The sequence below is a fragment of the Onychomys torridus genome, chromosome 14, assembly GCF_903995425.1.
Source record: "Onychomys torridus chromosome 14, mOncTor1.1, whole genome shotgun sequence".
Classification (NCBI taxonomy): domain Eukaryota; kingdom Metazoa; phylum Chordata; class Mammalia; order Rodentia; family Cricetidae; genus Onychomys; species Onychomys torridus.
In genome coordinates, this window is record NC_050456.1 from 70,672,531 (window position 1) to 70,794,222 (window position 121,692).

A 121,692-nucleotide genomic window follows, 5' to 3' on the forward strand; every position below is an offset into this window, starting at 1 on the left:
GAGTGCCTGATGTATGCCAGGCACTGTGTCAGGCCCTGGGACTTTCCAGAGAGATTCAGCCAAGTCCTTACCTTAAGTGTATCCTGAATGGTAGCTGGAATGGTGGGTGAAATGTGGGTGGGTAGGGAGAGCTCAACCTCTTTGTAGTCTGTGAAATGACTTTTTACAGCCCTCTGACGGTAGCGGAAGGTTACCCCCGAACCCATCACACAGAGGTTGTTGTAGAGGAAGGTTACCCCCGCACCCCATCACACAGAGGTTGTTGTGGCTATGTTCACCATGGTAACAGCTTACAGAGAGCTGGAGCTCTGGTGTGGAGCCCAGCTGTTAGAACTACCTCCTCTGCTGTCTGCCTGCCAGCCTGATGACTCTGCTCACTGCTAAGCGCACATCATTTCCCTGGATATGAGATTTGGCTGGAGGACAGCAAGCAGACGGGATGGGGAGAGGGCCAGTAGAGCCACTGTGGGTTCACAAAGAATAAGGAAGCCTGAAGCCTGGTGTGCAAAGGCACTGTGCTAAGCTGTGCCAAGTGTGTGGCTTCATCTTGTCTGATCCTCTATGTGACTGGTCATCTTAGACGGTAACAAGCTCATCTGGATGACAGAGCATCTGTCCTAACTGATCCTAAAGGCATAGCTCTGTGCCTGATGACTGTGGTTCAGAAAGGCAGCAACAGGGTATCTGGGGGGCACAGTGGGTAGAAAGGCCTCTGACTGAGTCACTGTCTGGGGGTGGGACCCAGGAATTGAACGTGAAAGAAGTCTGGAGACCACCCCATCCCAGTGTGGCTTAGAGAAGGGAAGTGACCTGCCCCTGTTGTTGGCTGACTAGTTATGCTAGCTCAGTAGATTCAAAAGGAGTGGATGTAAGAGTGGAGTTTTCACAGAGAATCACAAAGCATTGGGGTAGGGGTCCACATGCAGAAGGTCATTTTTTTATTTACAATGGTAAGGCTCCCTCCAAATGATGCTCCAATCAATAAAAAGACATGAAATGGGGCGGGGGGGGGGAGAAAAATCTCTAGCTGGTGCTTATTATATTTTCTTCTCAGCGTTTGTGCCTACAAAGCCAGCCCACTTCCCAGCCCAGTCACCAGGGCAACCAGCACCCCCACCTTGACAGCTAAGCGTCATAGGCAGCTTCTTGCACCCACAGCCAGGGCCGAGGGACCCAGCCCTATAATCAGCCTCCCGCTGCCTCTGCAGGCAGCCAGCAGCGAATCTCATCCCACCACAGCTCCACAGACACCCCCTCCCCACGCTCACATGTGGTGATCTGCTAGGACTGCCTTCCAGGAGACACTGGGCAGTTGATTCTGCCAGTGTCTCTTTCACTCTGAAGGGAGAGAGGGATTTACCCTGAAGGGGAAGCATAACCCAGAGTGGCAGCCTACACAGGAGAGAAGCACACCCTCCAGAAGGGGAGTGGTAGCAGGCTCCCTAGCTGAGGAGACAGCTTTGGGGGAGGTGGGAGTTGAGGAAGAGTATGCAAAGAAGGTTGACTTCATGAGCTGGTGGGAGGCTGGGCAGCATGAGGTGGGGGCTGGGGCTGGGGCTGGGCTCCCACTGCTCCAGTGCTAAGGAATTGGCTCCCAGCTAGGCCTTCAGCCAGTCTGAGGCCACACACACCTAGAGTCTGACCCAGAACAGTTTCATGGGGCCAGGGATTGTCTGCCAGGGCTGTCAAAGGTCACCTTGCTATCCTGCTCCCCTGGCTCTGATGACCCACCCACGTGCAGGTGAGTTTTTACTGGTCTGCTAAGCCGTTTTTTCACGGTTGGTGTTCACCAGCACTTGTGGGCAGCCTTGTCCCACCTCTGTTTTTCATCATCCAGCAGCTCCCCTCACTTATCCTGTCTTGGACATGTTCTTGGCTAGGCCACCTGGTTGAGGTCTTACCAGTCCACAGGCAACAATAAATGAGTCTTTTCAATCCTTCTTCCTTAGTTCATGGTGGCCTAGGGCCAACCTAGGTAGGCTTCTCTGCTGGCTCCTGAACTGGGATGAAGGCTTCCTCCAGAGGGCTGAGAGTCTGGTTCCCTTGCAAGTTGCTTAAGGAGCCAGCTGAAGGCCGGTGATGGTGGAGGTGGTGGTGGTGGTGGCGGCATCAGCGGTGTAGGTGTACACCTTTAATCCCAGCACTGAGTTCGAGGCCAGGCTGGTCTATAAAGCAAGTCCCAGCACAGCCAGAACTACACAGAGAATCTCTGTCTCAAAAACAAAAACAAAACAAAACAAGCTTGCTGAGACGATTAAGTTGCAAGGGCATTAAATCTCCTAGAGCCACCAGCTAGCTGGTGGGAGGCACAAGGCGGGAGGGGAACAGGCTGTAAATGCCTTCTTGCCTTAGGCAGTTCGCAGGCCTGTGGTTTCTGTGCCGCCTGTCTGGGGATGCTCTGTGTGGCCTGGCATTGAATGGAGAGGAGGCGGTTTGTCTGCATAGTGCCCGGTCTCACTTCTCAGCCCTCCTTACCTCACTTCCTTTTCCATCACTTGGCTGCTCCTGAATTGCACCTCCTTTAGAAGCAGTTGAAAGGAAATGTCCCTCACGCTGTTTTCTTGTGAACCTAGGATAAGTTAGTACTCCTATGCTAGTAGACCAGAGTTCTTGTTCTGTGTTACCTAGCCTGACCCCCTCATCTGACCGAGGGAGCTGAGGAACGCAGAAGTAAAGGGATTTCCCAGGGGTGCAGCTAGTATGTGAAGAAGTGGGTCTTGCTCCTGCCTCTAACAATTATAACAAGTGTTTGCAATATGCCCATAGGCACTGCGAGTTCACTAGTGAATAGAATTGACAAAATCCCTGGCTTTATGGAACATGACATTCTGGTAGAAAACTGAAAGAGAAGAATACTGTAATCCAGACGAAAAACTAAAATCCTCAGAATGTCAGATTGGCCACTGCTGATCCTGGCGATGGTGGGTGTCATGGGCTGAATACAACAACCCCTAAAATTCCCAAATGTAAGATTAACACCCCAAGATCTCAGAGAGCCCTTAACCTCTAGGTGACTAGGTTAAATAATCAGTGTCCTTGACAGAAGAGGAAATTGTGGCAGATAACCAGGGATGCCTGTACACCCCACAGAGGGTTGGGATGACCAGGACAGAAGGTGGGGCATGTGATTTCTGCCTACTTCCTGCCTGTTCCCACCTTGATGTGAACGGCCTCTACTGTAGGCTCCTGTTCTCATGGACTGGACCACATCTTTTGAAGCACCATGATGGACTGAAAAACCTCTGGAACCACGAGCCAAATAAATGTCTGTCTCCAGTGGTTTCTGTCAGGAATGGTGATCATGGCGATGAAAAAGTAACTAATACACAGTCCCCTCATGTCACTCTGTAGCCCTACAATCTTGGGATAAGTGATGAAGGAAGCATGGCATCTCAGAGGTACAATTCAATGAAGGTTTAGTTTTCACTTATGCAGCAGTAGGTGGGATGTGCCTCGCCCCCCACCCCCCACCCAGTCTCCTGCATCTTCCCCTTGTGGATTCCTAGTTTGTGATTGCGCATTGTGTGCTTACTAGTATATGCACCCCTTGGTGGTGTGCTCCATGCCTGATTGTTGCTAGCCATCCCTAGTGTGCCCATCACTTTTTGTTGCTGTGACAACATATCTTAGAGAAAAGCAACTCTAAGAGTTTTATTTGGTTCCTGGTGTGAGAGGTCTTGGTCCATGGTCAGCTGGCTTCATTGTTGTGGATCTGGGTGGGCTGGGGCATCATGGAGTGAATGAAGCAGGCATCAGAGCAGAGCTGCTCATCTCTTGGCAGCTGGGAAGCAGAGTGAACAGGAAGGAGTTCCTGGTTCTGAGTAATCCTTTTAGGATTAATTTGTTGCAGGTTTTCCTAGTCAATGATATACCTTGTCATACTCTTTGATAAATACAAATTCACATTTTTGAAGTAGGTTATACTTTTTCTTTAAAGAAAATACTTTTATTATTTTAGATGTTATAAAATAGTCTCATATCTTCTTTCAAAAGATTGAGAGATTTATCTTCCTGTTCCAGTTTTTTTCATTCACCTGAAATTGTTTCCTGGCATCTGGTCCAGGTATAAACCAAATTCCAGTTCGTTTTCTTATGTAGATTATTGTGTTCTTCCTCTTGCTTCTGGAACAAGTCACACCTAACCTCATGGCAGAAACAACAGTTTTTTTCTGGAAGGTAGATGTATTAAGTGGTTTCTACTGGGCTGAATCTGAGGTGTCAGAAGGCTGAGTTGTCATATGAAGAGCTAGGGGAGACTTTCAAAGTTTAGGGGGCTTGCCTCCCCTTCCAAACTTGAACAGGCCATCATCTCCCAGCCCTTTTGTTTTTTGAATGTGCATAGTGGGAAGCCTACTTCTCCCTATGTGGACTCACTCTGCTAGGACTGGCAAAGTCCGCCCCCCTTTCATGCAGAAGGACCTCTGTGAATAGGGCCTATGTTGACAAACAATTGAGAATATTCACTGGAAGATTACCTTGCACCATAAATCAGTCACCTCAAAGACCTTTTTCCATGCAAGACATCATTCACAGGCTCAGGGGACTAGATCAGGAACATCTCCGAGGGAGCATTACTTTGCCTCCCACAAAATCCAAAGAGCACATTACAATTTATTGATGCTTTTCTGAACCTGAATTCACATGGTCACTAGTCTGCTAGCAATAATAGTAATAGCAACCACTTAAGCTGGGAAGTTTTTAAAGCATTGAATGCATATTATCCCATTTAATTCTTTAAACAATTGGTCCTAAATACTAGTATTATTTAAGATTTATTTTTAATTGTGTGTGTATGTGTGTGTGTGTGTGTGTGTATGTGTGTGTGTGTGTGTGAGAGAGAGAGAGAGAGAGAGAGAGAGAGAGAGATAGATAGATAGATAGACAGATGATAAATAGATAGATGATAGATAGAGAGAGAGTACACGTGAATGCAGATGCTCAGGAAGTCCAGAAGAAGGTGTCAGATCTCCTAGAGCTAGAGTTACAGACTTTTTTTAAAAGACTTATTTATTTATGATGTATATAGTGAGTGTTCAACCTGCAGGCCAGAAGAGGGCACCAGATCTCATTGTAGATGGTTGTGACCCACCATGTGGTTGCTAGGATTTGAACTCAGGTCCTCTGGAATAACAGCCAGTGCTCTTAACCTCTGCTCCATCTCTCCAGCCCGAGTTACATACTTTTATGAACTTCCTGACATAGGTGGTTGGAACTGCACTTAGGTTTTCTGGGAGAGCAGTATGTGGTCTTCACTGCTGAGCCATGTCTCTAGCTCTTATTGTTATTACTCTTATTTGTGTGTGCACATGAGCATTTGGTGTGTGTATGTGTGTGATGGGTATCTTTCTCTACTTCTTTGAACCTTTTTTTTTTTTTTTTGTGCACTGTGAAGATTTGTCACTTGGATTGGTTTAATAAAAAGCTAACTGGCTAATAGCTAGGTGGGATTTTAGGGGCAGAGAGAATGCTGGGAAGAAGGGCGGGGAAACCAGACAGAGGAAGTATGAGTCAGACACACAAAATGGGATAGAGGTAAAAGCTACATGGTAGAATTAATTTAAGTTAGAAGAGCTAGTTAAGAAGAAGCCTAAGCTATTGGCTACGCTTTCATAATGAATAAGAAGTCTCCATGTGGTTATTTGGGAGCTGGCAGGCAGGACAGAGAAATCTGCCTACACCTCTGCTGCCCCCGCCCCCAGTAGTAGGTTACAGGCATGTGTCACTGCACACAGCTTTTACACTGGTCATGGGGATCCAAAGCCAGATCCTCATCCAGTGCAGCAGCAAGCTCTTTACCCACTGAGCCACCTCTTCGGTTCCCTAAATGCTATTGCTAGTCCCAGCTTAGAAACAGTTAAGGATGGAGTGACATTAAGTAGGACAGTGGGAAGTAACTGAGCCCTGATTAAAGTCTAGGCAGTTGAGCTGCCAAGTCCTTGTGCTTAGCCTCATGTTGCTAGCAAATGAATAAATGAGGTGGAGACGTCTAGCTTTCCTTAGCAGAGCAGGAAAGAAAAATAGCGCCCTGAGCACTGTTCTGCCATGTGTCACTGGTGGAGACAGGACTGGGACTCAGGTTTCCTAGCAGCCACACTACTTCCATCCCAGGATGGCCATTAGAACAATTACAGACTCCAGTCATCAAACTGAGCATTTCTCATTACCCACCTCTCACCTTCTAATAGCCAACATCAAAGCCATGTCTGTGTAGTCAAGCAATCATGCACCAAAGAGTGTCACCAAATCTCAGATGACACAATTATAGAGTCCAAATATGTAATACTTTTTAACTGGAGCAGGGCAAGGTTCATAAGTAATATTTAGTTTTCGCAATGGATCAAGGGGAAAGGGGGGAGAATTTCAGAAATTAACAGCAAAAGAAACCATATGGGCTTTGCTCCATAGCAAAGCTTTTTTGTTGGACTTTCTTTTGTGGGACCACCAGCCTCAAATAATGACATAGAGACTTATTATTAATTATGAAAGCTTGGCCTTTAGATTAGGCTTGTTCTGAACTAGCACTAATAATTTAAATTAACCTGCTTTTATCAATCTATGTTTTGCCATGTGGCTTTTACCTCTCTCCCATTCTGTATATCCTGCTTGTTCCGCATCCTTGGCATCTCTTGGGTGCCTCTGATTCTAACCCTTGAGTTCCTCTCTCTGCCAAGAAGACCTGCCTAACTTGCCTAGCTATTGGCTGTTTAGCTTTTTAATTAAACCAATCACAGTGACACATCTTCACACAGTGTAAATAAATATCCCACAACACCCCATGAATTTGCCCCTTCTCCATCTTCCTCCATCATATTTCTGCCCCTTTCCATTGCTCCTTGACTCTTCTTTGTAGACTAGGGAACATAAAATCATAATTTTAGCTGTGGGATCACTACCATTATTTTTATTTTGAATTCCAAAGGAAACAGTGGAAAAATAATAGTGAAGAGTGGGGAGATACATTCTTCAGACGTTATCCCCCCTCTTCTATCCTCAGGAATAATATATTTCAAGATGCCTACCAGATGCTTGAAACCTAAAATAAGTATCCAACTTTGTATATTCTGTTTTTTCCCTATCAGTACATACCCATGACAGTTTAATTCATAAATTAGACACTGTAAGAGAGTCATAATAGGAACTATCAGTAAAATGGAACTATATTAAATAAAATAAATGTAACCTAAACACAAGTACTGTGACACCATAACAGCCTACCTGATCACCAAGATGGCTGCCAAGTGACTAATGGGTGAGTGGTGTATACCATATGGATACTCTGAGCATGGGCTGATTCATGTTCTGTCTCAGCTAGGATGGAACAGAATGCCATGAGGTAATCTCTGCTCCAAGTGAAGCATGATTTAAAGTATTGAAATTGTTTATTGGGAGGGGGGAGTCAGACCACAGATGATGGGCAGTAGATGAAACCAGGTAAAGTGACATTGTAGCTGGGGGACTGCTGTATAACTAAGGCATAGGAATATAATCACAAGCTGGGAAAAGTAGTGAAGTTGGTAAAGTATTTACCTATGCATGAAGCCCTGGGTTTAATCTTCAGCATCACACCAGGAATGGTATTATGCACATGTAATGCCAAAACTTAAGATGTGGAGGCAGGAGGAGCAGAAGTTCAAAGTCATTTTTGGCTACCTAGTGAGTTTGAACCCAGCCTTGGCTACATGTGACCCTATCTTAAAAAAGAAAGAAAGAGAGAGAGAGAGAGAGAGAGAGAGAGAGAGAGAGAGAGAGAGAGAGATTCAATTAGCATAGCACTAGTTTAAGAACATCTGGATCAACAGAGCAACAACAAGAGCCAGAAACAGATGTGTGTGTCTATGGGTACTTGTCATATCACAGAGATACATGCACACACTGGTGGGGGAAGGGTGGATTGTTAGGTGGTGCTGTTGGAAAACTGACTCACTGAGTAGAGAAAATAATACCACATTCCTATTAATACTATACATAAGTAATTCCTATTAATACTATCTGAGTGATCCCCAGATTGGGTAAGGCCTAATTGTGATAGGGGGAGATGTGAAGCCAGATAGATGAATATATTTGATCTTGGGTGAGAAATAATTGTTTTGTTGAGATAGAGTTTCACTATGTAGCACTATTCTAACCCTGGCTGTCCTGGAACTGGCTAGGTAGACTAGGCTGGTCTCAAACTCACAGCAATCTGCCTTGTTAGTGCTGGGACTAAAGACATACTATCATACCTAGGTTGCTACAAAATATACTCCTTGTATCACTTAGGGTTCTTTAGGGTAACAGAACTTACAGAACGAATCTCTCTGTATATATAGAAAGGGAATTTATTAGAATAACTTGCAGGCTGTGGTCTAGCTAATCCAACAATAGCTATCTATGAATGGAAGGTCCAAGAATCAGTAGTTGTTCAGTCCATGAGGCTGGATGTCTCAGTTGATCTCCAGTAGACACTGGAATGCCAAAGAAGTCGGCTCTAATGCCTGTGAAGCAATGGACTTGCAAGTGAGGTGAGAGCAAGCAGGCAAAGAGCAAAGAGCTTCCTTCTTCCATGTCCTCATATAGGGTTCCAGCAGAAGTCATGGACCAGATTAGAGGTGGGTTTTCCCAGGTCAAAAATCTGGATTAAAGGTCTTCCTACCTCAAAGGTCTGGATTAGATAAACATATTCTCATTTCAAATTAAGCAAAAATCCCTCACAGGTATGCCCCTCTATTTTTGGGTTTTAGTTAATTCCAGATATAGTCAAGTTGACAACCAAGAATAGCCATCACACTGCTCATGTCTAAAATTTGATGTATTTGGCTATTTCAAAATGAAGTATTTTCTCATTCTCTGTAGGATAGCAAAGACCAAATGAACAGGACACTAAGGGATTGGGAGAGCTATCTGTGATGTTCAAACATCTTTCTCAAGATGTTCAAAACTAATGAATCGTTGTTTAGAATCTATAAGAAATTCCTCCAATTTGCTTAGAAAGATAACAGGAAAGCAGAAAACCAGGCAAAGGATAAAACAGGCATGTCACAGGAGGGTAAAAATCTCAGTAGCTAAAATGTGGAAAATGTTCAACATATCAAATCACCAAAAGACACAAAGCAGTATTACAGCGACACTACTATCTATTATGTACACAGAAGAGGGTACCAGATCTCATTACAGATGGTTGTGAGCCACCACGTGGTTGCTGGGAATTGAACTCAGGACCTTTGGAAGAGCAGTTGGCACTCTTAACCTCTGAGCCATCACTCCAGCCCTGTGACACTAGTATCATTAACCTAAACTGGACATCAGGTGGTAGCATGAGTTAGAATGTGGAATGTCGAAATAGGAACCCTCCCTTCATGTATTCTCCATTGGTTGAATAAAGCCACCCTAAAGGGCTGCATGGCAGTGAAGCCAAGCAAGACCTGGAGGCTCTAGGACCCAGCAATTTCATTTCTCTCTGAAAGTCTTCAAGGGGCAGGTCTAATGCCCACCTTAGCACTGTCTGTGTTCATTTTTGAGGACTTGGTGATAGTGTTGGACATACAAGTGGAGTTGTGTCCATGGCAGGATTAATGCCCTCCTGGTGTACAGAGCCACATGGCTAACTAGAGCCCTATGATGGGTTATATTTGAAATCTTCTGAAAGGCCATGTCTAAAGTCTTGGTTAGCCATCATGGTGCTATCTGGAGATGCCAGAAACAAGTTAAGTCACTGAGGGCATGCCTTGAGGCCCTCCGGCAACCCACTCTTTCTGTGGTCATGAGGTTTATAATAAGTGTTATCTCAAGTTCCTGTCATGATGTCCTGCCACAGGCTCACAGCAGTTGGGTCCAATTACTATGGGCATATATCTTAGGAATCATAAGCCAAACAAGTATTTCTTCCTTTACATCGATTCTGTCAAGTAGTTTGGCCTAGTAATGAGAAACTAATGTGACCTCTGAGAGGTTAAACTGAGGAAAAACAGCAACAGAATGAGTTCTTACCACAGTACAATTCATTGTTATAAAAGTAGACGCACAAACCAAAACACCAATTTATTTTGTGGTATGTATATATACTGGAGCATATTTCAAACATAAGGAAGGGTGCTTCTGTGTGTGTGTGTGTGCACACGTGTGTGTGTGTGTGTGTGTGTGTGTGTGTGTGTGTTTACAGGTGTGTTTCATGAGGAAGCCACAGGAAGCTATCCAGCGTGTCCTGCTCTGCATTTCCCTTTTGAAATAGGGTCTCTCACTGAAGCTGAAGTCAGATCCAGGGATCCTTTTATCTCCAGCCCCTACAGTGCTCGGGGTACAGGCTCATGCTCTTTTTTTGGTGAGTGCTGGGATCTGAATTCACTTCTTTAAGATTGAATAGCAAGATCTCTTACTCACTGAGCTATCTCTTCACCCCCTTAGTCTTAAAAAAATTGTGTGTGTGCTCACCTGTGTGTGCATGCATGTAAGATGGAGTGAGTGTGGAGGTCAGAGAACATCCTGTAGGAGTCAGTTTTCTCCTTTTCCATAAGTGTGTTCAATCAGGTTGTCAAGTGTGGCAGCAAGCTCATTTACTCACTGAGCCATCTTGATCCCACACTCCCTTTCTTAAAAAAATGTATATGGTGTTTTGCCTGCATATAAGGTTGGCTGTGCACCATATGAGTGCATTGTCCAGGAGGTCAGATGCCCTGGAATTGGAGTTTCAGAAGGTTGTTAGCTGCCATGTGGATATGCTGGGAACTGAACCCTTGTCCTCTGGAAGAGCAGCCAGTGCTCTTAACAACTGCACCATCTCTTCAGCTCCTCACCAGCCTTATTCTTGCTAGAAGCAAATGTAAGCGAGTCAGCGTGCTCCTCTAGAGCAAGGCACTACTACACCAAGGTCTTAAGTATCTCTTTCCATCCACCATGCCAAGCACTAGCTCCGAGTACCCTAAGAAGAGCTGCACTCACAACCTGAACATGTCCAAGTTTCATTCTCAGGGGCCGACTCTTAGTTAAAGTCTTACTGACTTTTCAGGATTCAGTTTCTGTCTCTCTTCTAGGAGGTCATTTGGGACATTTCCCTTCCCCCCCTGTCAGCGCTGCAGGATTGCATTCCCATACACCGGTCCCCTACCCTCAGGCACACACTGCGCACTAATTGTCCGATTTGGCCACTCAAGTGTCCCTTAGGCCCCTGAGCTAAGCTAGCAGGGTTTGTCTGCGTCAGCAGCGGGCTAGCTGGGCAGAGCAGCCACCAAATAACCAGAGTTACTCTCACAGGTGCAGGACAGCCCCGCCCACCGTCCTGTCCCCCCCCCCGCTTCACTCTCATTGGCTCAGCCTGCCCGCGCCCATTCCCCGCCCCTAGCCCGCCTCCGGGCCGCCGGGAGGGGGCGGGGAGAGGGGGGGAAAAGGACACGCGGAGAGCTCTGCGCACGCGCCGAGAGGCGGGTTGCTGGCCTTGGGGGCGGGGCGAGGGCCGAGGGAGCCCGATGTGGGGCGCGTCGTTGCGAGGCAGTTGCGTCCTCCGGCGCGCGCAGCCCCCGGGCGGGGGCGGGGCCGAGGCGGCCGCTGAGGCGGCTCCCTGCCCTGGCCCCGCCCCCTCCGTGCGCCCCGCCCCCTCCACCCACCCCGCCCCCTCGGCGCGCTGCGCTGGGGCTCCCGCCGCGCTCGATCTCTCGCTGCCCGCGGCCTTTCGCTCCGCTTGCCCGCGGCCGAGAGCGGGACCCGAGAGTCCTTCTGGTGGGCGGCGCGGGGCTGCGCGCGTCCGGCATCCCGGGGCCGCTCGGGCCGGCCGGCGAAAGAGCCCCTCGGCGGTCCATGCATCCGCCGCCGCCCGCCGCCGGCGTCGCGATGGATTTCGGGCAGAACAGCCTGTTCGGCTACATGGAGGACCTGCAGGAACTCACCATCATCGAGAGGCCGGTCCGCCGGAGCCTCAAGGTGCGCAGGGCCGAGAGACGCTCCCCTCAGGGCTGCCCGCCCGACCCGGCGGCGTCCGACGGTCCCTCGGCGCTCCAGCGCCAGTCGCCGTGTCACCGCAGCCGCTACCGAGCCTCACTCTCCGCCGCAGCCCAGGGTCGGCCTGTCCTCGTTCCCAGACTGGAGGCAGTCCGACCCCTCGACTGAAGCTAGCCCCTTACCTTGACTGAAGACAGCCCCTTACCCTGACTGGAGCTAGCCCGGTCTCCTGACTGAGGCTAGCCCCTTCCTCTGACTGGAATTAGCTGGGTCCCTTGACTGCGGCCAGTCCTGTCTGGGAATTGAAATCAGCACTGTCTCTTTGGAATCAGCCCGGTCCCCCGACTTGGTCCCTCGACTGCGGCCAGCCGTGCGCCCCAGCCGTGCGCCCCACCCGGCTCCGGCCTCCCCAGCGAACGGCCAAGCCGCTGTTCTTGTGGCCAGCCTCCGTGTGCCCCTCATCCCCAGCCGGCTTCTCTCTGGGTCCGTGTTCCCAGGTTCGGGTCGCTGGCCCACCCTCGGGTTCACACAGCCCTACCTCCACCTCTCACCCGGATATCCCAGGTCCCATCCATTCATGGTCCTCCCCCCACCTCTGCAGACGATCCAGCTTGGGTCTCCTTGTGCCCAGGGCAGCATGGCTTCCCTTCACTTCCCAAAGAGAGGCACCCTTCCTAGAGTCGTCCTAGTTTAGTGTTTCAAAGCCTCTCTCAGTCCTTTGCTCCCATCCAGGGTTACCATGCATCCTTTTCCTCCCAGCATCTCCAGGATTGTAAGTGGGACCCTGCTTCCCAACTCCCTGGAAGGAGTCAACCTTCTGTTTGACCCCCACCCCTACCCCCAGGAGCTCCCCTACCCCACAGAGTCATCTCAGCCTTCTGAGTCACTAACCCTCATCCTCACAGACAGCAAAGCTGGTTTAAGGACCCCTTCCCTTCTCATCTGGCCACTCCCTCAATAGCTCTCTTGAACCTTTGATTGCCTTTCAGTCTAAGTTTATTCCGTTTCCACCCCAAGCTCCAAAGCTTGTCCTATTCAGTCCTATTCAGCAGTCTTCAATCCAGCCCCCCTTTAAAGCATTTCCTGGTGTGGAAAAATGCTGTAGAGTCTCATTCTGTTGGAGATAGAAATATGTGAATATAGGTATATCCACATGTGTTATATAGGCATATGAAGTTGATTCCTGTGAGGTCCTGCAGTCTATAAGTTAGAGTAAAAACAGTCCCCCCCTCCCAGCACCGAACTGGAGACCTTTGTGTTTGCTGGAACGTAGAAGAACCATCAGAGTCTGGATTAGTTGTCATTGCTATAATTGTGAAACTTTTTCACAATAGGGTCTTTCGAGGGTCTTTGGGAGGCAAGAATGACCAATGTTTGTATGTTTAATTTGCATATTGTACTTGACAGACACCAGAAGAAATAGAAAGATTGACTGTTGATGAAGACCTCAGTGATATTGACAGGGCTGTTTATCTGCTCAGGTATGTCTCAGTCTTTCTGTCAAATTACTGCTCTTTGCCTGTGGGGCAAACATGAACTGTTTCTGAAATGTCATGTTTCAATTGTCGTTGGTGTTCAGATTTACTCTCCCACTTGAAGAGAGTACTTTTGCATGCATCACAATTATGTTGTGAATTAAGTTAGGTTTGGGCTTATGAATTTGAGAACTGAAATCGAATAACATATCTAATTTAAAGTATATTGCCTGGAGGAGGAGAAGCAGAAAAGCTAATGGTTTGAATTGAATTACATCCTTTTAAAATTCCTTTCCAACTTTGCTCTGTTAGGATAGATAAGATTTAATGGTAGCTTGTGATTAATTTTTAAGTTTATTGTAGAATATGAATATTACATGCTATTTACTGTGTAGAAAAATATTCACAAATATAGATTTGTGCTCAGGAAATACTGTTTATATTAGTCTTGCAATATGGGCTTTATATTTCCTGAGAATTTTTTTTTTTTTTTTTAAATTAAATTGAGTCTACTCTCATTTAAGTTTCAGACCATCTTGAAGGCTCTATAGAATAGCTTAAGACAAATGGTTATGTTGTTGCTATATGTGTGTCTGAAGATTCTACATTGTATCAAACACAAAGGTCTTCAGTCCCGTGCCTGGGGAGTTGGGGAAGCCGGAGCAGGACTGTTCTTACTCTTGTAACTGGTAGACAGACTTCTTTCAGGACCTTGCTGCAATCAACTTCATATGCATATATGAACACATTAATACAAATGTTCTTAATCATTTAGAAAGGTAAATATATTGATGAAAAGTCTTCAGAAACAGAAAATGTCCTAGGCATTTGGTATATATTTAAGAATTATTTTCACTTGTGTGTATGTTTTTTCCTTTTGGTAAATTAGTATTCACTTCTGCTATTTGGAATCAGATTTTGAAAACTGCTGTTGCCTCCTACGATGTCTGTTCTTGTTTCCTTTGCTTAGGTCTACTTTACTAGTTTCAAGTGCTGGCCAGCTTCTTATTCTCTTCTTGATTATAGATGATAGATGGTATTTCCAGTCCCATGATAATTGTTGAATGATTATATAAGAAATTCCCTCTCTGAGATTCTTCCTCCTCCTCTTCCTCAAGGCCAAGGCCTTGCTCATGTGAAACAAACTGTTTACCACTGAACTGTATCCTTAGCCTCTCTCCAGGACTTTTCTTAATTATTATTTAGCTCCCTGTGGTAACCTGAGTTTCTGTTCTTACTGTGCATCAATATACCTACCATTCAGACCCTGTTGATCATGGTCTTCAATGGTATACTGAACAAAACCCAAGCTAAACAGATAAACCTACAGATAGTCAGACAGACAAACACAAACACAAGCAAGCAAGCAAAGCAAAGTGAAGGCGAGCTTGGTGGCCACACCTGTAATCCCAGTGTTTGGGGGAGGCTGATGCAGGAGAATTACTGAGAGTTCAAGGACAGCCTGGGCTACATAGGGAATACCAGGGCAGCCAGTGCTTCATAGTGAGACCTTTCCTACCAATTGGCTTTCACCATAATTATTCTTCTGCAAATGACTAGACAGTTGAAGAATACTGGATAAATTTCTCTTGATATGCAGCAGTTAATGGTTGAAAATAAGTTCTGCTTATTCCTGTGGCAAGCTTTTTTTTTCTTCTTTTAGTGTAAACCCTGGCTTATAATCAGGAAACTGAGAGTCTTACTTTACTTACTGCTGACAGCAGATACCTCATTCTAGATGTCATTGATAAACCTTTTTTTAAGTTTGCTTTTTTACTTTGCTTTTATTGTTGATTAGAGAACTAAGTTGTCTTTCTCTCTCTCTCTCTCTCTCTCTCTCTCTCTCTCTCTCTCTTTTTAGATATAGAACATAAGTTTCTTTTAGTTCTGGAACTTTATAAAAGCCTTATGAGACAGATCCCCCCCCCCCCCCAGTCCCCTTTTCAGAGAAGAGAGTTTAAAAAGAGATCACGTGTCTCCTTTAGTTTCTTATGGATAGGGGATCACTAGTTTGCTTGTGTGTGGGTTATCCAGCTAGGGTCTTCTTTTGTATTGCTACCCTCTTACTACCACCTCCTGGGGGCAGGGGGGCAGGGGCAGGGGGGCAGGGCAGGGGGATTTCTTTCAGGCTTGCCTCTGGAGGGATTATGGCAGGATTGCCTGAAGGCTTCTTTCTTCTCCAGGATTCAGAGGAGGGGACTGGGTTGTCTCATAGATGTATTCAAACTGTCTCTTTAAAGCTTGCTTTCTTATCTGCTCTCTTGGAGTGAGCTTTCTATTTTAAATAATTTATTCCCTTAAAATATTGTTCTGAATATTCTAGAACCTAATAGGGACTTATGTCTTTTCCCTCTGTGGATGATTTTCAGGTTTAATTTTGAGTGCTTCACTATTCCTAGTGTTGGATATGTATATTTACTACTTTTGTGTGTTATGTTTGCTTCTTTAATTATCTTATTGTGTATATTAAAACTCTTGGAATCCTATAAAATTTTTATTTTATGTATATGGATGTTTTTTCTGCATGTATGTCTGTGCACCACATGCAGTCAGTGCTTGAAGAAGGCATTGGATCTGATGGAACTGGAGTCCCAGTCCTCTGGAAGAACAGTCATTACTCTTAGCCACTGAGCCATTTTGGAATATTAATAATTCTGAATTAGAATTCAATCAAACATGTAAGCATCAGTAGATGAAACTTTACATTAATGGAGGTTCTCATAGCGTTTAAATTGAATCCAACATCCGGTGACAGACAAATTCACTATTTAGTCTGAAAGTGTGACAGGTCAGTTATCACTGCCATTTTAACAGAAAGTTTAGAATGTTATGATGCTTGAAGATTTAACACAGATGATTTTTATGGTTTTGCATAAATATGATGCTGATAGACCCATCTGTGGCATTTAGCACCGAAGCAAAACAACTTCCCAGTAGTCACAGCTTGTGTCTTAGTCAAACTCAGATCGCAGCATCTTTTTCCTGTTCTCTCTCTTCTGTGTGATTTTGGCATGTATTTTAGGAATGTACTCAAAAGATGTGAATAATTTTATTAGAGAAGAGTCTATGCATACTGTATTTTCATTAAGTAAATTTTCACTCATAAATCTTGAATTGTTTCCTATATAATCGTAGACCCTTAAGGCATTTAAAATCCTTGGTAAGTGTGACTTCTTTGGCTGTGCATTGTGATATCCTGTTTGTTCCTCTTTTTTTTTTTTTTTTTTTTGAGACAAGTTTTCTCTGTGTAGTCTTAGCTGTCCTGGAATTCACTCTTTAGATCAGGCTGACCTTGAACTTACAGAGATCCACCTGCCTCTGCCTCCCAAGCGCTGGGATTAAAGGCATACACCACCACTGCTTGGCTGTTCCCCATTTTTAAAAGTGGCTTTGCTGAACCATGTTTCATATTCCATATGGTTTTCTTCTGAAGTGAACAGTTAGTGGTTTTCATGTATCCACAGAACTAGGTAACTAACACTACTGTCAATTTTAGAACACATTTCATCTCCCATAAAGCTTGTACTTCTGAATCCTTCCAACTTTTGGGAGCTACTTACTAATCTGTTTCCTGTCTCCGTGGACCTGCTTATTCTGGCATTCCTATAAACGGGATGGTATATGATGTGGACTTTGAATCTGACTTCTTTTTAATCAATCAATTAATTAATTAATTAATTAATTAATTAATTAATTAATTATGTTCACAGAAGAGGGCGCAAGATCTCATTACAGATGGTTGTGAGCCACCATGTGGGTGCTGGGAATTGAACTCAGGACCTTTGGAAGAGCAGTCGGCACTCTTAACCTCTGAGCCATCTCTCCAGTCCCCGAATCTGACTTCTTTTACTTAGCAAAACATTTTCAAGGTTTATGATAGATCATCATTACTACATACCTTTTTGTTGGTAAATAGTGTTTGATTGCATAGGCATATAGTAGTTCTTGCTTAACTGCAGACCATATGTTTCAGGACCCCCTACTGGATGCTAAAATTGCAGAGTACTGAGTCCCAATATTTAATACATTTTCCATTGTTACTAAGCATAAATTTTGTAGTTTGAGATTAGACAGCAGTAAAATAAGCACAAATGTCTTTTTCCTTATCGTTTTTACAAAACTATCTTTTCTACCATTTGTTTTAGCAACTTTAGTATATAGCTTTTTTTTTTTTTTCTTTCTTATTGAGAAGTTCACCTTCTCACTTAAAGGAAGCACTTCATGATGTCTCACTGGCATATCCAAATTGCCAGCACTACTAGCTGTATGCTTTGGTCATTACTAAATAAAGAGTGCTTAAAGACACACACACATACACACACACACACACACACACACACACACACACACACACATTTTTATTTTTTGAGACAGGATTTCTCTGTGTAATAGCCTTGGCTGTCCTGGAACTCACTCTGTAGACCAGACTGGCCTCAAACTCACAGAGATCCACCTACCTCTGCCTCCCGAGTTCTGGGATTAGAGGTGTGTGGCACCACTGCCCGGCTGAATATATATCACTTAACACAGTATGTTTAAGTATATTTAAGTTGGCCAAACCCTAGAGGAATTAAGCAACTTGTGATTGTGTGTGTGTGTGTGTGTGTGTGTGTGTGTGTGTGTGTGTGTATGTGTGTATGTGTATGTGTATGTGTATGTGTATGTATGTGCATGCACGCGTGCAAGAGTGTGTCATGGGATCCTAGTCTATTAGTTATTGCTTTTGTGATTATAGGAAAGTTACTAAAGTTTTGGAACTTTGATTTTTTTTCATTTGCAAAGTGAAAATATTCCTTTCTTTTCCAGAAATGTGAACCGTGGGGAGCACTTAGCACACAGTGGGTACCCAGTTAATTCTAGCCTTCAGTCTCTTTTCTGCTTTCCCTGCTTCTCGAACACTCAGAGCTCAACATACATTTCAAAGTCAGAAAGAGGATAGTGCTATTGCTTTTTCCTTCCAATAATTTAATAAGTATAAGTAAGGTTATCAACTGCACTTTGTGATAGATATCTGGTAGCTTCCTTTGCTGGTAGTACTCACCAGAAACCAGACTCTCCACAGAAGCATTTTCAACTGAATGACAGTGAGATTGGCTGCAGATGTTTAGATATATTGCAAAGGATGCCCCATCTTAGCAATATGCTATTGATATCTTGCATCGAATGTGTTCATTAGGTAGTGTACCTAAGCCATCTTTTTATGTTGCTTACTTTTAGAGTCACTTGAAAGTATTTTACACGTTTTGCTGTGAGTTTCCAAGCATTTTGTACTCTGGCTGTCAAAGAAGTTCAGGGGTAATGAACATAGGGCAAGAAACTGTGATTCCCACTAAGAGCTCCACCTCACTCTGTTTAAAATCCCAGTGAGGTGGTAGCCAGGGGCAGTACCAATGTTTAGCTTTTTGTCATCTAGTTTTTGATTCTTATCTTTAGAATACCTATTCCTCTTGCTATCTTGTATAGAAAACTCCACTGCGTGCATATGTTTTAAAGAGCTTCCATTTCCTCACATATATTTGATTTTTTCATTATTGTGATTTCTAGTTTTGAGACCTTCTGCTGTTAGTGCCGTTTTAGTCATTTATGGTGAGGTCCTACAGTGTAGCCTGTTCTTTCTACTCTTCAAATTCTTATGGTAAAATGAATGAATTTGGAATCTCATTTAAAGAAGGACTTCGGGGTGTGTGTGTGTGGTGTTATCAAAACATTTTGAATGTTTTGAATATACAGAGAAATGCTCAAAGGTCATAAATATATAGCTTGTTGAACTTTCATAAATGAAGACAGCTAAGGAGCTAGCATCCATATTAAGAAATCAAGCATTATCTATTGGATTAGCCCAGTAGCCTCCCACAGATTCATTCCTTTCCCTCAGCTTCTTGATAGAAACCACAATTTGTTTTTGGTTTGTTTGTTTGTTTGTGTGCGTCTAGTCTGTTTTTGCTGACATTTAAAGAGAGGTTTATCTATATTGTCCCAAAGAGCAGTAAGCAGTTTGTTTTCATTGCTGTATTATATTCCTGTAGAAATGTACACAGCTTATGATGCCAATGATGGATGTCTACTTTGCTTCTAGTTTGGGGCTTTTATGCAGAATGCTGCTGTAAGTATTATATACAAATCTGTAGTAAATAGATGTATTTCTTTTAGTTATCTTTTCTAGAAATAGAATATTTGGTCATAGCATACTCCTATGTCCAACTTGAAGAACTGTCTAATGGGTTCTGAAGTGCTTGTCTCAGCTTCTATTTCTGTCAGCAGTGCATAAGAGGTCCTAGCTGATACATTTTCAGGAAACCAAGTGACAAACTTCCTAGCACACCAGAGATGACTGTCTGTTTACCAGCCTTCTTTGGGTGTTTCTGTCCTTTGTCCCAACTCCCTCACATCCTCTAGCTTCTCTTCTTCCCTATAGGAGAGTTTCTGTACACTTTCACAACTGATGCTTATTTTGCTTATGCTGTGTTTAGAAGACTCTTGGTTACAAGATATGAGACATTCTGTATATTTTTATCAGAAAAAGAAGCAAAGTGAATGTTTGAACTCTTTTTTTTTTTTTTTTTTTTTTTTCCTGGAAGTACCACCCTGGTCCCTGTACTTTTAATGAGCCCAAGAGGTCCCATTTTTAAAAATTGCTGAGGTGCCATCCTCTGTGAAACTGATGTCCAACTGATTGATCCTTTTACATAGAAATTTCAGGACTCCTCATATTCATCGTTTGTATAGGACCATTGTTTCCTGCATTAAGAGAGCATTATAGATGGAGCTCAGCTACTTGTCTTCCATCATTGCTAGTGGCAAATGACTTTAGTTCTTGTCAAACTATGAATTCCCTGTTGTGGAGAAGTTCTAGGTCTCTGAATATAAGAGATTTGGAGATGATCCCCATCTCTTTTTCCTTGTCTTCTGTTCTGAGGACAACTTCAGGAGATGTCTGCTTTCTTTTCCTCACATACTGAAGCTGCAGGAAGCTCTCGGTGGATCAGAAAGCAGAGAGGTCTCATGGGAGCTGCAGGAAAAGCTTCAAAATAAAAAGTGAACTATTTTCATCATTGTAAAAGTGACCCATATAATGTCATTGGAAAGGCCTGCCTGGAGTTTAATAGCATGATACTGTTGTGAGAGAGCTGGGCAAGCTTTCATCTTGTAAATTCAGTTATTTAGTTACTTATTAAAATACTTAGAAATTTCTATAATAAAACATCATAGAATTATTTAAAATAAATGATTATATACATTTGAATACAATATAGACCAAGTCATGAGCTATAATAAACAAATGTAAGTTTTATATACATGTATATTTTCACAAATAGCTAACCCATATATACTTTGGTGATGCAGGTAAGGATTGAATTTTATCCTAAAGAATACATAATGGGTTCCCAATAAACATTTTGAATTGTATTCCTTAGCTTGCAGCCTTAGTTGAAATTTACAATGGTTTCTTAGTGCTTGCATCAAAAATTAGTGTTTATTATACAGGTGATAGAAATCATATCTGTCTTCAAATATTTAGGGCTAAATGAAGGTCTTAAAATCATTGAACAAGTTCTATTGATCATTTAAATCTGTTCATCTTTTGACGTAGACATTTAAATTAGTACAGTATCTTTCATGGGCCATGTTGGCCGTCAGAAGTAGGAGGCAAGGTAAAATGCTAAGACTTAGTTTCTTATAGTCTCTGTTTCTGCCATATCCTCATAAGACTCTGGTGTATGATAATTACATCACAATTGTTGAGTATCTTATCTTGTTGAATATCTTGATCATAGGCCTCATAATGTAATCTTCCTTCCAATCAGAGATGTTAATAAGGGAAGAGATTTGTAGTGCAGCTAATGGTTACTTTATAATGAATCTTATGAATTTAAATAGAAACATACCAAATATTTATCAAGCATTTACATGGTAGGCTTCTCCTAATACAGATGTATTCAAGGAAGTCATTGTTTAGGAAGCAAATGAATTTTATGGATTTTTAATGGCATAGAAGTCATCCCTAATTCACAAGTATTTTTATCATTGACAGTCAGTCATACGTGGAGACTAAGGCTTACTTACTTTCTTTGATAGACCTTGAGTAAATTGTGTCTCTTCTCTGAGCCCAAGCTTTTCCTAATCTAAGTAGGACTAGTAATACCTACATTGTAGGATAGGCGAAAGGATTAGAGGGAATGTACATAGGTGGCACTGGCTTGATCCAGAATTGTGTGTTCAGCAAAAGGGGATTTTTACTCACCTTTTAAATCACCTGTTTTCAGGGCACAACATATTTCGCTTTTGATACAGAGGAAAATTTCTACCCAGAAATTTGTGTAGTCAGAGTTTTCTGTCCAGATTTCTAGGTTGCAATATCCACCCCCTCCTACAATTTTATGAAAATAACTTTATTGAGATATACTTCAAATAAACTAATTATACAGTTTGATGATTTTGAAAAGTAGATTCCTTGTATGACCAGCATTTCAATCAACATATAGAAGAACATTTACACTGGTGTCATTTTGCAGTTAATCCCTCCCCTGACCCTAGGCAACCACTGATGTTTTTTGTGACTGTTGGTCAGCTTTACTTGTTCTAGAATGTAGATATGTGTTTTCATATCTCTTGGAGAAGCACTTTAGAATGGAATGCAACGAGTCATCGCCGAGTATATTTTTTCATTTTTATAGCTTTGAGATACAATTGCTATCCAGTAAGCTGTACATATTTAAACAGTGAAATCTGGTAAGTATTTATACATATACTTATCTGTGAAACTATTATGACCAGGTAATAAACATATTAGCCATCCTAGAAAGTGATTTTGTATTCCTCTGTCATGATTTTTACCTGTCCCAAGCTCTTCCTCCACTCAGGACAACTGTTGATCTCTTTTCTGTTGCTGTAGATTAGTTTTCAATTTCAGGGATCTTATGGACATGAAAGTGAAGATTATCTATTCTTTTTTGAGCTTCCTTTATTTGATATAATTACATTGATGTAACACAAAATCTAATAGGTCTTTTAATAAAAAAACTGGGAGCCTAATGTTGGGGTAAATGCTGAAAGATCAGAGAGACAAAGGAACAAGAAGCCACTGCCACTTCTCACCTTTAGGACTCCTCAACCTCCAAAGCCTCAGCCAATAGGGCTCTAGCTGAATGAACTTCCTCAGCTGAAAAGTTCCTGTCTAGTTCTAGTTCGCTTCCCAAGTACTGGGATTAAAGGTATGTGTCACCACGGCCTGGCTCTGTTTTCTCTCCTAGACTGAGTCAATCTCATGTAGTCCAGGGTGACTTTGAACTCACAGAGATCTAGATGGATCTCTGCCTCCTGGGTGCTAGGATTAAAGATGTGTGCCACCATTGACTGGCATCTATATTTAATGTAGTGGCTTGTCCTGTCTTCTGATCTTCAGGCAAATTTTATTAGGGTACACAATATATTACCACATGTTGAAATTCATAATTTTTCATGGATATGAGACATTTTGTTTATCCATTCATCAGTTGATGAACTTTTGGGTATTTTTTGGGGGCATTTGTGTAGTTTTTGAGTGTTAAAAAATAAGTGACTATAAACATTAATTTACAAATCTTTGTGTGAACTAGGCGTGGTAGCACATGCTGTGGTCCTACAATGTGGGAGGTTAAAAATAAAAACAGGAGGATCAGAAGTTCAAGGACAGTCTCAGCTACATAGTGAGTTTGAGGTTAGCATGAGATACATGAGACCCTGTTTCATTTGTGTGTGTGTGTGTGTGTGTGTGTGTGTGTGTGTGTGTGTGTGCGCGCGCGCACTGTCCTTGTTCACTGTTAAACACCTAGAAGTGGGGTGACTGGGTTGTATGAAGGGTCTCTGCTTACACTTTTATGAAATAGCTAAACTACTGTGGAGTGATGGTACCATTTTATGTCAGCCTGTTTGAGTATTCTTCTTAATTTTAAGCCATGATGATGCATATGTAATGATATTCCATAATAATCATAATTTGGATTTCACAATGGCCAGTGGAAGTCATGTGTGTTAATGAAGCAGCCATAAATAAGCAATCTTTTTTGGTGATGTGTCTATTTGAATCTTTGCTCATCATTGGACATCCTTTCCAAATATTTTCTTCCAGCAAGTGACTTGCCTCTTGATTTTCTTAAGCGTATCTTTTGAAAAGTAGTATCTTTTAATTTTGTTGAGGCATAGCTTATTGATGTTTTTCTTTATCATTACTTCTTTCTAGGTCTTATTTAGGAGATCTTTCCCTAATAATAGGTCACCGTTTTTTAAAAAAGAAATTTTAAGAATTTAGCTTTTTTATTTTAGATCTATGCTCCATTTTCAGTTAAATCTTAAAATTCTACAAATATTAGATGTAAATGCTATAAGGATTAGAGTTAATGTTTCTTCAATATGACTTTAGTAAGGGCCAATTTGCTTTTGTAAAGTCAAGTATTTGGATTCTGTTTCTGTCACCTAAGCTCTTCAGTTGCTGTGTTTCCTGGTTCAGGTGTTCAAAGTGATAGGCTGAGCCTGAGAGAACCTATCCTTTTGATTCTAAGATAAGGAGATTGGACATCAGTTTCATATTCCAACCACTAGGTGGTGCTAACAGAGATGACTGTGGTGTGAACAGCAGGATGAAAACTGCCAAAGTGGACAGGAAAAAGCCTGTGGGGCCTCAACCCCAGACAAAGAACCATAGGGAACTGAGGAAAACTGGGAGCAGGGGAAGTGATCTTTCCCAGGGATGAGCACAGCAATGTATTGTCTAGTGTCAAAGTATATATGAGGTAATAGATAAGTTAATTAGCTTGATTCTGGTATCCACTCTACAATGTGTACATTTCTCAAAGCATCCTGATGGCGCTCTCTCTCTCTCTCTCTCTCTCTCTCTCTCCCTTCCTCCCCCCTTCTCTCTCCTTCCCTCCCTGTCTCCCTCCCTCCACCACTCCCTCCCTCCCTCCCCTCTCTCTCTGTGTATGTTTATAAATTGTCAATTTACCTTATAGGAGGTAAGATCTCACTATAGTGTATATCTTGAATGCACATAAATTTTGTCAGTCATACCTCAGTTAAGCTTAAAATCCCTCCTTTTTATAGGTTACCTAGGATATTTGTATTTAATATATTAAGAGAAATGGTAAACTTGCCTAAAATAGTTATTTTACTGAGGAACATCAAGAAGGAAATTGATGTTCTCTTAAGGAAAACATGCAGGTGTGAAGTGAAGAAATCATGAAAGATCTTAGAGGACCAATAGGTAACTGTTTTAATCAGATTCTTGCTTTGTGGAAATCATGCTTTCACCCTGACAGTTGGTTGACTTTGAACGAGCTTCATAGTTGCTGTCTTTACTGTTACAAAGTAAAGGCCATGAGAGAGGTTATTGGTATTTCTAAATCCCTGTTTAACTCCCACATTCTATTATGTCCTATTGTTTCTTGTCCTTCATGTCACAGATGGCTGGCTGAAGGTCTCTTTGTTCTTTTGGGGTAGAAATCATGAGCAGGCAAGAGGAGCAGCTCCCATTGTGTTGATGTCCCTGAGCTCCTGAGTGCCAGAGGCTTATAGGCCAGGCTTTCAAACCTAGAGCACATAGCTCTACAGCCCCAACAACTAGGGACTCATGGCTCCACACTTTCTAGGCCACAGACTGACTTACAGCTTGGTGCTCAGGTCAGTGCTTTACTGCTTTGGGCTGTGAATGCCTGTGGTTCCTTGCACCCAGCAGCTAGTTTTGCAGCCCTTGAACTTGGGGTGTTGGTGCCCTTGCTTCTTAATCCTTGGCAGTCCTCTAGACCCTCTTTCATTAACTCTGGCTGCATCCTTCCCTCTCTGGTCTCTTTTATTCTGCTGTCCTTTATTGTCACATTCCTTAGTCTGTACTCTCTGGAACTCTGAAGCCACCTTCTAACTGCTGAATGAATAGGGTGACTTGGGTTCTTTTGAATGTTGCAGGTTTTAGTTGCTGCTTCAGAGTGCTTGGGGCTGAAAGCCCAAGGGTTCATCTATTAGTATTACCAGCTCAGTCTGCTCCACCTGTAGTAAAAACTTCAAGTAGTCAATTCAAGTCCATTTGAGAGAAACCTTTACTGGAACCTAGTGTTGCAACACAAGGAACAGTACACCAGAGACTCAGTCTGAGAAAAGTAAAAAAAGCATGTTTATATAGCCATAAGAAAAAGTGAAAAACAGCATGTCTGTATAGCCATGGGGGTGTGACATGCTTGTGAACAGCCTGTCACCAATCACAGTCTTACTTCACAGTACCCAGCATTTAGTCCCAATAGCATGCTTTACATACACACTGATCATGATAAGCACCAATCACAGGCCTTTTGATGAGTCAGTGAGGAGGTGCTCCTTTCCCCATCTTAAGTGAGATAAGCTGCAGAGTATGTGAAATCATCTAATTCACTGAGGCTTATTGTCACTGCGTGTTGTCTGGAGTGGTTGTTCCATAGCAAAGCCTCCTGAAACAGAAATCAGGACTTCAGCTGCCGCTGTGGTGTTCCTGACAGTTGGAGTGGCGCTTCCTTAGAACAATCATAGAGTGTTCAAAGCAGCCAGCTGCTGTGATGCCAGTTCAGATGATCGTCAAAGAGAGGACTTCTTTTTTCTTTAAACATTTATTTATTTATTTATTTATTTATTTATTTATTTATTTATTTATTTATTTATTTATTTATTATACAATGTTTGCATGTATGTCTGCAGGCCAGAAGAGGGCGCCAGATCTCATTACAGATGGTTGTGAGCCACCATGTGGTTGCTGGGAATTGAACTCAGGACCTCTGGAAGAGCAATCAGTGCTCTTAACCTCTGAGCCATCTCTCCAGCCCGAGAAAGGACTTCTTAAACAATTTTTTCTTTACTCATTTTCATGTGTGTGCATGTGTGCATGTATACATGTCATAGCACACATGTGGCAGCCAGAGGACAGCTTGTGAGAATTGGTTTCTCTTTCTCCCATTTGGGTCCTGGAACTTGAACTTAGATTGTCAGGTTTGATAGTAAGTACCTTAACCTGCTGAGCCATATAACTGGCCAGGAAGGGACTTCTTGATTGACAGCTTTAGGCAACCAGACACAAGCTTTTGTAAGCTGTCAATCAAGTGGCTTCCTGGACTCACCCCTGAAAGCTTTTGACCAGTTAAAAAAATCAAAGGAGGGGCTGGAAGGATGGTTAAGTGGTTAAAAGCATTTACTGCTTTGGCAGAGGTTCCTGGTTTGATTCCTAGCAACCACATATGGCTCACAATTGTCTGTAACTCCAGTTTTTGGGTAACTAATGCCCTCTCCTGGCACTGCACACCTGTGGTATGCATGCATACATGCAGGGAAAACATTCATATACGTAAGTTAAAAATAAATAAAAAAAATCTTAAAAAAACCACCAAAAGATGCTTACAATAATGACTGCATGAAATGGACATTCTTTTAAAAAGTTAGCCTATGTTGACTTTACCAAGTAAGGGTTCTGTACAAGGTTAGAATGTACTTTGGTATTTCCCTATTACTTTTTCTTATCCCTCCCTTGTCAATGCATATTCCTATAAAAAAGTTTTCCCCATCTCCTGTATTCTACACATGAGAGAAAACGTGCAGTACCTGTCTTTGTGAGACTTTTATTTCACTAACATGATGATTTCTAGCTCCTTCCATTTTCCTGCAAACAACATAATTTCATCTTCCTTTATGGCTTGATTATATATAATATGTCTCACATATATCACAAAATGATATATACAATGAATCTTCATCCATTCATTCATTGATGAGCACCTAGGCTGTTAGTAGTGCATCCTTAAATATGAGTTTGTTGGTCCCCATAGTAGCTGATTTTGATTCTTTTAGGTATATACACAGCAAAGGAAATTCACATTCCTCACAGTACCGAACAAGGCCCAACCCCCAGCCCAAAGCCCTAGGTGAGGCTTTGATGTGTCTCATTAGCATTATGGAGAAGGAGTCCTTGTTCCTTCCACACAGCTTTTCCAGACTGACTTGGTTGACTCAAGATCTCTTAAGTGTTATAATTGATTTGTTTGTATTGCATTTCTTCTGACTCAGTTCCTTATTTACTGGCATATCAGTCAGATGAGCAGACAGGAACTATTATGTGTTATTTGGACTCTATGTGGGTCATGTTATCCACTCTGGATTTTAGTCATCATCTCCATGATATCATTTCTAAATCCGGGCTGTAGGTTGCTGTCCCTGACCTTTTTCCCCTTCTGAACTTTAGGCCAAGATACTTGGTTGGCTCTCTGGTGTTGTACTTCCACAAGGTGTCTCCCCTAGAATGTCTTGCTGGCCTTCCAAATGTGAAATGGAATTCACTTTTTAGTCTAAAAGTGTTTACTTGTTATTGAAGCCTGACTATCCTTTTGTATCATTTCAGTTGTATGCTCTTCCTTTTCCCATCAGTACTCTAAGTACCCAGCCACTAATTGCTACGTGACAGTCTATTCTAGGCATAAAGCATTATTAAGTTGTGCTAGAAAATTGAGACCAGTGCCTGGTAGTCAGCATTTCTGAATAAGTACTTCCTTCAAGTGACTCCATCAGTCCACTTGTCTGCTGTAGTTCAGGAATTGGGCCTTGTCCTCTTCCTGCAGTAGTTACTTGCCACCTCATTTTTATAGGTGCCAGGCTTCAGGTCTCTGTCTTCCAATGGTTGCTTGCCATGTTACTTTCCCTTCTGAGCTTTTCTCTTACATCATCTTGCTTAATCTGCCCATCCTGTTAAGCAGTAACATCAAAAATATTTTTTTGGAAGCATTTAAAAAGGATTTTCCTTGAAACGTTTTTAGTTAATGGGGAAATCAGAAGCTTGTTAAAAAAACCTAATGGGAAGAGCTTCCAGAAACCTTCCTATTTTCCATACCTTTACACCTTCAGTACTAGCACTCTAGCTCAGGAATGAAAGACCTTCAAAACCTCCCATTTACTCTACAAACACTACAAAACAACGATCTTCACTATTATGCTTTTCTGCCCATATCCTCACCAGTAGGAATACATTTTAAATTGGGATTGGCTCTATACAAGTGCACGTTTGTGTGTGTGTGCTTATTAATACATGTATTTATAAGGAAAATTTAACAGTAATTATTTTATGTCTATGTCTAATAAAATATCAAAGCTAACACCAAATATAATCTTAATATGGAACTACAAAATGGGAAAAATTCAAAGTAAATTACATAAAGATAAGATTTAATGATAGCTCAGGTGTTCTTGTATTTTATAAGTTAGTTCCATTTCAGGTAAGTGGAGATTTTATCCTATGTAGAGTGTTGTGAGGTGTGAGGAGAGGGAAGTTTAAGCTATTTCTGTGATGTGTATTTGAGAGTCAGAGGGCTGTTTGCATCTCTGGTAAAAAGAGGAGCTGGAAAACCAGCTTGGTTTCAGGTAGTTGAGGCCATTCCATGGCCAGTAGTCTTTTTGCACCCAATGATGTGTTTAATAAAGTTGAGTACTGTGGCTCTTTATAACAAACACAAACCCCTGCAAACATAGCATTCTGATAGCAGGAATCATCAGTAAAATAATTTGATATTACTAAATAAACCATCTGATAACCCTTGTGGCAGTATCAGCTGAGATCCTTGTTTTTAGTGGAATTGGGGATCAAACCCAGTTGTGTGTGCTAGGCAAGTCCTCTCCCATTGAGTCAGTCCCCAGCCCAGAGAACTTATTTGAAAAAGATTGACTGTTAATCTGCTTCTTAGAATGGGATTGTGACCTGAGGGGATACACAGCCATAGATTATGGACTTAGAAATTGTAGGGTGAAATCTTGCCTGAAATCTTTACTCGTTGACAACTTTGAGTGAGCCATTTTCCCTTCCGTGGGTCTCAGTTTACACAAATGTAAACTATTATCAATATATTTCATCTATAATGTAAAGATTAATGAGATACCGTAGGGATAGTATTCACCTCGTGTAGTAAGCAGGGCCTTCAGTGTTAATTTTTCTTGTACTCTTGCTTTAGTTATGTTAAAATATATATATTAATTTTTTGTGATACTAAGCATGGTCATTATAATCAGGTTTGATGGTTCTCTGACTTTATGAATCTTTTAAGGTGTTGTTTTGAAGATTTAATGTTGATTTTGATGAATAAAGAAATAAATAACTATATAAAGTTTAGTTTTTGTTATGCTCTCAAAGCAAGGTGGGTTTAGCATGCAGTTCCTCATGAATTCAAACACACTATCTCAGTAGTTTCTGTGTTGTGTTTTGACCCTAAATGAGAGCCACTAGGAAGGGCTCCTTGCCTCTGTAGGAGCTCAGGTCATTTAAACCTGCACTTAGTCAAGTCTCAGATACAGTAGTGATGATGTCATCCCATCTTTTGTGGGTAGCAACCACTTTACTTCTTTCTTTACTAACTGGTTTAGGAATAAGTAAACTATATAGATTGTTTAGGCTAGGAAAAGAGAGGACAATATGCTGTATTGTTAATATTCTTATCATAGGACTCTGTCTTCCCTTTCCCTTTTAGATGGTTAGAATAGGGTACTGGACTAGTGACAATGCTTTAAGAATATAGATTCATTGTAATTGCTGGGGATCAAACCCAGAGTTCCTTATATGTTAGGAAAACATTCTGTCATTGAGCCACATCCCTATCTTGATCTATTGCAACTTTGTGGGATTGGACAAGGTTTTATAAACTAGAGCAGGTAGCCTCATTTTGAGAGACTAACAATAATGTTTCTGAATTTTCCCTCTTTCCTTCCCTCCCTCCCTCCCTTCTTTTCTTGATAGAGTCTCACTATGTAGCCCAGGCTACCCTTGAGCTTCTATCTTTCTCATTCTCTCTGTTCCTTGATATTATAGATATATGCCCTCCCTGCTCAGACACACACACACACACACACACACACACACACACACACACACACATGCACACATGCACACACGCACACACACATACACCAACCTTCCTTCCTTCCTTGGTTGTCTCAGATTGATTACCACTTTGTGTATTCTTCCACAGTAGAGTCCTGCATAGCTTAGCTTAGGAGCAAGAGTGGAGTGAATAAAGTGGAAGGAGAGGTTTGATTTTGGTTATACAGTCAGTTTGTATTAGTTACTTATCTTGTGGCTGTGATAAAACACTTGGTGGAAATGGCTCAGTGAAGGAAGAATTTATTTTGACTCATAGTACAGAGGGATGGTGGGAGAGGTAGAGTAGTGGGTGGCTTCATTTGTTGGTGGGGGGGACTTGTGGCATGCTACACCATGGTAGCAGATGTGAGCAGAGGTAGTTATACCAGAACCTTAGATGGGCTGTAACCCTCAAAGACTGGCCTCAAGTGTTCCACATCTGCCACCTATGCTCCATCACCTAAGTGTCTAAGGCCTTACCAAATAGTACCCCCATCTGGTGACCAGGGGTCCCAACATGAGCTTATATATATCTGCACATCCAACCGTAGCAGAGGCTGTGTAATGTAGTGATTGGCAGCATAGGATGGATGGCTTTGGAACCTTTATCTTCCTAAAGAGAAAATAGAATGTAGCCTGTGATAGTATTTATTCACTTGATAATTGTGAGAATTAGCCTATGTGAAAGTAAGTCAGGTGTTTATTAGCACAGTGCCTAGCATATAGTGTAGCAGACACTATTTTATCTTGTTATTAGGGGGAGAAGCAAAGAAAAAACATTTTTGGTGAAAGTTTAACTGATGTAGTAGTGAGGGCAAGGTTGGTACTTGAAGAAAGAAAACCAGGAAGAATGCTAATGTCAGGAACTGGAGAATCCAGAGCTGAGGAATTAGAATTGTGATGAGTGTGAAACTGGTCTTAACCATGGAAAAAAAAGCAAAGTCTAGGGTTCTGGCCTGCAAGCAGATCAGAACTGAAGGTTCTGGGCATGGTAATAGGTTCCAGCTTTTGACAATGACAGTGGAATGCGGATGTGAAATAGAGGCAAATAAGTATTTACCTTATGCCCATGTGCCAGGTATGGGAGTGTATAAGATCTGGGCAAAACATCCTTGACTAGAGGAGGTTGGAAACTGCCAGTTGGTCACTTAGTCACCTGAATGGTGTTTACTATCACAGCGGAGGGCGTGGCAACAGTGTCAATCAAACTTTATTGTAGTAACAAATGCTTGAGTTTTCATGGGCTTAATGTATCACCGAAGAGGCTTTTTAAAATAGGTGCATCTCCCAAGGGAAAGCAAATAATTAGTAACACTAATTTAGAATTTGAAAGATAGCTGTCCTACATCCATTTATTTGGTCTTATATTTTCTCTTCTTCCCTTTTTAACCTCTAGTGTACAACTTAGATGATTAACCCAGTTCTTTTCAGTGTTAGGGAAATGGCTGCTGAGTGGCTTTAGAGTGAATTGTTTGCATCCTTTTTGTTTTTGAGTGAGTATCCTAAAAAGGAGCATGCCCTAATGACTAGGGCAGAAGGGAGCCATGGGGCAGCTGTGAATATTCTTCATGCTTGGTTTTCAACAGAAAGCTGAAGGTTTTGAAGTCTTGGAAACTTAATTTGGTTAAACAGAAAGGGTAAGATTAATCAGATAATTATTTAAAGATTGTATATACTGCATTAGGTAAAAGATTTTTACATTGACTCCTTTATATTGTTTTGGGTTCCTTCCACTAAGTGATGGTAGTGCAGATGTATATTAACTACACACACTTGTATAGTAAGCAGTGTCAGTCTCTGAAACATTACTGCTTTGTTAATATTGTATTGCTATCAAAATCAATGATGGCATGATTTTTTTGTTGTTAAGTAACTTGTTCATTTGGATACCCAAATAATTTTATTTTCTTTAAAGTTCAATCGTTTATCTAAGTGGTGATTGTGCTGTATTGAATTCTTGGGAATATGGCATGCTTTTTCATTTTTCTTAATTTTAGAAAAAAAATATAAAATTATATGTATGGGTGTTTTACCTGTGTGTGTGTCTGTGCACTGCATATGTCCTTGGTGCCTGTGGAAGTCAGAGGAGGGCATCAGATCCCCTGGAACTGGAGTTGCAGACAGAAATGAGCCACCATGTAGGTGTGGGAATCTTACCTGGGTCCTTTGCAAGAGCAGCAAGCACTGTTAGCCAATGAGCCATCTCTGCAGCCCTTAATTAAAAATTTTAAATATTTACTTATTTTTTTTGGCCATGGTATATATGTGGAGGCCAGAGGACAACTTTGTGGAGTTAGTTTTCTCCTTTCACTTGTGTATAGGTTCCAGGAATTGAACTCAGGTTGTTAGGCTTAGAGGCAAATGCCTTTACCTGCTGAGCCATTTTGCCAGCCTTAAAAAAAAAAAAAAAAGTTTTCTTTGACCATTTCAGACATGTGTTTAGTGTACTATGATGACTCACCCTCTCCTCCTGCTTCCCTCCCTTCTTCATAATGTGTCTTCCATATTCATGACTTTGTTTTGTTGTGTCCCCACTGAGTTTAACTTGTTAGGTCTGTGTGAGATCGGGATTGAATTATTCTCTGGAGCCTCTAGGCTCAAAGGTGGACACACAACCAGATACTGTGCCTCCCTCCTCCCAGAATGTTAGTTGCCAGTAATTGATCAGTAAGTGGTGGGGTCCTTTGAGCCCCTCCTCACCCATAGGTCTCTGTTGGTGGGGCCAGTGTTATCTACGCCGAGTGCCTGTGTTCAGTGATGAGACAGCATGACCGAGGCTACTCTTATAAAGGAAAACATTTAATTTGGGGCCTGCTTGCAGTTTCATCATCATGGCAGAGAGCATGGCAGCAGGCAGATGTGGTGCTGGAGAAATAAAGAGCTACATCCTGATCCATAGGCCAAGAGAGGGACGCTGAGCTTGGCATGGGCTTTTGAAACCTCAAGGCCCATCCCTAGTGACACACGTTCTCCAACAAGACCATACCTCCTAATCCTTTCAATATTTTCAAATATTTTTAACTTAAATGAAATTTCTTGCTTAGTTTTAATCTTTGGATTCCCCCTTATCAGCATGTTGTATTTTGTCCGTCTTCTGTATTATGTTCTCCCATAGCCTTTTTACTTCCAAATCTTTTATTTTTGTACTTAAAATTTCCCCTTTTCTCTTCAGCAGTGATTGTTTCATTCACCTCTTTTCTAGTTGAGTCATTTCCAACTTCCTTCTGAGTTCTGTCACCTCAATTCTACATTTTCATAATTAATGATGACTGTGATGTTTTTATGTATTATGCATTTTTAAAATTTTCTTTTGCAGACAAATAGTAGGTTATAGTTGTATGTTTTATGGGCTCTGTCTCTTGTGATCAGGACTACTAGTCTTTGCCTTATTAGAAAGCAAGATCTTTAAAGAGAACTTTAAACACACACACACACACACACACACACACACACACACACACACACACGGAATTGGATTAATCTTTAAACCCTATTTTTTTTTTTTTTTTTTTTTTTTTCGAGACAGGGTTTCTCTGTGTAGCTTTGTGCCTTTCCTGGATCTCACTTGGTAGACCAGGCTGGCCTTGAACTCACAAAGATCTGCCTGCCTCTTAAACCCTATTTTCAGGGTTTTAGAACCATTTTTTGTTACATTTTGTAGTGTTGAAAATGGGATGTTTTGCCTTTTGAGGTCTAAGTGTTCAAATACATGAGCCTATACTCACATTTAAATAACAACAGTAGTATATTTGTTTATGTGGCTGATGTAATACATCACCACAAACTGGGTAACCTGGAACAACAAGAAATATTGTTTTTATAGTTCTGTAGACCAGAAGCCCCAAATCAAGAAATCAGTGGGACTCTAGGGGTATAGCCAGTTTTGGCCCTTTAGCTCCCTGTGAGTGTCAGCATACCCTGGCTTGTGGCTGCATCACTCCCATCTCCATTTTTTTTGTGGTCAAATTGCCTTCTCCTGTCCTGTGTTTTCCTCTGAATAACTCCTTTATACACACATGGTATATTAGACCTAGATAATCTAGAATGATCTCTTCATCTCAGGATCCTTCTAAAAATTAAGAATACCCCCCAGTATTCCAGGATTAAGATGTAGACATATTTTAGGGGTTACCTTTCAACCTATGACAAGTAATTTTTTTGGATAACTTTAGTTTCCACCTTCTGACCATCTTTTTAGATTAGCATAGTCCCCTATTTCATGCTATTCTCTTTTCTTTCCTCATTGTTTTCTTTAAAAGATCTACTTATAAAGGTAAGGACAGTGAAATGATTGTGATACTCTGTATTCCATAGTGTGCTGTACTGCAATATGCCAAAACTTGCTACGTGGCAGGATAGCTTCATTCATAACTAGAACATAGTTTTTATGACTGAAAAAAAACCTACACAATTCTGAAGAAAGAAACATATTACTTAAATTATTTGAAAACCTTATATTTAAAGCTCACATACATTTCATAAAACCATGGATAGTTCTTGTCATAGTTACTTTTCTGTTGGTATGATAAAACACAACAAAAGAAAGAGTTTACTGGGGTCTTAACAGTTGTAGAGGATTAGAGTCAATGACCATCATGGTGGGGAAAATGGCAGCAGGCAGGCAGGCAGGCATGGTGCTGAAGTAGTAGCTGAGAGTAGACTTTACATGTTGAAACACAGTCTTAAGGCAGAGAGAGGGAGACTCAGAATTGCTCTTTTGAAACCTTAAAGCCTACCTCCAGTGACATTCCTTCTCCAACAAGGCCCCTACCACCTAATCTTTCCCAAACAGTTCTACCAACTAGGTACCAAGTATTCAAATATATGAGCCTATGGGGCCATTCTTCTTCAAATGACCACAGTTCTTTCTGAAGAGAAGTAAAAATAATTTTAATTTATTAAAAGTATGTAAATAAATAAATGTTATGCCATAAACATTTAATGTGTTTGGTATTTGTTCAGAAGAGGTAGCATTTCCCTTCAGTACTTGACATGCTTACAAAACTTGTATCATTCAGGCTGTACTTTAAAGGAATATTTGTAGTTCATGGAAATGTTCTTTCCAGAAGAACTTGAATATTTCCCAAAGTATTTATGCCTCTAGAATACCACAGAGATTATTTTGGGAACAAAGCCTTAATGCATCTTAGACCAAAAAGGCATTATATAAAATGTCCTAGTGGCCTGTAAGAGCTTTGAGTGTATCTTTTAGGAGTTTCTTGCAATTTACGAAGCTAATCTATACAAGCTGTTTCAATGTACTCAATGTACTTAATATTGTGTTTTGGCCAAGATCATTTTATTGTTGCTATAGTTATTATTTTACTATATTTTATCATTATATATTTTTATAAAGTATAGCCAATGATCAGATTACAGAGCAAAGTATGGTAGAATTTTAAAGTATTAGTAAGATTGTTAAACATTTTATGACATGTATATAAACAAGAAATCTTATTTTAGCATAACTGTAATGTCTACATGTATTTGTTATAAGATTTTTTTTAATAAAATTTTATATCTGGTTTTACTTTTGTATCTCAATGATATGTTTAAAACATTGTAGAAAGTTATTAAAAGCAGTCATTTTTCAAATTAACCCATTAAATTAAAAATTCAGCTCCTAATTTTAAATTAAAAAATTTGCATTTTCCTTGTAAGTGCTGGTCAAGATATCCAAGGAACAAGTGTGATTGCAAATCTTCCATTTTTGATGCGACAGAATCCTACTGAGACACTTCGGAGAGTCTTACCCAAAGTCAGAGTAAGTTGGTATGAAATAAGATTTAAGTTTCTCGTTTTTTTCCTTCCCCCAGTAGCATGTTTTCACTATTGAGAGAAAATTTCAGAGCTTTGGTGGCTGATCTTTTACACCTACTAATGGAGTGGAAGAAATGTTATTATGTTTATTTTGAATTATGATAAAAATATCTAGGGAAATTAGTTGTAAAGAGTTCCTTGGGGATTTTCAGTAAAGATATTTTAAAGGTAAATTTAATATCTTAAAAATGTGTAACTATCTTTATAAAATTATAGATATGTCATTTAATATTGTTTTCAAAATTTTCAAAAATTAGCACACTAATTTTATGTCTTCATTACTGATAGTAATTTAACTAATATCCTGCATGGTGGGCTGTGGTGATTTCTGAAGAATCCTCAAATGAAGTTCATTATGGTCATCACAATTTTAGTTTACATGGTTTTCATTCCTCCCTAAATTTCTTGAAAATTAGTTTCTTGCTGTGAACATATTTTCTCTACTGTCACATTTCTCAAGTACATAATGCCCATTGATTATTAATATATCATGTTAGATATCTAATAATTAATATTTATTATTTGCATCAGTGTGTATTTGAAGAACTCCCTTTTTAAAATAACAAGTATTTTGTGAACAATCTGGACAGCAGTTTGTGTTCTCTAGCATCTTAACCACAAGTAGGGTCAGAGGGTGCCTGAAATTGGAAATAGTATTTGCTAATAGTGAGTTTATTTACTTACCTTCAGTTTTCTATTTGGTTATAACTATTTACAAATTAATTTATATATATTCAAAACTGTAATTGATAGCATATCTTTGAGTTTTGATTTTTGGAATTACTTACGGCATGGTTCCAACTACTGTCATTTTCATAAGAAGCCCATATTTCTGTAAGACAATATGAATTCTTACAGGCTACCATGGGGATTCATGAGTGCATTAAGCTTTGTTATGTCTCTTATCCCAGAATCATGCCTAATTTTGAAGTGAGTAAGCTTATATAGATTAAGCCTACTTGTACATTCGATTTTGGTAGTGTTAACTGACCTAACATTGTTATCATGACAGCCAGAGGCACCAGTTAAATTGTAGAAAGGAGTTCATATAAGTAAGACAATGTTTTTAACATAAAAAATGTCAAATATTCTGCATACCGTGTTGAGTTGGCTAAGTCTGGTCCATAGAGATTAGACTGAGCATCCAAAGTGCATGCTTTGTTCCTAAAGAGGCCAGAAGAGGTTATTAGGATTCTGGGACTAGAGTTATAGATAGTTGTGAGCTGCAATCTGGGTTCTGGGAATTGAATCCTCTGGAAGAACAGCCATCTCTCCAGCCCCTAACATCCAATTGTATAAAACAAGAATAAAGGATGAAAGATAGGTTCTGAAATAGTTCTGCCAAAATTTTGCTAATGTGCTCATAGTAAAGGCATTAAGTAACTCCTAAGAAACTCTGCATGTGTAAGGAAATGCTGTGTTCATTTCAGTTCCCAGCACCAAAACATCTCCCCTTTAAAAGAAAAGAAGAAGGAAGAATATGCATTCATTTTGTATATACAGTGTATTTATATGCAGTTTCAAATATTTCTTCTGAAACTATAAGGTAGGCTTGGGTTATGGAAGCTATATCTGCTTTTTGTTTTTTGAGACAGGGCTTCTCTGTGTAACCCTGGCTATCCTGGAACTTTCTGTAGACTAGGCTAGCCTCAGACTCAGAGATCTGTCTGCCTCTGTGCTGGGATTAAAGGCATGTTTCACCATACCTGGCTGAAAATATGGTTTTAATACAGAACATTAACTGATTAATTGGATTCAAAACAAGTACCCGGGCTGGAGAGATGGCTCAGGTTAAGAGCACTGGCTGCTCTTCCAGAGGTCCTGAGTTCAATTCCCAGCAACCACATGGTGGCTCACAACCATCTGTAATGAGATCTGGTGCCCTCTTATGACATGCAGGCATACATGCACATAGAACACTGTGTACATAATAAATAAATAAATCTTTAAAAAAAAAAACAAGTACCCACTAATGAATTTGTTTTTAAAAAATCTTGATTACATGAATGATTTCCTTCTTTCATTTTATTTAATTTAATGAATTAGTTTTTAGTCAGAATCTCATGTAGCCCAGGCTAGTATAGAACTCAGTATGAAGCTGAGGATAACACTGAGCTTCTGCTGATTCTCCTGCCTCTACCTCCTAAGCACTAGTATTAGAGGATTACATTCCCATGCCCAGTTCATGTAGTATTGGGGCTTGAACTTAGGGCTCTGTTCAAACTAGGCAAGCACTCTGCAGTTGAGCTATAGCCCCAGCTCTAAATTCTTTCTTCAGAATAACTAGTAAGCAAGCATTTGTTAGGACTTCCATTTCTCATGCCTGCACTGTTTGAAGGAGATACAAAAAAAGGTAGAAGGGTCTCAGGTGGGATCCCATATCAGGAAAGTCCTTAAGTCATGCAGCTTGGTGAAGGGGCAGCAGCATGCAATAGAATACTGTCTGATTCTCACTTTGCATAAAATCATTCAATTGATTGATTCAAATGAAGCATAGGAAATAGCTTTATGGAGTAACAGTGATGATAGTGCTTTTGTTGACAGCTTCATACACAATGGAAGATGGCCAAACCTTTATCAGTACATTTTAACTGGTGAAACTGTGCCTGTTTGCAGATGATTTTAAAATCATGTGCTCAGAGTCATCAAGACTTACAGGTACTTCAGGCTGGCACATCTTCAGGCCTGCCTGGCTTATTCCAGTGATGAGCTGTGATAATGTATTTCTCATAGTCAGTTTGTTCATCTTGATATCCTGGTGATTTCTTAGTTAATTTATGGCAAATCCTCTTTGTATGCCACAGTGAGCATTTAGTAATAATGGCATTTATGCTCACTTGTATTTATTTACTGAGCACTACTTGCCAGGTGCGAGGCACAGTTGTAAACACTGAAGTAGAGATGAATAAAAGACAGGGAACTTGTTCTTTAGGAGGCTGTTGTGCAGAAGTGACCCAGACTTTAACAAGTAATCAAACAAAAGGCTGACTGTCACCTGTGATAAGTGCTCTGAATGTAAAAGGACAAAACTGGGACACTGAGACAAAGCAGTACGTTAGCAGAGAACTTCCATGCTGCACTGGGAGGGTTAGGAGAGCCTCTTAGTAAGTCTGTGACAAGCAGGACAGCAGCAGGTGGCCTGAGAGGCAAGAACTAGTGGGACAGTGATAAGTGTAGTTGGGGCTAGTAGGAGGTGGAGTGTGAACAGAGAACAGGCTGGACAAATGTCAGTGACATTGGTTTTGGGGACAGCGGAAAGCTATTGGCAGCTTTTAGCATTATATCCTGTGCTCATTTCAATAAGAGTGTAGAGCACAGAGTAGAGTGGGACAGTTCCAGGGATTTGGTACTGGGCCTCTAAGAGTCAATGCAGATTGGATTAAAATGATGAACTTAAGCAGTGGAGTAGTGTTCATATTTGTCTCAGATGCATTTATCGGGATGAACAGAATTCCATAATGGATTGGAATAAATGAATTCCAATTGGGCTGGCATTGGAAGCAGCTTCCAGATGGTTGGTGTGAGCATCTGGTGGTTTTCAGTGTGTTAGTAGAGTTAGTTGAGTTCATAGGTGATAATAATCTAAGTACTTGTTAATATTGGTCTTTCATGATTCACTTTGAGAGGACTTAAAAATATAAGCAGTAAGTATTTTATGCAGGAAGTAATTATTCCCAAGGACGTTACCATATTTGTGACTCTAGACTAAACAGCTTTGAGAGCTCACTCCTTACCTTGCTTCACCCAAAAGAACATGAGGAAAAGGGATGTTGGGGGCTTTGCTGGTCTTACACATTATATAATTGTACTGATGATATTTTTTTTCTACATTTGCATTTAATTGTTGCTACTGTGTCTTAATAAAAATATGTTTTAAAGGCTACTGTTTCCACTGTTTTAGAGATGAAGAAATTTGACCTTTTTTTTTCTTTCCTTTTTTGAGACAAGATCTCTCTAGGTAGTCTTGATTGTTTTGGAACTTTCTATGTAGACAAGGCTATCCTCACAAAGATTGTTCTGCCTCTGCCTCCCAAGTGCTGGGATCAAAGCTGTGAACCACTATACCTGGCCAAGATGAAGAAATTTAAACTTTAAAGCAGGAAGAGCTGGAGAGATGGTTCAGCAGTTAGGAATGCATACTGCTTTTCTAGAGAATCTGAGTTTGGTTTCTAGCACCCCGACAGAATGTCTCACAACCACTTGTAATTCTAGCTCCAGAGGATCTGATGCCCCTCTGGCCTCCATGAGCACTCCACACACATGTGCACACATACATGTGTGTGAGCATGCACACGCAAACACATACAATTAAAAATAAAATTTAAAAAACAAAATAAATAAGTAAAATATTAAAATGCCAGCAACAAAATTAGAATTATAATTGAACTAATTTCATTTATTTCCAAAATTTCCTTTCTAAACTATATCCAAAGTGGTTGTTGAATTGTTGTGTACTTGTCTCCAGGTGAAATTTAAGTAAGAATCAAGAAAGAAAATATTTGACTTACAATTTAAGTTCTATAAATGTGAAAATACTTTAAGATATAGTATATTTTAAGATATACTTAATCCTATGGTGATTATTGATCTAGTATTTTTCCTACAACTTAATCAACTGAATTCTGAGACATTCGATTTTAATATTGAACTTGTGCTTATGCTATGTGGAAGGGATTTTGACTGTCAAGATAAAATTTTACAACTCTGTATCCTTTTATAAAATTACAAATGAGGGTGATATTATTGCACTTAAGATAGCATAATGGGCTCTGTTATAACACAGCACCAATCATTTCTTCCTGTTGAACTTTTGAAGTAATTTCATTGTTCATTTACTTACATTTTTTCAAAAATGCCATAATATTTATTGTACAATAGAAAATGTGTGGTGTTGGACACAGAAAATAACTATAGTGAGTATTTACTAAGGTTTATTGATCAGACAATGTACACTGTTGAATGTTTTATACATTTTAGTCTCCGAGTCTAGACAACAGTTTCATGATGCCTGTCCCACAGAAGAAGAGACAACTGGGTCAATTTACATACCCACCAGAATCAATCTACCTCAAGACCCAGCTATACCATTCTTGAGCATATACTCAGAGGATGCACAATCATCATACCACAAGAACACTTGTTCATCTATGTTCATAGCAGCTTTATTTGTAAAGAACCTGGAAACAACATAGATGCCCCTCAACCAAAGAATAGTTCCTTCCTTCCTATTCCCCTGTCCCCCTCACCTCTGCTCTCTCCATCCACTCCTCCTTTGTTTTTGTTCAGAAAGGGGCAGGCCTTTCATGAGTATCAACAAAGCATGGCATATCAAGTTGCAGTAAGACTAAGTACCTCCCCTTATATTAAGGCTAGGCAAGGCAACCCTGTATGAGGAGTAGGGTCCTAAGTGTCAGCCAAAGTGTTAGGGACAGCCCTTGCTGCCATTGTTAGGAGTACTACAAGTAGACCAAGCTACATAACTGCCACATATATGTAGAGGGCCTAGGTCAGTCCCCTGCAGGCACCCTGGTTGTTGGTTCAGACTCTGAGTTCCTAAGAGACAGGCTAATTTTTTACTGTAGGTTTTCTTATGATGTACTTGACTCCTCTGACTCCTACAATCTTTCCCTCCCTCTTTTCAGCAGGATTCCCTGAGCTCAGCCTAATGTTTGGCAGTGGGTATCTGCATCTGTTTCCATCTGTTACTAGATGAAGGCTCTCTGATGACAATTGGGGTAGTCACCAATCTGATCACAGGAGATGGCCAGTTCAGCCTATGTATCCACTATTGTTAGGAGTCTTATCTGGGGTCAACCTTGTAGATTCGTGGGAGTTTCTCTTGCATCAGGTTTCTACTTGACCCGAGATGCACCCCATTCCCAGTCATCTTTTTCAGTACTCTCCCCCTCCATCCACCCCTCAACCCAATCCTTCAAATTCCCATGCCCATCAGCCCCAGTTCATCCAGGAGATCTTCTGTTTCCATTTCTCAGAGGGATCCATGTGTTTCCCCCTCTTGGGCCCTCCTTACTACCTAGCTTCTCTGGGTTGGTGGATTGTAGCATGGTTATCCTTTACAGCTAATATCCACTTATGAATGAGTACATACCATGTTTGTCTTTCTAGATCTGGGTTCCTCACTCAGGATGATTTTTTTCTAGTTCCATCCAATTGCTTTCAAATTTCCTGATGTTATTGTTTTTAATAGCTGAGTAATACTCGATTGTGTAAATGTACCATATTTTCTTTGTCTATTCTTCAGTTGAGGGGCATCTATGTTGTTTCCAGGTTCTGGCTATTACAAATAAAGCTGCTATGAACATAGATGAACAAGTGTTCTTGTGGTATGATTGTGCATCCTCTGAGTATATGCTCAAGAGTGGTATAGCTGGATCTTGAGGTAGATTGATTCCCAATTTTCTGAGAAACCACCATACTGATTTCCATAGTGGCTGTACAAGTTTGCACTCCCACCAACAGTGAAGGAGTGTTCTCCTTGCTCCACATCCTCTCCAACATAAGCTGCCATCAGTGTTTTTTATCTTAGTCATTCTGAGCTTAGTCAACCTCTTGATTGGCTGATCTGATTGCAGAGATCTTTAGTGTGTAATTTACTTCAGGCTTCAGATACCTTGTCTGATCTGCAGCAGCTGCACATAGGACCTATTGCTTCTACTTTGCCTTCTAGAAGCTCCTCACACAGAGAAGTCTTTAAAAAGAACCAACCAATCATGTTTTATACACTTGTATGCAAAATATCACATCAGTGGTGAAGTGAAGTGACATACTGTTCTCTTCTTTTGCCTCTCTTCCTTTATCCCCAAGAATCAAGCCCTGATCCTAGGAAACTATAAATGTTACCTTATTCCAGAACAAGATAATTTCTGAACTTGGGTAAATAATCGATATGGAGATAGGGATTGTCTTGGATCATTTGGCTGGGGCCCAAATGCTGTCATGAGTCTCTTATAAGAAGAGGGCAGAAGATGAACAAGTGGGAAAGACAGCAGTAAAGGTGGAGGAAGATGTGGGCAAGCCAAGAAGTGATAATACAATAGCTAGGCATGGTAAGGAAAGGATGCTACACTGCCAACTGTGCCAAGAATGTGGCACTGGACATCTTGGTCTGAGTAATACTGCTTCAGCACATTTGGCTTCTAGAACTGTAAGAGAGTACATTTCTGTTGCTTTAACATAGCTTCTTTTAATTTGTAATAGCAGCTACAAGAAAACTAAAATAAATAGCTTTTCATTTTAGATAGAATAAAACTTCCTATCATGTCCTTTCTGACCTTGGCATCTACTGTCTTTCCCTCTTTTCCATAAAGGCAGAATCTTTGTCACTCTAGTTTGTCATTTTATCCTCAGAGCCTAGAATGGTGTTTGGAAACAACAGGTACTCAAAGCCAACTTTAAAAAGAATGGTGACTGAACTGAATGTTCTGAGAGAACCAGTGTCTACCCAAAAGAGCCATGATGTGTTTGACACTCTGGCCTGACTCACTGAAGGATTCTTGAGTGGAAACAGCATGGATCACATGCTTTGATACTGACTTTTGCTCTCAGACATCTCACAGGAGTGAGAGGAGCAGGTAGCAGTACATAATAGAACACAAAAGAGACATAGTCTATTAAATCAATATGAAATTTGACTATTTCAAGTTGGTAGATGTGATATAGCAATATTTTGATTCTGCAGAGATCCACCACTTCTACTTATGTTACTGTTTGTGACTTTATTTCACGAGTAGATACAGTAAGAAAATAGCAAAAATATCTTCCAGTGTAAATAATACAGGATTTCATACTGAATAGAAATAGATTCTTAAATGATCTTGTTTTGAATTTGAATAGAAAACATTTACTTTGCAAATAAAGATATTTGTGAATGAAAAGCTGAATGCATTTTTAAAAGTCTTATTTGAGGTAGTACAGTTGGGTGGATAAACAATAATGATTTTTGGAACACTTAATGTGGGGCAGGCACTGTGCTTCATGTCTTAGATACATCCTATAAACAATTGTCAGCTCCATATGATGTATTATACTCATTTAAAGCTGAGGAAATGTGTACTTATAGCTCAATTTTTGACTGTAATGCTTTGTTAGAAGGTTTCTAAGAAGTATGAAAGAAAATAATTGGTTTTGATACTTCTCTGAAATAAAAACAGTCTTAACTAAGGAATGAGGGAATACAAATGAGCAATACAAACTGCTGTCTTCTTTGGTTTGTATCTCAGAAAACATTCCTCTCTTCCTCACCACAGCTGACATTTTCTGAGATAAAAGTTTAAATTCCAAGAAAAGCAAAAGGGTTTTATGAAAGCAACACAATTATACATCTGAAAGAGAACATGATGTTCCAGGACCCCTGCAGGTCACAGATGGCCTGTGGTGGAGCATAGCATTCCATTGGCTGACACTCTGATTGCAGGCAGGGAAAGAGGGGAGAGGAAGGATTCCCACAGCGGTGTAAGGTTAATGGAGGTTTCCAGCTTCAGGGGAAGAATCAACTGTGCAGGAGGCTTTGTGGTCTAGAGCCATGAAGTTATAGAACAGTCTCCCAGTTCACCAAGAAAGAGAATGGAGACAACTGGGAGGAACTGGAGCAGGGACAGACAGTGGGGACTGCTCTTTTGTGCTTTATAGTGTCAAATAAAATTACATTGACCATCTTTCAAGGATAATGTCTGTGTTATGTTTTTTCATTTTATCTTTATTTGTATTTAAGGATAAAATAGATTGACATTACTAATTACTTTATAATAATAAATATCTATGGAAACATTTACAAGTATGTAGATTGGACATAAAGAATAATATAAGCAAGAGAATACTTTTTTTTTTTTTAAATGAAACAAAGTCTGATATAATCCAGGCTGGTCTCAGATTCTCTATGCATTGAAGGATGGCCTTGAACCTCTGATCCTCCTGCCTCAGCCTCCCAAGTGTCAGGATTACAGACAGGCATGTGTCACCAAGCTCAGCAGTTAATATTTTTAATAGATTTAAAGTTTGATTTTTTTTTTCATAAAATTCTAGTAAAGAACAACAGTGTTCGTGTATTTGCTTCTTGGTTATTTAGTCATCCATCTTGCCTGTAATAAAAATGAGCTGGATTTTCTCTTTTTTTAAAAGAGAATTTTTATTAAAATTTAAAAGTTCTTTTAAATGTATAGTTGAGCTTAAAAGAATATGAAACAATTCCTGGGCTCAAAAAATGGTTAGCTCCACTCCCTCTTAGGTTGTAGAAGAGCTGTTAGAAAGTATTATTCTCCTTCTAAAACTAGGTTAGCTACTAAATCCACATGCTCGTATCTTTTCTTGAGCCTGTCACAGGTAGTCACAAGGCTGCTACATGAGTTGAATTCTAAAAAGCAAGATGATGCTGAATCCTTTAAAGAAGGTGGGACATAGGGACACTGACTTTTTTGTTTGTTTGAATGCAGACTCTGTGTTGATCTGGCTAGGTTTGAACTCACAATCCCCTTGTCTCTATCTTCTGAGACCAGCTGCAGATGTGCCACATAAGAGTCTGTATCAGGTTAGAATGACTTTCGACTTTGAACTCACCAGCACCACCCTGTCTATGGCTGAGCAGTAGAGCTAGCCCTCCTTGGTGCTGTAGGCATGGTGGTGATTAACTGCTACTGAGAGAGGAAGCAACTGTGCCTACTTCCCCAGAACCTTCTCTTCTGTAAAGCATAGGCTTGATGAGGGAAGAGCAGTGAAGCTGCAGCTTCTGGTCCCCTGTGAAGACCCATTATTTCTGTGGGAGTGTCAGAAGAAGCAGCAGCCTCTTTGGGAAGAGATACCAGGTTTCCTTTCTTCATGACAATGCAAGGGTGACTGCTTCTGGAACACAATGGAAGCATAAGTCTCTTGACATTGAAAGGCAAGGGAATGTTAGGTCCAAGACTCTGCACCCAAATAAAGCATGAAGATCTGCCAGTGGGGGAGTGGCAACAAATTTGACCCTGCCAAATACTACCCTGCTCCAAGAAATAGCCAGATAGGTACACTGAAAAAGCTCCATTCTTGCAGCTTGGACTCAAAGGTCCTGACGAAGATGACACAGAATCAAGGAATGAAAGGCTCTTACTTCTCCTTCTAGCCCAATGTACAGCCACAAGCAACAGAGCTTTATTAATAGAAAAGATAAAGTATGCAAAGAAACCCCTGCTTGAGAGTGCTGTTGGGTCATGGAGGAGAAACCTTTGGCATTATAGAGTGCATGCTAAATACAGAGTAATAGTGGCCCACTGTTGGAGGAATCTAAAACCAGCGATGCCATAGAGGTTACCATAGCAACAATAAAACTTAAACCCAGGTGAGATACTAAGTAGATTTATTTGCCACCATCCCAATAACCTTGAGAGGAGGCATGTTAGTTTCAGAGCTCTTACATCTGTGTTCAATAAATAGTATTGAATAAAAAATTGCTAACCCCCCAAATAAGGGGAGGAAATTACCAAGTATCAGTGATGACCCAAGAAGTATGAGATAGGTAAATAACTATGATTAACTTGTTAGAAAATGATGTACATGATATATAGGGCTTTCAACAGGGAGCTGGAACTATAAAACAGTCAAGTGAAATGCTAGAAGTGAACAGTAATTAATGTCAGATATGAAGCATTTGTTTATTGTTTGGACACAACTGGGGAATCAGTGAACATGAAGACAGATGTTACCCAAGCCAACCTTAAAGACAACAAATAGTGCAAAACTTAACAGAGAAGTGACCTTGGATACAGGTTGAATCTCAGGAAGACAAAAGGGAAAATGGAAGAAATAATGGCCAAGACTCTGAAATTAGTGAAGGACAAGAAACCATAGCTCCAAGAATATAAGGACACCAAACAGAAGAAACACACACAAATGCACAAAGCCATACACAAACACACATACATAAACACTCTCTCTCCCAGGAACATGATAATAAAAACTGCTGAAGATAAGGAAAAATGAGACAGTTTTGAGAGCAGCCAGAAAGAAAGGAGCAGGAAATATTACTTAGGGGAACACAGGCAAGAATTTCTGGTTAGAAGCACACTGCTGGTGGGTATGTGAAATGACTCAAACACATGAGAAGACTGAGTTTCTCAAAAATTTAAATATGTACTTAGTATGGCACTCAGCTGCTTTCCTTCTGTGGATTAAGACTGATACTGATGTTTGCATAGAGACTTGGTCATGAAGGCATTGAAGTTCATGGCTCGTTGTTTGCAGCTAATGGCTGAAAACAACTGAAATCTACACCCATAGGTAATGGATAAATAAATTGTAGCAGCATAGCCATGAGGTAATGCTTTTTGTTTTAATGAGACAGGGTTTCACTATGCATTCTAGGCTCACCTTGAACTTGTATAATTCTGTACCTCAGATTCCCTAGTGCTGGTATTATAGGTGTGCACCACCATATCTGTACTATAGGCTCATTCTAAAACATAGTCCATTTTAGGTACAGAATTTTAGAGTGCTTACTGGCAGAGTTTTGTTGTTGTTGTTGTCTTTTGGGGCACACATATGGCATCTCTCATCTGTAGTTTATTTTATGTTGCTAGCTAAAATTTCTGAGCTATCATTTTTTTTTTTCCAAATGTTCTTCTATTTCATCCCTTCTAGGTTTCCATTTCTCATATAATTAGACCTTTTATTAGTATCTTTTGTCTTTTACTTTTTCTGTCATTTTTTTCTCTTCCTGATTTATGTTGGGTATTTAGTCCTGACCCATTGTCCAGTTCACTAGTTTGTGTCTAACCAATTTTAATTTTGATTACTGTATTTTTCTGGTTTGGAAATTCTACTTAACTTTTGTAAATCTTCTACAACCTATTTAAATATATTAGAATTTTCTGTTGAAATTCTTAATTGTATTTTTTGTTTTCTTTAACCAGGCAATGTATTTGATACCATCAGGACGTGGAACTCCTTTTAGTGTGTTTGTTTGTTTTTGAGACAGAGTCTCACTATGTGGCCTGGCTGGCCTTAACTCTTTCTAGAAAAGAATGGCTGTCTCTGCCTCTGGAGTTCTTAGGATTACAGGCCTGTACCACCATGCCTGCCCAGTGTGTTTCTATTTTCTGCTGGTTTGCTGATTCTTTCCCATGTTGTTGAATCTTCTAATCTTCCTGGATATTATGGACTCTGTGCCTGATCTTATATTTGCCAACTTACCTGTTACATAGTTTGAGGCCCACAAGATAGATCCATTTGGTGGGGAACATTTTTCCTCTAGCCAACTATTTAACTATTGTCATAAAGTCTCTTGTAATCCCATTTCAGGTACAGGATGTATTATGATTTAGATATAAATAACCTTGAAGGTACTTGAATTGAAGACTTCAGTCTAAGCTGGTTGATTGTTGAGAACTGATTGAATCATGAGGGTGCTAAAGATCAGATAAAGATCAGTTGGTCATCCATTGATGATCATAGGGTTACTCAAAAGTGGGGCCTGCTTGGAAGAAACAAGTCATTGGGTATATGTCCTTGAAAGTTAGATCCTGTCCCTGGATCCCCCACCCCCCTGCAATACACATCTAATCACCCCAGATATGGAACCCACAACAGAACAAAGTTTGGTTATCACCAAAGTCCAACTTGATGAACCAGTAAGTTTTATTGGGTTTACTTATAGGAGTATGGGTGAGGATTTACTTACAGGAGCAGAAGTGACTACATTACTAAGGTCCACCCCAGAAGGGGTGACAGGAACAAACTGTACAGCTTGTAGGCAGTTCAGCAGGTTGGAGGGTGTTCTTATTAAGTAACTCTGGTCTAAACCTCTTCAGGCAGCTTGGCTGGTTTCTGTACCTCCCAGGTAGCTGGTCTGGCCTCAGAGTCTTCTTTGTAACTTCATTTGCCTGAGAATCTTACAGCTTTATTGTTTACTCTGGGAGGGAGGGGCCTAAATCTTGTCAGTCTCAGGGACTTCCTGAATTTTGAGTTATTTACCTTCCTGCTTAAGGAGCATTCCTGTAAGATGGAATGTTTCAATATCTGGGGGAAACTTAGATGCTAGCTCCTGAGTCTCCCCTTTCTTTCTTCTTCTCAGTTGCTCTGGGCATTTTATCCAAGTGCTAGAATGCTGACTGAAGCTAGAGTGCTCTCCTCTTACCTGAAGAGGGCTCCCAGGGCCCCGAGATCCTAGCAGAGTTGTCAGGGTCTTTAAGCTTCCAGCCTCTCCTGTCCCTTGCCTAGAATCAGAAACTATTGAAGAGAAGCAATTCAAAATTACATGCTTGATTTTCTGTATTTGCATGGTTTCTTGAGGGCTCAGTGGGTAACTTTTCACTACCTTGTTCATTTCTATATATTTTCATGGAGACAGTTTTTATATTTTTGTCTAGATTTTAAAAAAATGATCCTTGTTGGGAGTATTGATGAGAATTACCTCATCTGCCATTGCTAAGAGAGGAAGTTCTCTTTATTTTTCCTTGTTTTAATTTCAGAATGTTAACATTGAGATTTATTTTATTTATGTGTGTATGTAGGTAGGTATGTGTGTATGTGTGCAGGTGCTTGAGGAGACCCTGGAACTGGAGTAACAAGTAGCTTCCTGTGTGAGTGGTGGGAACCAAACTTGTGTTCTCTGGAAGAATAGTATGTACACTTAACCTTGGGCCATCTCTCTAGCCCTCAGAATGTTAACTTTAAATTTTTTGTTTATGTAACTGCATAGGTTTTAGGTATGCATATATCCCTTTGCTATTCCTGTACTCACACAGGCCAATTAATTAATTTCTGTGATATATTAGGAACACCCCAGAACCTATAGTTAAATATTTTGTCAAAGATTTGTTACAGATATCGTTATATAAATGTTCTTTCTTTCTTTTTTTTTTTTTTTTTTTTTTAAGATTTATGTGTGAATGTTTTGTCTGCATCTATGCATATGTACCAGGTACATGCCTGGTGCTCTCAGAGGTCAGAAGAGGGTATTAGATTCTCTTTGGAAATGGAGTTACAGACAGTTCTGAGCCACCATGTGGGTGCTGGGAATTGAACCTGGGTCCTTTGCAAGAGCAGCCAGTGCTCTTCACCACTGAGCCATTCTCCAGACCAACACTGTGTTCTTAAACTCCTATTTTTTGTTGGAGTGAAAATTGTTTCCAGTGGTAGTTTCCCCACTTTTGACTCTGTTTTCTCTTAGGAAATCTCATAAATCCATGCCTTTAAATTCATCTATATGGATCCACTTACTATCTTTGGTTTACTATTGTTGTGCTAAAACACCATGACCAAAAGCAGCCTGGGAAGGAAAGGGTTTATTTTGATTTACATTTCTTGAGCCATAGTCAATTGAGGGAAGCCTAGGCAGGAACCTGGAGGCAGGAACTGAAGCAGAAGCTATGAAAGAACACTGCTTACTAGCTTGCTTTCTATAGCTTACTCAGCCCGCTTTGTTGTACCAGCCAGGGCCACCTGCTAAGAGGTGGCACCACCTCCCACACCATTATTGAAGAAAATGCCCTCCAGGTTTACCAGTAATAATTTGATGAAGACATTTTGTCAACTGAAGTGCCTCTTCCCAGATAGCTCTAGCATGTATCAAGTTGATAAAAACTTACCAGGGCATTTAAAGAGGATGAAATCTGTATGTATGGTGTTCTGCTTGTGATATCTATTTATGCCTCAAGTCAGCAACACAAAACTGAGCTCATGGAATTTCTTTTTGTTGTTTTACATTTACTTATTTTTATATGTGTGAGTTTGGGTGCATTTTATGATATGTGCACACACACACACACACACACACACACACACACACACACACAATTTGGCAAGAGTTGGCTTTCTCTTTCTACTATGTGGGCATTGGGAAGTAAAACAGAGACCATCAGGCTTCTTTACCATCTTGCTGGACTGCTCATGGAATTTCTCACAATATCTGGGTTTCCTTCACTGTCTTCTATCCTAATGTGTTTCAGTGTTCTCCTGGCTTAAGAATTCTCCAGGTACCTTTGGTTCTTTTGTTTATTTTATGTCATAATACTTCTTGAATCTATCTTTTTTCCCCAGCCACACTGCACAACTGCTGGTCCCAGCAGTTGTGCAGAACCATGCTCACCACCAACTCTGGGAAACAATGGGTCTATGCTTCCATCCAGCAGCATGTATCCCAGAAAACTTTTTTTTTTTTTTTTTTTTTGGTCTGTACTAGCAAAAGCTAAATCCACCATGCAGTGTGCTATGTGGCTTGGAAGAAACCTCTGTGTTCTGTGGTGGGAATCCTCCATGCTGTAGCTCAAGCCTGCATGCTGTAGCTTCTGTGTATCACTGCTTGCCTGAGAGAGGCAATTAGGAAGCTGTTTTTAGCTCTGTTTTAGATTTTTTTTTTTATAAGCTTTCTCAGATTTGGGTGGAAATTCTTGCTACCACATCTGGGCACCAAAATGTTGTCAGAAGTTTTCCTTTGTCCTGCCCCACCTCACAGCTGCTCAGACCCAAGTAAACACAGAGGCTTATTTAATTATGAACTGGATGGCCTATGGCTCAAGCTTCTTGTTAGCTAGCTCTTATAACTTAACCCAATTTCTATTAATTTATAAGTTGCCACATGGCCGTGGCATTACCGGTCTGCTGGCATCTTGCTGCTCCTTGGGCAGTGGCTCACATCTCCCCTTACTCTTATTTCTTCTTTCATTGGATTTTTCCTGCCTGGCTCCATCCTGCCTGTTCATAGGCCAATACCTTTTATTTATTAGCCAATGGGAGTAACACATATTCACAGCATACAGAAAGACATCCCACAGCATTCCTGCCTCCACCTGTTCCACCCTCTGTGCAGATTTTCCTTTCTCTTTACACAGGTTGTTACTTCTCAGGAAAGCTTTCTCTGACTTCTCAGATATTATCTGCTAGGGCTCTCATGGTGTCTAGAACTTCTCATTCTTAGCTCTCATCACAATTTTAACAGTAGAATTAGCAGAATTAATTGGAATGTAAGGTACACTGCAGGTCTTGCTTGATTGCTAAGTCTCTAGCACTCAGCATAATTGTTGAATGTGATTGGTTATTTCTTGAATATTCAAATGTCTATGAACAGCAGGAGTAATTTGAGTGTAGAGAACTAGATCTTGACTTTTCCTAACTACTCAGGCCTTACCCTGATTCTGGTCCTTAACAAATGTTAAGGAAATTAAAATTCTGTTAGTTTAGGAATTTGATTCTTTTTTTTTTTTTTTTTTTCCCTAGACAGGGTTTCTCTGTAGCTTTAGAGCCTGTCCTGGACTAGCTCTGTAGACCAGGCTGGTCTCAAACTCACAGAGATCCACCTGCCTCTGCCTCCCGAGTGCTGGGATTACAGGCGTACACCACCACCGCCTGGCAGGAATTTGATTCTTGAAAACATTGGATCTGAGAGAACCTGAACTAGAGTCAAGATGGAGGAGCCTCAGCATTCCCCTCCCTGCTGTATCCTGGCTTACTAACACCACAGGCACAGTAGGGAGCAGCACCAGGTGTTTTTCTTATGTGAGATTTCTTCTCTTCCCTTCCCCTCCACTCTCTTTCTCTCCTCTCTCCTCCCCTCCCTGGGCCTCTCTCTTCCCCTTCTTTCTCCCCTCCCTGCCCTCTCCCCTCCCTTCTCCTCCTTTCTCTCTCTCTCTCTCTCTCTCTCTCTCTCTCTCTGTGTGTGTGTGTGTGTGTGTGTGTGTGTGTGTTTAGTTATTTGTGTTTGGGTTCCCTACTTCACTTTGAGGCAGTTTCATTCACCTCCCAGTTTATTAATGATTTTTAACTTGCTTTTTAGGGACTTGTTGGGTTTCATTTTTGTCAGTGGCAGATTGATAATAAGCTTATTTATAGAAGCCTAAAAAACTTTGATTCTTACTAGACTACTTTAGAGAGTAAGTTTAGGTTAAAAAAATGTGACTATTAGGAAAATACTATTTCCATTTGTAACAAAATGTTCCCAGGGGCCTGCCCTGAGAAGATTTCTCCCAGAGTCCTGGGGAAGATGCTATGTCCAGTGTGGGGTTATCTGAGGGAAAAGAATCTATGTACACCATGCTTTTACATATGTTTACTTTATTTCTCTAAGACAAAATTCTGTCTACACAGCGTCACTTCTGTCTTGACACTCAGTTCCTCTCTGTACCTACTTTCTGTGTTCTCATAATCCTAACTAAACTGCTATGCTTTTGACCTTATCTTCATCCTCTGTTCCTTCACCCTCCCATCTTTCCTTCCTTGCTCCTTACCCCTGGTCCTGAGAAACTGCCTTCTTCTCTTCTCTCTGGCCATTCAGCTCTGTCTACCATCTATAGAAATTCTCCTTGTTCTCTTCTGTCTGTCTATGCGGCTCTGCTTATCATCTACAGAAACTGCCTTGTTCTTTCTCTCCTGGCCACGACTCTGCTCTGGCTAGGAATCCTGCCCCATCCTTCAATCCACCTCCTTGCAAAACCTCCTTGGTTCTGAGTCAGTTGCTCTGGAATGCAGTTTTCCCTGTCTGGGGAAGGGAGGACTGAGCTTCATTTGCACAAGAAACAAAGCAATGCATCTATGGTCCACCTGTCTCCTAGGCCTTGTAGGGGTGTTAGTCACATAGTGGATCAGCAGTAGGTCTAAGAAGCTAAACTCTTCACCAATATAGCCTAGTAGTATGTGGGCACACAAGAATTTCATAGCAGAAGACAGCCAATATATTAAAAACTGAATAACAACAAATATTCCTTGATAAATGGCTTCCTCTAGAAAAATGCCTTGAATTTTCTAGGTATAACTTTAATATACAGCTGAATCTCTATAATATATTCTTGCGGCCTGCTAGACATTTGCTTATAGAACTCACTAGACTTTCCATTACTACTGTTCACTAAAGAAAACAGTTTATAATTCTCCCCCCATAAAATAGTTAACTAATTAAATACTTTATGGATCATTTGAAGTGGTTATTATAGCTATCAAATCTATTAGTAAGTATTTCTTTCATAAACACATTCTTTGCAAAGTGTTAAATTGTTACTTTGCTTTTGAAATTGAAGCTGTAAAATCCATTATTCTAATTTATTATGTATAAGAATGACTTATAAAACTGCTGAAAGCGCAGTTTTAGGACCTTGCTTCTCTCACTCCTCCTGTTTCTCCTCCTTTTCTATTTATTTTTATTTTCATTGGTGACCCTGTATTTTTGCATAATAGGGCATTTATTCACCCATTTATGATAGTGTAAGAGTGATCATTGCTATTCCCTTTACAAAAAGGCTCTTAGGATATTGTTTGTATATATTCTCATCAGTCCCCTGCTCAGTCACTGAAGTGCAGATTTAAAGAAGGGCTCCATGCATCCCTTCATTGCTCTGGTTTATTATCTGCAGTGAATGTCCCTCTCTGCCTGACCTGCTGTTCTTAGCCAGCTCTCCTCCTAGCTCTTTCTATTGGTTTGGGATGAGGAAGAGAATGAGGTATGGGAGCAAATTGTTACAGGCATCTTAGAGTTGGCACATTCATCCTATCTGTTTATGTGTAGCTCACATTTAGTCTCTTGTTAATGTTATAATTCTGTAATTAAAGAGCTGCCACCTACTGTTAATTATTGAGAGTTTTCACATTAATTTCCCTTAATCCCCAAATATTTAAATTCCTATTATCTAAGTTGAAACAATCAGTGTTGTAATGCACTTTTTGGTTTTACTTTGTAATTTTAGAACATGTGAATCTAGGATATTTGCTCATTAGGAATAAGCCAATAGTTTCCTAATGCTTCTCTCTGTTGTACATTGGGAAGAGGAAAAATTTTTTCATGGATATAATACAGGTTCACTAGAGGCAGTTATTTCCCTCTTTGCAGGAGGCAGCACGCTGTTTTATAATACCCTAACTAGAGGGGATTACAGAAGTACGTAGCATGTTCTCTTTCCTTCAACAGGACTAGTTTTAAACACTTGGGAGCATCCCATTATGCTACTGATGAAATACCTCATTTAATTTTTCAAGAGTTTAGGCTGGGCTGCCTGCCAAGCAATAGTATATAATAGGAATGGTAACTTCCTTCAGGCATGCACTTAAGCAAATGGAGGAATTTACTTTTCAGTATCTTCCAAGGTCTACGAGGATGCATACTTATTTATCCCAAGAGTATGGATTTCACATGTGTTTGTTCAGAGGTGTGACTCTGGAGGAAAACACTTATTGGTAAGTATGAGATTTATTATATTACATTTTAGCAAAAAAAATGTGTTTAGAAATTAATTCTTTTCTTTTCTTTCTTTCTTTCTTTTCTTTTCTTTTCTTTTTTTAAAGCAGTGAGGAAATCTTTTAGTCTCTGCTGGTTTCTTAACAGTGGACAGTCCCAGATGTTGAAGTCAGCACAACAAGAGGAAAACCTAAATCCTGATAAGAGTTGAGGATTTTTCAAAATTAAATGCAAAATAGTTGAGGCAAATGTTGCTTCGAGAGTCAAGGTTAAGTCATATAGTAAGAAGACAAAGCTGGAAATTCTTCCTGTTTTATTTTGCACACACTTTGCCTCTGTGCAAACCCAGGACATAATGACGTTAGGCGGCGCCAGGAAGCAGCTCTTGGAACTTAAAACAACAACCCATGTGAACTGGAATGCACATTGTAGCTCTCACCACTTATTTGATTACAAAGCCCTTTCTGTTTCTAAATAAAAGCTATGCCTTTTAAACCTGTAAGTCTATATTGGCTGCTCAGATTTTTTTTTTTTTTTTAATGTGTTCTCTAGATCCCAAATTGTTTGTATGGAATGAATATTTATTCATTCAAGGGTGATAGGAAGGTTGGTTTCAGAGACAAATTATATCCTCTGTCTTAACATGCCTTTTCTTTTTCTCTCAGCTAAAGAGTCTTAAGATGTGGGGCTTTATGGGAGTTAACCCTATTGCATAAACATTTGCCATAGCAAAGGTCACTGTGAGATTTCCCTCATTGCCCCATGAGGCTTAGTGTTGGTGTAAGCTGTGTCTTAATGGTGAATGGACATGTGGGATCTGTGAGGAAGAAGTCAGTATGCAGAAGAGCTTTGGTGGATTGTAAGGTATTTGCTCAGCGGTTAGGCACAAACACTTCATTGCTCTGGTGGTCCTTCTGCTGAAGTATTAGGTATGTTATTTCCACCTGATGACTGGCACCTGTTTCACTGCACTAAATGAAGCAGGGACCATGGGCACAGTCTATAAATAGTGGTGACAGTTGTTGGAGTGGAGCATAGCAAGAGCAGCTTTGTGTGGACACAATTGAAAGAAGAGTGAGAATGTGTACCTGTGTGTTTGGCCTTGCCTTCTGTCTGATTCTGCCAATTCCTAATCTTTAGGACCTACCTCAAAATTTCTTGACACCACCTTTTAGGAGCTGCTGAAAGTATGTAGGAAGAGAGAGAACACCCAGAGCAGAAAGTTCTATGCTGAATGCATGCTATGTGGTCAGAGTCAGAGTTACAGTGGGCCAACAGACAAGAGTCCTCACAATCATAAAAAAAAAATTCTCTTTTTAGGTAGATCATACTCAAAGGGCTGTGCTGCATGTTGGGTGATAGCTTAAGCCTCTCCCAGGGCTGATGAACTGGGGGTGAATGTGTTAGGGAGCATGACATTTGCATATTCATACGTATGTCCTTTTTAAGAGTAGAACACATAACATTTACTTTTGAAGCGGTTTAAAATAGGACTGTTGAGGAAGACTCATTTTAAAAATGGTATCAGAGTACAGGCTTACAAGAGGTCAGGGAGCTACCATGTGGAATTTTGGGCAAAGGAGGATTTGTGAGCAGATCCTGGAAGTCACCAAAACAACTTGGACTCTGAGTGAGAAGAAATGCCATAGAGGGATCCGAGCAGAACGGAACATGATCTGAGTTAATTCTTGAGAGAATCTCTCTGGTTCCCTAGAGGAAGATAAGAGAGGGGCAATGATGAGTCAGACTAGATAAAGATTATTTGAATAATTTAAGCTGGAGTTGATGGTGATTTGGACTAGGGTAATAGTGGGAGAGGTGATAAGTTAGATTACAGATCTGTTTTGTAGTTAGATCATTTTGATGGGTTGAGTGAGGTAAAAAGTGGAGCTAAGGATGACCTTGACGTTTGTAGACTAAGAAGCTTGTAAAAACAGTTGTCATTTACTAACAGAGACAGGAAGGTGACAGGAAGCATAGGTTTCAGGACAAGACCAGTGAAGTTGTAGGCAAGGTGCTGTTCCTTCTATGAACTCAAGGGTAATGTAGATAAAGGTATTGGATGTACAGTGGTCATATTTAAATGGTCATTTGCATAATGTTAGTAAATTGTATAAATAAAAGCTGTTTAAATGATTTAAATTTGTATGATGGTCATGTTTTAATTGACTTTTATTATATAAGGAAATAATGACAGAAAGGTTAGTTTTCCTAAGATCACAAAAACTTAACATTATAAGTATCATGACATTCTGATAACTTTGCTCTGCCAGTCACAAAACTGACATATAAGTGAAATTATCACAATTTATATAATTGAGCAAAAGAAAAAATTCTTCTCTGCCTTTACTTTTTACAGACACCCCTAAAACCAACAGGCTTCTAGAGAAGTACAGTTATCTCAATATTTAATAAGGCTTACTTAGGTTATTTTTTCAGCCTTTGATGTACTAAAAGTGTATATTTTAATGTAGGCTTTAAATTTAAATATGCATGTTCAAATTTTCAAATGGCTATGAATATAATTTATTGTTTAGAAACATTCTTATATTTAAGAAACACCCTTAAATTGTTTACTTCATGGTAATTTATTCTCTGATCAGTTGTATCAAGGGAAAAGAAACCATTTAAACTTTTTTGTTTTTGTTTTTGGAGATAGGGTCTCACTGTGTAGCTCTTGATGGCCTGGTACCCCAAGAGAGATCCTCTGCCTCCCAGTGATGGGATTAAAGGTGTGTGCCACCACACCTGGGCATTTGTACATTCTTAAGTATTTCCCTTCTTACATGAGAATGTATAATGTTTATTTATTTTAGATTTGTTCTATTTTTAATTAAGTGTAGCCTTGTGTATCTGTCCAGGGGTATGTGCATATGAATGGGGTTACCTTGTGTATCTGTCCAGGGGTATGTGCATATGAATGGGGTTACCTGCAGAGGCAAGAAGGATCCATTGGATCCTTGGAGCTAGAGTCACAGGCAGTTAAGAGCTGCCTGACCTGGGTGCTGGTTGACTTGAATTCAGATCCTCTGCCAAAGCAGTACAAGCTCTTAGCCACTGAGTCATCTCTTCAACCCTTATGATGTTTATTTTTGAAACAGAGATACAGAAATGAGAATACACGTGATTGAGCTTTGACGTTATTGTGCTCAGTAGGATGGCATCTGCATATTGCTATTAGCAGTGTAAAAGTTCAAATTCATCAAAACCACCTACTCCAGAAATCATCCCAAATTCCTCATATACTTATTGTCAGTGCATATTAACTGAATGTAGTTTTAAATCATGCTTTAACATCTATCTGTTCTTCTTCATTTTAAATAATTTTCTCTAAAATATTTAAGATTTTAATAATAAGTTCAAATAAAATTTTAAATAGAAAAACAAATCACCTACTCTGTTCTTTAAAATTTTACATGTGGTTTACCATTTTCATCCAGTAAAGCAAAAGAATGTTATTTATTGTATAAATTCTTAAAACATTTAAGATTTCTTAAGAAATTTATCATTGAATGAATTAAATATTAGGGACAGGTTAATATGGTCCTTTTAAGTAATAAGAGGTGCATCCTTAAAGGTTATATGTAGTGATTTGTGGAGTATGACTGTTCACTTTCTGTAACCTTGGCTCTTTTACCCTTCTGCATTACCCTTCTGACCTCTCCTCTCTATAAATAGCTAATTCTTTCTGATCACACAGGAAGTCCTGCATGTTGCAAGCGTGGAAATGCAGCTAACGGCTGCAGTGTCATTTCTGACCATTCTGCAGGAAGAATCAATGTCAGTCCATACCTATGCACACTCCTTTCTGCAAGTCATTCTCCTGCACCTGGAGCACAGGGACACAGGTCAGGGCTGAGTGTACTTAATTACATTCTTGTTTATGCTATCTAGCAAATGGCTGTGGTTTATTTGCCATCTATGGGCCTAATGGAAGTAGCTGAGATCTCTCTAAGAAACCCCTGGGAGCAAGAACACACTAGTTTCTTGGGTTTATTATTTCCTTAGATGTTTTTCTCTACATTTATGTTCATGGGGTTATCCTACAGTGAAAACAGAATACCTTGAGTTAGAATTATCTCCTTCAAATTATTTTTCAGTGTTTAAAATTTTCTAAAGTTAGTCAAGACAAAAAGCTATGGAAAATGTCTTAGAATAGTAGTAATAGTAATTCTTATTTTGTAATAAAATGTGATTGCAGCTGGTAATGAATGAGTTGAGAGTGCATTTGCACCTGAGATGTTTAACCCGGCATGTTGTGTCTTTGCCCATTAGGTGTCAGCAATGCATGGTTGGAAACACTTCTCTCTGCAATAGAATTATTACCAAAAGAAACTCTGAGGCATGAGGTAATACTGAATTTTTTCCCCCTCTCTTTTTTAAGGAATAAGATTGTTTTCCATTGTGAAAGCAACATAATTCAGAAAACGTAAGGAAGAAAAATAATTTATATTCTGTAGTTGGCTGCTTTTAAGTTTTTGATATATGTCCTTCAGATTTCCCCCTCTGTGTGGTTGCTGCTTGTCATGTCAGTAATCGTATTGCATCTGAGCGTGGTCACTTTTCACTGAGCATTATTTCCTGTGTGTAGTTGCAAATTATTTTACTTGTTACATGCTGGAAGCCATTTTCAGCCTTAAATTTTACTATTAAAGCATCTCTGTAGAGCTTTTCAGGTAGATTTTTAACTGTGGCATCTACAAAGGTGGTGCCACCTGGTGAGAGGACATTAATATTCTTAAGCTCTTCACTAAACATGTGAAATGTAGTTACCCTGAATTTTTATTAAAAATAGTGTTCCACTGAGCATGTGACTTAATTGGTAGACTGCTTGCCTAGTGTGCACTAAAGCCTGGGTTTGATCCCCAGGTTCATATACCTGCAATCCTGGCACTCAGAAAGTGAAAGTAGGAAGATTAGGAGTTCAAGGTCTTCCTTGGCTACATTGTGAATTTGAGGTCAGCCTGGGTTACATGAGACCCTGTCTCAAAATCAACAACAAAAATGGTGTTCCAGCTTAATTTGATACGCTAAAGGCATGACTGCATTTTAATTGGAAAATTTAAATTCTACTATTGACTGTTTTGTCATATATTATATCAAATTAGTTGTTTTTTTTTTTTTTTTTTTTTGAGACAGGGTTTCTCTGTGTCACAGTCCTGGCTGTTCTAGAACTCACTTTGTAGTTCAGGCTGGCCTCGAATTCACTGAGATGCACCTGCCTCTGCCTCCCGAGTGCTGGGATTAAAGACTTTCGCCACCACCGCCCAGTATCTTTTATTTTTATTTTTTACTTGTACTTATTCTTTAGAAATTATCTGATCCTATTTTTTAAGCACTATTTACATATTCCATCTCTCTGCCATCTTTTGTTACATTTGTACATATTTGTATAAGATTATTCATAGTTGGTTATTTGCCTTTTAATTTCCAATATGGTTCATTTAGTCCCTCTTGAAAGAATTTATTATAAATTAAGATAACAGGCTAGAAAAAACAGGCAGCAAATCTGTCCTCTTGCAATCTTGAACATTATGCCTGTATATATTTCTTTGCACATATACCATGGTAAAAAGTTATTCATTGAAATACCCTCCACTGATTTTGTTGTGTCTTTGTCCTTATTATAGTTTGTCATTCTGTCACAACACTAGAACACTCTTTAAAATGACAAGTTTGATCCAGTTATAAGAATGTGTACCTGATGACAAGTGGCTGGCCATCACACATATTACACTGAGCACAATGTAGAGACATGCTCTTTGTGTTTTTGAAGAGCAGTATAAACATGAATGAGGCAATCACTACTCAAGAGTTCTCAGCATTTTTAGCATGTGATCTTTGAAAGAATCCTTGGGATGAGAAATAACAAGGTTAAAAATTAAAGAGTTGGTGCTAGAATAACAGACCACTATTCATAATTCTTTGCAGTGTGCCATGCTATTGAATGTTTGAGTGCTTAGTATATGCATAATATAGCACCAGACTTTGGTTATTATGTTCAAGTAACAGAATTTCCTAAATAGATTTTTCTATATTTTTAGGATAAATATAAAACTCCCTCTGAAAAAAAGTTCAGAGTATCTGGTAACTAATTTGCTTTTCTCTGTTAAAAATGTATTTTCAAAATTATCTTCATGTGTACGCAGATCACTGCAGTGTTTGCCATGAGCTTTACTTCAGTGCTTTCTTCTAATTGGATTTAGTTGCATAGTTTGATATCTTTTCCTTAGCCAAGAAGACAAAGAAAGTGCTCTGGGTTAAGAGTGACCATGTATCTCAATTGTAATGTATTTTATTTAAAAGTGTTTAAAACATGAAAACATTCTTTGAAGAAGTTGATGTTAGTGACAAGAATGTATAATACTTCCTACATTTATTCTCTAAATTGTTTCCTTTTAGATTCTCAATCCACTTGTTTCCAAGGCACAACTTTCCCAAACTGTCCAGTCGCGTTTAGTTAGCTGTAAAATTTTAGGAAAACTAACCAACAAATTTGATGCCCATAGGTGAGTATGTATGTATAATTTTTGTCTCTTTTATCAAATTAAATTGATTTAAAATATATAATGGCTGTATCAACAATGATTACTTTTGTATTATTCTGTATTATTCACAAACTTAACCATTTTAGCTATATAGACTTCTCAGACAGAAATCTACTTACTGGAAGCATTTCTTCTAAGTTTCATGGATTTTCAAGATCAAGTCTTCCCAATCCCATACCATGTTTTCTTGTGAAGATAAAATAGCATTATCTTGGGACTTCCAAAATTGGAAAACATGACATAAAGATAGCATTTCTTACATCACCATTATGAATTCCTTATTTTGAATAATTTCATAACAGAGCATGTCTATAATGTACATACTGGTCTCTACCTAGATAACAAATGACACCTGTTCATACTTGATGTGTTATGGATTATAACATGAGAGTAAACATCAAAGCAGAAGTATATTTTGACTGACAGTTGCCAGAATCAGACATTGCATTGCTAAAGCCTTTTGAATTAGCTATTGGCATTTAACTGCTGGGACAGATACTGTTATAAGTTACAAGTAACTGGTGATAACATTCCAAATTAATAACATGTAAAAGTGCCTTATAGACTGGTAAACCTAGTGTTAAAGTATATGGTTAATAAGGCAAGTTATGATTTTAAAGAATATTTTAATATTATTCTTTAACAATGTCACACACACACACACACACACACACACACACACACACACACACACACAAAGCATATCTAACCCAAATGCCCCTTTACTCCTATTAAGCTCCTCCAGATACTTCCCTTCCCATTTTCCTGTCCTCTCTCTCTTCTTTTTAAAAAATAATCTACCAATCAGTGCTGCCTGCATGCACATGGATGTAGGGCAACCTATTCCTCCACCCTGAAAAAAAGCAACCCCCACATAGCTATTAGTAGCCAGTAGCTCCTCAGCTAGGGTAGAACGTCATGTGTCCCTTTCCCGTCCATGCTGGACTGTCAACTATATTCCTGACTTGTCCTTATGCCAGTAACCACAGCTACTGTAAATTAATGAGGACAACAGCCACACCATATCCAGAAGACAGAATTTCACAGCATGTCTCTCCATCTGTGTTTTTCACATTCTTCCTGTGCTCTCTTTGTCAGTGGTCCCTGATTCTTATAGGGCTGGTCAATTTTAGGGTTGAATACTCAGTGGGCACTTACTCTCAGCACTTTGACTAGATGTGAATCTTTGTGCTAACTTCTCCTACCACCAAAAGAAGCATCATTTTTAATTGAGAGCCACACTAATGTATGAGAATACATAAATACTTATAAGGCAGTTTGACAACTGTTCATTTAGCAGAACAACTGTGGTAAGTTTTACCTCAGGCCTATTCCCTCCCTAGATGTGGGCTTTTGACCAGATTTACAGTAACAGGCATGGATTCCGTCCCAGAACAGAACTAAAAACCCAATCAGAAAACAGTTCCTTACTACCATAACAGTCATGCCACTTTTGTACCATTAGTCACATCTTGCCTCACGGGTCAGTATTTTGGCATGCAAGATCAACCACTGGGTAATTCTATTGATAACTTTTCTCTACTGGTCACCTGCATTGTATCTTCTGGAACCATGAAAGCTAGCCAGCAGGGTAGAAGTTTTCATGTCAGTTATGGCTTACTTTCTCTATGTCCTACAACTAAAGTATGTTGTGTCTTAAGTAATAGGGTCTTACTATATAATTACATGGGAAGCCAAGAATCTCACTAGTAGAGAGATATCCCACATCTGTAACCAAGATTTTCATTTAATAACCCATGTCTTCTTTGAAAAGAAATATTGTATACCCATTCAGGGTTCTGCCATACAAACTCCTTTATAAAAAATTGTACCTTAAAAGTTACCTGACAGAGCAGTAGATTTCCTTAAAGCTTTTCCATATACCTTAGTTTTGGTTAACCAACTGTCTTAGTCAGTGTTTTGTTGCTGGGAAGAGATGCCGTGACTATGGCAACTCTTACAAAAGTAAGCATTTAATTGGGGTTTGCTTATAGTTTCAGAGGTTTAATCTATTATCATCATGGTGGGGAGCATGGAGGCAAGCAGGAAGACATGGTGCTAGAGAGGTAGCTGAGAGTTCTACTCCCAGGTTTGCAGTCAGCAGGAAGAGAGGGAGACACTGGTTCTGTTTTGAGATTTTGAAACCACAAAGTACATCCCCCAGTGACACACTTCCTCTAAAAGGCCACACCTCCTAATTCTTCTCAAGTAGTGCCATTCCCTGATGACTAAGCATTCAAATATATGAGCCTATGGGGGTCATTCTTACTCCAACCACCACACCCACCCTCCACCTCATTTATCCCTCCATTCTCCTGCTTCAATCCCTGCTTAAACCTTTAATTCCCAATATCCCCCTGTCCTATTTTCATATCATAAGTACTCTCCTATCCCCTCCCTCAAAGCCTCTTCCCACCATCTTACATGCCCTTTCTGGCTTTCTGATTTCTACAGACACTCCATATTAAACATACAAATCTAAAAATTCAAAGATATTCTCTCTCATATGTGGTAATTTGAAATTTTGAGAATTATTTGAAAATATTAGTAAAAAATGTTCATCCATTTACATGTTGTTGTTGTTGTTTTTAAATCTGTCTTTCTCAGCATTAAAAGAGAAATACTTCCCCTGGTAAAATCACTCTGTCAAGATGTGGAATATGAAGTTCGATCTTGTATGTGTCGGCAGTTAGAAAATATAGCTCAGGGCATTGGGTAAGTGTACTTCCAAGTCCTTATGCCACACAGTCTTATTTCTAGATTATGAGACAGGCATATCCTGCTCATGTATTCCATGAAGGTGTGCTATTCATTTCTTTATGTGCTTTCTCCAAATGATCATAGCAGTCCTCTCCTAATATGTCTACAGTAAGAGAGATAAGAGGGGATGTGTTTAGCATGGCAGTAAATATTCAATTAATGTCAGTTTCTTTCTTTCTCACTTTGGTTATTCAGTAATAGTTCTAAGCAACAGGTCCATCGAGAGACCATGTCCCAGCAGAAACCATATCTGGACTATAGATGAGCATTTCTTTTGGATGACTTTATCCTGGCTATATTTTTAAGTGTTTTAGGTGGGTTTGCTGTCATTGAAGTGTGTCCCTATGTAATTCCATGCTCTATATGCTCCTGGATTTGTGGTTCTTCTTGCTCTTAGGGGACATACTGTTCAGGAAGTAGAAACATAGGACAGGCAGTCTACCCCTGCTTAAAATTAGCTCCCAGGTCAGGGTACAAGTATAGTATTAAATATCTAAAAACCATCTTGGGAAATGAATTTTGTTTTAAGGATTCTAAAGTTGGTGGAGAAACATTGGTGTCTCATTTTTAGTGGATACTGAATTGATTTCATCTGTTATTGTTTTTCACAGATAAGGACAGTGAGCTTATGGTAATGGTGGCTTTGGAAAGCTTTAGGATAGATATCATTACCAGACTCAGGGCATAGTCATGTACTTTGTGCTATAAGGACAGTGAGCTTATGGTAATGGTGGCTTTGGGAAGCTTTAGGAAGCTTTAGGATATCACTAACAGACTCAGGGCACAGTCATGTACTTTTGTGCTATGTTTGCTAATCAGTTCTTTTGTTTTGATCTCAAAACTATTTTCTGATAAGTCTTCTGAAGCTACATAACTGTTGTTGGATCACTGTGGAGTATAATTAATTCAGTCTCATCTAAACCTATGCTTATGAATCAGAATCAGAATTTGATTGGACAATGTACTACTGACTTATTCACTTTGTAATGATATGAAATATGTACTTTTTACTTTTTTTTTAACCACCTAACTTTTTTTTCTTGTTTAAAAAATGGGAAGGCCAAGTTTCTTAGTTATTGTTCTATTGCTGTGAAGTGACACCATGAGCAACTTATGAAAGGAGGCATTTGGCTGGGGGCTTGTTCACAGTTTCAGAGGGTTAGTTAATAGTCACCATGGTGGGAAGCAGACAAGCATGGCACTGGAGCAGTAGCTGAGAGCTTTACATCCTGATCCACAGGCAGCAGGCAGAGAGAGAAAGAGAGGGAGGGAGAGAAAGAGACAGAGACAGAGAGACTGGGCCTACTCTAACAAGGTCACGTCTCTTAATCCTTCCCAAGCAGTTCCAACTGGTGACCAAGCATTGAAACATAACCAAACCACCATACCAAGTATGTTCAAATTTTGGGATTTTTTTAAAGGATTAATTTATGAAAATAAAATTACAAAGGGTATACCATCTTCAGTAGATTAGAATCTTTTTTTCCCTCAGGGCTGAGGACCAAACCCAGGGCCTTGCCCTTGCAGCGCTTTACCACTGAGCTAAATCCCCACCCCGATTAGAATCTTTTAATGAACCAATTTTCTTGACCACATATGCATATTTATTTACTGCTGAGTTCTTTTGTCCTATTACAAATGTAATTACAGGACTTTTCATGGTCCTGATAACTGAAAAGTAATGTTATGTTATTTCAGTCAGCTTTCCATTGTTTTAACAGATGCTGGAACAGCTTATGGGGAGAAAAGGTTTATTTGAGTCATCATTTAGAGGTTTTTCCTCTTGCTTTTGGGTCTCTTGGGAGACAGCACATCATGGTGTGTAACATAAATCTTAAAAGGTCTTATTAATTAAAAATAAACCCAGAGCCAGGTATTGGGGTGAATGCTGAACGATCAGAGAAATAGAACAAGCCACAGCTAACCTCACCTCAATAACTTCTCAGCTGATCCTGTTTCATCAAACTGGAAGCCTCTGAGTCCTCATGCGAATTGATCTCAACTGCGGTTGAAAGCCTAAAAACTTAAAAGCCTAGTTCCTGGTTTTCATGCCTTATATACTTTTCTGCTTCCTGCCATCACTTCTTGGGATTAAAGGTGTGTGCCACCATGCCTGGCTCAGTTTCCAGTGTGGCTTGAAATCACAGAGATCTGGACAGATCTCTGCCTCTGGAATGCTAGGATTAAAGGCATATGCTACCACTGCCTAACCTCTATGTTTAATATAGTGACTGTTCTGTTCTCTGACTCCCAGATAAGTTTATTGGGGTGACAAAATATCAACCACAATGGTGGAGAGTGGTGGAACACAGCCATCACTTCTTGACCAGTAAACAAAAATGAGGAAGAAGAAGGGGCTTTCTGCTTCTAGGGCATGTCTCCAGTGTCTGGAAAACTCCCAGTATGCCCTATGTCTTAAAGTTCCCATTGCCTCCTTATAAGAATAAAAAACAAAACAAAACAAAACAAAACAAAACAAAAAAACAAAACTGTTTTTGCCTCTAATGAAAAGAGAAAATTAATTCTCTCCTTAACATTTAAAGTTATTTAAATTCTCACTAATACAATGTGGCTGAGGATTTAATGAGGTGACATTCTTGAGATGAAAAAGCTGTGAGAGTGAAAGTTTAAATAAAGTTAAAATTAACTTTCTTAAAAATTAAAATAGGATAGAAAATTAAAATACATAGTGAATAGCTGTACACCATCACTCTCTGAGTTCAGAAGAGAGAGATAAATATATGAATTGCTTAGAGGTATACTGTTAGATGTGTGGTCAGTGAGGAACTATCTACCACATGGTCAGCTGAGGTTCAAGATGATGCTCCATCATACAACAAATGCAGTAATTATAAACAGCATAGAAGAAAACTTCATTCCAGACTCCTGTGAGGAAACTGAAGGAACAATCTTCTGTTTAAGGCCTTTTGTTTGGTTGATTGACATTCATCTCTCTCTCTCTCTCTCTCTCTCTCTCTCTCTCTCTCTCTCTCTCTCTCTCTCTCTGTCTCTCATCCATCCATCCATCCATCCATCCATCCATCCATCCATCCATCCATCTATCTATTTTGACAGGTCTCACTATGTAACCTTTGCTGGCCTGGAATTCACAATGCAGACCAGGCTGGCCCCAAACTCAGAGATTCACCTGTCTTTGCCTCCCCAGTGTTGGGATTAAAGGTGTATGCTACCCCTCCCAGCTTTTAATGTTTTTTTTTTTTTTTGAGATATATTCATTTGTTAATTAATTAATTAATTATTTTGAGATGGTCTTACTGTTCAGCCCTGGCTGGCATGGAACTTACTTTATAACTACGCTGGCCTATACTGGATATAATTTATGCTATCTTCCATATTGCATCTAGGAAAGCTGGCTATCTGTTAAGACTTTCTTTTACCCAGTCTGGACCCCATCATCAGTAGGAATGAAATACTGACTGTGTGCTGCTCATCACTATGTTTTAAATGTTAGTCTCTAAAAGCATCTTTCAGACCTTATTCTTTTTGTGGACTATCCAGTGCTGTCTGTCACTCTTCTGTGTGGAAACTAATTATTGTTATGTTGTTCTTCAGATGATTAGAAAAATAACATATGTCCCAAAATCTAGATCAAATGATTTTGCTTGAGTTTTGACAAATACTTATAATAATTTCTTTTTAGCTGGGTCATTTCCTGAAATTTCTTTAAAATAGAAAATGATATAATTTATAAAGCTTAATATAATGTCTTAGTCATTAAGAATTCTATAGTTAACAATAGTTTACAGGAGAAATTAGAATTGGTTTAATCATATTATTAGTATTTCTTTATTTAAATACTTTTAATTCTTTGAGAATTTTCACATGATGTATTTTAATTATATTCCCTCACCACCCCCCATAACTCCTCCTATATATCCTGTATTTCTTACATCCATGGCTGCTTTCCTAACTAGATGGCATGCTTGGGCACTAGAGTGGGGCGCTGGGACCAGCTGGGCTAATCACTTGCTTTCACTGGACTCTGCTACAGGTTTGCTGGTCTGACTTACTCTCCTCTACTGCTTATTGTGCAGGACAGAACTGACAAAGAGTGTGGTGCTCCCTGAGTTAATAGAACTCTCTGGGGACGAGAGTGGCAGTGTGCGGCTTGCTGCTTTTGAAACCTTGGTTAACATGCTTGACATGTTTGATACAGGTAAATCTGCATGTGCAGACACCATTATTTCTGAAAGACTATTTCCCATGTTTTATATTACTAATAAGGAGCAAAGACTAATTCAGCATTTTTTGTTTAGAGTTTTATGAATCTTTCCTTTTGATGTCTTCCATGCTTCTACTCTTGCCCTCCTGGAATCTAGTGCTGCTGTATATTTCTATCTTCAAAACTTAACTGACATGTAGAAGTTGAATTTGTCTTGAGAAGTAGCTTTAACTTCCTCAACTAACTGATGTTAAGTCCTGATTGTAACATGTCTAAATGACTATAACATGATGATAATATGCCTAAATGAATTCTTTTTTTTAATAATATTTTAATGCTAGAAATCTGGTCACGGGAGGAAAAATTTGGAGTGGATAATTCAGTGGAAATGTGTAAGAAGGCATTTCTTGTTCTTATGCAAACCAAGACACAGAATAGCTAGCTGCTCTACCAAGTGTGTACCCAGGCCTAGATTGGTGTCTAGTTCTGCACAAGTAGTTCATTTGTGTATGTTAGCCACCATGACAAAGTCACACTTGGAGGACTAAATGTCAAGACTGAGGTGTGAAAGTCAGTTGTGTAATTAGGACTGGATTCACTGGGACTATCAACATTTTGTCTGAACTGGGAGGGCCTCTGAAGATTATTGCAGTATAGGCAACAATATTTCAGAATGATCACTGAGGTAATATGATAAATCACAGGAGCAAAACTGCACGTAATTGGATGAATCTTCTTGCCTCTAATATTGGGTCACCAACAGGATCCAGACTGGAAATGTTGGCCTTGGTCTTTTTTCCCCTTCACTGCACTGGGCTCCATTTTCACAGACCTTCCTTTATTTCCTCCTGCTCTTTTCCTGGTGCTGTGACTCTAGCACTTCTCTGGCCTTTCATGTCCACTTTCCTCTACTGATTTTCATCTAGTTTTCTTTTTTCCCTTCTCTATTTTTGTCCTATACAACTTCAATGCTTCTTGTAATGTCCAGTTCAAATACATTTTGCTCTCATCTTTTCAAATTCCTTGTATGAGAGCTTGGAGGGTTACTAGAAGCTCACTCAATCCTATGTGTTGTGCTAAAGCTTATTGGAACGTAACCATGTTCACTTGTTTATGTACTGTGTGTACCTGTTTTGGTGCTATGGGGACAGAGCTGGTTGGATGGAACAAATAGCCTACAAAATCTAGATCATCTGTGAAACCTGCTTTCAGACCCCTGCCTATGCCACTCTTTAAATGGTAACCTCATTGTCTCATCATTTTGTGTGTTTGGTTTCTTTGCTGGTTTGTTCTTTAAGTACTAAGACCATTTATTATTCTTCATCTAACAAAACTTCTTCCCCCTTCATATAGTGCTCGCTTTGTTAAGCAGTCAATATTGTATGGATTTCATTTGATAATGAAGATAATGAACAACTGAAGATAAGGCCCTGAATTGGGATGTAATAGCAGTTGTAATAGCAGTAACAGCCCTGCCCCTGTTACAGCTTCTCAGTCCTAAGTACTGATGCACGTCTGATAGCTTAATCAAACTGTGGGGTTTTCAAGATGCCTGGAAGGGAGACTTAAATATTGCTAATCTGTCAGCAGCACATGACCTAAGTAGATATACTTAAAGAATGGGTCAACTTCTAAGAGCCATCTAATTTTATGCTAAGTAAAAACATAAAATTAAGTAGACAGGTTACATTTCAAGCTGACTTTGATTTAAAAAAAATAGTTAAGTGTGTCATGGGATGAATGAAAGAGAGAAGTAGAAGTTTCCTGGGCCTGCCATCCTTCCACTTAAATTGAAAATGTTAGAACTCTACTGGTGGTTCAGACTCAAGATCTGTCACCTTATTGTTTTAATTTTGATGACCCTATCTTCATTCCTCAGTGGCTCCTTAGAAGTCCAAACTTAAAGTTTCTGGTGATCTTATCCCTTGTCACCAGTCCTTCCTGTCACTGTTCTCAAATATTTCTACCATTGTTAGTCCAACATAGACGTTTTTCTTCTGGAGGGTATATGTGTGTTAGTTTCCACATGGCAATGTGAGCAACTAGCTCTAAACTATATGTTGTTTTGTTTTGTCTTTCAGATGACAGAAGTCAAACTATACTCCCCTTAGTGAAATCATTCTGTGAAAAATCTTTCAAAGCAGATGAATCAATTCTTATTTCTTTATCTTTTCATTTAGGAAAGCTATGCCATGGACTCTACGGTATGTTACACAGGGCTTGCCAGACTAGTTGTTTTTCTCTCCTGCTCCTACTTACTTCAGCCAGCTCTTTACATGCATTTGTTCTCAAGTGTGGGACGTTTTATGGAATGTAATTTAGAACACATCTAGAAATGACATTTTCATGGATGGAACCTTGTTGGAAAGAGTCAAATAAGCACAGCCCTTGGAATTTCTGGGCATTTTTGTAGCTTTAAGTTGGAGTGTGCTAATAGAAGGTCAGTTATGTTAACTGCTGATGTATAGTGAGAATAACGTTAACGCCATTCTCCAAATGATAAAAATAGCATGTGACTAGTTCAGCTTGGAATGTAGACCAATACCTAAGAGTTGAGGTATTTGAGCATATTCTTAGTTTACTGTAACCATATAAGCATTAAGCTCTTATCCAGCATAGTAATATATTTTATGTGGGTTGCAGAATCTGGTAATTGAAAAGTGTTTAATAATATTCAGCAGATTCTTAGTGCTAAGAGAACTGATGAGCATGGAACTGTTATGTTAATTAATAATATTTCTAGTCACTTTGACATCTTCCAGGCTAGGTGCTTGCTTCGGTTCCTTCTCTGTACACACATGTGCATTTTTTTCTGCAGATTTTAAAATATTTACCATAAGTAAACAGTAGTATTATAAGTACAATCCTGATGATGATGATGTCTTAGTTCTCCACAAGCTGTGTGACTAATGTAGACATGATTCTTGTTTTCTGTAGTTTTCATTTTTAAAATTAAAATATTATTAAAGTAAGCACAAAGTGAAAAAATATGATCTGTTAGCTTTCTTCAGAGTAGTTATTTTCTCATTGCTATAATTACGAACCATCTGTAACCATTATGCTTAAGATTTTGTTCTACATAAGTTTTTATTGCACTTTGAGTTTCTTTTTCTAAATTTTTGTTTACAATTGAAATGTTGGTCACAGGTTTTACCTTTGTTTTAGGAATTTTCACTCCAGATCAGCACTTGAGATTTTTGGAATTTTATAAGAAACTTTGTACGTTGGGTTTGCAACAAGAAAATGGCCACAATGAAACTCAGATTCCATCCCAAATCGCAGAGCAGGAGAAGAAATATACTTCAGTACGAAAGAACTGTGCTTACAACTTTCCGGTAATAAAATACTTGTTTGTATTTATTGGGTGTGTTGATTATGACATTAAAATATATGAGTAGAATGCATTAAAATATTTACATCTCTGATACCTGCTGTTTAGCTGTATAGGAAGTATTAAGCAAATACTGGTGGAATTTACATTTCTGTATGTAAATCAGAATTATGTGCATGCATTTGGGTTTTACAAACATAACTTTTTATTAAATGTGCTTAATAAGATGTAATTTCAGTTTTAGTGAGATTGATTATATTAGGTATTGATGCATGTTTTTCTCTCCTTCCCATTCATCTCCTTCCACCTCCACTAGGCCATGATTGTTTTTGTTGATCCTAAAAACTTCCACATGGAACTCTATTCTACATTCTTCTGCCTTTGTCATGACCCTGAAGTACCAGTCAGATACACTATTGCTATTTGCTTTTATGAAGTAAGTCTGAGAACACATGTTGATTCTGTCTGTGTATAGTAGATGCTGCTTTAATATTCTGTGTGTTGTATTTACAGATGTGTTATGAGATAGAGATTCCATAGCTCTTTCATGTTATAGTTTTAAGTCTTATTTTTGAATTCCCATAATTCTCTTCTCTTTTTAGTGTGTTTACAGAATTCATTTACATAAATACATTATATTCATTTACTCATTAACCTATTTTTCAGCATATCTAAACTGAATACTTACTTTAAGGCAGACATTAGGATAGCTATAATTTTATATGCTTTATCATATTTGTACTTTGTCCTTATGTTTAAGTAGTTTTAGTGTAAATGGAAAATTGAGTAACAAATTATTTACATTTATTGCTTTTACTGTAAGTGAAATTTTATGAGCATAGCTTTTGGCTTCAGCTGTATAACTTTCCATAAATTATGTAAAAAGTAAAACAAACTTTTATGGTGAACATAATTAACCTTTCATTTCTGAAGTTGAAATAGGGGCCTGTTTTTCAGAGGATGGCAGTAAAAAACACATATATGTAACAGTTGCCAGGCGTATGTCCATCACATGTCTCATCTCATTGTGACAAAATACAGGACAAGAGCAGTTGAAGAAGAGGGTTGACTTTAGCTCTTAGGTCTGGGGCACACTCCATCTTGGTGGGGAAGGTCTGGTGGCAGGAACAGAAGGCAGCTCCCAACTTGGAGTCCACAGTCAGGGAGCAGAGCAATGAATGCTGCTCCCAACTCCTCTTTCTTATTTAGTCAGGATGGCAGGCCATGGATGGTGCTACTCATAATTAGAGTATGTCCTAGTTTGCTTCTCTATTGCTCTACTAAGTATCAGGACCAAAAGCAACTTGTGGGAGAGAAGGGTTTAGTGGCTTACACTTCCATATCATAGCCGATCACTGAGGGCAGTTGAGGTAAGAACTCAAGTAGAAGCTCAAAGCAGGAACTGTGATGGAATGCTGCTTTCCAGGCTTGCTCTGTGACTCTCAGCTAGCTTTCTCACACAGTTTGGGCTGGACCTTCCCATATCCACTGTCAGGCAAGACAGTGCTCCACACACATACCCTAGGCTAGTCTAATCCGGGCGATTCCTCAGCTAAGCTCCTCTTCCCAGGTGACTTCCCAGGTTGATAGCTGAAGCTAATAACTAAGACAGTGTGGGTCTTCACACCTAAGCTAATCCAATCTAAAAATTCCCTCACAGATGGGTGCTGAAGTTTGTCTGCTAGAGGAAGTCTAGAGCCTATCACACTGACAATCAGTATTAACCATCACAATATATAAGCTATAACTTGTCAAATCAAAATAACCACCTGACAGCCTCTTTATAATGGATATAAAATCTTTTCTGTCCTTGTAAATGCTATAGTAAATTCTTATTGCCAGTCAGAACATTTCATCATCTTGCTTGCATTGTACCCTATGTCAAAGCACTACTAGATTAGCTGAGAGAATGAAGGATATTCATAGCATCATTATAAATGTTATTTAAGCTTCTTCGGGCTGTTGAGTCATATTCTTGTCTTCTTTTAAAATAGCACTTTTCTGGGGTTGAGATGGCTCAGTGGGTAAAGTGCTTGCCTGAGTGTAAAGATTAGTTCATATCCCATGTAAATCTTGGTGGGCATGGCAGCCAGTCTGTAATCCATGCCCTCAGGAGGCAGAGACAGGGTATCTTCAGAGCAAGCTAGCTAGCTAAACTAGCTGAATCTGGGGCCCTAGGTTTAAGTGAGAGACCTTTGATATATAAAGTGGAGAGCGATCAAGGAAGATACCCAACATCAACTTCATGTGTCCACATACATGTGAATATGCACATACACATGCACACACCAAAACACATGCAAAAATGAATAGCAATGAAGTAAAAATATAAAAACTACACTTTTCTGACATGGGTGAAATCATAGTACAAAGTCTAGGAAGTCTTCCACTTAAATGATACGGCTATTTAAAGTAACCCCAATGTTATAAGTTGTATCATCTCTGTAAATTGACCCAAAGAAGCTTAAGTTTGGAGGAAGAAAGGGCAGAATGTGCTTCCAGTGGCACTTGCAGGTTATTGTTCGTGAGGTTGGTTACCATGCAGTTTTCAGAGAAAATTGCATAGGAGTGGAGTCTGAGGATATGTAGGCAAATGTTAGTTTCTCTTGTTGCCTTTGTTTAATCTTTGATTTTAGTTATAATTCATAGCAGACTAAACAACATGTACACACACACATCAGTATTTCTGTAATAGGAGTCACTTTAGAGATGGTTGTTCTATGAATTGCATGAATGTCTAGTTTTCATATTCTCACAGTCATACCTAATGTGTGTAGGCTAAGAGTAATGTTCAGTTCCCTATAACAAAGGGTTTATTTTATTTGCCCTTTAAATAGTGAAAGTTCCCCAGTGTATTTATAGTTTTCTAATCTAGTGTTAGTGCTAAATTTGGTAATTACTATATTGTAACTTTATTCTTATTTTTCAGAAAACACCAGTTTGAAAATATTTTTTTAACAACTTAGAAACAACCCAAAGCCAAAGATCTTAAAGAACTTTCTTTACTCGGGCATCTTCCCACCCTCAACCCCTGTAAACAAACTGACTCAAGCCCAGAATAGTTTATCTTCTTTTCCCATTCTTTAAAAGGCAGAGTACAAATGGGTGAACTCACCTTTATGGGCTCTGAGTTTATTTTGTGGGATGAAACTAAAAGCATTGGTCTTGACTGGTTCAGACTGTCAGTTCCTCTCAGACTGAGGACAGTCCCTGACAGGGATGAGGAAGACTGCCTTGTTGGGAGTCAGTCCACCCCAATGTCACTAAAGGCCTTTTTCAGTCCAATTTCTGTCACTGAGAAGCTTGAATGGGAATGAGTGCCTGTACGCCTCAGCTATTCGTTAAGACCCTTTGATTGTCCTAGGATTGAAAGTGTGGATTAGAGGTGCCTTTGATTATCCTAGGATTGAAAGTGTGGATTAGAGGTGCCTTTGATTATCCTAGGATTGAAAGTGTGGATTAGAGGTGCCTTTGATTGTCCTAGGATTGAAAGTGTGGATTAGAGGCTCCTGTGGGTTATTATGGGCTGGTGCAGAAGTTCCAGTCGTGGTAATCTCATCCTTGGCACATTTCCTCCCCACTTCTGCACATCTTGCCCTGTGGCCATACATACTAGCATGTTAGGAAACAGGCCTGTGCAGCTAAATTTACTAGAAATTGATGGTGTATTTATGTTGTAACTTATTCTTTAGAAGGAATATTTAACAAGAATGTATTGAAAAATATGTATCTTAACATTCTATGATTTCAAATCTGAGACTTTTATCATTATGTTGTAGGTATCTAAACTTCTGAACTCTGGAGTATATTTAATACACAAAGAACTGATAACACTATTACAAGATGAATCACTGGAGGTAATACAAGTTCCCACTCTGGTATTTACTTCTTTTATGTTGAGCCAAACTAAATCAGTACCTGTGTCACTGCATCACTGGGACGATCTTAGAAATTAGGACTTCTAGTATATCTGCTTTTAAAAATGGAAGTGAGTGTTTTTTGTTAAGGGAACTTGAGAAGCGCCAACAAGTAGACAAAAGAGAACCTTTAATTAAATCACCATTGATGCTTTGTTACATTTTTTCCTAATAAGTGTTGCATTTTTCTACTAGAGGTTCTGTTCACACTTATAATCATATCACATTTTGGATTTTTGCTAAACATTTTTTGAGAGTATTTTACCTTGTACATAGACTCACAAAGATACTGAATTTCTTCTATCTGATGCTATGTTTGGCACATTCTATTCACGAAAATGACTATTAGCCTGGGGGGACTTAGCTCACCACATGATACCTGAGGGTGTCACCTGATATGACAGTTTTAAAGACATTACCTTTCTCTAGTTTAGACATGTGGATGCTACAATTATTATTATTTTAAATAGAAAATACCCCTAATGTTGTTTTGTCAAAAATATTTCTGTATATAAACTAGAGTGTGGAATTAACTAATTTGGAGGACAAATAATAACCATTATAAACACAATCTCTTTAAAAGGTACTAGATGCTCTTATAAATCACCTCCCAGAAATCTTGGAACTTATGTCTATTGGTGGAGAAAGCAGTGTTCAAGAAAATAAGGTAAACCCTTATCTTTCAGAAAAGTTAGAAGTCTGTCATCTTATTGTACAGGGTGGTTGTGAGGAAACAGTGAAAGAATGTGTGAGAAACATTAAGATAGTGCTTGCCCTGGTGCTGGTCAGTGTCCAACCCTCTGTGTATTTGTCAGGACCCAGGAATGGCAGATAGTACATCTCTAGCTGGCTTTAAAATTTACACGAGGAGTCAAGAGAGATGGCTTGGCAGCTGAGAGCTCCACTGTGCCTATAAAGGGCCTGGCTTCCATGCTGGCTCCCTTATTGGGCATGTCACCTCATGATCACAGGTAACTCCTGTCTCCAAAGGAATCCAGTACCCTGCAATGGCCTCCTGCAGCACTGCATCCCTTCATCAACACACACACACACACACACACACACACACACACACACACACACACACAATTAAAAAATAATTTAAATGTATATAAACAAGTTTGCATGAGTGTTATGTTATAGAAAGGAAGGACAGGTTACTTTCCTAGCTTTGAGCCATATTTAGAAGGATTACTGTGAGATACCAACAATTAATTTGAAACAACTTAAGCTCTCAATTTCTGTCCTGTTATTAAGGAATTTGAAGGCCAAAAAGCCATAGGCACCACACAGCTATGTTTTCCCAGATGGTGAAGTGATATAGGAACGAAATCTTCCAAGTTACCTCCTCTATTCCCCTCAGGCTATTTCTTGTGCTTCTGCTGTGTGATGTATGTAGAGAACTTGAAAACTTATAAAGGAAGGCCCTTTTCAAATACAGTATTTCTAATCACTAAATTTACTGTTTTTACAATAAACATACAAGCAGCTAAATAAAGTAGCACCTGCTGCATAGCCATGCCAGTGTCTGTGAAGGCTGCAGTAGGAGCTGCCCTCTGCAGCTACTACGTGGTGGTTCCAGCTACCATAATTCTTATTGTCTTTGGAATTTGTATCAGTATTAATGATTATTACAAGTATAGCAAGTAGGACAAAGGGTAGGAATTTAGAAGGTCAAATTTGCCCAGAGTGATATGTAAGGAATTTTGCTCTAGTTAGAATAGTTGCCTTGGTAACCAACCAAAGAAGAATAGCAAGGAGATTTCATTTCCTGGTGCCATAAATTTCACTCAAGAATTTTTTAACTATTTGATTCTGTGTGATAACTACTTCCCAGTGACAGCTGAGATGGCTTCTAAACTCTGAAGCCCTTCCCTGGTGTATGTTTCCATTACAGGCTGCATTTGATAGCTTAGTCACCATCAGCACTGTATTTCTTTCCAGTTGTCTTCTCTGCCTGACTTGATTCCTGCACTCACGGCTGCTGAGCAGCGAGCTGCAGCCTCTCTGAAGTGGAGGACCCATGAGAAACTTCTGCAGAAATATGCCTGTCTGCCTCACATCATATCGAGCGACCAGATTTATTACCGTTTCTTACAAAGAATGTTCACTATCATGATGACAAATGTGAGCCCTCCATTTCCTCTGATTGTTTTGAACTTGGGGATAATTTTGTCATTACCAAATTCTTTACCTTTTTAATATACACAAACCTTGGTTCCTGTCAGCTTGGAAGGGCAGCATTTCCACAGGTCTCTGAAAGAGGAGTCAAGTCTCCTCTGCTTCCCTATTTACCCTTTGATCTTCTACCATTAGCTGCAGGGAAGTATGAACAGGACTCAAGTTTCACATGCTCTTTGTCCACTGCCAGAAAAATATGGATAGACTTACCTTACACTTCCATGTTGTTTTCAGAAACAGTGCACAGGTAGCCCAGTCTGTCCTCAAATTCATTATGTAGCTGAAGGTGACATTGGTTCTCCTGCCTCTATCTCCCCAATGTTGGGAGTATATATGTGTGGTGCCATATTTAGTTTATGTGGTGTCAGGGCTTCATGCATGCTAGGCAAGTATTCAACCATCTGAGCTACATCTCCTGCCCTTTTCCTCAGACTTGTTATAGTATTTCTGGAGAGAAAGGTTGACAGGACTCAGTAATGTCAACTGCAAAAGAACCTCTGCTTTGCTCTTTCTTCTAAATGTACCCACAATGTCAGCATCTCACATCTGCCAGACCTTGAGTTCCAAGATTCCCCAGCAGTCCCTGTTAGTGTGCGTTCTGTGTCTTTTAGAGGGCCTAAGGACAGTTATACTGAACGTATGGATGCCTTAGTGGAGCTAGCCTATTCAAGTGAAAGGAGTAACAACTTGTCCAAACAGCCATATGAGAACCTCATGAAGCTGTCCACCTTTTATAACACTTCCAGGAAGGACTGCAGTACTGGGGATGTAGCTCAGCAATAGAGTACTTGAATAGCATGCATAAGGTCATAGGTTTAATATTTTGTAGCAGGGCAAAACCAGCCAAACAAAAACCTTACATATGTTTATAATCTGAACTAAAGTATCTTAACTTTTCATTTCATAAAAGGGAAATGAGGAATTCAAGAGTCATCTCCAAAATTCAAAATCAGTTTTAATTTCAAAGATTTAGAAAGGAGAGAAATATTATTGGTATTATTTTCAACTTAAAATAAGCAGCACAATGTATTACCCACCACCCAATAAGTCCATCACACATAGCAATGGAAATCTGAGGAATTGAGGATTGTGCTGTAGATATAATAATCTTAGAAAGTGACTTGACAAGAATAACCCTTGTCACTTTTGTATTTATTTATTTGTTTACTGTGTGTGCATATGTGTATGTGTAAGGGCACATGACATGTGTAAAAGTCAGGGACAACTCTTGGAAGCTGTTCTGAGGCTGTTATCATTGATTTCTGTCCCAAATGAATATTTGTTTTGCATTATAAGACATATTACATGAAGCATAAACTGAGCATATATTTCATATATCTTGTATATATTCATTTGAAATTTGGTCATACTAAACCAAATGAAAGAAGAGAGGGACAGGATTTTAATTATTTCACAGTCTAAAATTCATTTAAACTCTATTATAGTTCTGCTAATGTACTGTTATTAAATTTTCAGTTCTAAACCATAGTAGATTTTGTATATAACAGTTACCAATGTCACATAGCATAGTGCCCAGTAGAGTGGACACTTGTGTAGATGTAAGAGGGTACAACCAGCACCACTGTCTCCACTGCACAGCTGCAGTTCACTGCATGTCAAGAGAGTCCCACTACAGTAGTCTGGGTTTTAGTGATGGAATACTATAATATTGATAGGTAAGTCAGGATGGTGAACATGAGTTTACAGTGGACACAGTAGACCTGGTTTAGAGATTTTCTTTAAGGTAATTGGTTTCCCCCTCTAATTTCCAGTAATGGTAACTGGTTGAATTCATTTAGAATTAAGGCTCTGTATAGTGGTGTGATGTGAATCTGAAGGACAGAGCATTTGGAATATTGGTAATGCAATCTGTCAGCTGGCTGGGTCCTTTTGCTTTGCTTGGTGGCACTCTTCAATATTAACACCCTTTTGTAGAGTTCTGGAACCTTTTTGTCCACACTAAATGTTACAGCTTTTGTGTAGGCATAGAAAATTTAGCTTCCTCAGCCCTGACAATGAATAACATTGTACCTCTTGGGCTAAGATATTTAGTCTCCAGCCCTAGAAATGATACCAGTCCCCAAATTCTTCAGCAATGTATCTGAACATGGATCTTAAATTTCTGTGTTAGTACAGTTTGGGTGATGTAACTGGCGTGTGGTATGCTCCTGGAAATGTTTGTTGAATGTGTAGAAATAGTAATATTCCACTGGCTGAAAGGATGGTGGCTGAGGAACAAGTCATTTAAAATGAGGTGGTAGGGAAATGATAGTCTAACATGGATGATTTGGATGTGACTATGAAATTGAATTAGCGTGTGATGTCTATCTTATTTCCCTGAGTGATATTAACATGAGGTAACAGAGATCCCTCCAGAAGGGTGTGAGCTCAGGGTTTGAAAGACAATGAGCACTTCTCATTTAGCCAATTGCTAATTGATTTGGTGCAGATTAATTGTTGAGAACGTATCTTAGGGTACTGTAATTGTCTTTTCTGTTTTATTTCTTTAAGAATGTCTTACCTGTCCAAAGAGCAGCTGCACGAACTCTGTGCATTTTTCTACGATATAATCGTAAACAAGAGCAGAGGCATGAAGTCATTCAAAAATTAATTGAACGTAAGTAATAATTTTTGAAAAAAGTCACTGAAGTAGTGACCTTAATTATATCTACAATGCTTTGTATATGATTGTAAAAAGAAAATAGGCTGATGGTTGTGAATATCTGATGTGTGCTTTTAGTTGAATTTTGTAGTTTAATTTGTGTTTATCTTGGAAATCTTTATGTCCTGATCAAAATTTTCATAGATGAAAATAGTATTTAATCAGAGCTCTCTTTTGTGAATTCCAATGCTTGAGAAATTTAAATATATAAATGTATGTTGAAAGGCTAATTTCTACCTTGATGAAATAGTATTTGGAATTAAAGCATGAATAGAATTTTTTTAAATCTAGTAATTTATTTTAATACTGTTTTCAATACTAATTGAATGAACAAAATGTGGGCTTATAATTCTTTCTTGAATGGTGTTGGCAGCACATATTAATGTGAAGCTAGTGAGCTGTTAGAATTTGACTGCATTTAGAAACTAGGTTAACACATGTAAATTTATTATGATTTGTTAAGGGCTAAAAATCACAGCAAAAATCTTTAAGTTGTTAATTCTGGTGGCAAATATATACATTTTTAGTGAGTGATTAGTCATCAAACACTTGCTTTGACTAAAATTATGCTTAAATATTTTTTTAATAAAACTACTATCCAGCACAGACAAGGAAGAGGATTTCCTGATTGTTAGAATTCACCATACTAATCATGAACCACACCACTTTTCAGGAAAAAAAAAAAAAAAAAAAAAAAAAAAAAAAAAAAAAAAACTTTTGTAAAATTGTATTTAAGGAAAATTATGCTCAGTGTATTTTGATTTTTTCATTTTATGGCCAGTTTTAACTCTGTTTTCACTTTGCAGTAGTAGGGACTTAAAATTTAAAATAAGTCTCAGTTTTAAAGCTTCAGTTTGATTTTAAGTATTAAGAATTTTGCCTTTGCACACTTATGTAAAAATGAAAAGATTATGCTTTGAATACTGACCTAAAGTACTGTCAGTTTACATATGACTTTATTCACATCAGGCATTTTTAAGGAAACAAAAAGAGAACAGTTAGTTTAGTTGGAAAGGCCTTGCAGGGTTTGCAGACTATGTTTAAATTGGTTTAAGTGTGTCCACCCACTCAGATTGTTTTCCAGGTTTCAGTAAGATATTGTCTACAGAGTACTCAGCATGTAGGCAATAGTCAAACATAGTAACTGTAGTTACTCAGTCACCACAGTCCATCAATGCTCACTGAATTTATCCAGTGTTAATCAAACCTTTTCCTAGTAAATATTGTAGTCTACAAACCTAGAGTATATAATGACTGTTTTCTCTTATCTATTGTATTTGTTAAATAAATTGTAGGTAGAATGAAACTTTGCATAAGTTTTTGGTGTTTAGCTTTGTAATATATAATTTCATGTAGGGAAAATTAGGTTATGGTATTTTTGTTGTTTGTAGAGTTGGGCCAAGGGAAGAGTTATTGGAATAGACTTCGGTTTTTGGATACCTGTGAATTTATCATAGAGATCTTTTCCAAATCATTTTTCTGCAAATATTTCTTTCTACCTGTTATTGAACTAACCCATGACCCTGTAGCAAATGTGAGGTACGTATTGCTCTGCAAGGTTTGAAAATGTTGCATTTCTCGTATGTCCTTTGTGGTAAATGTTTGCAAACTCCTTTTTTCTTAGTTAAGTAAAGTGAGGAATTGATGCTTGCTTTCAGAGTCTTAGTAGTTGTTTTTGAAGGTTGACTTAACAGTCACACATTTAGGGAATACAGCATATATAGATATTAGATGTAGCAATAATATCAGGATAGTTAGCATTTTCACTTACTTAAATATTTGTCATTTCTATGTGCCCAGAGCCTTTAGCTGACTCTTCTGCTTATTTATAAAATATATGAGTTGCTGTGAACTGTAGTTACCCACCATATTACAAAGGTTATAAGATATTCCTCCTATATTAACTGAATTTTGGCACCCTTTGCTTACCACCTTCCATCCATCCTTCCTTCCTTCCTCCCTTCCTCCCTCCCTCCCTCCCTCCCTCCCTCCCTTCCTTCCTTTCTTCTATCTTTCTACTTGCTGATGACCACTCTTCCACTAGTCTCCTTTTCAGCTTCCACATCTGACATGCAGTACTTACCTCTCTGTGCCGACCTTATCTCTCTTTATGGAATGCCTTCCTGCTCCATTTGTGTTGCAGCGGCGTTTCATTCTTTGTTAGAACTGTGTTTATATACCATATTTTCTTTACCAGTTGTCTGTGGGTAGACATCTCAGTTGGCTTCATAGCCTGGTTGGTAATAGTCTTGGGATAAAAATCTCAATCTCTTAACTAATATCTCAGATTTTTAAAAAATTTATTTAAAAAATTTATTTATTTAAAAAAGTTTTTTTTTTCCTTTTTACATACCAATTCCAGTTCCCCCACCCTACTTCTCCCGCCCCTCACTCCTCCCCCATCCCATTCCCCATCCACTCCTCAGAGATGGTAAGGCCTCCCTTGGGGAGTCAGCAAAGTCTGGCATACTAAGTTGAGGCAGGACCAAGCCACTAACCCCTGTGTCAAGGCTAGCTCAGATCTTTTGTCTTACTGAGTAGAGCATGCACAAGTCAAAGCCAGCCTGCCAGACTGGGTGAGTAATTATTATTAATATAAGATCCTTAAAATGTATTTCTTACTAAAAGTGATAGTCCTTATTTTCAAGAACTTTATAATCTTGTGGACCCATGAATCAAAATGTTTCCTAGGTATACTTTGGGTAATAAAGAGTGAATTATGTTTTGTGTGCTTTTCTACACAAATGTTTTAACATTTAATTTACTGCATTTAGACACCATCAAGGCTGGGAAAATCACATTGATATTGAGGAGCCTTCTCCTCAGTGGCCAGAAGTGAAGTAATTTCTCTGGAGTGGACTTGAGGGTTCTTAGTTACAATGTCTTCAGTATCTGTGCTGAATAGTGATTGAGATGGAGACCACAGTGTTGAGGATCTCAGAGAAGAGCTTCTTCACTTTTTCAGATATACAGCAAGGACTCCTGTGTAGAAAAAGCTCTTGAGTTGGGCGGTGGTGGTACACGCCTTTAATCCCAGCACTTGGGAGGCAGAGGCAGGTGGATCTCTGAGTTCGAGGCCAGCCTGGTCTACAGAGTGAGATCTAGGACAGGCACCAAAGCTACACAGAGAAACCTTGTCTCAAAAAACAAACAAACAACTCCCCCCCCCCCCCAAACAAAACAAAACAAAACAAAAATAAAACCGGAAAAAGCTCTTGGCTGAAGGTCTGCCCAGACAGCATCCTGGAAACCCTAGCAATGGGATTTAGCTGCCTTAAGATTTGCAAAAGAAACACCTGGAGAATTAACCTGGAGAACACATGATGAACGAATGAATCCACTAGCTGTAAGACAGACAACTGCTTACCATCCCTCCCCAGAACTAGACTAAAAAGAGGGAGAGTTGGAGTTTAACAAAGCCAAATCTCTCATTGGCAGCCTTCTCTTGGGAAGGATTCTTTCATTCTCTTAGATATCTGCTCACCTCCCTGGCATTCTGTAGCCTCCTTCTTTCTTCTTTTCTCAGCTGATCTAGACAGTGGTAGTGCCTTAGTGTGTTTCCCATTTCTTCTCGTCTCTGTCCACCTCTTCTCTTATTATGCTAGTAATCTCTCCAGTCCCATGCTTAAACTACCATTTTCATGCATTGCTGACTTTATCTCATGCAAGGATATCCTGGACAACATGCTTACTGAGCTAGCTGCAGATTTATAATTCCCATAGAATATCTAATGGGCATCCCAGACTTAATCTGTCTAGCATTCAGGACTGGGGCTGCTTTGTTTGCATCTCTTCCTTCTGCAGTCTTCTGCATCTCACAAAGCAACTGGTTCATCTTCCCACTGCCCAGGCCTAAACCTAAAACCACTTTTTCTCTCTGTCATCCCATCTGTAGTCCCTGAGGCCGCTCTGCTGCTCACAAAAGACATACAGAGAGAAGGCTTCTCTGGGTACCTCTCTGCTGCTCCTTCTGGCCTAATGCACTATTAGCTCTTACTCGGGATTTTCCCCATTGCTTCTTTTTCCTCCTTAACCACTTACAATCTAATCTCAAAACAGCAGACGATAACTAGGAAAGTTGTTAGGTCACTTTATTCCTTGCTCATACCTTCCAATGCTTCTCACTGCATTTGAAATAGAAGCTAGGCTCTATATAGAGGTCCAAAGGGCCCCCCATGAACTGCCCCCTTGTCACCACTCAGGACTCCCACTAAGTGCATCTGTGTTCTATTCTATCTCAAGGCTACTTTGCTAATTCAGAGTATCACTAGGCAAGCCTTCCCTCTTGACCACAATGCTTTTCCAGACACTTGAGTGTCTTGCGCTCTGATTTTCTAGGTCTTTCCTTGAATACCATATTTTCAGTGAAAACATTACTAACTTCTCTAACACTGCCTTCTAGGCTGACTCACCACTTTCTGGCAGACATTTTCTTTATATACATTCTGTTTTCCATGTCCCATACTGGAATGCAAACCCTGGAAGAATGGAGGATTTTGTTGGTTTGATTAAATTTTGTGTCTTGGTATCTAGAATAATGAATGCCTTCTAACTAGTGGGCACTCCACACATATTTGTTGCATGGACAATTGAACTCTGAGCTTTTCTAAAGCTTGAACTTTTTCAGTTGTACATTTCTATTACTGTTAGTTATTAGTAAGCTCCCTCTAAATACAGAATGAAACTTTGCTACCTGCTGCCCAAAGTGAAATCAGCTCTGAAGATTCCTGCAGACATGCATCTCCTACAGCAGTTAGAAATGTGCGTGAGAAAACTCCTGTGTCAAGAAAAGGATAAAGATGTCCTGGCTGTTGTGAAAAAAGTAAGTGTCTCTCCTGCTCTGAAAACATGTTTATTGCAGTGTGCTAGTGTTAATTTCCCCTACCCTACTTCAGCTTAATAGGGTAACTGTCTGCAAGTGTTGTAGGAATGACTAAATGGCACGTGTATTTGCTAATGCTGGGTACACCAGTTCCTTTGAAGGGCATTTCTAAAGGGTAATCATTTTTGTTACTAGCAGTATGAGTTCCTTGTGGACAAGCTGAGCACCCATGAGGTGTTTGTGAACCTAGCTCCAATGATGACCAATAAACACCTCATTCACTAGATTTTATTTACAAGTTTCACAATCCATTAAAACTGGCAGTAAAATCGAGGAAGTCATGTTTCTAGAAGCATGTGGGAATACTCCTCAGAGTGAGTTCAGTGCTCTGTCTGGCTTTGTAAAGGCACCAGAGCTAGAAATACTGGCTGCTGAGAACATGCCAATAGGTGGTGGAGCCAGCATCCTGGAATCTCCCAAGCACACCTCTTTTCAAATACTCTGACTTTATGCCATATGATTTTGGTCTAGCATGAGAATCTGTTACGTAGATTGTTTGGAAATGTTGGAAAACTAAGATAGTAAAAAATCTGGGTTAGTAATATCGAAGCTTAAAATGCTTCAGCTTTCAAAAACTGCACTTAATATGTAACTGACAATGTTATAAGATCAATAAAAAGATTATTAATGGGTGTGACCTTGGAACACAGTTTTTGAATGTTTATTGATGGTGAAAGATTAGCTTATTAATATCATAGTGTAAACTCTTCTCTTTGAATACCCCTGGGAAAGGGGTTTCTTTGAGAAATATTTGGTTGATTGTGTTTCATTACTGTTGAATCAACTGTAATCTCTAAAAACTTTCCTTGTAGACAGTATTGGAGTTGGACAGAATGGAAATGTCTATGGATGTGGTAAGTACACTCTACCTTATAGTAAATAGATATTTACTGTCAGCAAGAAGTTGTCACTAATGATTGACAATGCCATTTAAAATTTTAAACAGTTTCAGAAAAAAAATTATGAGAAAGATTTGTTGGATCAAGAAAAAGAAAGAGAAGAACTGATGTTCTTGGAAATGGTATGTTGTTTCCCCACACATGCCCTTTTGATTATCTTTAGCTGGCCTTTGACAGTAAAGCTAAAACCAATTTATTTTAATTTTACATTGTTCCATATTTCCTAAAAGACTGAAGAAAAGTCTTAATCCTAAACTTTTATCTTTTATAAATTGGAAGAAAAATTACGGTTGAGGGTGTTTAGGAAAATGAGTTTCTTAAGTGAAACTAGTTCCTATGTAACCACATGTATTCAGTCCTCATTGAGACATTCCCACCTGCCCCTGGCACTCCATCCTCAGCATCCATTGAGTGAATTTCTAGCACTAGAGTTTTCTAGAACTCATGTGGCTTTAAATATTCTTGATGCCAGATACTAAGCAGCTTTTTGTTTGTTTATTGGCCATACAATCTTGCTTTTTTATAAGGTCTATTTTGAGAATTTAAAGTAGATTGTGTTCATGTTATTATTAAGAGCTTTTTTGTCACATGCTCATATTATGAACATTTTCTTTTTTTTTTTCTTTACAAACTGTATGTCTGTGGCAGGCTTCTTGTTATCTACTTCTTCCATCTTAAATTAACCCATTTCTATTAATCTATCCTTTGCCACGTGGCTTGTGGCTTACCATTACCTTACATCCTCCTAGTCATGGCGGTGGCTGGCAGTGTCTCCTCCCCAGCCTTTCACCTCCCAGAATTCTCTTCTCTCTTGTCCCGCCTATACTTCCTGCCTGGCCACTGGCCAATCAGAATTTTATTTACACAGAGCGATATCTACAGCACTTCCCCCCCCCTTTTTTTTTAAGGAAGGTTTTAACTTTTACATAGTAAAATTACATATAACAAAACAATTATCAAGCAAGAATTAGTTACAATATTAAAGAAGATATCCTATCTATCTTATATTTGTGAGTCCAAGGTTTTGTATCTAATTTATCTTTTATCATAACTGAGAAAATTATAACTATCTAGTCTTCAACCACATCAAAGACCTCAGAACCGGGAGTAGGATGCAAGCAACTTTGGGGAGTCTTGCAGGGTAGACAGAGACAGCTGGCAGCCTGGACAGTCACCTAATGTTCCTTTGTAAAGTTGGGGCATTTGTCTTCAGCCCACAGGGCTAGAATCTCTTGCTCACTTTTTTTTTAGGGTCCTGTAGTATGTCTGGAAGTTTCCTCTGCAAAGCAGGAACCTGAAGGACCATTTTGTCAAGCAAAGTTCAGTGGTCACCTTCCTATGTGTCCTGCATGTCCAGTTGATCAAGCAGTCCAGGCAAGAACAGTTTCTTGCCCAAATGGCTATTTTTGCCAAGGTGAAGATAAATTCCATATGAAGTGTCTTCAGTGCCCATCCTCTTCTCTGCAGTAAATCGGTGCTGCCAGGAGCAGACATGTCTCACTGTCCAGAAAGTCTAAATTTTAAAAGTATTTTAAATGCCATATTCTGTAGGTCTTTGAAGTATTTGAAGATTACCTATCTATCTGAAATATCTCTATGTATATCTAGAAGACTTAACTAACATGGCTTTGAGTATGATTATCATAGATGACTAATTATTAATCTATTTTTAATTATCCATTACAATTTAAAATGAGCTATACAAACATAATACCTTAAACATGAGTAGAAATATACACACAGTATAACAAAATTAACTTAAGTTTGTATCAATAGACTAAAATCTATACCAATGTAAAACATTTTAAGCAAATTGTTGCTCTTTAATCTACCCTTTCATCCTGTTATATATATATATATATCATATCCCCTTTTCTTCCTTAGAAAGAGATCGCATTTATAATCAACCTGTTTTAAATAAAAATGTTATTATTATTTTTTTTTATGTCCCACACCAGAGGGCTCTTGTGATTTGGGACATAAAAATCTCTTAACCTTTTTTTTTTTTTTTTTTTTTAAAGCAATATGTCTGGGTTTAGAGAAGGAGTGAGCCAATTCCATTTCTAAAGCCAGCTTGATAATTTTGGGAAATTGGGCATAGTTTTTCTTACTACTTCCTGGAAGGGGGGGGCGCTGTATCTTATGGGGACACAAAGAAAATTTTAGGATTATGGAGTAGTCCATGAGGGTAAACCTCTGAGTCAGTTGCCTTGAAACCATTCTGGATGTTGGATCATCTGGGCCATGGTGTCATCGGAGACCTTTCAGGTGGTCTTGGCTGATCAAACCTGAAATATCTTAATATTGTTTAGAAACTGTATGGCCATGGCAGGCTTCTTGTTATCTACTTCTTCTATCTTAAAAATAACCCATGTCTATTAATCTATACTTTGCCATGTGGCTTACCATTACCTTACATCCTCCTAGTCATGGTGGTGGCTGGCAGTATATTGTGAACATTTTCTTGAACTCTGCCTTCTTTTGATGTATTTAATAGTCTTTAGAAAGTTTTAATTTTGATGTTTATTTTATTCTTTAAAAGGACTTATTTTTAAGTGTGTGTGTGTGTGGGGGGGGGTGTATGTGTATGTACATAAGTGTGATTTCCCCTGGAGGCCAGCAGAGGGCATCAGAACCCTGGAGCTGGAGTTGTAGGTGGTTATGAGCCACCCACTGTGGGTGCTGGGCACCAGACTCAGGTCCTCTATTGGTGAAATTATTAGTTAAAAGGGATGTTTATTTTGTGGGGTAACTTACAAGTGAAGGGGTAGGTAACAGGGTCTGGGAAAGGTGTGGTGCTGTCCGGCAGTGTTCTCTGGAGAACTTTGCTTGGTCCACTTCCAGCGTCCAGGGTCCAGGAACCAAGAGAGCCAGCCCATCCTGATCTCGAGTCTTCAGGGTTCTCTCTCAGCCCCATCTTGTAGGTGTGACAATTACCGAAGCCTCAATGGGGGTTGGAACTTCCAGATCAAACTGGAATGGCTACCCACTACAGTCCTCTGCCAAGGCCACAAATACTTTAGCTACTGAGTCATTTCTGCAGCCCTAAAGTCCAACTTATTAAGCCTTTCTTTTATGATGGTTGTTTTCTTTAAGAATCCTTGTCTCTTTGATTTTCTCCAATGCTTCTGCAAATTTTAGTTTTGAATTTTATCCTTAGGTCTTTGCCCAATTTTACTTTAATTTTCAGATCTTTTGATTACTAGCTGTTTTTGCTCCACTTATCAAAACCCCGTTTCCCCCACTGAATTGCCTTCCCACATTTCCCAGGTGTCAGTCATCCCTGTGTCTCCCAACTCCCTCTTCTGCTCCACTGATTTGTTGTGTCTGATTTTTAGGCAATACCAACTTGCTTTTATACTGTTTAACTGTAGGAATTTTAAAAATCAGGTAGGGTGTGTTTTTAAACTTTTTAAAATAATTTATTTATTTATTTTATGCTTTGGCCAGTGTAGGACCTCTGCATTTTGGTTGAAACCCAGTTTGCCAATTTCTATTTACCAAAAGCTTTTTGGCATTTTAGTTAGTGTTGTGTTAACTGGGGTTAATGTAGGGGCTGGAGGTCTAGCTTAGTGTGTGCAAGGCCCAGGGTTCCATCTCCAGCACCAGCAGAGCAGACACAAAGTGTCAGAACAAGCATCCAGACAAATAGAACTTGGGTTTTTATTAACTTTTTTAGTTAGCCTACAAGATAATCATTTTCATAGTGATATTTTCATATATGCACAGCATTGTCTTTTGTTCATGCTCATCTCCCTACCAGATGCATTGAGACCACAGGCAGGCAGGCCTACCACAGTGAAGTAGGGAAGCTCTGCTGTAGCTGCCTGATGACATTTGTAGCTTTTGGATTGGTGGAAGCCATGCTTTAGCATGATTCTTTTCTATTTTTCGTTGTGTGTTGTGTATGTGAGTGCAGGTGTCCACAGAGACCTGGGTCAGATCCCCTGGAACTTGTTGCAGGCAGTTGTGAGTCACCCATGATGGGTCCTCTACAAGAGCAGTACTTGTTCTTAGCCACTGAGCCATCTCTTTAGTCCCCTAAAAATACATTTCAAAGGTTTTGCCTGATAGTTAAAAGATGTTAAAACAAATACAGCAGTGGGCAGTGGATGCCTGTTTAAAGGACTAAAGCTAGTCCAGGCTAATTTGATTCTGTCACTCTCTTCATAATAACAAGCTGATGGTCAGTCAGCCTTGCAGAATCTTCAGTGTGGAACTGAGGTCTTTCGTTTATACTCTTCTTTCTATATATCATGTGTCAATAAGATACTTTAAATATGTTTGGTAGACTTTTCCCTTTCCTCTCGGTCTTTTTTTTTTTTTTTTTTGAGACAGGGTTTCTCTGTATAGCCTTGGCCATTCTGGAACTTGCTCTGTAGACCAGACTGGCTTTGAATTTACAGAGATTTGCCTGCCTCTGTCTCCTGAATGCTGGGATTAAAGGCGTGCACCACCACTGCCCAACGAAGACCTCTCAGTCTTTTTAAAGAAAAATTTTGTTGTTTGCCAAATAGGAATTGAAATAATCATAAACAATGCTCTGTTGATGAGAACCAGTGAACAGCTTATAGGAAATAAATGCTCATTTTAGAATGATGCCAAAGTCATTGGTTTAGTTGGGCAAACTCCAAGGAGCAATATTCTGTGATATAAATACCACATATTAAAACAACAGCAACAAGAGCAAACCTTTGAATTCTGTACCAAAGGAAAGCCCCATTTTTTAAAGGCATTTTTGTGAGGTATATTTGTATCTCTGAAGTCAAGAGTCATTTTCCCCAGAACAAGCTCCCAAGCTGCACCTGTACCATGACACTGTGTCCCAACAGGAACAGCTAGAGAAGGAGAAGCATCAGAATGATGGGCGGTCCAGTGACAAAAGCTTTGAGAAGAAACGTAAGTGGTTCTGTGTCCTCTCACTCAGTTACAGGGTTAACATCGGGTGACTGGGGAAATCTAGGTCATTCTTGGGAGTCTTGTTAGTACAGTAATTTAAGAATACATGCAAAAGGAAGCTCAAGAGCAACTTCGTTGGTTTTAAAAGAAAAAACTTGGAGTAGGCAAGCTGTTAAACTAGGTAGCTACCTAGAGGAAGAACATGGGGAAAAGAAAGAAAAAGCCATGAGTTAAGCTGGAATGGAGGACAGGAAGACATCTAGTGGGGAGGGGAGCATTAGAGAGAGTGAAGCCCAGAGCATTAGGAAAAGCGTGCTGAGAAAAGCAGACCTCTGAAGCTGCGTGCCTGCAGCTCTCTGTAAGCAACTGCACAGAAGCCAGGAATTCTGGGAAGGAAAGTAAATCATTAAAGGGATTATTATTCCGCCCTTCTCTGTATCAAGGCAAATCCACCTTCCTGAAGCATGTTGGTCCCTTAGCCAGGTTTTTGACTAGCCCAACTGGACTAACTCTTAAGGGAGCCAACCCAGGCTCCACCCAGAGGTAGATTCCATTCTTTTGAACTCTGGGCCACCAGTGCTGCAGTAACTGTATCTTTGTATCCTGAAATACTATGTGGAGCTTTAATTTAATGTGCAGTTAAAAATAAATTATTTTTGGAAATTGTGGTATAGGTCTTAGGAGTACATAAAAAAGGGAGACGACAGTGTGAGGCTCAGAGCCTCTGCAAGGGAAGCTTAAGTTAGGTGTCAGTTGCAAGTCTGTGGAATTGAGCCGCAGTAGTGGAGACTGAAATGTGGAAATATATAAAGTAAGATTATTTGGACAGTAGTGCTGATTAAATAGAGATAATGAATTTTACAGGAGTCAGATGAAATTACACAATTTAAAACAGAGTTTACTTTAGGCAGAGACTCTAGGACACCAATGCAGAGCCTACCCAAGAACATCCCCATTTCTGTTCCTGGACCATCTTCTAGTACTCCATCAACAAGTAAGGAATCATTCTGTTTTATGATTCATAGAATGTTTTTAATGACAAATTGCAGGTTTATTCACTGTTAGATTAGATAAATGATTTCTAGAATATCTACTCATTTATTTTTCAATAGTGAAAACAAAAATGGAGATTTATTCAATGTGGCTACCTTGGGAAGAGGAACAAAGATCCAGTGACGTCCCCTTCTCTCATTGCTAAGTCCATTTTCAGGGTCCTGTTATGAGGTTAATGTTTAATTAGAGGGCTGTGGTTATGCATATTTGAGCAGTCAAGGTCAATGTGTAGTCCTCTTGGCCATTGACTTGGGTCTCCTCTGTCAGGTGATCTGACAGATTGTAAATCTCTTCTCCAGGAATTTAACCTCTCTCTTCTCCCTGCATGAAATTCCTGGGAGCATTCTAGTTTCTTGAGGTCTATCTACTGTTTCAATATTCTGATGGCCAAGGGTGGGAGAGTTGTTTGTGTGGAGCATCTTCATCCCTGTCAGGCCATTACATTTTCGCACGTCGAGTATGTCCTTAGCCTTCTCCTGTTAGTTTTTTCGTTATCCTTCATGGTGGTTTGAAGGAGAGATACTGCAGCCAGCTCTGACCGAGGAGTGGGAACTTCACCCAGCTGGGATTTTCTGGATATGATGGGGTCTGAGGAGGACTGGGTGGGGGGTTGGAATGGTTAAGGGGCAACTGAAAGTTGTATTTTCCTCCATTCTGCCTTACTCTAGGCAAAGAAATCAAGAAATCCAAATTGATTCGAAGCCAATCTTTTAATAATCAAGCGTTTCATGCAAAATACGGCAATTTAGACAAGTGTGCTAGGTATGTGCTGTCAACTGTTCATTCTTAACTGGAGTTTTTATTTTGTGGTCACCCTATTTATTTACATGAAATATTTACATCACTGTAATCAGAATTAATTTTGAATTATTATTATTTTTTTAAAAAAGATTTATTTATTTATTATATATACAGTGTTCTGTCTGCACGTTATCTCTGCAGGCCAGAAGAGGGTACCAGATCTCATTACAGATGGTTGTGAGTTGCTGGGAATTGAACTCAGGACCTTTGGAAGAGCAAACAGTGCTCTTAACCTCTGAGCCATCTCTCCAACCCCAATTTTGAATTATTTTATGGGCTGACAATTTGTCAACTTCTTCTGTAAAGATTATCACACTAAAAATAGAAGGCATTTGCTATTTGTATAAAAATAGGTATCTTTGCACTGTATGAAGACTATTGCCATGACATTATATGAAAATGTCATAGAATCTGCCCATCATTTATGAGAAAGGTGGAATATACTGTACATTCCTCTTAACTTCCAAATGAATGTAAGCATGCTCGATTTGCCAATAGGCTGCACATTTGTGTACATTGTATTATTTCTACATATGGAGAAGCCACAGGTGTGTTTAGCCAGTGAAGTGGTCACAACAGAGTTCTGATACATATCTGCTTTCTGTTTATAGCCTAAGTCAAATCTTATAGCTAAGATTAGAAGAGAAGCAGCATGATTAAACTACCATGATTTATAATATGTGTTATATGCATAGAGCATTTAACAGCTGTAGGTCACTGGAAAACCCAAGTAGTTTTAAGAAAATATGCCGGGCGGTGGTGGCACAGGCCTTTAATCCCAGCACTCGGGAGGCAGAGGCAGTTGGATCTCTGTGAGTTCGAGGCCAGCCTGGGCTACCAAGTGAGTTCCAGGAAAGGCGCAAAGCTACACAGAGAAACCCTGTCTCAAAAAACTAAAAAAAAAGAAAAGAAAGAAAATATGAGGTTGCCTGCACAAGACCTGTGCACAAGATCAAAGCAGTCAGTATTCTAGCGTGGAAGGTGTAGGGACACACGAGCCCTTACCCCTAACTGAGGAGCACCTGACAGCCGATGGCTTCTGGGAGAGCAGAATCTGTTTTCTTTGAGCTTGTGGCCCCTGCTGGGTCAACTCTCTTCTGGTGGATGGCCCACACCTGTGAGTATATGGGCAGTACAAATTGTACTTGGTGGGTTATTAAAAAGACATGAGTTTGGGAGAGGGTGGGGAGATAGAAAAGGGCATGGATCCAGATATAGGGGAAGAAATGTAAGGAGAAATATGGTCAAAATACATTGTATGAAATTCTCAATGAATGAAAATATCAAAAATTATTATTGTAAAAAGATTATATTATTCACCATATACTATATTATATATAATTATTATGTTAAAAGATTTTAAAAATTAAAAAGAAAACACAAATGCCTTTAAAATATTATTTCTCAAGATAAAGAAGATGATGAAGAAAAGTACGTTTTTTTCTGTTATTAACCATACCTTGTTCCAGACTTTTAGCTCTAGCTTTTGGCATCGTTGGTAGATTCATGTGTTTTTCCTAGCCAACAGTGTTCTCAGGATGTAAAACAGGATTGTAACTAAAGATAGTCCCAGGAAGGCATTACCCATCTTACCTAGCTTTGCTGAGCATCAAATGAATCTATACTTTTGATGAAGCAAAGGAAATGTTCTTAAGTTGTAGAAAAATTATGTATTTGGAAGCATGGAATATAAAAAATAATAAATGCAACAGGCATGTTTCATAAGAAGTAAAAGAAAGTATTTCCACAACAAGGTTAAAACCCCCAAGTGCTGAAAGTTTTCGTGGTTTAGGTTCTAACTAAGTCACATTCTTTTCTAGTAAAAGCTCCACCTTAACTCACACGCCTTCTGTCTCAGGGCTGATGAGGACTGCAATGCTTTCACTAACTGGTAAGCAGCAGTGTACACTCTTCCAAAGATGGCTACTTTAATGAAGTATTATTTTCTTTAAACAATACATCCTTCTAATTCTAGATATGATGCTTTATTTTAAAATTTACTTCTTTTTATGTGCATTACTGTTTTGTCTGCATGTGTGTCTGTGTGAGGGTGTTGGATCCCCTGGAACTGGAGTTACAGTTGTGAGCTGCCATGTGGGTACTGGGAATTGAACCCAGGTCCCCTGGAAGAGCAGCTAATGCTCTACCTCTGAGCCATCTCTAATGATGTTTTTCTTAAATGTGTGTGTCCTCATCAAGTTTTAAAGCAATAAACTTTTCCTGTCACTGGGGAAACTGAGGTCCCTTTGTGGTTCTTAGTTTCCTTATAAAATAATTTATAAATAAATTGAAACTTGAGGATAGTTTTATCAGAATTTAAGGGAAAAGCAACAGGGCAGTCAAGCTGTAAATCAGTTGCCAGGAATAGGAATGGAGGAGAGAGAAAGAGGCAACGATGCTGTCTGAGTTACGGCAGGTGGCAGACAAGCAGCCATGCTGTGGGGAGGGATGCTTTAGAGAAAGAGGAAGAAATCCAAAGTACCAGAGAAGGTGTGCTTGGGCTCTGGGCAGCTCCTGAAAGGAAGAGATGGAAGAGAAGGACAAAGAAAAGTTCTGCCTTTCTGAGTCAGGCCTCAGGAAGTTGGGCAGATCCAACAGAACCTCAGAGGCGCTCCAGGGATGGAATTCTGGGAAGAAAACTACATTATCTCATGTAAGGATATCTCATGTAAGAATAATTATTCTTCATAGCTCTTTAAGCATGGCTTCCTGAGTGGTGATCCTTTGGTCAGGTGACCGACCTGTCCAGCTGGACTAACTGTTAAGGGAACAGATGATGGTTAACTAACTGTTAAGGGAACAGAGGTAGATTCCACTAGAAATCAGAAGTGCTTTGATCATGGGACTTGTTAATGGTGTTATCAGCATATTTTGTGGTACATTAAAAAATGGCACTAGACCCAGTGGGTACTTACATTAAGAAAACTCAAATTTCAACCTCAGTTAATATCTGACATTATATAGAAATCATTAACTCAAAATGTAAACTTAGGCACAAAAGGTAGAATTACAATGTTTTTTGAAGAAGATATGGAAGGAAGTCTATAATTTGGGAGCAGATAGATATTTATATTAATCATAGCAGAAAAAGAGTGACATACTATATTGTATCAGAGTTTAGAACTCTGTCTGGGCTTTGAGATAGGGTCATAGAAAGACACAAGCCAAGACCTGGAATGGGAGAAAATATGCATAATGTATCTTATCTGAAAAGGACTTGTGTCAAGAATGTTCAGAGAAGTCTAAGACTGGGCAGCTAAGCTTAAAATGGCCAAACGTTTTGAATCTGAACTTTTAAAGAAGATAGAGATGTAAGTGCAAGAAAAGATGCTTGGCATCACCAATCATTAGGAAATATAATTAAAAACATGAAAAAATGGAGCATAGCAGTGTATGGCTGCAATCTTAGCACTTGTGAGTCGGAGGCAGGGGGATCAGGAGTTCAAATTCATCCTTGGCTACATGCAAGGATGTAGCTAAGGCTGTAGGGGACCCTGTATCAAAACCAAACAAAGTAATAGTTATGGGGAAAATGCTGTACTGCTTGTTGCTCATAACATATCTGAAAATGAAATGCTTATAATATTAATTTCAAGGATGAAGAATATTCTGTAGACTTTCATACATAGAGAGGGAGAGGAAAGGAGCTAGACAGTGCTTTGACAAATTCATTTGAAGTTAAACACAGTAAAAAAAACAAAAACCCAGCAATCTATTCCTAGCATTTACTAAAAAATATTAAAGCATAGCTACCCACAGATTTATACACAAATGTTCATAGTGGTCTTATTTATTAAAGTCAAGAACTGGAATCATCCAAATGCCTGTAAGTGAACATTTAGGACAAATGTTAGCCCATCTATACAACACCAGGTATGAAGTGCTAACATTCCTATGCAGATGAATTTCAGTTATACTGATCATATGAAAAAATAAGACAGTATATTCTGTATGACTCTTTTAATGCAAAATCCTAGAAAATGCAAGCTAATCTTTAGCAAGGGAAAAATTTGTGGTTTGTAGAAAGAGGAGGTAGAAGAGGAACATTTGGGATCGCATGCTTTCATGTCTTGATTGTGATAATGGTAGTGAATTATATACATGCCAAATCTTAATATAGTACACTTTACTGTATATAAATTATAAGAGAAAAAGCCCACTGTCTGGAGTCGTCTCTCCTTGGTAAACATCTTTCTGAGGGATCAACACCTCTGCCTCTCCATGTTACTTCCAGATGACTCATTCCGGACTCGCAATACCAGTAGTGTTCCAGCTTCCTTTCCTCCTAGTCCTGTCTTGCCTAGTACTTCCCGTGGGACAGGTAACACAGCTGATCCAAAGAGCAGTGGAAGTAAAGACGCACAGCCTCGGAAGGCTACCTTGTGAGTACCAACTTTCCACTGCTGAGTGTGCACCTTCCTTCCCACTTCCACACTTCAAAGAACCGAAAATGTCTATAGTGAGGGAATGTTTAAGATGAAGGTAGTTAAGTGAGAACCTTGACTATGTTAGTGTGTATAGATATCTGATACTAACATATGGCAAAGACATCTTCACTAGGCATCTAAATACCTAACTCTAGTGTCTGATCACCTGGATTCAGAAAGGTAGCACAGCTAATGTCACTTTGAAGTGGCACAACAGCATGGGATGCAGAGTGTGGGCTCCATAGCTGAACATATTTGTAGACAATACTTGTGCTTTGAAGTTAAAGTTATAAAAGGCCTGTTTTCTTTCCATGGTTCCTTTTTGTGTGCTATTTACTTCTTGACTGAATTTGTTGCTTTTGAACATTTAAAAGAATGGTATCCTAAAAATCATCACAAGAACACTACAAGGATGCCCAAACTATAGTTGCAGTTTTGTTCTTTCATACAGAACAGCCGTTCAAGTCACAGTGAAACTTAGGAAGATTCAGATTTCCTCTTGAGCATGTGTCATTAAATTCATGGGCTTTCTCCTTCTCCTTCTCTTTCTCTTTCTTTTCCTTCTTCCCTCTCTTCCTCTTTCCCTTCCTCATTTCTTTTTTCCTTTCTTTCTGATTTTGAGACGAGGCTCACAATGTAGCCCACTGTGGCCTAGAACTGGAGACCTCTTGCCACAGCCTCCCAAATACTGAGATTACAAGTATACTTTGCTATGCTTAGCTCACATTTTTGAAAAAAAGGTTTTCACCTGCATCTTTCTACAGAAACCCTTCTCTGGCTGGGTAGAGTTCCTTTTAGGAGCTAGTTGTATTATAATTCATTTTAAATTCTGATTGGCCATTGGGTATGTGCATTAGAAATATGTGTACCCTATTTCATTCAGAATTCAAAAATAAGGATATTGAATGGAGCTCAGAATGTGGTACTAAATGCTCCAAAAATAATCATAGGAACAGGTGATTCAGATATTGCAGAATAGTGGTGCCAACTTGAAGGATGTTCTCTCACAGAAAGCCCCAGTGCTGTTTAGGAGCCATGGTAGCATGGGTTGGTAGTCTGCAGCACTCTGGGCTAGCTAGAACCATGTACCCAACTCCAGCCTGAGCAAAGTCACTGTGTATTGGTGAGCCTGGCCCTTGGGCTTTTCTGCACATCTGTCAAATAGCAGCGGGTCTGGCCCATAGCTCATTCAAGGGACCTCTCAGTTCCATCTCCTGAGATCTTTCTCTCTCATCATAGACCCTCTTCTTCTACTGTCCTGGATTTCTCCTGAGGAACATGGTAGCATCATCATAACTAGTTTTGTTTTTTAAAGGAAAGATTGCTGAACCAATATTTTGTGGTTGCTTTCCTTTATTCCAGATACCTTATCTGTTTTTACATTGCTGAGCACATCTTTCCTTTTTGCAGACTGAATTTCCTATTTTCTTGTATAACTGATGGCTACCAAAATTAATCTACAATAAAGACCAATGAGAACTCATGTAGAGTTTGTACCTTTTTCAAGTGATCTGAAGGAAGGCTTGCTGGCATGCACAGCCACTTCTTCACACATGCCTGGCTGTGAAGCACCTGGCTGTTCCTACACATGGTTTAACATGCTCGTTAGTTGGATGGGTGATTGGTATCTACACAGGTGTTTTTCTAGTGAATATTATCCACAATTAAGAGACCATAATATCCAAATTGAAAAGAAAAACAGGCCTTTTAATTTAAAATAAGCCTATGAAGTGATTGCAGAAAGTGTTACCTCAGTTTTTATTTCTTAGAAAAATTCTGTGCAGTGCACATGCTTTACCAAATGGCACCTCTGGTATTGACAAGCAGTGTGTCATAAAGGAAGTACAGATGTGTGGCAGAGCTTCTGTCTTCCAGGGTAGGACAGTCAATATACCTGTGTAATTTCCTTTATGGTTATACAATTGAAGGGGATGCTATTAGGTATGCACGGGATGGTCTTTGATACTTATAGGTAATTCCTTAATGTGTAATTCATTTCCTCTTTATCAGAGTTCTCGTATTGTAGGTTTACTCAGAGTAGCATATTTACATTTCTTTATTTACTTTATGTGGATAATTGTTTTACGTTGTCTTTTTGGTCCCTTTCTCCTTCCCTCCCTTCTCTCCTTCCTCTTTTTTTCTTCTTTCATCAGAAAATCCCGAAAATCCAATCCTTAAGTCAGCTGCTTGGTGAAGGAGGTGAGCAGTCAGCAGAGACTGTGATGGTGAAAAGGCTCCAGTGATAGCCGGGCGTGTTAAGGAGTGGAAGGAGAAAGGAACATCATGCAGCTGATGGAAACTTACCTCATTTGGAATTAGCTTCCCTAGGAGGTGTGCCATGTTTTAGTGTGGGCGCTGAATCCCAGTGTTGCAGTGCAGTGTAATGAGCTCCAACTTGAGGTGTGTACTCAGACTGCAAGATAGACATGCCTGGCTCTGTGGGAAGCTGGCTGTTGATTACCTAAATTGTGCATTTAGAAATTCCATGGCAGTCTGAATTTGCTGGCTGCTCCTTGGGTAGATACTTGGGCAAGGACACAGGAGGTAAGAAAGGTACTGTATTTCCTCAGAGCTCTCTAAGCTGAGCAGACAAGTCAAACCGAACACTGTGGTCCTATGGGTGCTGAGAGTCTATGAGAGTGTCAGCACCTGGACGACCCAGTCTAGATTCGGCCATGAAAATCTGCAGATTCTTGAAAATTTTAGCTACAAATACCTTAAAAATGATAGATTAATGATTTCCTTAATTCCTAGAATTTATTTTATAAATGCTTTGTTTACATTTTGGATTGTACCTGTCCTTAATTTCAAATGATGAATCTAGTTTGAATCAGCTGTTATTCCAAGCTATCATGCTCATGCTACGTCAACAGCACCCATTTGTACTAATGCTAATACTTCCATCAAAATTTGCCTGTGGAACATAGATTGTCCTTAACTTTAAAATGTCAGCTCCTGAGATAGAATGTATGAAGCTATTGTCAGCTTCTCTATTTCAAGTGCAATCAGCATATACCTATATTGATATCAGAAAATCCTTGTTTTTTAAAGATATATTGATGTATGATAAAGATGATCTAATTTGTGGATGCATACATGTGCGTGGTTACTTTTTATAATGTGAAATGGATAATGAGCTTGTTTAAAATAAAGCAGAGGTGAATGAGCTACCAGCACTTGTGAGAAAAGTTTTAAATACTTCCCTAAGTTCTTTCTTTATAAAGAAAAGGGCTTTCATCTTTAAATAATGGGCAAGTGGAGCATATTTGTGTCAACTGTAAAGGACTCAGGGACAGTGGCTACTGCTTCCTCCTTTTTGTCACTCCTTTCCTTCCCCATGACTCTGTAGGGCCTGTTGAGGGGCTCCTAACACCCTCCATCAAGGACAGGCAGGTAGAAGTGAGAGTCTAGTGGCCACAAGAAGCTAGACTGCCCTGCATAAGGAAATGCAGTTGAACTAGTTTATGTCTCCTACTAGTGTTAGTAATATGGAATTAAATCTATTGTGATCTGGAGAATTCATCATGTGCCAGGGGCCATCAAGGCTGCATCAGGTTTTTCAGTACTCTGGTTCAAAAGGTCGGCATTGACTCTGTCTACTTTAAAGAAAATGGAGAGTTTCAATTCGATTGTTAAATAATATACTTAGTAGTTATATGCTTTTTATATTCCTGTTATTTATGTGGGATAAGGGGAAAGTGATCTGACAGAGAATAGTCACCACTGCTTATAAAGTTGGAAGTCAATTGCTTAGGCAATAAATTCTCAATTAAAACAGTTATTCAAAATTACTTTTGGAAGTATTTTTTTTACAAGCATTAAAAAACAAAAATTTTTGAATCTTTGTTAAAATTATAACCCAGAGACAAATATGCAGGAGGATTAAAAAGCCAATGGGTGTCAGATAGGAACATCCACTCATATCTTCATCTTCTCAGAAGACTTAATCTTCTTTAACTGGGTGTGTTGACATCTGCAGTGCTGGCCTGCTTGTCACTGGCTTTGGCCATGTTCATTTCAGTGTGGTATAGCCATAGGCTTCCTTTTCTAGATTTCATCTCTCAAAGTCAGAAAAGAGCCAGAGCCCTCTTAAAATTTCTCTTTCTGGTCCCAAGTTCAATTCCCAACATACATGGCAGCTCACAACCACCTATAACTATAGTCCTATGGGACCCAAATCCTCTTCTTGTGTGCAAATGTACATGTAAACAAAACATCTGTATACATAAAATAAATCTTTAAAAAAAAATTCTCTTCCTACTATTTCCCCACAAACACACCGGAATAACTAAACACAAGTACCTGCGAATGCCAGTTAGAGCCGTCTTCTCTCTTTGTAGGCCCCAGAGGTTTCTGGTCCTAAATGAACATCTATTAATGCCTGGGATGACTACAAGAGTGAGTTCATGTCGAGACTGTGGCAAGGAAGTCTGGTTTAGACTGCCTCTTGACACTGCCTCCTTTTCATGTTGCTCTTGACTTTCAGTCACTAAGTAACTAATGAATAAATTAACTTTAGTTGTGTTTATCTAGTAGATAGCAGATAGAAATGCAACGAAGCATTTAGTCAGCACAGCTGACATTTTGAGACTAGTTAGCCCCACTCAGGAATTCCTGCTTTATTCCCCACGTACTGTCTTATTTCATTTCTTAAGATAGAAAATGACTGCCTAGGAATAGAGGTGTTTTCATTTTCCTTGCATACTGGGACAAAGTCCATGCTTACTTTTGTTTAATCACAGTGTGTGGCTGAGGCAAAGGCTGCCCACTACCAGCAGTCTCTGAGAGACTGTGGAGAAGGGAGATAGTGTAACAAGGACTTGAGACTAGAATAGGAAGGATTGGCTTACCATGGTCACACTGAGTGGCCTTGGGCAAGTGTTTTCCTCTTACTGAGATATAAGGTTTGATACATTCATCATGTGCAGTGGGCGCTAGAGTCAAGGCCCTGCACACGCTAAAGGCTCACCAGGGTGTTTTCTTAATCAGCAATGAGCAAGACATATACTTTTTGTTGGTAAAATGAATATAATTGAGAATGTATTCATCATGATAGCAAAGCAATTATAAAAGGTCATTGTTAGTATATTATTTATGTGTACATATAAAATGAAAACATTGAACTGGATTATCTGTGGTTCCTGTGATGGAGGCATGTGACTAGATGTATCATGGAGATGAGTGGGTGTTGTTGAGCTGGACATTGTGATTAGGATGGATATGGTGATTTCCTGCTAATTTTAATTTTAAAAATTCTGTGATTAAAACAGTACAACACAAAAAACACTGAGTGTGATGGCACACACCTTTAATTCTAGCACTCAGAAGGCAAAGGTAGGTGGATTTCTTCGAGTTCAAGGCCAGCCTGGTCTACATAGAGTTGCAGGCCAGCCAGATTTATGTTGTGGGCCCCTCTGAAATGGGGAGGGAGGAGGAGAGGGGAAGGAAAGAGAGAGAGACAGAGACACAGAGAGAGGCACAGAGACAGAGGACAGAGAGACAGAAAGAGAGAAATTCTGGGATAAACTAAAATAACACTGACTTTGCATGAAGAGAGAAATGGAGAGGGAGAAGCATGCCTGTAGGAGAAGGTCCATGTACTCCCCAGAGACTTTGTCCTACACCAGCTGTCCTTTCTACTGCTCTCAAAGTCCAGGTATCTGAGCTGCACAGAAAGACTCTCCTCAACTAGTCTCCAGTCAGTCAGCAAAGGCTCTCAGGGGCAAGTTTAAAATGCCAGACAGATTACCCAGACATCTCCTTAAAATATGAGTCATTTTAATTTCTGTGTTAATCAGAGAAGAGCCACAACAAACTGGCTGGATACAGAGGACAGAGGACACACCCTTTACCATCGACCACCAGCACTCTGGCTCAGCACTGGCTGTGGCTGAGGCTTACACACTCTTGAGTCACAGGACAGTGGGGTTCACCACCCTGCCCAGAAACAGAAGCACCCTGGACATCTCCTCATAGATCATGAAATGAAAAGGTCGGTCCACTTTGATGACAGGAGGCATGGAATAAGCAACAATCTCTGACAGTGTCCCTGCCACTGCTTCAGTTCCTCTTTCATCCACCTCAAGCACTGATTGTTGTAAGACCTAGAAAAGGAAAGGATGTGGATGAACATTTGTGTGGCAATGGGAAGAGGAAATTGACAGAAATTTTCTACAGTGCTTCTGCCCACCCAGCCATGTTCCTGGGGTTCAGTGTTGCAGCCTATCTTTGCTAAGAGGTGTATGAGATTGCACCAGAGACTGCCTCATAAATCAAAACAATACTCGGAGTCTATGGGAATTGGTGTGGGGTGTGTGAGATGCATCCTGGGCTTGTAACCAGGGAAGCTGGCTGGTAAATTTCTACATGTGGGCATCCAGTAAGTATTTATTGAACATGTACTTTGTGATGCTCATTGTTGAGCTGAGCTCCTGGCCCTTGAAGGCACTTTGAACTGCCTGATACTGCTCTGAGGCATTTCCTGGGGGCAAGCCTGAGGGTTTGTGGTGTCTTCCTGGACCCTGATTGCCTGTGCTCAGGCTGAGCTTACCTTTCTGGCTCCTACTTACATAGGTACCACTTTAAATCTCTCAGAACTGACAGTTGCATGGACAAATCTGAATCAAACTCTTGATTGTAATGGTGAGGGAAAGAGTCATAACGAGCACAGACCAGGAATGCTAACTAGTTCACTGTAGTGCATAGAACTGCTGCAAGAACCAAGATTACTTCCCATGAGAAACACTGATTAGCTAAAGAGATTTGGTGTGAGCTAGCAAGAAACTAACACCTTCATTGCCAGCCAGAAGGATGCCAAAGGACTCAGCATGTCCAGGCACCTCAAAATATCTTCCAGAGGTACCATCTTGGCCCCAACACCAGTAGCATGAAGTATATGCTTACTGTTACCAAAGTTGAGTAAACTTGTTCTCAGTACTTAAGAAGCAGGACCAAAAAATGTGAGTCAGAGAACTTGCCAGTAAACATATTACAAAATTATCATCCTTTTATGTATTGGGCTGCTTTTCAAAGAAGGGATGAGTTCCTTGTCTGAAGAATGGGAAGGAGGGGGGAAAGATGAGAGAAAGAACAAGAGGGTCTTCTGAGGCTAATTATAGAGGAAGGTGGTATATCCATCACAAGGCATGGGAGGTTGGGCCAGGTGATGACTAGGGATTTCTTTCATGCTAAAGGCAATAGAATTTCATGATCCTTTTCAATATTCGTCATAGGTGCTGATGGGTTATATGCCAGTGTGTATGATGGGCAGATGCCTCCCTCGGCCTTGGGAGAGAAGAGAGATGGAGCTTTTCAATGAGTACCTAGTTTTAAAAAAAAAGGTGTTTGAGTAGTATGGCTTGAGGTCCTTTGAACACCCAGCTTAGATGCTACTTCAAGTTGTTAGAACTGGAATCAAATTCCCTACTACAACTAGACATTTAATTACAATGACATGGTTTTTGAAGTATTTGTTGGTTGCAGTGGCACTGCATGCTGAGGACAGTGCCTCAGCACAACCCCTGACTTGCCTTGGACACCTGAAGATCTCTTGCCATGGCTGAGAGTTCGCTGAGGTCAGCTGAGCTGGAGAAGACTTTCCTGATTCCCACCTGCTGGAGCAGCTTATGCATCTCATACCTCTGGTCCAGCTTGAACTTGGGAAAGAAAACCTCCATTTTCCTGTGGCACAAGGACAGACGATAGTGAAATGGCTGGGGGCTGCTGACAAGGACGCACTTTCTTCCTTCCTCCAAGAGTATTTCCTTTGCTTGACTGTATATAGCTCATGTGATCCTTTTGTAGTGTTCTATCAGAGAAAATACTTCTGGCTTATGAAGCATCACTGTATCTACCCCAGTGAGCTAGATAGTTCTTAGCTCACTACCCCAAATCCTTTTTAGCAAAGAATGCCAGACTCCATGCCCATTTTTTTATGTTTAAAAAACAACCCTAACCAACTCCCTAGCTGCTTCCTGCATCTTTGCAGACTGCTGGAGGATGCTGTTCCCAGCCCAGAAACCCAGACTAAAGTATTACTAGAAAACTTGGGACTGTGCAGACAAAGGAAGCAAAGAGGACTTTCATCTAGCCCTGCCATCTTAGCCTGGGAGGCTCTGAGGTTATTTATTTTCCCTACTGTGAGTTCTCTGAGATCATGAGATTTGGAAAGGTGAGTTTTGTGGCTCAGAAAAAAAAAACAACATAAAAGCTACTAATTACATCAAATTAATCTTAATTTTCAGTTTTCTTGCTCGGTAAAGAGCAGTCAAAAGTACATGTACCAATATCAGAGTTGTTGCAAAAATGATCGACATATGCAAGGTGTCCAGAACAATGTCTGGTATACAGCAGCTATTTCGTAAACACACCCTTCCTCCACTTCTCTCCTTGTTGCACAGCTGGACCAAGGCTTCAGGCTAGAGTAACTGAGGATGTGACACTTCCTAAGTGTTAATTCTTAAATATAGTCAGTCAGCAAACTTAGTTAGGGTTTCTGTTTCAGTCCTTTGCTAGTGCCTTAAAGATGGAAAAAAAAAGACAGAAAAATGAAGTGAAACCTGTAGCCAAGGGCCTTGGATTGAGCTCCTCTCTACCAGTTCTGGAGTGGCAGGACTTGAAAGGCACACCATGAGATTCTTACTGGAGCTGTCTGCCTTGTGTTCCAGCAGGTGGACTGACTTCCATCAAACTCCGGAGTGTCTACCCTGCCCTTCCATCTCTTCTCTACACAGAGTCCCCTCCATGTTCAGTCTTACCTGCTCTCATGGTCCTAATCCCAGCCAGGCACTTGTCACTCCTAGAGTCAGACTCTGGCCTAGCCCTGGCCTGGCCTCCTTCATGTAGGCTCAGGGAGACATTTCTAGTCCAGATGTTAGGGCTGAGCTATGAACTCACTACCAGACCCATTCCTTTCACAGTCTTAGTAAGTGGTGCACCCATCTTTGAGATGCCGAAGCCAAGAACTACAGCTATTGTTGACTGACTGATATCCCCCAGGGTCCACATCTCTGTTTTCTTTCTTTTTCTCCCCACCCATTGCTTATATAGTAACCAGTGTCATCAGTTGTTGCTTCCTGACACATCCAGAGTCTAGTCTCCCTCTGTCACCTCACCGGCTCCCACCATAGCCTAAGCAGTGGCATCTTGAACTTACACAGCATCTTCTGACTGGCCTCCTCATGGTCCTCCTCATTCTTAGTGCCTGCTCCCAACACAGGCTCCTGTGTGATCCTTTCATAAGATCTCCTCAAGCCTCTGTTCAGAACCCTCTGTGGCTCCCCATCTCCTGCAGGCAAAGCCCAGGACTTCTGTGCTTGTGATGTGAGGTCCTGAGGTGGCCATCCCTGAATCCTCTCAGCTCTTCTCCAGTGGCTGCAGCTACACAGGCAGACTCACCACCAGATGAGAACATCCCTGGCTTTGGCCTGCACCTACTGATGTGCTCTGTCCTCTTACAGTGTTGTTTCTCTCCCTTTGCCCGGCTTCTTAACTGATGCAACTATGACATCAATAGGTACCTCAACAGGCAAACTGTTGTATTTGCTGAGTTAATGAACAATAAAGCCAGGCCTACACTGGATTGATGTTGAGGATAGAGTGGAAAACAGGACAAATATTGCTTCCACCTGCAGGAGCTTGGTGCTCACTGGGGAACATGAGCAGCAAGCCACAGGGCATTGGGTAAAACTATTGGGAGTGGTCATGAGGATGGCAGGCCAAGTCTGCGAGGCAGGGGAAGCATCATACCTGGTTTTCATATTCTGGAGCCATGTCTCCACGAGATCTGTGGTCAGGTAATCCTCCAGGGCCAAGTGGTCACCTATTTTTTCCATGAGCACCACTAGCATGGTGGCATTTCCTTGGTAGGGCAGCTTGAGGATGTGGCAATGGAACTTGTTATCGAAGGTAGAGGCAAAGTTGCCTTCCCGGTACATCATGGGCACCTTAACTGCCTTGTATTTGTCCAGGTGGAAAGTGTCAGCCTCGGTGAAGATGGGGTCAAATGGAGTCAGCCACTTCCCTGAACAAGTCAGAAGAAAGCCCCTGTAGAAGCGAGCCTTCACAGAACACATTGGTCTTACTCAAGTGGTAGAGGAGAGAGCAACCTACCTACCCCCCTTACTCCAAACATGAGCGCTGTTCCTTTTCAAAGTTTGCTTGGACCACAGCCCAGCCAGCAAATTCCCAAAGACCAAACTTCAGATCTGCCCATGTCCCACAATGAAACCACACACAAAAGCAAAGACGTCTCCCCTCCTCTCATTCGTTCCCCTTGTTCTGGACCTGAACAAAACTTCATTTCCTGGCTGATGGCTTCCAATGCCTGTCTGCATGAAGGACTCATAGCTGTCACATGGCCCCAGCATGCCTATATGCAAACATGTACTTTACAGGTAGTGGGGGTGTTTCCAACTCAGCACGTGGTTCTGGGAGCAGGAGAGACTGCGATGTGACTCTGAGCATCTGTTTTGGGGTGCTGGCACATGGCCCTGCTTTTTTGGGGTGCTGGCACATGGCTTTGTGAGTCTCCTGGTACAGCCTTAAGTACCAGAGGCACCCACACTATACCCTTGTGCCCTGTTGGAGGTGGAAATCAGGGTTATGAGGTCATGGGGTCCCTCTTCACGTTTAGCCTCTGCCATTCGAGTGTGATCTTGATCAACCTAGCTTCCCCAACCTTCACCTTCATCCCCTTAAGAAAGAAGACAGTGGCCTTATTCTGCTTGTACATTGCCAGGAAGAACAAAGATGCAGCCTGTTCCTGTCCCATGGTGGGTAGTAAGTGCCAAGCACAGTGTTCAGTACCTTGCATATATATCAGCTCTTGTGGCTTTATACCTATATCAAGTTAGAGTCCCAATTTAAAAAAAAAAAATCCAAGACCAAGGGACTAGAGAGGTGGCTTAGCAGTTAAGCGTACATACTGCTTGTACAGAGGACTCATGTTAGATTCCTAGCACCTATATTGGGTGGCTCACAACTGCCTGTAGCTCCAACTCCAGGAGCTCCAGGAGGATCCAACACCTCTGACTTCTGGGTGTACCTGCTCTCTCTCTCTCTCTCTCTCTCTCTCTCTCTCTCTCTCTCTCTCTCTCTCTCTTTCTGTCTCTCTGTCTCCCTTTCTCTCTTTGTCTCTCTCTCTCTCTGTCTCCCTTTCTCTCTTTGTCTCTCTATCTCTCTCTGTCTCTGTCTCTCTGTCTCTCTCTATCTCTCTGTCTCTGTCTCTCTTTCTCTTTGTCTCTCTATCTCTGTCTCTCTCTGTCTCTGTCTCCCTCTCTCTCTCTCTCTCTCTCTCTCTCTCTCTCTCTCTCTCTCTCTCACACACACACACACACACACACACACACACACACACACACACACACTCTATAATAATGACAACAAATCCAAGGGCAGAGATTTTGCCCCAGATCACAAAAACAGAGAATGGGAGTAGAGATGCAACCCAAGTCTTGCTGATAGTGAGCTGCTCATTCAACAGCCCGGTGCTACCTCTTCCAAACATTAGAAGAAAACCAGGCAGAGGAGCTGTGGAAACTGAGGACCACATGTCTACAAGTGGTGAAAAGGGGGCTCCAGGGCCACAGGTCTGCAGTGGTGAGAGTGGGGGCCTCAGAGAAAGCATCAGTCCCTCCTCAATGTATGCTGGACCTACAAAGCAGTGCCCATGCTTGCAGAGCATCCTTTAGTGCTAACTACACTGACCAGAAGAAGGAAAGGGAGAGAGGGTCAGGTTTTTGTAGCTTTGCAGCAACAGAACACTATCAAAATACCTTTGAACAAGATGTAGTCCACCAGAATTAACTTTGTTTCAGGATTAATCTCATCAAAGAGCTTGGAAATTTTCCCCCGTGTCTCTTTGTTAATGTAGTGGTTCATGAGCCCTTTGGCCTGTGAGGAATTTCGAAAATTTGTAGGCACGTACTCTGTATCAAAGTACTTCTTGGATAGATTGAAGTAGGTCTCTTTGATATCAAAGTCCTTGTGGATGAAGGCAAGGCTACCCAGGGTGAGGTCCAGATCCTCGTTGCTGGAGAGGGTCTCTCTGAGCCTCTTGAAGAGGGATGGGAGGATCAGGGGTCCTGCTTGGCTCAGGGCCTGTAGATGGAGCCCATTCTCCATTTGGACTTTGGTCTCTCCCTTGGCCCCCAGCATCAAGCTCACCATGGCCACTGACAGGCAAAATGGTGAAAAGATCACATTGCCATCGTGCCTCATGGAGATCTTTCGAAGCAGGCTGAACCCGAAGTTTGAAGTCTCATTAGAGAGCTGTTGCAGGCTAGTCCTTGGCCAATATTCTTCCTCTTCTTCATCACTGGGGACAGTCCACGTGTTCTCTTCCCAAGTCTGGTTCTGAAGATCCTGAGACTCCAACTTTGCTTGAGCCTCTGGTGAATGGGAGCTGAAGTTCAAACTGGTTACCAGCCACACCTCTGCCAGGAGGACAGGAAGCAAGAGGCTAAAAACCACCCTCATGTGCTCAGCTGTGGAGGCCAGGGGCCACTTTCCTTCATCCTGAGAGAGAGAGAGAGAGAGAGAGAGAGAGAGAGAGAGAGAGAGAGAGAGAGAATATCTTGATATCTAATAAAACATCTTTGCTAGGTGTTGGCTTCCCTGGGTTTCTGTAGGTTAGCTATACCCTAGCTTGACCTGGAGCAGATAGATATGTGGAGGGTTACCACCTGGGGTTTTATTATTATTATTATTATTATTATTATTATTATTATTATTATTCAAGCCTTCTTCCATGCCCTGTCCTCTGCCAGGTCCTTGAGCATCTTGTGGTCCCTCCCCAGTTTCTGCTCACTGGCTTTCCTCCAGCAGGGCCAGGTATGGCTCTTTTCTATGGACTGGACCCCAGAGAAAGATCAGGTGGGAGCTGGGGCCGTTGACTGATCTGCTCAGTCTTTGCCTTATCATTTAGCCGCAAGACCTATCAAACAGCCCTCCATGCTAGCCACAGGACCTTGATGTGTGACACCTCTGATTGGGGATTTGGAGGGTCCAAGAGGGAATCTGACAAAGGGAAGGCTTCCCCATACAGAGTTTTCTGATTTAGGCCCCTCCTCTCCTGCACTTCCTGTACCCAGTTCCCAGTAGGTCTCCTTCCTCTACCCACAGCTCCAGGATGGCTGCAGGAAACATAGCTGATTCTCTTTTACACAAGACCTGGGCTCAGCTCACTCAGTCTCATTGCTCCTAATGGCACACACTGGTTATCCATGCCCCAGTTTTACAGCCTGGTGGAACCTAACCCTGCCTTGGCAGTGGCTTTCCAGCACCACACTCCTCCTCCTGACTGTCAGTTGCTACCTCTCTGAAATTCCTCTTCCCCCTCAGACCCAAAATGTGGCTCTGGGGCTGTGCCATTCATTATACTTCCTTTCTCCACCAAGGACAGCCATCTGTAAACCAGGAAGTGGGCCCTCACCACACCCCAACCATGCTGCCCCTCACTTTGGGCCTCTAGAACTATGAAAACTCATTTGTTAAGCCTCCAGAATTTTTTTTTTTTATTTTGCTTCAACAGCCTGAGATGCCCAGGAGAATTCTATCACTGTGTTTAGCTCAACTTTGTAAATTTAAACCCCTCCGAGTAGTCCTGATTTCATAGTTGCTTCTCATAGCCTCAGCCATCAGGGAAATGCCCAGTGCACGGTGTTACCCTTACCCCAGGACTAAGTCTCTCACTGCCCCTGAAGTGGCCCTGTAATGCCTGGCTGTTGCTACACCTACTTACTAAACAGTGGAACTTGTCCTCACAGGCTTTCATTCATCGCGGGAGCCATCTGCAATATATGCAGGTGCTTGCTCCTGGGATGGTGCTCCTGGGACTAGGACACCACCAGGTATGCTGAGGACACACCTTGTCACACAGAGCCTGAACAGTAGGAAAAGGGATGTTTACCTGACACTTAGCTCTAAGCAATGTGTGGAGAGCAGTGCCTCCCTTGCCTCTCCCCAGCCCTGGTGGGACCAGGCTCACATGCCTAGGCAGTGAGCTGTGGCATACAAATGCCAAGTCTTCAGAGCCATTGCCCTGGCTGTCTTCTATCTGTGGCTGGCATGCCTTCAATGCCACCCTGAGCCCAACTTGGATTTACAGGCATTTGGAGTTTTAAGCTGGAAGACCCCATGCCTGCCCCCTAGATCTCACCTTGAAGCCCACTAAGACAGAGTGAAAGCAGCTCTTCTCCCCACCTTTCGCTGTTAGACACTCTGGAAGGCCCCCCCGCCATCCCCCACCTCTTACCAGTTCCAGACTTCTGGTGCTGGGATCATTCAGAGCAAAGAGACAAGAATAAGCTTTGCAGCCCAAAACCTTCTGCAAATATTTGTTATTCCAAAGTGTGGTCCCCTTAGGACTGTTACTGATTAACACCCTGCTGGGATATGGTTGAGTTTCTGGAAATTCCCTAGGTTGGTCCTGTGGCTCCAACTATGACCAGAATTCACAAGAGGCTCACCCTTGCAGGATGGGGAATGAAGGTTCTAGAAAGAAGGTTATGGTGGGTCTCATGGCTGCTTCTGGGAACCATAAAGGGGTTTGGGTGGAATTTAAGACCTACTGTCTTGTCCCCAAGGAACTGTCAGTCCAGTGGTGGAGACTGGCTTCCTACTGGGTCACCTCTTTCAATACAAAGCCTGTTGCAAGGTCACTGTACTATTTTCTGTGTTGAGACTGACCCTCTCAAGCAAGAGCTGAGTCGGAGCTGAAAGATACTCTTTAAGACACAACTTTTTAGACTTAGCAGGTTGCCATGTGTAAACTTGGTTATGTGTCCCTTCCTATTCTTGAGGAGAGACTTAACATAGGGGGAAAAAGTAACAGTAATTTGTAGCTTAGTTGGTTGAGTATTCCCTGGGTTTGGTCCCCAGCAGTTCATAAAACAAGGCATGGTGGTGCACACCTGTAATCCCAGCACTAGGGATGTGGGGGCAGGAGGATCAGAAGTTCAAGGTCATCCTTGGCCATATAGCAAGTTTGAGGCCAGCCTGGCTACATGAGACCCTATCTGAAAAAATAAAAGAATTTCTCAAAAAAAAAAAAAACCCAAAAAAACCCCAAAACCCAAACCAAAAATCAATAAGAAACAATTAATAATGCTCCAACTATAATAGGAAGGCAAAAGAAAACTCCATGCCTTTAAATACAGTGATATTCCAGAAAATCTACTCTGGTAGATGTGGCCACCTGCTCATCTCATGATGGAGGCCAGCCATTGGACAGGAAGGTGGCCATTGGGGAAGAATTCCATTAAGCAATGGACTAGCTGACTGGAAGTTGGTGACCAGTCATCTTGAAAAGCTATCTTGCCAGAAAGCAGACTAAGCTCTTTTTATACAGAAGGCATGTGATCGCCCACTGGCAGGTGCCTCTTCATAGGTAAAGATGGCTAGATGACACATCTCATCTGAACCAAGGATACCCAAGGTGTTTTTCAGTTCTTCATATATCAAGAAAGACATTGGTTAGTATATTTTGTCAAAGACTGTTATTGCCTTGTTATTGGTTAGTGTGGGGGAGGCAGATATCTAGAGAAGCACAACACTGCAGTACCTGGACTAGAACTCTGTCAGGTGAGTGGTCTCTGTCTATTCTTATCTGACTCATTTTGAAAGAACAGACGAGCATCACCCTACAGGATGAGTAAGAGCCCATTTTTCACACTCCAATTTAAAGACATTTTTCTAAAGCAACAGTAAGTCCAGTAGCATTTGTTATGGTGTCAAACTGAAGTGCTGGCCATGGCTTGTGGAACAGCAACCCCTAATCCTACCTTTGGGGTATGAAAACATTTCCATTTATCCTCATTTTCACTCTCGCCTACACTATCCTCTGAAGAATATTTATCACAGATCTTTGAAGAACCATGAAAATCAATTTTCTGAGATATTGGAGACCCCCTGTTTTCACCATAGAGCTTTGTCTATTTTCTGTATGAGATATGGAAGCAACCAAAGAACAATAAAGATCAGATCTGGAAGATTCCTCTGGAACAACCTGCATGAGGTGGACAGAGGTGGGCAGATCCAAGATCACATTGACATGAAGTGGGATTTTGTGGGCTTACTGACAGAAGAGTGACCCTGGGTGGTATCAAGTCCAAATGTACCCCATCATTGGGACTAAATGGGGGCCTGCTTGGTTGGCTAGTGTGAGTGACTTCACTGTATTAGAATGCTGCCTTAAACTAAGATCTGAGTCAGGCCCATTTTTGGTACCAGGGTCCTGTTGCAGCATTCCATATACATGCTAATGGTTTTTCTGTCTATAGGCAGCTGGGGAACCAGCTAGGATCATATGAGGGCAATCATGGTGGCTGCAGCTCAGCATGGATGCAGCCTGCCACACTGACTTCATATAAAGATTGTAGATTGCCTCATCTTTGTAGGGTACACAGTCATTCCCCCACACCCTTTACATGTGTGTGTCCCATGTCACATTTCCCATTTGTTTTTCATATAGGTAAATATAAGTATACTTATTAGCATTATTAAAAGAGATCCATGGATTCTTAAGTACACTCAATACTTCCCAACTCAGGGCTGGTTTTTTATTTAAATTATGCTTGTAATTATGTGTGTCTCTAAGAATGCATTTATGCCTCCAACTCATATCTAGCCCCACAGAACTGTTCCTTGTTCCCCTTTCCCTCCCCTCCCTTAGTCTGCCCTTCCTTCCCTTCCCTGTCACTGTCCCCCTCTGTCTCTCTCCTCTGTCTGTGTCTGTGTCTTTGTCTCCTCTGTCTTTCTCTGTCTCCTTCATCTCCCTGTTTCTCTCGCTGGGGACTGAATGTCGGTCCTCACACATCCTAGGCAAGCATGCTCCCACTGAGCTGCCTCTCCAGCACCCTCCCTTGCTTTCCTGGTCCATATTTGCATTCCCCTTCCTTACTCTGTCCCACAAGACATATACATAATATTCACAATGTCATATGCTTACCCCACTCCAAAATCAAATGTGCAAAGAAAACTTGGAGATTTGCTGGCAGTGTTTCCTCCTTTGAAGGGGGAGCATATGGTCCAAGCACCATGTTCAGAAGAGCCTTGGCTCAGTTCTTTTTCTCCCCTTCTGTGTGGTTGTCTGAAATGTGCTTGTCCTTGTTTGTTTGAATTTTCATGTGGCTTTGAGACTTTTCCCATCTTAATTGCATTGTTGAGTCTGTAAGATGTTATTGTTATTCCCAAAGTCCAAGCCATACAAAACAGTAAAGGAAGAAGTGCACAGTTCCACACCACCCCATCCACTCTCATCTAACCCTCCCCCAGCTCTCCTGCATCATTTAACCACTTTCTTTCCAGTCCCCTTTCTTGTATTTCCTTATATAAGGATAAACATATGTGTTTGTACTTCCTTGTTTCTTCTTTATGAAATCGTGATGCCCGTAAGGATTGTTACTTTTTCATATGACTTCACAGTATTCTAGTGTTTACACAATGCATTTCCAATGTTTAGGCTTTTATGTAATTTCTAATGTTTTGCAATTATAAAATTTCTAGGGAGATTATTTTTAAAACTGCCAGATGTGTGTCATTAGTTTAAATTCCTCAAAGTCAGGCTTCTGTATCAAGGGTACATGCTTAAAATCATTAAGTTTTGTTTCATTTTGTTTTTTAGAATGAAGTTGGAATTGACTAAGAGGAGGTTGTAATGTAGATTTAAGCATGAACATTAAGTGGGAGAGAAGTGTAAGAGAAAGACAGTACATGCCTTGGGGTTGGGGCATGCACGAACACACACACACACACACACACACACACACACACACACACACACACACAGTGACCACTTGGGATTGGACAACATACCAGGGAGTTTCATATGACTCTGTGTGTGTGTGTGTGTGTGTGTGTGTGTGTGTGTGTGTGTGTGCATTTGAGAGTTCTTGCAGATGAACTAAATTTGGTTCCAAGCACCCACATGGTGGCTCACAGCTATCTGTTAACTCTAGTTCCAGGAAATCTAACACCCTCTTCTGACCACCATGGGCACCAAGCATGAATATTGTACTCACACAGACAGACAACACTTACACACACACAAAATAAATAAATCTTTTAAAAAAGAATGTTTCATTAAATGAGTTGCTGAGGAGGTTTGTGATAGTGATGCCCCCAAATATATCCCGAGACCTAACTCAGAACATGTAAATGTGACAGAGTTGGGTGAACTAGTCTTTGTCACTGTAATTAAGTTGAGGATGGAAGGAAGAGATTGCTGGATTGAAGAGGGCCCTGGCTCGGATGATGAATGTCTCATAAGAGAAAGGGGACATAAGGCAGAGAACCATCAGGGAGAGAGGCCACATGAAGACAGATGCAGAACCTGGAGTTGTATCCACAGTCAAGGAATGCAGAGGGCTGCTGACACCCACCAAGACAGGAGTGAGACGTGGAGTGGACAAACCTTGACCTTGAACTTAGCCCTCCAAAGCTGCATGACTTCTGTTGTTTGAAGCTACTTGATTTATGGTAATTGGTTACGTCAGCCTTAGAAAACAAACACCAAGTATATTGCCAAATTCCCTTTGCAGGGCAAATCTGGCATCTACTAAGGATGGATGGGAAGGGCTGTTTTACTCCTAGGCCACGCCACCATGCATTCACACTTTCTGCTAGCTCAGTGCTTAGCAAATGGGATTTCAATGTAGTTTTAGTTGGTGATTTTTAAGTGAGGTTGAGCATATATCCAAGTGTTTAATCACTATCTCTATATTTGTTTGTGTTCATGTCTTTCTGATCATTTTTTGGTGTAAAATTTTTAAATTTTTCATTAAATTGTAAAGTAATTATCATGTATGGTAGTGTTGGCATTAATTTTCTCATCATTTTGACAAAACACCCAGCTGAAGCTAAGGAAGGTTGATTTATTTTGGCTCATGGTTTCTATGCATCACCACAAGGGAAGACACAGTAGAGTTCCTGATGCTAGAAGCATGCCCTAGGCACTCCTTACATCTTGGTGGCTCAAGCAATAGAGAAGAAAACTGGAAATGGGGCCTAGCTATAGTCCTTAAAGGTCCATCCTAAGTATCCTACATCCATGAACTAGGTTCCATGTTCCTAGGGGACCATAATCTCAACATCACCACCAACTGGGTATTACGTGTTTAAATATATGAGTCTATGGGGGACATTTTACACTCAACCATGCTCTTGCTATATCTTATGTCCATCTGATAATGCAATATTCATTCTAGTAGTCCCCAAAGTCTTAGCAGTTCCAACCCTGTTCAAAGGTCCAAATCCAAAGTCTCTTCTGGGACACAAAGCAAACTCTTAGCAGCGAGCCCTTGTGAAGTCAAATCATGACATACATCCTTATTCTATACAACAACACAGAGTCTCCATTCCAAACTAGAGAACAGGAGGACAGCAAGGAAAGCTTGTGCCACAGTAAGAACCCAAAACCAGCTGTGACAAGTGGTGACATTGTGTAGACTCCAATGGGCTAGGTTAGTCCCATTCCAATGTGTCTGCTGCCTACTGCACATGTGACCTCCCTCCTTGGGAGTCTCCCCTGTCACTTAGCCTTTACCTAAGCACATCTCCCCGTACACGGAATTCAGTTCTGTTACATGTTGTCTGGTCTCACTGGTTTTCCTCTAGAACTCTGATGCAGGTCTCCAGGACCCCATAACCTGTGAGATCTTTGTGACTGCAGACAGTGCCAGTTATATGTCATCAAGTTCTGTGCTTATCTTGAGATTAGCTCATCATTGCCCATTTGTACCATGGATGCCTGTGTGGCTGAGCCCGGGAAAATACCCACCGAGGTGGCTGTTTGAACTGTGTGCCCTGGAGGCTAAATCTTCTTAAGCACTTACTTTGAAAGGAAGGTGTTTGTAATGACTTGGCATTTTTACACCCTGCGTCCTCAGCTGGAGGGCAGGACCTTCTCCGGACACATTTCTTAGTGTGCCAGAGCAGTGTGCATGGCTGCCTTTCAATTGTGTATCTGTATCAACAATGTATCTGTACTCACCTTGTCTGTAGCATTAAACTCATCCTCCCAAACTGCATATTTTTTCACAACCTTCTGCTCCACTTTTCACTCTAGAGTATCATTTTAAAAGGGGCCATGGACTGCATGTTACACTGTCTTAAAAATTCACCAGCCAAACAAATCTGCATATTATTTTAAGATCCTGTCTCAAAATTTGTGGACATGGGCAGAAAAGAGGCAGATTCTTTGTTAAAATGCACCATGAATGGCCTAAAGTTCCAGTGGGGCTCCTCCTCCCATCTGGAGGCTGAGAACACGGTTTCTGCTGTCCAGATTGGTATCAGCATTCCAGGCTTCTGAAATCCTACTGCACTGGCTCCTTACACTGTACTAACAGCACTCTGGGGCCCTGAAGCCCACAGCATCAAAGTCCTTCACTTTTTTCCCACAAACCTGTTCCTAAGGCGGCATGGTCAGATTTACCATAGCAATGACCTCACTTCTTGGCACCATTTTCTGCACTACTTACTTTCTTCCATCACAGTGACAAAATATGGGACAGAGCAATGTACAGAAGATAACATTTATTCTGTCTCTAGGTTTCTACCCATCGTACTGAGGAAAGCACTGTAGTGCTTACAGCAGTGGGGAGCTTCTGGCACAGGCTTCCCACATCTTGGAAAACCAGGAGACAGAAGACAGGAATAAAGTCAAGGCCGGGCTAAACCTTCTTTAAAGGCATGCCTCTCACAGTCTACACCTGTGAACTTGACCCTATAATCCCACGGGTCTCATAACCTCCCCCACAGCACTACTGGCTAGGGATCGTGTTGGAACAAATGAATGCTTGGGGGACATTTTCCTTTTCATACAGTGTAGCTTCATTTCTTTGTTCATTTAGATCTTTGGTCCTTTTTATTTCTGTGTATGATATCTCACATGTTGAATGGCTCGAATCCTATTTCCCTGACTCCCAAATGGCCACCCAGTTGTCCCAATGTCATTTATTTAAGTCATTCATTTAAAAAAAATCTATCTATCTATCTATCTATCTATCTATCTATCTATCTATCTTTCTATCTGTCTGTCTATATGAGTGCTCTATCTGCATGTACAGCTGCTTGCCAGAAGAAGGCATTGGGTCCCATTACAGATGGTTGTGAGCCATCATGTTGCTGGGAATTGAACTCAGGACCTCTGGAAGAGTAACCAGTGCTCTTAACCACTAAGTCCTCTCTCCAGCCCTTAAAAGTCATTATTTATCAAATATTATTGTCATTTGTGCTTGGGTTATTTCCAGACTTTCTTTTTTACCCTTTATTATCAATCATTTTTAATTATGCTTTATTTTAATTGCAGTGAGTCAGTGAGCTAGATATTATTATCCAAATTTAAAAAATTTAAATTATCTTACAAAGTAGCAGGTTTCCTTAGTTTGTTTGTTTGCACCCATACTTTGTTTTGGTTGACTGTCCCTAACTGGTTTTTACAGCTCTTATCTGTCAGTCTGCCTATGTGTTCGTGTGCCAGTACCAGTGTTAGAACTAAGAAGTCTGTGTTCCCCGCTTTCCGTCTGTCACAATAGCCTTCCTCTTCTTCCTGAGCCCATAGCTGCTGCTTCTCCTGGAATTCTTGGATGTTTTGTAAGTGGATTTTGATGTCATATTCTCTATCTACGAGAAAAAAATTGTTGGTATCTTTACTGGAATCCCAATAAATTAATTCATTATGTTAGAGAAAACAGTATGTGGATGATTTTGACTAATCTCACTCAGGAAGGAACAACTTTCCACATCTAATTTGTTTACATCTGATTTTGCATTTTTCTTTTTCTTTTTGTTTTATTTTTGTTTTCGAGACAGGGTTTCTCTGTGTAGTTTTGGTGCCTGTCCTGGATCTCACTCTGTAGACAGGCTGGCCTTGAACTCACAGAGATCTGCCTGGCTCTGCCTTGCCTCCAGAAGTGCTGGGATTAAAGGTGTGTGCCACCACCAACCGGCCTGATTTTGCATTTTTTAGGAGTGTTTTCTTTTACTCAGTGTAGGTTTGGGGCACTGGTACATTCGTTCCCATGTGTTATATCTTTTAGGCTGCTATTGGCTTTGCTCTTCCTTTGCATTTTTGGCTGGTGGTTATTTGTGTATATAAAAAATGTCATTTTTATGTAACCTGACATCTTGCTGAACTCATTTACTGATTTGTGTGATTATTGGTTTTCAAGTGTATTTTTGATATAGACTTTGATATCCTTTTGTCTATTTAGCGATGAGGCATATGACCACATCATGAAAATGCAGATAGTTTTATTCTGTCTGCCCCCCCATTCTACTTTCTTTTCTGTAATTAATGCATCATCTGATAAATAATCCCAGTACAATGTGAAATGACAACGGATATAATGAGTATTTTTGTCTCCATTTTTGCGTTAGTAAGAATCAATTTAATGTTTTCTTCATGTAAGAAAAACTCTGTCTTTTAAGAATCAGATGTATATGTGTGTCTACATGTGCGTTCAAGAGGCATAGTTAAGAAAGTATCTTTCAACTATTACTTTTCAGGGTGTATAGTTCCATCATTGGTCTGCATCCATCTAGTCAGCTATCCATCCTTCTAACTATATTCTAAGTCTCCATCTTAGAATCCATATTGTTTATCATCCCTCTGTCTGTCTGTCTGTCTTGTCTGTATCTAATTGTCATCTAGTGCTCTGTCTTCCTTGTTTGGCCTGAACCAGACAGGAAAGTGAAGCTGTTTCATTCGGTAGTGTTTCTCTGGCGCCCTCTACTGACAAAGTCGCTGACCATGCCCAATGTGGGAAGGGGAAACATTAAAGAGACAGTTGTGTAGCTTGATCTGCTTGGGAGGCCCTCTGGCACAGGAGGATCAGAATCCAGACCTCCAGCAGTAGGATCGGAATCCATCCTGTGCATGAGCAGGCTTTGTGGAATCCACTACCTATGATGGACACCTCTTGCAGCCTTGAGGCAGGGGGAAGGGCCTGGACTTTCCTCTACTGAATGTGCCTCCCCATGGGAGGCCTTTCCTTCTTGTGGGTGGCAGTGGGGGGCTAGTTAGGGGGGGTTGCTGGGGTGTAGGAGGAGGGAAGGGGGGATCTTTGATTGGTGTGTTAAATGAATGAAAAATTTTTCTTAATTTAAAAAAAAAAAAAAAAGATCCAGACTTAGATTTGCAGAGTAATGGTGATGGAAAGACTTAGGGTTGATAACTTGCACGCCTAATTGTGTAACTGTTGTCCATGACCACCATGTAACCACCAAACCCGGACAAATTGTGTAACTGTTGTCCATGACCACCATGTAACCACCAAACCCGGACAAATTGTGTAACTGTTGTCCATGACCACCATGTAACCACCAAACCCGGACAAATTGTGTAACTGTTGTCCATGACCACCATGTAACCACCAAACCCGGACAAATTGTGTAACTGTTGTCCATGACCACCATGTAACCACCAAACCCGGACAAATTGTGTAACTGTTGTACATGACCACCATGTAACCACCAAACCTGGACAAATTGTGTAACTGTTGTCCATGACCACCATGTAACCACCAAACCTGGACAAATTGTGTAACTGTTGTACATGACCACCATGTAACCACCAAACCTGGACAAATTGTGTAACTGTTGTCCATGACCACCATGTAACCACCAAACCCGGACAAATTGTGTAACTGTTGTACATGACCACCATGTAACCACCAAACCCGGACAAATTGTGTAACTGTTGTACATGACCACCATGTAACCACCAAACCTGGACAAATTGTGTAACTGTTGTACATGACCACCATGTAACCACCAAACCCGGACAAATTGTGTAACTGTTGTACATGACCACCATGTAACCACCAAACCCGGACAAATTGTGTAACTGTTGTACATGACCACCATGTAACCACCAAACCCGGACAAATTGTGTAACTGTTGTACATGACCACCAA

At 40.2% G+C, this 121,692-nt stretch overlaps 2 protein-coding genes across 6 annotated transcripts; one reads left to right on the forward strand and one right to left on the reverse strand.

The window, feature by feature from the left end:
* Positions 1–11,418: 11,418 nt before the first annotated feature.
* On the forward strand, positions 11,419–101,565 carry Ppp4r4 (protein phosphatase 4 regulatory subunit 4). Of its 4 annotated transcripts, XM_036206039.1 has the most exons (25): positions 11,419–11,889; positions 13,315–13,388; positions 35,926–36,028; positions 58,932–59,079; positions 59,507–59,580; positions 61,634–61,740; positions 64,387–64,494; positions 68,595–68,716; positions 70,804–70,926; positions 71,888–72,057; positions 72,370–72,489; positions 75,833–75,910; positions 76,554–76,637; positions 77,915–78,097; positions 80,663–80,768; positions 82,205–82,352; positions 85,491–85,635; positions 86,508–86,549; positions 86,642–86,716; positions 91,427–91,493; positions 92,401–92,487; positions 93,215–93,308; positions 95,168–95,238; positions 97,582–97,729; positions 99,928–101,565. In XM_036206039.1, exons 1-25 carry the CDS (start codon positions 11,767–11,769, stop codon positions 99,950–99,952), a joined length of 2,625 nt encoding a protein of 874 aa, XP_036061932.1. In that variant the 5' UTR covers positions 11,419–11,766; the 3' UTR covers positions 99,953–101,565. The 4 variants fall into 4 exon arrangements, with proteins under 4 accessions (XP_036061932.1, XP_036061935.1, XP_036061933.1 ...); XM_036206040.1 differs by lacking the exons at positions 11,419–11,889; positions 35,926–36,028 and having other exon boundaries at positions 13,330–13,388; XM_036206041.1 differs by lacking the exons at positions 11,419–11,889; positions 13,315–13,388 and having other exon boundaries at positions 35,983–36,036.
* Positions 101,566–103,686: 2,121 nt separating this feature from the next.
* Positions 103,687–110,251, reverse strand: Serpina10 (serpin family A member 10). 2 transcript variants are annotated; one of them, XM_036205544.1, is made up of 4 exons: positions 109,549–110,251; positions 107,522–107,633; positions 105,304–105,454; positions 103,687–103,878 (listed from the first exon to the last, which is right to left on the reverse strand). In XM_036205544.1, exons 1-4 carry the CDS (start codon positions 110,249–110,251, stop codon positions 103,687–103,689), a joined length of 1,158 nt encoding a protein of 385 aa, XP_036061437.1. The 2 variants fall into 2 exon arrangements, with proteins under 2 accessions (XP_036061437.1, XP_036061436.1); XM_036205543.1 differs by having other exon boundaries at positions 107,522–107,795.
* Positions 110,252–121,692: the final 11,441 nt, after the last annotated feature.

What these genes read in the sequence shown, in the direction of transcription:
- Serpina10 (XM_036205543.1), bottom strand. Translation starts at nt 110,251, where the DNA reads ATGAGGGTGGTTTTTAGCCTCTTGCTTCCTGTCCTCCTGGCAGAGGTG. An exon ending in GGACTACATCTTGTTCAAAG is followed by an intron (nt 107,796 to 109,548) that starts GTATTTTGATAG and finishes TGACTTGTTCAG; the next exon opens with GGAAGTGGCTGACTCCATTT. An exon ending in CTCCAGAATATGAAAACCAG is followed by an intron (nt 105,455 to 107,521) that starts GTATGATGCTTC and finishes CTTGTGCCACAG; the next exon opens with GAAAATGGAGGTTTTCTTTC.
- Ppp4r4 (XM_036206039.1), top strand. Translation starts at nt 11,767, where the DNA reads ATGCATCCGCCGCCGCCCGCCGCCGGCGTCGCGATGGATTTCGGGCAG. An exon ending in GACCCTGTAGCAAATGTGAG is followed by an intron (nt 82,353 to 85,490) that starts GTACGTATTGCT and finishes CTCTAAATACAG; the next exon opens with AATGAAACTTTGCTACCTGC. An exon ending in CAGCCTCGGAAGGCTACCTT is followed by an intron (nt 97,730 to 99,927) that starts GTGAGTACCAAC and finishes TTCTTTCATCAG; the next exon opens with AAAATCCCGAAAATCCAATC.